Source organism: Miscanthus floridulus, chromosome 16 (assembly GCF_019320115.1).
Source record: "Miscanthus floridulus cultivar M001 chromosome 16, ASM1932011v1, whole genome shotgun sequence".
NCBI classification, from domain to species: domain Eukaryota; kingdom Viridiplantae; phylum Streptophyta; class Magnoliopsida; order Poales; family Poaceae; genus Miscanthus; species Miscanthus floridulus.
In genome coordinates, this window is record NC_089595.1 from 82,409,866 (window position 1) to 82,554,044 (window position 144,179).

A 144,179-nucleotide genomic window follows, 5' to 3' on the forward strand; every position below is an offset into this window, starting at 1 on the left:
GCCTCATAGAAATGGATGAAGATTGAGATGTGCAAAATGGTATTGGGGTGGAGGTTGCACAGAGTAACCACCCAAAGCTCCAACATATCCCTCAGAAATGTATGAACAGGAAATCCTAACCCACGCTAGAAATAGTCCTCGAATACCACTGCTTCGTCAGTATGGGGTGTTGGGAAGGACTCACTAAAGGCTCGTCGCCATCTGGCGGAAGCACGATCAGAGAGAACGCCGACTTCCACCAATATATTTAGCTCCGCTTCTCCTGTTCACGATGGCACCCACTCCTCGTCGCGTCGGGCCACGACGCCCATCTTCTTGGGACTAGTCTTCTTCGATTTCGCAGCTCCTTTCTTCGGCACCATCTCCCAGATCTGGTTAGGGTTTGGCGGCGGAGGCAAATGTGGTTGCGGATCTGGCGGTGTGAGAGATGAGGAGGAAGATGAAGTGGAAAAGGTGGGAACGGGGTATGCGGGAGTGGGTGTTATAAAGGACTTTCCCCACCATTCCGCATTCAAGGGTTTTTTGGGAACCGTTCCCGCGATCTGCGCCGCTCCGATTTCTCCGATGCGGCATATGGGCCGTTACCTAGGCTTCTGCACAACCACAGCCCGTGTCGCCCATTTCGCGCTGCCATCAGTTGCTACTCGCTGAAATATCGCCGACTTCTCCGCCATTTATTGAGGCTCAGTAACTAACACCGTACAGCCGTTACTCTGGTTTTTTCTCCACGGTTTGGTTTCTCCGATGTCTCCGCTTGCAGCTTGGGGACTGGTTGCCTGCTTGACTGGTCTTTGATTGTTTTTCTATTTCTGACCCTGGCACCACGTGATTACGTCACCTACTGTCAGGCTCGGGGACTATGTGGGAACACTTCACCTTGCGGTGAATGTGCTTTGTCTTTTTTTGGGCCACGCCCGGGGACTGGCTACCTGCTCAGTTGGTTTTCTACTATTCTTCTAGTTTCTGACCCTAGCACCACATGACTAAATCATCTACTGTCAGGCTCAGGGACTAAGTGGGCACACTTCACCTCATGGTGAGTGTGCGGGATTTTTCCTCGAAGGCTACCTGCATATAGAAGAAGATTGACTCCTACTACTTTGTTCGGACTCTAAGTGGGCACACTTGGTCCACTGCGAAGAAATTTTCAATTCTAAACTTGAGCTCCTTACACCCTTATGGCAAGCCATACTTGGGTCGCACTGCTCGGCGACAGATCACGCCACTCGGCGGCAGGTCATGCTGCTCAGCGACGGTTCACATTGCTCGGCGACAGGTCATGCTACTCGGTGGCAAGTCATGCTGCTTGACGACGATTCGTGCTGCTCGGCAATTCATCATGGTGGTTGGACCATGAGTTTGACTGCTCGGCGTTATTCGCACCTGCTCGGACGAGCTCAAGATGGCGTTGCACAATGGGTACAAGGCGCTCGGGGATTAGCTGTGGGGTGTATGACCCTGGATACCCATGGCAGGCCACATGGGCTACGCCACTAGGGGTGGCCCAGTCCACAAGACGAAGCCTTGCGGGGCACGACTTTGCTCGGTGCCTCCCGTAAGACATCGGGAAGATATCCTGAAGATACTATGAGATCTGTTAGGATATGTATGATCTCAAGATTCCTGTAATCAGTTATTACTTTTCGGTTATCTCTCAGATCTAACTGACTTGTAACCCTGCTCCCTAGACTATATAAGGCGGGCAGGGACCCCCTCCAAACTCACGCAATATCATACGATAGCTAATACAAACCAACAGACCATAAGAGTAGGGTATTATGTCATACTGACGGCCTGAACCTATCTAACTCATGTGTCTCTGTTGCTGTCGGGTTCATAAACCCAGGGTCCCTCGGGGACCGGCTTCCACGCTAGGGCTCGGCCCAGGAGGACGGCCTTTTCTTTTTCTGGACCGGCCCAAGAGTCTAAACTCAATAGACCAGAGCACTCGCTTCAGGCGCTGGCCACCTTCGACCCATCTTTCCGACTGGAGCACTAGATCAGGCTCAGGCCAACTCCAAACGGCCTCTCCGATTGGAGCACTAGCGTTAGGCCCCGGCTGCCTTCGCATGGCCTCCACTTAGAAAGCCTGACCCGAGGACCGCCTCTGACTCTAACCCCGTGTCTCCGACCAGGGTTCGTAGAAGAACCCTGCCCATCGCTATTCTCCGACTAGCGCGCCAGAACCGACTGGGGCCATCCGACTGGGGACACCCGCTCGGAAGGAACCAGAAGGCATACGAAGGAAGGGAAGACATGGCTCACAAGTCAAACCATGGCACCAGGGACCATACCCTGTGGAACAGTACTTTACAGCAGCCCTGCCACAAACAATATTGTAGGCACCAACAATTACCTCTACAGTATTGTAGGCGCCAGTCAAAACACCCATACGGTAAGATCCCCCATGTACCTCTGGGCATCAATAGTATTGTGGGCACCATAATTCACCATACCAGGTCAACGTGGTAAAGTCATGCCTCCAGTCGGCGAGACAACATTTTTTGTAGGTACCGATGTCCTCTAGTCTTGAAGAAAGCAGCTCAACCTCCCATGTGTACCTGACTTTCTACAGTGACATCAACAGTATTGCGGGTGCCCACCATTATCCTGTCCCCGTCGGCGTGGGCAACAAGGCTTAGAAACGTCTGTACTCTCTCTCCCTTTCACTTGTAAAGTCATCCCCTTCTTCTATAAAAGGGGATGTGCTCCCTCCAAACACAGTCAGTTAACCCAAGTCGACTTCTTCAAGCTCAGACTCACTAGATCGACATCAACACCTTACAACCGCAGGACCACCAAGTTCCGACCACAACCCTTCCGGTCGGAGCCAACCGAACCTCTTATACACCCCCTTCTTTCTTCTTCTCATTTGTACCCCCACTACAGACTTCGAGCACCTAGGCTCAGGAATAAAGTCACCGACTAACCCTGACTGGACGTAGGGCACATTGCCCGAACTAGTATAAATCCTACGTCATTGAGCGCTAGGCCACCTCCGATCAAAACGTACAGCAAAACTACAAATATTTACTAGTTGGTCACTTTCTGTACCGATAGTTGGCACCGTCCGTGGGGAAGATGCTGTACGTTCAACACTTTTTTGGTAATCGGATGGCCCATTTCTCCACCACCCCCGCCATGGTGGGCTCGGGCGATATGATTCGCTTTGGCTTGATGGAATTTCCCACACTCTCGCCTGCTGGGATGCGGGTTCCACCCATCTTCGAGCCTTCCTAGGCCTTCTACTTTGGAAGCCTGGACTTCGCCGCTGACCGGCTCGGCGTACTCCACCTCCATGAGGAGACTCGTGACACGGCACCCGTCGAAGGGACGTCCTCCATCGACTCTGGGATGCGTGACTCCAATGGCTCGGCATCTACGCTTCATTCCGAGCAAACTCTCTGCTCAAACCCTGCTCTGCCATACGGTCGGTCCCCCTATGGCCTCGTGTCTCCCACAGACGCATACGCCCGGGGGCTCCAGAGGATGCCGGCGCTGCCCCCTCTCACGTCTGAACTCGTGGGGATGGCGGACTACGGTCCCAGCTGTCTCGACTTCATGGACGATGATGTTGGGAGTGACGACTCCAGTATCGGCGACGTGACACCAAGCCACCATCCGTCCCGCGAGTGCGCTATGACGGACACTCCGAAATGGCCGCCAGGGGTAACGGAGTCCGCATGGACTCACGCCCCTCCAGGCCCTCATGCAGAGACCCCCGAGCTCACACGCGAGCACGAGGAGGATCTACAACGACAGTGGCCGCATCGGCCACCAACTGCGCCAGCGCGCTCGGCGCACCACGCTGCGCCCCGCACGCATAGACCGGCGAACGACGCCCGGGGTCACGCCTGTCGGGTCCAGCGCAACACCCCGAATAGGGGAACTGATCCCCCGTAGTTCGCTCGGGCCAGCCAGAACATTATCGTCGTGGCAATGCTCCTGCACAACTTGTCCGAGCCGAATGACCCTCACAAACAGGCGATCCACTGGAACCTCCGAGCACTAGTGGAGACTGCCGCTGTCCAACAAGTGGAGAGCTCCGTATCGCGACGCCGAGTCGTGACCTCGCTCCCCATCCGGGGAACAGAGACACAGCAGATGGTGCACTACGCCCTATCACCACCACAACCACCAAGTATGGCACTAGAAGCCACATTGGCACCTTGTCTTGATTTGACAACCGCTCCGTGCCGACTGACCGTCTACGCATGCCTCGGACCAAGCTGAGGCACGTGCAGCATCGACCGGAGTCCTAGCCCTGATAGCCCGGGGCCACCGACCTTCGCCCAACACCTCCAACATGCGCCGTTCCCACCGTGCTTCAACAGAGGCCACGGCAAAGGAAAGGCCAAGCACCAGGATCAAGACGAGGGCCCCTCCACTCAGAGGGGAAAAAGAATAGAAAGAATCTCCGCCAACCGGCCAACTCTGTGTTGGTTGCCACGGCTGATCACGCGGGCACGCCGCCCTAGTAGGACCCCTTCGGCCACTTCCACGAGCTCATGGAGAGTCCATGCACCAACCACGACTACCCCATGAACCACCTCTACAAGGACTGCCTGCTCCTCAAACGTCTGCTGAGGTAGGCTGGCGGGCCAAGAAAAAGAAGAAGGGGCGTAGTGGACATGGATCCAGATGACTGAAGTGATCCGACCGGACGCCTACCGATTGAAGGATAACGACGACGACGCTCTCACCAAGCACCTTGGAACAGCTAGGTCATTTTCTTTTCCCCTAAGTTTCAGTCTTACCATTATTTACTTAACGTATGCTCCAGTAAGAGCACCCCGACCTGAATGTTTTTCGGCTTGGGGCGCTCAGGGGATCCACTAGGGGACACTACTACCTCTTTGTTTTGTTTACTGTTGTATGGAGAAATTCCTTCCTACCCTAACAAAGGGGTAGTTCATTCCTTTAATTTACCTTACGTAGCTTTGCTTTAAAAATTCTGACTGATCGCACCCCGCTCTTTCCTACGGTTATGAACAGCTGAGCCTCACGGGCCATGCCCCGGGCTCACAAGGTCACAATCTACAGAACAAATGGGCAGGTACGAGAAAGAAAGAACTAAAAAACAAAATTATGCTAAGGGAAAACTAAGGAACGAAAGGGAACAAGCTTCCCCGAACGGAGTGACTCCATCACAGAAAACAAAATACCATTATAACTGTTAAGCACATGAACGTTTTATACGGAGGCTTCCCCCATAAACTTAAAACTATCTACTTCTACTAAACTACTATTATTTTTACATGCTACTGGGCTGGCCCGGCGACATCCGACGATGGTGCAACCGACAAAGGCACGAGCTGCTCACTTCCCGACGGCATGGCATCTAGCTCGGCCAAGACCGGGGCGACATTCACCTCTGACCCAGGCTCCTCGCCATCCGAGAGCTCTACAGCATCCTCTCCACGCGCGCTTTTGGCCAGGTCTTCACGGCGGACGTCCATCACCCACTCGGCGGAGACTTGGTCTGCCACCAACCGCGTGTACGGCAGTAAGCTCTCCCTAATGGACTAAATGTCTGCCATGCTCATGCCTTCAGCGTATCCGCTACAGATGGTGGCGAAGTCTAGGTGCGGATGGTACGTTCCCACCGCGGTCAGCACCCCCGACGCTCCGTAGAATAGCCCGGACCTAATAAGATCCCAGACCTCCCTGGGACCTCCGCCAGCTGAACAGCAGGTGCGCTGGTGCTCGGCGCCGACCCGAAGATCTCCGAAACGACATGTTGGGCAACATTATGGATCTGGTCAAGATCCCCCTCAAGAGCATGATGCTCCTCATGGGACTTGGCCAGCTCCTCCGTATTCTAGCCAAGCGTCGCCTTGGTCATCTCCAGGTCCTGCTCTAGCACCTCCACTTTCCCGCCCAGCTCTGCGAGAAGAGCGACGAGCTTAGAAATAGGCTGAGGGAAAAGCCAACACAACAAAAAACAAAAAGGGTACGCATCGACAAGGGTGGAGAGATCCTCCGCTTGCTGAGCCACCTGCTTGTGCAGCTGGGCCACCTGCTCATGCAGCCAGGCACTCGCGTCCTCCATCTCCATCACCCGGCCGCGGAGCGCGAGCACCTCTCGATCCGCCTCCGACCGGGCCCTCTGCTCCACCTCCAGGGCCTTCTCCGCCGACTCCAGGGCGGCGCACTCCGGATCAAGGGCCACCAAAGCCTCTAGAAGCACCACCTCGGTGTTCGCTAGGGACGCCCATAACTCCGCCTTAGTCTCTGCTTGGCGGGCCCTTGCCGCCTCGAGCCGTTGCTCGGCCGCAGTCGCCCGCTCCTCCGCACGCCGCCCCTCCGCTCGCGCCGCGGCCGCCTCGACCGTCCGGTCCCGGGCCTCATGGCAAGCGGACTCCGCCCGACGCTCGAGCTCAGCCATCCGGGCGTACTGCGACCAGAGGAAGTGGGACTTGCGAGACGACGTCTTCCTTATTTCCTACAAAAGGCAGGCACGCTAAAAACAACCGACAAAGGATGCAAAGGGTAAAGGATAGGCACCAGAAACTAACCCCCGCCACGAGCTGCATGTCACCCTCAACCAACTACTAGGCAAACAGAGCCTGCTTCCGGGCGCTTTCAAGCTGCGTAGTCAGCTTGGTGAGTTCAGAAACCATGACGTGCCCTTGCCCCCCGAAGATGTCCTAGAGCTGACGCTCCCAGGAGTCTAGGAGGATGAACCGTGCATTCGCTGGGTGCTTAGGGTAGGGCCACTCCAAGTGACCCTTCGGCACCTTGTCGGAGGGCCCAGCCTCCAACCGTACCACCGCCAGGTTCCGTGGCGACACCACCAGCACGCCAGAGGTCCCAGCCACCGACTAGACCACTGCCAGGCCCCGTGATGGCACCAATGGCTCCGCCGTGACATCACCGGCGGGTTGCCGCAACGGCACCGATGGCTCCGCCAGGACATCCGCCTCGTCATCAGATGGGATCTCCACCACCTCGTTGGCCTGGGCCGCCGTCGGGCGTCCCGACCCTGGCCCGGCCATGTCTTCCCCCGGTGCCTTTGGCTCCGACGGCAAGGGTGAGCCGTGCAACCCTCCACCCGGCAAGGCAGCAAGCTCGGTGTCCCTTGCCTCCGCCGCAAGAGTCACCTCCGATGCCACCGTTGCCATCAGCACTAGGATCACCGCCAACACCGATGCCACAGCCGCCGCCTCATCAACAGCCGAACCGGAGGGCGCCATCCTCGGAACGGAAGGTCTTGCCGCCGTGACACGCTGCAGAACAGGCTTCCAGGTCTCCTGCATGACAGTTGGGGCAATACTCATCCCCGGCATCCCTAGGCCACTGACGAAAGGTATGGGTCAGTCACACTCCAACAAAAAGCTCAAACCAGCAAAAAACCAAAAGGAAACGGAGAAAGACATAACGGGTGGCGAGCGGCACAACTCTAAAGGCCGACCCCGATGTCGACGGGCCTGTGCATCGAGGACCGCTCCTAGACCGCGACCCATGCTCCTTTACTTCGGCAGGGGGCAAAGTCATCCCTACCGGCTCCTGCCCGACCTGCGGGTCATCCTGACCCCAGGATCAGGAATCCTCGACCAGAGCAACAGGCACAGTAGCCTCCGACTGCGACTCACGCGGCACACATGCTCCGGTCCGCCCAGTTATAGTAAGCATGAAGGGGTTAAATTCCATTTTTTACTACACTACATAATGTTGGTAAAGCACTTACCTAAGTTTAAGTTCAAGATAGAGTGAGATACAGAAGTGTAAAAAAAAGAGAAAATCGATTCATCAGACGTAACATGAGTCCCTAATTCCGAATCAAGAGATTTGTTGTGAAATCTGTCAGTTAAGTAAACTAATAATATTAAGAACTAGATCATCTAACGCCATTGAAAAATGAAATTGGATTTTCGGGGGAATTTTGGAATAAAAGATAAATAAAGAATTTATCACCCGGCATGCTCGACTACGCCCGCAGCAGGCAGGTCCTCCCCCTGCCATGAATCATGTGTCGGCACCGGTCCGAGCAATGAGCGGGTGTCAGTCCGCCCCTTAGCAGACCGCCCGTCTTGCTCCACCATGTCCACGATAGGTGGGGACGGGGCTGGCGACGCTGCCAAGGGGCGTGGTGACCATGTCCGCTTCGACGCTCGCTCACCGATGACGTCCGCGCTCGCTGCGTGCTTCCTCGACGAGGGATCCGCCGCACGACGCGCGACCACTAGCTCGTCACCAGCGGACGACGTCGCGGTATCGCGATGCTCCGTTGAGGTCGCAGTGACCCCCCGCTCTCCTCCTCACCGGAGAAGACCATATCATCCAGATCCGTAGGATCGTCCGACGCGAGTTCTGACTCGACGTCGCTCCTACGTTCCCTGGCCCTCGTGCGCCGGACGATCTCCTGCTCCTTCTCCTGCTTCCGCATGATCTCCTTATTCTTTTTCTTCTTCCAAGCCTCGGCCACCTTCTTCTGAGGGGTCTGCCGAGCCACGCCCTCCGATCCCTTGGGAAGGTACGGTCGGGACTTATACCTCCCAAGCCCCTACGGAACGGATGAACTAGATCAAAGAAATAGGAAAAAGCAGAGAAGAAGCATGAACAAAAACAAGGGAACACACCAATGTGGACGCGATCGAGGCGTTGAGCGTTATGGGTTTTCCCGCAACCGTCTCCCTGGGCCTCAGCTGCAGCACCTGGTCGACGTGACTCTAGACCTCGTCATCTGGCAACTCCTCCGGCGACGCATGGTTCGGGTCCGACCGGCCACCGTACTCCCACATCGGCTGCGTCCTCTCCACCAACGGCGCAATCCGGCGGTGGTAGAGGGTGTAGAACACCCACACTCTATCAAGGCCGCGCCTCATGAGCTTTCAGAGCTCCTCTTCGATGGCCTCCACCTTGTACCTCTCCTTACGGCCGCAACCCCACGACCAGCTTTCCTGCTCCTCTGGCCTCCTGCCAGTAAACACCAGGAACGGCATAGCCTCTGGGTTCCTGATGTAGAACCACTCCCCGTGACACCCCCGGTTGGAACTACAAGGGGTGTACACGGGGTACGAACCTCCTGCACTCGGCTTCTTCTGAAGGGCGAAACCCCCCACCAGCGCGACCTCAACCGAGCTCCCCGCTGTTAAGGTCCTTCCAGTGAAGAACCACTGGAAGAGATCCGCGTGCGGCTCCATCCTAAGGAAAGCCTCACAGACGGTGATAAAACCGGTGATATGCAGCACCCCCGTCGGATTGAGGTGCTGCAGCTCCAAATCCCACTCATTAAGGAGCCTGCGCAGAAACCAGTGCGCGGGGTATCCCAGCCCGCGCTCATGAAAGGTAAGGAAGGACACCACCTCATCAGGACGAGGTTGTGGGAACTCCTCTCCCCCAGGGACCCTCCAGTGCACCACCTCCTACGGCGGCAGAAAACCCTTCTCGACGAAAGACTCCAGCACTGACTTCCTCACCGTGGACGACCTCCAGTCCGACATCTTGCTCTGGCTTGCAAAAAGGATCAGTGAGTTCTCCTCTTCCCCCTCGCTCTCTCCCCCTTCCTTTCCTAGAAACCTCTATAGCTCTCCGGGACGCTCTCGACGAAGAGGAAAAAGAAAGGCGGCGGCGGCATGCGACGAACAGGCAAAATAACGAGGCGAACACCCTCTCTCTTCTCCTACTTAAAGGAATGGGAGCAGCGGTTAGGAAAGGACATGCCGATCGGGAAGGCAAAGCGGCGGTTCGAGAAACTCTCTCTCTCTCTCTTTTTCCATTTAATGCAGATGGGACACCCCCTGACCGACGGGACGTGCCCAGCGTGATGAAACGGCTCCTAATCAGGCGGGATGTGACCAGGACATGGCCCACCACTACCGCACGACCAACCACTACCGCACGTCGGGCACGAAAACCGAAGCGCCACCGCACGTGGACGACTCCCCGTCTCCCCAGGCCAGACCTAGAGAGATCCAACAGCGAAATCTCTACCGAGAGAAATCAGCCGGCCTCCTGAGTCGATCGATTCACTCAGGATGAACACCTGAGATACAGGTCCCGGTCGAACATTTCCAAACTGAAGCTATCCGAACCCCGTCTCTTAGGTCACCAAGGTGAGCATGTGTTCATTAAAACAAAACTATTCACACAAGGGCTAACCCACGATTGACAAGCACAGGTCCTGGTCGGACGTCTCCGACTGGAGCTCTTCAAACCTCATCGCTCCAGTCGTCAAGGCCAGACCTAGAGAGATCCAACAGCGAGATCTCCACCAAGAGAGATCAATCGGCCTCTTGAGTCGATCGATTCACTCAGGATAAGCACCGGGACATAGGTAGGAAGCGAAGGGACGCCCCATGTGGGCCACGCCGACTCCATCACGAATGATGAGTTCAGGTCCCGGTCGGACATTTCCAACTGAAGCACTTCGAGCCCTGTCACTCAAAACTATCGAAGGTAAACACTGTAAAACCCCCTCTATTTCAATTTAAAACATTCATACATCCATACGCGCATTTCATACCATACGCTTGAACCCCCCGGACAGTTAGGGCACGAACCGCCCGGGGGCTTGGGAACTAAGCATCGCACGTGCAGCGAAATGCACCAGAACGCTCCATGTTGCGCCACAAAGCGGCGGCTTGCCTCATTCGATATGACCAACCAAAACAGAGCCAGGAGAGAAAACCGTAGATGAGCACCGTGCGGCCTTTGCCTGGTCTGGCAAACCGGGTCATCTCAACCTTCTCGTTCGATCCTGAACCTCTCGCCAAGCCCACAGAATCTCCATCAAGGGGAGGCCATTAGGCCACCCGGGTCGGTCTCTAGAACGACCTAGGCATCTACCAGGCTACAGGTAAAGGAGTAGCGGAATGCCATAAGAGGGCTATGTCGACCCTGTCACGAACGACGGACCCGGATTCCACTTGATCACACCCGTTAGCGAGCTCACTGAGCTAGTCTTTAAGCCCGAGCAATCGGGACAGGCGATAAAACTTAGACCCTCCGGTTGTGAGGAACCAGATGGGGTAGCGCAAAAATGACTCACACCAACCCCCACGAAGGCCCGACAGGGCTCGGGGGCTCAAATGCCAAGGGACCGCGACTCTGAACTCACATCGACTGGATCGACGACATCCGGCTACGGCTCTTGGGACCGTGACTCTAAACTCGCATCGACAGGATAGGCGACATCCGGCTATGGCTCTTAGGACCATGACTCCGAACTCGCGTCGACAGGATAGGCGACATCCGGCTACAGCTCTTGGGACTACGACTCCTAAACTCGCGTCGATAGGATCGATGACATCCAGCTACGGCTCTTGGGACTATGACTCCTAAACTTGTGTCGACAGGATCAGCGACATCTGGCTACGGCTCCTGGGACCACGACTCCTAAACTCGCATAACGGCTTCCTGAACTAACTAAACTAACTCTCTCGATCCATGGCGTGCATCGACGCTTGGGTCCATTCGCAAACTCTGCCTCACCCGATCCCGCAGCACACATCGACGCCAAAAGATCAGTGAGCTCTAACACAACCGAACCGAGCTATCTCCACCCACGACACGCACCGACGCCAGGGTCCATTCATGACTCCGACTCACCCGATCCCACGGCGCGCAACGACACCATGGTTAAACAAAATTCATCTCAAACTAAAAAACATGCATGCACGCCTACTAAGACAAACACCCCTAGCCGATTCGGCCCGACCGCCTGGGGCTCGGGGGCTACACCCGCAGCTACGCTCGCGCGCACCCACCAACAAAACAGAAAAACATCCCCTGTTGACAAACTCAAAAGCACCCCCCAGCCGGTTCGGCACGAACCACCCAGGGGCTCAGGGGCTACACCCGCGGGTGCGCTCACGCGCACCCGCCGACAAGACAAAAATCCCCCAGACGATTCTGCCCAAATCGCCCGGGGGCTCGGGGGCTCCTGTCGGGTTCATAAACCCAGGGTCCCTCGGGGACCGGCTTCCACGCCAGGGCTCGGCCCAGGAGGACGGCCTTCTCTTCTTCTGGACTGGCCCAAGAGTCTAAACTCAACAGACCAGAGCACCCGCTTCAGGCCCTGGCCGCCTTCGGCCCATCTTTCCGATCGGAGCACTAGCTCAGGCTCAGGCTCAGGCCAACTCCAAACGGCCTCTCCGATTGGAGCGCTAGCGTCAGGCCCCGGCTGCCTTCATACGGCCTCCACTTAGAAAGCCTGACCCGAGGACCGCCTCCGACTCCGACCCCGTGTCTCCGACCGAGGTTCGTAGAAGAACCCTGCCCATCGCTATTCTCCGACTGGCGCGCCAGAACCGACTGGGGCCATCTGACCGGGGATGCCCGCTCAGAAGGAACCAGAAGGCGTATGGAGGAAGGCAAGACAGGGCTCGCAAGTCAAACCACGGCACCAGGGACCATACCCTGCGGAACAATACTTTATAGCCGCCCTACCATAAACAGTATTGTAGGCGCCAACAATTACCTCTACAGTATTGTAGGCGCCGGTCAAAACACCCGTACGGTAAGACCCCCATGTGCCTCTGGGCATCAACAGTATTGTGGGCGCCGGAATTCACCATACCAGGTGAACGTGGTAAAGTCATGCCTCCAGTCGGTGAGACAACATTTTTTGCAGGTACCGATGTCCTCTAGTCTTGAAGAAAGCAGCTCAACCTCCCACGTGTACCTAACATTCTATAGTGACATCAACAATATTACGGGCGCCCACCATTATCCTGTCCCCGTCGGCGTGGGCAACAAGGCTTAGAAACGTTTGTACTCTCTCTCCCTTTCACTTGTAAAGCCATCCCCTTCTTCTATAAAAGGGGATGTGCTCCCTCCAAACACAGTCAGTTAACCCAAGTCGACTTCTTCAAGCTCAGACTCACTAGATCGACATCAACACCTTACAACCGCAGGACCACCAAGTTCCGACCACAACCCTTCCGGTCGGAGCCAACCGAACCTCTTGTACACCCCCTTCTTTCTTCTTCTTGTTTGTACCCCCACTACAGACTTTGAGCGACTGGGCTCAGGAATAAAGTCACTGACTGACCTCGACTGGACGTAGGGCATGTTGCCCGAACCAGTATAAATCCTGCGTCATTGAGCGCTAAGCCACCTCCGATCACAACGTACAGCAAAACTACAAATATTTACTAGTTGGTCACTTTCTGTACCAACAGTTGCCTTCTTATTCTCGATCTCATGCTCCTCTGCCGATCAATCTACTTTCGTGGGATACCCCTTGGAGGACTACCGACGATATTCTGTCGACAGAGCCCAAACAGTGTTGTAGGTGCCAACGTTTGCCTTACAGTGTTGTGGGCGCCGTCATTTGACCTCGGGCATGGATCCTTACGGAAGCTCATGACAACCACTACGGTCCAGAAGGAAACTCGCATCATCCACAGTAATGGACGTGTGGTCACTGTGCTGCTCCCTGTATGGCCGTTGATCAGCACCCTGGTCTGCTGCGCCGCCCGTCGGGGCGGGATGGGGCGTGACAACTCGCTGACAATGCCAGGACATGGCATCATCAGCGGACAGACACCCAGCGCGGCCCGGTCAGCGGACATGCGCTCAGTGTGGAGCTATCCTTGTCACCACCTACCATGTCAGCGGGGCCCGTATAGAGGAAAAGGAAGACTCAGCGTCCTTGAAGGACTTTCTTTGTCTCTGGTTTTCCTCTTTTCTCCCATCTGTAATCCCTGCTCTCTCTTGGCCTATAAAAGAGAAAGCAGGGCACCCAACTAAGGGGATCGATTCACCGCATCACAGCAGAACCACTAGCGTCGAATCTCGAACACACAACTGAGCAGTGACTTAGCTCTTGGCACCCATTCGATTTTTCCATCAGAGACTTGGGACATGTCCTTCTCTCGCCCATTTGTAACCCTTACTATGAACTTTTCAGTGCTAATAACACGAGCAGTAGCCACGAACTGGACGTAGGGACATTCTACCCGAACCAGTATAAACCTTGTGTCTTTTTAGCATACCATCCGGACCAGACGCGCAATAACACAAATTCACTCGTTAGTGTTTACTCGAAACACCGAGAGAGGGAGTGCCATCTGTACCTTTTGTTTATTATGTACTCCCTCCATCCATAAGTCTTTATTGTATTAGCCTTCGGCGCAATGACCAAGAAGCAGCAAACAACGCCGATTTGTATCTAAGGCAAGGAGCAGCCAAGGAGTCGCAGCCAAGGAGCAATAAATGTAAACAAAGAGCAGCCAATGAACACCAAATGCGCAGCACGTATGAGAAGTCAAACCCGTGGTCCTAATCTAATATGATGGAGACTCTTGGATTTTTTTTGCTTAGACGATGGAGACTTATGAACGGAGGGAGTATTGGTTTGCACCGGTACTTTACTTGGTGTTTTAATATGCTCGCTCATGTATGCGGATTCTATCTTGTCTGGATCCATCCAACTGACTATTAACCATGTTAGCTATATGAGAAATCAGTTAAGAGCCTGTTTGGATACTAAGGGTTGATTGCTAGCTAACAAAAAATTTGTCTTAGTCCATTCAAATAGAGGTGGCTAATAGGTGGGCTAATTTATTAACCCAGCTTCCAACTAGTACCTTGTTAGCCAACTAATTGGCTAACCTCAGCAAATTTGAGGTAATAAATTTTTAGCCCAGCTAATAGTTAGCCCTAATAACTCATCGAAACATGCTCTAATAGCTAATTGTTAATTAGGTGGTAGGTAATTAAAATATATTAGCTAGTTTATTAGCTGAGGATTCAAATACAATCTCAGTTATTTTTTAACAGCTAATAACTATTAACTGTACACTGTACAGGAAGCAAACCGGCTCTTAGTATATCCGTACCGGCAAAAGATTGATGGTCCATGATTTTGTAGCACAGTAGTCAGTAGCAGTGACTCACGAGACTGAAAGGAGCAAAGCAGGGGCCCGATAGATAACGTGGCCCGGCCCCCGTCGTGTGTACTATTGTCGCCCCGCAGCCCCGCTCCTGCCCTAGGCTGTCCTCCTCCGTCCTCCCCTTCCCCGGCCCCCTCTCTATGTGCGCTCGATCAACCGCTCATACGCTACAGCCAGCCTCTCTCGTCGCTCGTCGGCGTACGGACGACGACACTACCGCCCCGGTAGCTAGTCATCATGCTTAGTGTGCTAACTGCTAACAGCTAGCTTGCTTGCTATGGAGAGGTGGAGGATGAAGAAAGTGTTGTTGCTTCCGTCGAGGACGACGACGTCCGTGGCGTTTCTGGCGGTGGCCTTGGTGACCACGACTGTCTTTGCCATCTCCGGTGGCGCGGCGGCAGAGGCGGCGGCGCCGCATCGGATTCTGGTGGATACGGACATGGACACCGACGACTTGCTCGCGCTGCTCTACATCCTCAAGCAGAACCGCTCCGAGTTCGACCTCAAGGTACGTACGTCCCTCTAGCGCCTGGGCTTCTCGTCCGTCGTCGTCCGTCCTTGTAGCTTTAATTTGCATCCGGAGCAGCGAGGACGACGACGATGCAATTTTCTCCAAGGGAGCAAGAAAATGATAAGCACGCTTTGATTCTTATTTAATGAGTCAACAACCATGTGTTTTATGCAGTTTCAATACATTAATTTTTTTTTGCACCATAGAATTAAGATCCAATAGCATCTATCCTCCTTCTACCTTTAGTCTTCTTCTACCTCAACCTTCTTCTATCTCCAAACAATCACAAATCACAAGATCATAAATTCATATATCACAAGAAACCATTTTTTTTCTACGCAAGAACAAAAGGACAAATTGGCTATCATTAGGGAGGGGAGAAAAACTTGCGTTGGCTAGCTGCTGATGACCGGCACCTCTCACTGGACGGGACGGCCGGCTCGCCACGGTCCTTCCGTGGCCACCGTCGATGACATCTATTAATCTACAGCTTTTGCTGCGACTCCGGTGTCACCATTGATCCGGTGCGCACCCGCTGATCGATGACGCCGCGAAAACAATCGCACGGCGTGCGTACGTGCCGTCGGATCACGAGATCGGACAGCAGCAGCAGGACAGCCCGGTGGAAAAAAACGAGAGAGAGAGGGAGGAGAGAAAAAAAAATCCATGTTTGTTTTTTTTCTAAAATATACGTGTGTTGTATAGCATTTCTATATTTAATAGTACATAATGCATGCGTTAGACTGTCTCCAACGAACCACATCTAAACTCAAAATGAGTAGCAAGAGATTCAAAATCAGGCTTCAACAGAGTACCTATACGGAAAACATATTTTGGGTTGCCTGATAGGCACAACCTAAATATGGTTATCCTCTTTCCTAAAAACTCATTTGTAGAAAAGATTTTATTTTTAGTCTTTGTTGGAAAAGATGCCGAATAGATATTGAAACATTTTACCTATAGCGCTATCAAAGGACGAATGAGTCTTATATTTTAGGTAAGATAGCCTTAAGCGACTAGACTGTGCGTGCTAGCTTAGACCCGGCTTGTGGCGAGTGGCAATTGATTGGATTCCATCTCTATCGTGATCAACCTGTGCACGTCGGAACAAATAAGCCGCGTTTGTCGTTGCCTATAGACTAGTATAGTAGACGATCGACTAGACGACGTAGAGGGACCACGACCGCAGGATGATATGATTGGACGCTGGCGAGTGGTGAGATCACATCATCCGATCGATCATCGGCAGAGATGAGTGTTTCAGGTCTATCATTGTGAATTTGTGACCTTTTTTTGCTAGAGATTTTTTATGTTTGCGTGTACCACTGTCCATCGATCTCTCAATGAACCGTTCCGTCCTTAGTTAACACTACAAAAACTTTTGGCACAGTGCACTTCCGTTCCTAGTTCCCGACAGTGTTTTTCTCTTATAACAATTCAGTCAGAACAGTATTTTCAGACAGTTTCAGTCAAGATTCAGTAAGCCGAACGGGACCAGAGAGTCGATCAGAGAGTCAACGAGAGATATCCATTTCCCAAATGGGAGCGACGATAGATCACGATCTGGCCTGGGTTATACACACAATGCCTTCTCCTTCCCCTTTTTTAAGTGAAAAATCAAACCGTACCCTTTCTATAGTACGATCATCAAGAGAGGGGGAATCTTCTAAATGAATAATTAAATCTGTGTGTATGGGTATGAAATAAAACAAATCATGATTTTATTTGTTTGACGCATGGCACTGTGTCATTATTCAAAAGCAAATATAATTTAATACTCGATAGATGCAGATAAGACACTGATGGAGCATCGACCCTTTGAGCTTTTGACCAAATAAATGCTCTGCAATCTGTATATCTCGATTTAGAATACTCCATTTGTCCCTAAATAAATCAATTCTTAGAATCGGTATCAGTCAAATTTTTTTAAGTTTAACTAACTTTATAGAAAAAAAGTAACAACATCTATGTCATAAAATGAGCATCTTATAGAAATATATTTTATGGTAAATCTAATGATACTAATTTGATATCATGAATTTTAATGCTTTTTTTCTAGAAATTCGGTCAAAATTTAAAATTTTGGACTTAAGACAACTTTCGAAATTGATTCTTTCATAGGCATAGGCGAGTATTTGGCGAATGGTGTCGTTTGTCTATCATACTACTCCCTCCGGACCGATTTCTAAGGCGTTCCAGCGTTTTTTCAGAAAGGCCAGCATGCAAGGCGGCGCAGCCGTTCCGAGGACCAAATTGTTGCATGCGGCGCTTCGTGCTATTCGCATTTACTAGTTTTTCTTCTACCATTCGGCATGCATGCATGCATTACAAGAAACAGCCAATGGTGAATCACATCATGGGGGCGTGAGAGCTGCAATTAATCACAATTGTTGCTGCAGTTATTAGGTGTTTGGTTTCTCCTGCTAAATTTTAGTCGTTGTCCTATCGAATGTTTAGACATATGCATGAAGTATTAAATATAGACTAATTACTAAACTAATTGCATAGCTTGTGACTAATTTGCGAGACGAATCCTTTAAGCCTAATTAGTCCATGATTTGACAATGTAGTGCTCCAGTAACCATATGCTAATGACAGGTTAATTATGTTTAATAAATTCGTCTCGTGGAGTACGGATTCTGTAATTTGTTTTTTTTATTAGTATCCAAACACCCCATGCAACACCCTCATGTGATACCTTCTAAATTTTAGTAACCGGATCAAACACCCCCTTAATTACGTGCACAACCTCCTACTACTCATCTTGGTATCTGGAATTTTCCCTATTGCGCCTATGAAATGGGTCCAGAGGGAGTATTATCTACATGTATACTATATATAGGTGTGTTTCCACCAGCTTCAGTGAAGGCACGCTTAGGGCGTCCGCAATGGTGTTAACTACGTAGCTAGCTGATGTGGAGGTGAGAGAAAAGAGAAATGACTATTTTATACCTTCTTGTTCTAGTGGACCCACATGCTCCTCTCATATGTTCTTGGGCTACGTGAAATAGATAGGCTATTTGCTCGTCGCTAGTGACAACTCTCTCTCCTACTTTTTCCTTGACACGTCACATCTAGCTAGCCAAATAGCTAGCCATTGCGGACGCCCTTAGTGATAATTGGCGAGCTCAGACCCGAACCCACAAGAGCCAATAATATTGGCGACGTCACTCGCGTATGGTTGAGCCCCGTCTTTAATTATTACTTAGAGATGCGTGCTATTGTCCCGTCTCTGATTACTGTCTTCTTTGCACGTTTATGGCATAGTGATAGGACATGCCATGAGTAGTGTTTTCACATCATCACATGAGTGGCCTCCTACCCATAGTCACGATCACGATATATAGTCATCAGTGTCAAACCAAAATGTTGGTCTTAGTAGAGACTAGAAACTAAGCACGGCGTTGCCGCGTAGCTGCCAGTGTTAGGCTACCCCCGATGTCAACGTAGAGTAGAAAAGACTACATTCACATTAATGTATCTATTTACTTATCTAGTGGCGCAAAATATAAAAGATGCATTGTTAATTACAAGACTAATAAATTTTTAACACATATCTTTTATTTTTGAAAAAGAGGAAGTGGGAACACCATTTATATATCACTCTTAGAGAAAAGGACTGCCGTTGACGAAGGTTTATATACAACAAAATGCATTTTTCCTTTGTTACATCACCTTCTCATTAATATATCAATCATAATGATATTCAAAAAATAGAGGCATTTCAAAGGAGGTAAAGAGATGGAGTATTCCTCCTTCCTGTAGATAATTAGAATCGCATTAAATCTTGGTAGGATGAATCCTTAAAATTACTACATGAAAAAAAAGTATGATCGACGTATAAAATGTGGTTGTACGTAGATATATTGTATCTTTTTCTGAACTCCATAGTGAGTTTGTGCTCTTTGAGAAATATAAAAAAGCAGGAAAGGCTGCAGATACTTTACAACCTATATGATACATGGACACTTGACGGTACTCCTCTAGAGATGCTGGTATGGATTGGACAAAAATTCAATTTTAGTATGAGATCAGATGTCAATCTTTAGAAATCACGGTCACCACTTAACGCTTGTTACTATCTCTTTGGCATTGGTAGTGAGCTGAAGGTGAGTTGCTTGCCGATGCTCTACATCATTAGCCACCCCTTTGCTGACTCCACCGCTGGCCCCTGGATGGAGTCATGGCATGGAGCACAAAAACGATTTCTCATAATCAAACCACTCATCAACAGTTCCCTGCTACAAGCAAGTAGGGCATGGAAAATCCATCAAACAGAAGAAATATCATATGCCTAAATTAGGATATGGGGATGAAATCCACGTGCAAAAAAACTTAAACATAATCAGCACATTGAAATCCATAAAACAACAATTAATCTCCAACACATTTTATTCACGTCCTGTTCCATATGTAGAATGGAAATCAATTAGCCAACGACCATGGCACAAAAGAAAGAACCTCTCTAGAACGCATGCAAGAAAGATTGGAGCAAGGAGCTTTAGTTTTTTTTTTGTTTTTTAGGTGTGTGCCCCCCTACTGGTATTCAGAGAAAAATGGAAATGGTTTCTTTCCCCACTCCTAAGGATTGCACGCAATTTGAGGTGGCGTTGTTCCATGGAGGCAGACACCCTGAGCATGATCTAGATAAGTACCAGAGAAAGAATAGAAATTGCAGTAAACAAATCTAATAGTCAGTTGATGTGGTTGTTACGACCCACAGCTGATTATGTTGCCTGTTAGCAACGAAAGGTTAAGGAAGAGTATTTTTTTTATCTAGTCTAGTCACAAAAAGCATGGTTGAAATGCACTGCCAAGCAGTAAACCATACAATATTTGACACAATTAAAACAGTCGCTACCATGACTCCATATCATATCATGGGTTTACATTTATTCAGCATATTTGGATGGTTTCACAAAACAACAACTAATACAACTATAAGAGATTTTTTATGTTACGACAGTTTGGATATTATGGTGCCTAATTGAGAGATTAATCAGGCAGCAGTAGAATAGCACAACGTTCTGAAGCACAGAAGAATGGTTCACTTACTCTTTATCAGCCGCAAGCTTGACTTGGCTCACCAGGGCCAACATGCACCACTTTACTAGCATTCAGCTGCAACCAGAGCAACATTGTCGAGCAGAGAATTGATTCTACATCGTTTCTCTAGTTCTACGCACACAAATACAATGTGGAAGTCCAAAGTGAACAAAAATCAAATCTTTATTTGAACACTTCCGAATGCTACTTTCCCAGAAACATTGTCAAACAGTGAATTAATGTACACTTCAAAATCATATGCTAATATGTTTCTCCACAATACCTACATCATCCAAAAGGCATAAAGAAAAGAAGTGTAGACTGCGACCATCCATTAAATTAAAAGCGTGAAAGGAAATAGAATCACAGATAGCTACTCGCTCAGGGACATTTCAGGTAAAAAAATTGATTATGCACTTGAAACAATAGCATCTCATTTTTACTGAAAACAAGGATCAGTGGGGTGGGGCTTCACCTTGAGCGCTTGTTCAATCTCCTGGTTGTTTGCGTTGGCTCAGAGCAGATGGTCCCTGATGGCGCTCCTCGGCATTGGGGTCGTGGAAGGAGAAGGACACGAGGAAGTGGTCTGCCACGCCAGTTGCTGACGCCATCGCCGGTGGCTCGTGCCGTCCAGGGAGCACTGTCGCGATAGTTAGCTGGCTAGCCACCTATTCAAGCAAATGGAGGAGACGGAGGCAAGTATGGAATTTGAACTCACGGCATTGCGAACGGCCATTTCATCAAACACCCTGAGGACGTACCTCCGCCGGCTGTAGTAGACGTATGAGTTGGCGAGATTCTTGGTGACAAAGGCGTGGAGCGCAGCACCTACACGGACTCAGGCTGGGTGTCGTCCTGCGCTTCGCTTCCATCGTCGTTGCCTCAAGTTGTGCGATTGGTTGCATGCCGGGGTTGATGACCGATGGCGGCAGGCGAACTACGGAGCGCGACGACAGTGGCCGGGACATGAGTGCAATGCTTGAGGAGCCAGTCCTTAGTGAGGAATTATAGCCTCGATCCGATCCCACCAGATCCGTAGCCGCCAGGCCTTCCTCCCACCTGATCGTGCTCCCTACCATGAAAGATGCCTCGACGGGTGCGGAGGCGGCGCTCGGCTGGAAACTGCTCTCCGAGCTGGGAGGGGACGGGGCCGGTGCGGCGCCCCTCGTAGCGAGCGTGGCAGTGGCGCGACCTCGGTGGGGGCCGTGGTGACGGTCGGCAGCGCGGCCTGGGCGGCGGCTGGGACGGGGGCGGTGCTCGGCGGGGGTGGCAGTGGTGGCCGTGGCGGAGGCGCGGCCGGGCCCAGGCCTGCGGGAAGAGGACGTCGGGGCCTCCCGCCGAGGTGGCGCTCGGCGGCGCGGCCTGGGCGGCCTGGGACGGGAACGACGCTCGACAAGGACGGGACCGGTGGCGGCGGCGGAGGCAGGAGCCAAAGGAAGCCAGCGTCGGCCCGGGTTCACGACGATTCGTGGGTGATCAGGTTTGTGGGTTGATGGGCGAGAGGCCCGATCAGACCCGCATCGGACGGTCAGTATTCCGTGACGGGTCGATCAAATGGCTAGTGGGTTAACGGGTGACGTGGCAGTATCGGGTGCCCGCTTTTGGTGCCTGAATCGTATTAAGAGATAGCAATAGCGATGGGAACTTTTTTTAGTAATGAAAAATTAACTTTGATTTCCCTCTAAAATTAGGAAATTAAGAAAACTATCTGAAATTAGAAATCAAAGCAAATAGGAAAAGGACATGCATCAGATATAGTAGTTAACGTTTCTGAGAGCAAGATATAGATATAATATAGATATAACTAGCTAGCTGCAGGTTAATTTGGTAGTTCGAAACGGCACTAAGGTCCTGTTTGATCAGATCCTCAGTTTTTAAGAATCTGACTTCATTTTTTACTCTATGGGTCATAAGAAATTAGCAAAAACTGAGTATAACAGCTTCCTGATTTTTAAAAATCTAGCAAAAACTGACCTATTTAGATCCCACCTAATTCTTAAAAACTGGTAAAAACTAGAGGGCTCCAAAACAGGACCTAATTCCAACGACAAACAGGGTCTAATTGCAACGACAGGAAGTTTTCGAGAGCAAGGAGATTGCAAATTAAATTGCACACCCAACCTTTGCAAAATCGCAAGAGATGGTTTCGTGTCGCGAGACGCGAGGAGACCATACAAGCGAATAAGTGATCCAATGGTTGACCACACGACTAACACGTGTGTGTGTCTATATATATATATATATATATATATATATATATATATATATATATATATATATATATATATATATATATATATATCGTGTAACAGTGGTATTAGAGTCTGGTTATTAAATTTTGAATTAAAGGGATTTAATTATATTGCCAAGTTTAAACAAGTCGTCAGTCAAATACTTTACTTATAATGGACAATTTAGACAGTCAGATTCAATATTATGAGAAAAAGTTAAGTAAGATTCATGATGAGTATAAAACCTCTATGACATGATGAGTATAAAACCTCTATGACATGCAAATGGTCTGCCATAAGAGAAAAGGAACTTTACTTTAGACGAGAGTTATGTAGACTTGATAATATCAAGAAAGATAAAGAACTAAAGAATAAATATTTTACAACACCTGCTGTGATAAAGAAACAGGAAGATGAGTTAAAAACTAAAGACAAAGAGACTCATAAAGTTAAAGAAGTTGTGCAGACAAATAATATTAAATACATTACAAGTGAAGAAGAGCAATGGGAGATTAATAATAAGTTTTTATTAGAAAGTTATGAAAAAGAAGAAAATAATGCTCAGAGTTACCAAGATTTTATAGACTCTTTAGATGAGGAAGAGTTACTCAATCTTGATAATGCTATGAAAGGGTTAGATATTATATCTGAAGATATTAATAGTTCAAAAGAAACAAAAATAGAATTAATGAATCAAGAAGACCGTGAACATGATTGGATAAAAGGAAGAGGTGATTATAATATAAAATGTGCTTTTTGTATATTCTACCCTAGTCAAGAAAATAGACTTACATGTATTAAGTATTTAAAGCAAGCATGTGCTTCATGTCTAAGAATTACTAACCAAAAATGGAGACAAGAAGTAAAACTAGAATCAGATGATAAATTATTAGTAAGTAGAGTCAGAAATTTAGAAAGTAGAGTAAATAGCTTATAAGCAGAATTAGAAGAGCTAAAGAGTAAAATAGAGCTCAATGAAGCTAATAAGATAGAAGATAATCATAGATGTCTTACTGAGTTAAAGAATCAAGCAATGATAAATAGAAATAATGATAAAGCGATACAATTAAAAGAAGCCATAATAAACTTTGGTAGCAAATATATTGTAAGATTACTATTTAAAGAAATTATAGGAATAAGAATACCTGTAAAAGTAAAATTGACGCCTAATATCTCTTATAAAATATTAGCGCTAGTAGACACCAGTTGTACAAAAAATATTATACATGATAAATATTTTGTAAAGTGTCCAGAGATAGTTCATACAATAGATCAAGATAAAGCAGAAATATCTACTGATATGTCTGGGATAAAAAGGTTCATAATCAACTAGCTTATGATGTTAAAGTACAAATAAATAACACAAAATATATAATGAATGAAATTACAATAAAAGATCTATATATGATACATGATGATATGATATTAGGATTAAGATTTCTACTGTTCTCTTTACAAACAACTATCATACATAAGCAAGGAATAACATTTATTCCTTACTAAGACAATATTACATATATAACAGAAGTACGAAAGACTATAAATTCTACTTCAGAAAAGACCAATTTAGAACTCCAAAGATCTGATGAAAATGTCCTTAATAATTATATAGATGAAGAGTTAGGTGAAAATATAGAAGAGTTTCATATAGCAAACTCATGCATAGAATGTATCAGTTTGCAATCATTAGCACTAAATTGGTATAGAGATATAAAATCTAAAAAGGACATAGATAAAATTGTAACAAGATCGGAAGATATTCAGATAATCGGAGAAATACCAATGAAGCATTGGGACAAGAATGGTATATTATGTAAAATTAACATAATAAATCCTGACCATATAATTAAGACAAGTCCTATAGAAACAACACCTAAAGATATAGAAGAATTTAAGATGCATATTGAAGAATTACTAAAATTAGGAGCTATAAGAGAAAATCAAAGTCCTCATAGATCAGCTTCATTTATAGTTAGAAATCATGCTGAAATAGGCAGAGGAAAGTCAAGAATGGTTATTAATTATAAAAGACTAAATGATAATACCATACATGATGCTTATAATATCCCAAATAAGCAAGAATAGAATACAAGGTAGTAAATATTTCTCAAAATTTGATTTAAAAGCTGGGTTTTGGCAAGTAAAAATGGCAGAAGAATCAATAGAATGGACTGCTTTCACATGTCCTCAAGGTCATTTTGAATGGCTAATAATGCCCTTAGGATTAAAAAATGTCCCTGCTTTATTTCAAAGAAAAATGCAAAATATTTTTAATGAAAATCAAGAATTCATATTAGTTTTTGATGACTTATTAGTTTTCTCAAAATTCTATAAAGAGCATATAGCTCATCTGGAAACCTTCTTTAGAAAGGTAGAACAGCATGGGTTAATATTGTCTAAAAGGAAAATGGACATATGTAAGGAAAAGATAAATTTTTTAGGTCGTGAAATAGGAGAGGAAAAAATCTATTTACAAGATCATATTGCAAAAAAAATCTTAGAATTTCCAGATGTCATGAATGATAAGAAAACCCTGCAGCAATTCTTAGGAATAGTCAATTATGCTAGAAATTATATTAAAAATTTAGCTAAGTTAGCTGGTCCATTGTATGCAAAATTAAGAAAAAATAGACAAAAATATTTTAATTCTAAAGATATAAAGTTAGTAAGAACTATTAAAGAACATGTCAAAGATTTAAAATCCCTAGAGTTACCTTTAGATGATAATTATTTCATTATAGAGACAGACACATCTAAGTTAGGATGGGGTGCAATATTAAAGCAAAAACCACACAAGTACTCTCCAAAGTTAGAAGAACAAATATATAGATATGCTTTAGAAAAATACAAGCTAAAAGCAATAAACAATACGGATAGGAAAATTTTAGCTGTTATAAATGCAATAAATGCTTTTAGATTATGTCTAGGATTTAAAGAGTTCACAGTTAGGACAGACTGTGAAGCTATATGCAGATATTATAATAAAGTCAATAGTAAGAAAAGTTCAACTAGGCGATGGGTCTTATTTGAAGATATTATTACTGGAAATGGTTATAAAGTAATATTTGAGCATATAAAAGACAAAGATAATACACTGCCTGATATATTTTCACGATCTTCTATTTTGCAGAAATGAAGAGAGGAACAAGCCCTATTGGGGGTGAATGTTTCAGCTTTGGAACTGATAATAAGCTAAGAATTTTCCCACCAAATACTTATAAATTCAAGCCTCGAGACCATATTGTTCTAGATGACATACAAGAATGCATTCTAGACAATTTCTGGTTCTAATATAATAATAAAAGAGAAGATAAAGGTTACATGCTAGCAATATTAAATAGTTTGGCTGAATATTTTCATATAATTAATGAAAAAATACAACCAAAAGAACCATCTAGCAATATAGAGAAAAAACACATATATGTTATATATAGGGGAAAAACACCAGGAATTTATATATCATTTGAAGAAGTTATAACCCAGCAGATAGAAAAAGAAAAAGATGGAGGAGTGTCTTGGAAAAAATATTTAGATATTGATCAAGCTCTTTCATATGCAAGAACAATTCTAGGAGTAAACTATTACTTAGAGCCAGCAGCTAAAGACTATATCCAAAAATATAGGAAGACCAATGAAATAAAACCAATATGGGCAGGACCAAATATAAGAGAAGAAGGATCGTCTAGACCGCATACATATAAAGAGGCGGTAAAAAAGATATAGACCCATTGAATGAAGAATATGTTAATACTAAGATGAAAGAAAAATTGGAGTCAATAACTCTTCAATGGAAGAAAGACATAAAGGAAGAAATCTTACAAGAAGTAAGAGGTGAAATAGATGAAAAATTTGAAAATATAATGAAAGACTATGAAGCAAATATTAAGAAGGACTATGAGTCAAAAATGAATATACAGATATCAGACTATGATGAAAATGATGATGAGATATTGGATATCCGTGGTCATGGACAAAGACTAGAATATTAGATTTCAATATGATGAAAATAAAAATACATATGTTCCATAATAAAGCCAAGTTATGGCAAAGAATGTCAGTTACGAAAAGAATATCGTAAATTGTTGTCCTGGTATGAAATATGGCAACATGAAGAAATGGACAACGAAGAAAATATTGAAGAGTCAATATAGACTCAGTTCAATATCAATATATCTATACAAGAAATATATTCCCTATGTTGATAAGGTGTTCTCAACAATTTGTTCGGGGGAAGAGATATATGCCATGGAGATAGATAATACTATATGCCTATCCTTGATTTGATGTTTGTAACATCAATCATTTGGGCATGGAAGACCATACCAAAGAATATCCAGAAGGATACGACCGTGCGCGATGGAGGACAGTGCAAAAGGAATATACAGTCACTCTACTATAGCCATAACAATTATTCTCCGTCCAGCTGTCCAGGCAACAGTACGAATAGATAATTGAAGACTTCACCTCGAAGGCTCCTTCAGACGATAAGGCTCGCTCCTTCAGATGATAAGCATGAAGGACGCTCCCTTCGTGCTATAAAGCGGGACGTCGGGCGCATTCATTGATCATCGAAGCCTCAGCGGAGTAACCATCGAAGAGCCACCGAATCCTCAGACACCCACTCCACCAACTCTCCACTCACACATACATCATGAACATATGATCTCAGAAGCACTCTGAGAATCAATCCACCATTAGTAGTAATCACCCACTACCGTTGTATCACTCCACCTTTGTAAATTAGAGAATAAAGGAGGTCCCCGTGATCATCCTGCGCTTGTAAGGTAATCCCTAAGGTTTATGCTAAATGCTTGGGGTTTCTTGAAATGGAAAGCCATATGTAAGCTTGCTCTGTGAAAATGAATTAAGCTTTCCTATTTGAATCCCTGCCTTCCTTCAAGCTCGTTCATATGGGGCGACGTCTTTATGCTAGAGACCCTAGAGGAGAAACCTCTGCGTGTGTTGTTCTCATGTTAGCCATGGTAGCGGTGTTTGTAGAGAACCCTGTGTGCGCAGAGAAGTATTCCCCTTGGGTGGAACTGCCTGGAGAGACGATAGAGCCTGAGTCATGTGTGCGCGTGGCTGGGGATAGCGAGGGAGTAGACCGGGCTAGCTTGGTTCTGAAGCGAGCTAGTGATGCATACGGTGAGTACCGAGTAGGACTGTCACAAGCATAGTCGCACGATCGGCTGAACTGTTGGTCTCGCCAGCCTGCAAAAGATCCTTAGAAATAATCATCCGCATAAGCATATTCACTAAGCACTAGCTTAACTAATCGCGAAAGCGACATATCAATATTTATATTCGCTAATCACTCGCTCACTCATCCAGCGTCAATAAAATATTCGCGCTCGAAAGCGACGCCACGTCATACTTGCAGAGGCCTCGTGCCTTGAATAGTAAAGTGGTTGAGCTGCCCTCGTGCACTGTTTATATCCCGAATTTGAATAGTAGCCGTGAATTTGAATGGTGCACGCGAATTTGAATAGTGTTGCGAATAATAACTCGAGATCTTAGAATTTGAATTTCGAATCCGTTCGAGTTCTCAGTGAATGTAGTAACCGTGTAACTATATATATATATATATATATATATATATATATATATATATATATATATTGATAGTTTGTCTGTTTCATCAGTCCCCATTAACAACTACTCCTGCAACTACCCCTGCTAGGTGACCTAGCTTGCAAGTGATAGTTTGTCTGTTTCATCAGTCCCCATTAACAACTACTCCTGCAACTACCCCTGCTAGGTGACCTAGCTTGCATCATGTCCTAGCTTGTATATCGACTTCAGCCTGTTTTTAATAATGCCAAATACACATCAATGACTTAGCTAATCCTGCAACTACGCTAGGTGACCTAGATTGCATGTCCTTTGTAGAATGTAAACATTTTTTTTATGAAAAATATTCAAAATTTGTAAGAATAGGGAAATTTCTTCTTTGCATTTTTTCACAACCAAATTACATTCATATTAAGAACATCTTATAGAGTGGAGCACAAATAGAACTCCCCCAATAATTTATAGAATGAGTAGGGTAGAAAAAACATGCTAATGCACGTTCAAGAAAAAAAATAAAACCACACTTGAGAGTAGAGTGCAAGGGAAAAGTCCGGTATTTCGAGCGGAGAGGCTCCATAAATGGCACTTCCTCTGTTTGTCTTTATTTATACAAAGCATATTTCATTTCTAAAGATTTTCATGGACCATTACTCTCTATTAATCACGTTGGGATCCTAGATCACAAATCACATGCATGTTGGATATGATCACAGTATATTTTTCCTAAAATTTCCTATTTTCTAAGATAAAAAATATATAAATATATTTTTCTTCAATTACTTTCTGGTCTAGGAGGTAATTGGTCATCATGGCCATACACATTTACCTAAATGGATGGTCCACAGTTATTTTGGCAAACCTCTAATTAGTTATTATAACTCAAAGCTTTGTCTTAAGAAGCAAACTATGTAGGGAAAAAAACTGACGACTACCACGAATCCACGATAGTTGAGGCCTCACATAGTCACATGGACTTTTTTTTCCATTGAAACCTGAAACTAAACAGTGGCTTTAGTTTGGGCTTCCCGAACCGGCCCAGGCACCTACTTTGGTCTCCGATGGCCTGCTCGTTGATGATCCGGCAAGGTGGGGGGCGTGGCGCCGCCGATACCCAGCGGCCAGCGGCCAGTGGCCGCGCTTCCGGGCCGCCGTGGGGGACGAGACCTAGCTAGGGCAAAGCTAGTCCTCGAACGGAGGTAGAACTGTAGAAGACGTCTGCGTTTCCTCCGCCATATGTAGTGGCGCGGCCTCGGTGGTAGGCGAATAGGGGTAGCGATGATGCCGTCCCCTCTGCGTTTCCTCCGCGGAAACCATGAGCGGCCGCGGATGGACGACCGCCGAGGTGGGACGCGGCAGTGGCCGGTGGGTGAAGAGGCAGAATGGTAAGAAACCAAGGTCACTTCTAGCCTTCACCGAGCTCCACAGGACAGATTAGAAAATGTCAGCTGAAATATCAAGTTTAGTGCTTGTGCTTTTGAGTCTCAGAGTCAATCAGAATGGGATCCAGCCATACTAGGACAATGCATCCACTGCACTGATGGATTCTGCATATTTCTGATGAGATGGCGATAGAGCTCCAATGATTATCCCTTTGTAGTTCGGCCTAAGAACAACAATACAGGTGCATTGTGTTCCTGGAAGAGCAGTTAATCGCGAGCTCAGGGTACTGATGCCATTAGAACCTTCAAGTTTGGGAAGAGAATGGCTATTGATTCGAGGCAATGCAAGCGTGTTGCATCTCAATTGCAGTAGTCAGGAATGTCGCTTTCCTGTTTTATGTGCCGTGTTGATATCAGACCTGGCTGTAGTCTGGATGGGTTTGCTAAGGGTAAGGGGTGCCAATGTGAGTTGAGTGTTTTTGTTTTGTTTCACTTGTTTGCTCTGCTACCCTCGTTAAAGGTTGTGCTGCTATTATCGGACCCTAGACACTGTTTTATATCGCTATCTCTGCTTCAGTCTTGTTCCAAGATAAACTTTAGAGCTGGGGCAACTTTGTGTGTAGTCCAATTGTTCTAAAATGCATTATACATAAAACATACCCATATTTTTCCTTGCTAACATAATCAGGCAGTTACCATCGATGCAAATGTGTGGAGTGATGCTGGACATGCTGTGAATCATATGTATGATCTGCTCTATATGATGGGTCGTGATGACATCCCAGTTGGTGTCGGTGGTGATGGTGGAATATCAGACTCAGGCACCATATATCCAAATGTCGGTGGTTATTTACCACTGATTGATCAGGTACCAACTTTTTACATTAATTTCCACTGTAACAATGCAGTGTAGAGAGGGCTAGTTAACTTTGATATCTAGAGAATTAATCAGTTCTCCTGTGGCTGTGATTCTCTAGTTTAATTACTAGGAGTAGATACTAGATACTAATATTTATGTTAATATTTAGGGCATGACAACGGTTGGAGGCTGCCGGTACAGGCAAGCTATTCCACTAGAAGGTGGTGGACGGTTGGATGTGGACACAAACTATGGAATCAGAAAGGGCTTCCTTCCACAGGTAGTGTATCACTTTTGTTATCTTCTTTGTTGATTCCTTGTATGTTGACCTTTCCATGATCCTTTAATATACTTAACTAAAAGCACATTGTAATAAAAACTAAAAAGATCGAAGGGTGTCCACTAGAACCTACCAATGCGTCTAAATGTCTCGAAATTAGTTATATTTCAGCTGGAGTCTGATTCGTTTTAAATTTGAAGATAAGCTGAGCAGTGGGAATTTATCTACAGTGCATCTAAATGTCAAGAGCAGCTGAACAATTATATTTGCAGTCTGCACTAACTAGGCATGAGGTGGAATGAAAACCATTTTTAGGCATATTACTTGCAATATTTAGTGATAACTTGCTTTGTGGAAGACATGCACTCTACTTAGATTAATAGTTTTTACTAACAGGGTCACAGAAGATATATGCCACTTCAGCAACCTACAGCACAACAAGTATTGATAGACACAATTTCTGCTGGCCCTACAACAGTCTTTCTCATAGGATCACACACAAACTTCGCCATTTTTCTCATGACATATCCACACCTGAAGAGAAATGTGGAGCACATATACATTATGGGTGGTGGAGTGAGATCAAAGAACCCTACAGGTTGCTGTCCAAAAAATTCTACAGGTTGTACGCCACAGCAGTGTGGTGACCATGGTAACATGTTTACTAGTTACTCTACCAACCCAAATGCAGAATTCAACATATTCGGAGATCCTTTCGCCGCATACCAGGTATAAACCTTAGATTTGGAAGATATGACCTGTTTTACCCTTTTTATTGATGCTTGAAAGTGGATTTTCTTTTTTCATTTGAATATATGCATTTCTTAGCTTTGCCCCCTTTTCTTTGAATCCACTATGGCATTTGTAGCACGTTCTCTTTGGAGCAAAGGCAAAATCATGCCTCGTTTATCTTTTTCTTTGTCTACTCTAATTCTCTCAATGTTTGTGTGGATTATTGTCACTTGTTAGTTTGTTACTTGTCTTATGCTTTAGTGCGCTGTAAACTCTCACATACCATGTATGCTTCAGCTTGCATGCTTAATTACAAACAATGCATGAATCTGTATTTTTTTTTCGCGATCGGGCCATTCACCCGTTTTTGCATGAATCTGTATTTAGCTCATCATTATTCCATATCAATTAATGGATCAGCTAATCAGCTAGTGAAAATTGCTTCTACGCCATTGGGATAACCGCTTATTCTGCCACATGATAACTTGTTCTCCCCTCTATACCATCAGCCCATTACTTTGCAAAAATTGCATCCCTTCCATGTTATTGCCATCACTTCACTGTTAGTTTAGCTATTAAGTAATGCATACAGGTCATTTTTACCTCCCTCATCATTTCCCAGAAATCAGAACAAAAAAATAAGATGGGCCTCACTATGATGCCACAATGTCATTCTTCTTGCTCTCACACCTACACTTGGACCTATTAGAGAAATGTATCATTAGGACCCTATCAGTAATATAGCCTTCTTATATTTCCCCAGGAAGTATGATGAGTGGCAAAATGAATAAATGATCTTTGCTTGCTTTCATTGACCATTAAATTAACAAAATGATTGTATGGAGGATATGTATTTTGTGAAATGATGGCCAATAAGGGAGCATGACTTATTTTGTGGTAGATTGTGGACTGAGGAGTTTATCAGTGGCATGAAAGGATTTTTTTTTCAAAGAAGCTAACATATGAACCTCATCAGGTGTTTCACTCTGGCATACCAATTACTCTTGTTCCTCTTGATGCGACAAATACAATTCCAATCAACAAAGAATTCTTCGATGAATTTGAGCGTCGTCAAAGTACTTATGAGGCGCAATACTGCTTCAAGTCTTTAAAGATGGCTCGTGACACATGGTTCAATGACGAATTCTATACAGTAGGTTCTTGTAATTTGTTCCATCTCATTTGGTACATATTTCTTTTTCACTGTTACTTGTTTTTCTTTATTCATGCTTCTTGTATTTCCTTGTTCAGAGCTATTTTATGTGGGATTCTTTTACCTCTGGTGTTGCCATTTCCAGCATGCGCAATGATAAGAATGGTAAATATGGAAACGATTTTGCTCAGCTTGAATATATGAACATTACAGTAGTAACTTCAAACAAACCATATGGTGTGCATGATGGCTCAAACCCATTATTCGACGGTCGTACTACTCCCAAGTTTGGTCTTCAAAAGGTTGGAGTTCATAGTGGTCATGTTCAAACTGGGATTACAGATAGCTTCTGTCGTGTCAAGGGCAGTAATAAAGGAAGATGTGAGGTACTATATGGCCACCAAATAGTTATTATGTGTCAGTAGTTAGCCTAGTGTTGATGTTTTCCATTTACCTACTATAGCTATTTACTATTCACTGTCATGTAAGGTTTCAGGTTCCTTGGCAACCACGTTGATCATGGTGCCTTGGCAACCAAGTAGGAATCATAGCATCTGCTTTATGCAGTTAGAATATGCTAAGGAGTAGGTACACCACTTGCTTATATATGCAGTGGTTAGCATCTTCTTGTATCTAAGTCATTTTTGCAATACAATCCAAGCGGCCTGTTGGCCAAGCTGCCCTCTGGTAGCCAACAATTGGTATCTAGAGCCGGTTGAGAGATAGGGAAAAGTATGGCCACCTCCGCAGAGAGAGCAGCAGCAGCCGCCGCCGCCGCCGAGCAGCGGGCGCAGCGTCTGGCCGCGGCAGAGGTCGCAGCCGCGCAGGCGCAGCAGGCCGCGGAGGCCGCAGCAGCAGCAGCTCGGAACGCGGCCGCCACGGCCGCGGCTCTGCGTCGAGAGTTGGTGGAGGAGGATCCACACGATCGTCGTCCGTTTCTGCGGAGGAGTCCGGAGCGCGAGCGCAGGCAGACGCGGTCGCCCGATCGGGATCAGGATTGCCGCCGCGGACGGGCCAGGGGCCGCTCGCCGGTGATCCAGACCGTGTACAAGGACTCTGGCGCAAGTTCCACCTGGCCAATGCTCACCAAGACAAACTATCATGAGTGGGCCTCGATCATGAAGCTGAAGCTCCAGGCGCGACAACTCTGGGATGCGATTGAGTACCAAGACCTGCCATACCATGAGGACAGGCGCACGGTGGAGGCGATCATCGCCGCCGTGCCACAGGAGATGCAGATGCCGCTGTCCGAGAAGGGATCGGCCAAGGAGGCCTGGGACTCCATCGCCGCCGCACGGATCGGAGTCGATCCGGTGCGCCGCGCCACGCTCCAGCGACTCCGCAGCGACTGGGAGAAGCTCGCCTTCCGTCCGGGTGAGCAGATCGAGGACTTCACCCTTCGCTTGATGGCCCTGAAGCAGCAGCTTCTTCTCCACGGCGACAACGACATCGATGAAGAGCGCGCGGTGGAGAGGCTCCTGCGCGCCGTGCCGCCGAAGTACGCTCAGCTCCGGATCGCCATCGAGACGCTTCTGGACTTCCAGGACCTCACCATCGAGGAGGTGTCTGGGCGCTTGAAGACGGTGGACGACATGGAGGCATTGGACGCGGAACCGGCCACCATCGGTGGACTGCTGCTGACGAGGGAGCAGTGGCGTGCCAAGGAGAAGGAGGAGGCTGCCGCTTCTGCGACGGGCAAGGAACCGCGACGTCGTCCACGCGGCGGCAAGAAGCAGCGCGGGAAGGGAAATCGCGGCGGAGGAGACAGAGGCGGTGGCGACGATCGCGGGGTGAACGACGACACCTGCCTCAACTGTGGTGATCGCGGCCACTGGGCGCGCGACTGCCACCAGCCGCGCCGTGGTGGTGGTGACCGCGGCGGCGGCGGTGGCAACCACCGCGGAGGAGGCAACCGCGTTGGAGGTGATTGAGGTGGACGGCGCGGTGGAGGGCGTGGCGGTGCTGCGCACGTCGCAGAAGCAGAGGACGATGATGGTGCTCTGTTTTTCGCTCACGGCTTCCTCGAGCTCGACGAGAAGAACGAAGCCGTCTGCTCCAAGGCCACGGTCTCCCTTGACATCAACGAGCCGCGCGCGCGTGTCTTCCTCAACACCAGCGCCAACGAGGAGGCGCTCGACGGATGGTACCTCGACGCGGGGCCACGCATCACATGACCGGCCGCCGGGAGCTCTTCGCCGAGCTCGACACCACGGCGCGCGGCACGGTGCGTTTCGGCGACTCGTCTCGAGTGGAAATCAAGGGGACCGGCTCCATCGTCTTTCAGGCCAAGAACGGAGAGCAGCGCGTCCTCCATGGCGTCTTCTACATCCCAGCGCTCCGGAACTCGATTATGAGTTTGGGGCAGCTCGACGAAGGAGGCTCCAGGGTGGAAATTAATCATGGAGTGCTCCGCATCTAGGGACCGGCGTGGCCGTCTTCTCGCCAAGGTACATCGCGGGCCCAGTCGGCTGTACATCCTGCACTTGGAGGCCGCGCAGCCGGTATGTCTTGCCGCCAGGAAGGAGGACGAGTCATGGAGATGGCATGAGCGCTACGGGCATCTCAGCTTCGAGGCGCTGCACCAGCTCGGCAAGAAGGAGATGGTGAGGGGGATGCCGGTGATCAAGCATGCGGAGCAAGTCTGTGACACCTGCGTCACCACCAAGCTCCGCCGCAAGCCGTTTCCGCAGCAGGCGCAGTACCGCGCGCAGGCGCCCCTGGACCTCGTCCACGGTGATTTGTGCGGGCCGGTGACACCGGCGACACCAGGAGGGCGCCGCTACTTCTTGCTTATGGTGGACGACGCCACCCGCTTCATGTGGGCGGTGCTTCTGCCGACCAAGGATACTGCTGCGGATGCCGTGAAGCGGGTGAAGGCCGAAGCAGAGAAGGAGACCGGCCGTGAGCTCAAGGTACTGCGGACTGACAATGGAGGTGAGTTCACCGTCGGCGAGCTGGCGCAGTACTTCGCCGCCGAAGGAGTCAAGCGGCACTACTCTGCACCACACTCACCGCAGCAAAACGGTGTTGTGGAGCGGCGCAATCAGACGGTCGTGGCGACCGCGCGCGCACTCCTGAAGCAGAGGTCCATGCCGGCAAAATTCTGGGGGGAGGCGGTGATGACGGCGGTGCATCTGCTCAACCGCGCGCCGACAAGAAGCTTGCAAGGCAAGACCCCCTATGAAGCCTGGCACGGACGAGCGCCGGCGGTGAGCTACCTGCGTACATTCGGCTGCGTCGCCTACACAAGGGAGCTCGGGCAGCTGCGCAAGCTCGACGACCGCGGCAAGGCTGGGGTCTTCATCGGCTACGCCGAGGGCGCCAAGGCCTACCGGGTCCTCGATCCGGCGACGGGACGCGTTAAGGTGAGCCGCGACGTGGTGTTTGATGAAGGGCGCGGCTGGGATTGGTCCAATTCGGCCGCCGGGACGTCTGCTTCCGCCTCCAGCGACTTCGACATCGAGTTCTGGGGAGTCGACACAGACGGAGCTTCGCCGCGCGCGCCGTCACCAGCTCCAGGGGAGCACGATCCACAAGCCTCCTCTGCTTCACCAGCAGCAGAGACCGAGCAGGCGGACTCAGTTGAGTTCGCGTCACCGCTCGAGGACGACGACGATCGCCTTGATGCTTCCTACGACGGCGAGCAGCTGCGGTACCGAACCATGCCCAACATCATCGGGGACGCACCCACACCGCTGTCGGCTTCACGTCTCTTCGCCGAGCTTCACCTCACGCACGCCGGCGAGCCGGCCAACTTCGCGGAGGCTGAAGGCGATCCTGCCTGGCAGGCCGCCATGGAGCAGGAGATCAAGGCAGTTGAGCAGAACTGCACTTGGGAGCTTGTGGAGCTTCCTCCCGGTCATCGGCCCATCACTCTGAAGTGGGTCTACAAGCTCAAGAAGGACGAGCGGGGCGCGGTGACCAAGTACAAGGCGCGCTTGGTGGCGCGGGGCTTCGTCCAGCAGGAAGGGATCGACTTCGACGACGAGTTTGCTCCCTGTGGCGCGCATGGAATCCGTCCGAGTCCTCCTCGCGCTGGCGGCCCAAGAAGGATGGCGCGTCCACCATATGGACGTCAAATCTGCCTTCCTTAACGGCGACCTCAAGGAGGAGGTGTACGTAAAGCAGCCGCCTGGCTTCACCATCGCCGGGAAGGAGAAGATGGTGTACCGTCTGCGCAAGGCCTTGTATGGCCTACAGGCAGGCTCCGCGAGCTTGGAATGCCAAGCTGGACGCCACCCTCAAGGAGATGGGTTTCCAGCAAAGCGACCATGAAGCCGCAATGTACAGGCGAGGAACAGGGGAGGAGCTGCTGCTGATTGGCGTCTATGTTGACGACTTGATCATCACCGGTGCCAGCGCTCAAGCCATAGAAGGTTTCAAGGCTCAGATGAAGAAGGTCTTCGACATGAGCGACCTCGGCCTCCTGTCCTTCTACCTGGGGGTCGAAGTACACCAAGATTCAGCTGGGATCACTCTGAGGCAAACCCATTATGCCAAGAGGATCCTTGAGCTGGGAAGTATGGATGCCTGCAACCCCGCCCATACACCAATGGAGGAGCGGCTAAGGTTGAGCAGGCAGAGTGCAGCTGCAGAGGTTGATCCTACCCAATACAGAAGATTGGTGGGCAGCTTGCGCTACTTGGTCCACACAAGACCTGACTTAGCCTTCTCAGTAGGCTTTGTCAGTCGATTCATGGAGAGGCCGACTGCAGAACACCAAGCAGCCATCAAGCGCATCTTGAGATATGTGGCTGGTACTCTGGAGCTTGGTCTGCACTACACTAAGGCTCCAGGGAGAGCAAGATTTGTTGGGTACTGCGACAGTGACTTGGCTGGAGACATTGACACCAGCAAGAGCACTAGTGGCACCTTGTTCTTCCTGGGAAGCAATCTTGTGTGCTGGCAGTCAGTGAAGCAGAAGGTGGTGGCTCTATCTAGTTGTGAAGCTGAGTACATTGCCACTACCACAGCTGCAAAACAAGCAATTTGGCTATCTAGGCTGTTGGCAGACCTCCTTGGAAGGAATGTGGAAGTGGTTGAACTGAAAATTGATAGCAGGTCTGCACTTGCTCTAGCCAAGAATCCAGTCTTTCATGAGCGCAGTAAGCACATCAGGATCAAGTATCACTTCATCAGAAACTGCTTGGAAGATGGAAGTATCAGGGCTGATCACATATCCACCACTGATCAGCTGGCTGACATTCTAACCAAGTCTCTTGGAAGATCAAAATTTGAAGAGATGAGGGGAAGAATTGGGCTCAAGCAGATCACTTCCAAGGACCACAAGGCTAAAGGGGAGAATTGTCAGTAGTTAGCCTAGTGTTGATGTTTTCCATTTACCTACTATAGCTATTTACTATTCACTGTCATGTAAGGTTTCAGGTTCCTTGGCAACCAAGTTGATCATGGTGCCTTGGCAACCAAGTAGGAATCATAGCATCTGCTTTATGCAGTTAGAATATGCTAAGGAGTAGGTACACCACTTGCTTATATATGCAGTGGTTAGCATCTTCTTGTATCTAAGTCATTTTTGCAATACAATCCAAGCGGCCTGTTGGCCAAGCTGCCCTCTGGCAGCCAACATTATGGACAGCTGCATAGTTCTTTTCCTGATGAAAAATTATTGCTGATATCCGTTAACTTCATAGAAATTCTGTCAACTTCCCTCAGTACATACATCTGTTATTTTGTTATGATGTCGCCAGACAGGCAGAGATAACATGTAAAAGTAAAACATAATTATATTATAATTCTTTGATTTGAATATACATAACTTTTATGAAGAATGCATTATGAGAATGGTACGAATGTTACTATTTTGTATTGGACAAGTTACTCTTCCATTTTGCAAGTAAATAAGATGTATGAATAAATCCTACTGTCTAAGGATACACTGATTAATTGTTTTTCTTAGGATGGATACACTAAGGAAGTTTCCAGCCCAGAAGCAGCCTGCATTCGTGTTGCTACAGAAGCTAAGCCAAACGTGGATAAGAATAGCCCTCTGGACAGGGAGTTTTTCGTGAGCTTCCTAGAGGTAAGCTATTCTGCCTGTTCGCTCATGTCACAAGATTCACAACTCATGTTTTTTGCATTATACCCGTTCTTTCTGATCAATTTCGTTTCTAGTATGTAAAGCTGAAATGATCTAATAAGCTCAATTGTTTATGTATCACAACATGCCACTTGCATCCCTTTATTATTTTTACATGTATATATCATTAGTTGTAATTTGTAAATCATTGACAGAGTTTTGATTTTTTTTTTTTTTCACTTTTCAGTCCAAAGGTACCTAAATCAGCACTTAGCACTTTAAGATAATAATTACCACTTTGCCAACAGATCAGGAATTACTTCCCTAACTACTTAACATCATCTTACCATTAGCAGAATTTACACCATCAGCTTGTATTTTTGCAACACAGTGCTGAACGTTTATTTTCATTGATTCATTCAATAATAGATACTAAACTTAAGTCTCGTGATCAGTAGTCTCCTAATAATGGAACATTATGTGAAACGTCAATTTGCGCTGCAATTCTGCATGCAAATTGGCCTTTGGTGATCAGCTGCTCTTTAGTAACTGATATTCTGTCACACAAAGTTTTATATGAAGGCCCTAATGCAAATGCAGTGTTATCTATGAAACCAAAAAAGTTGCTCCAAGCATTTGTCAGCAATCATTTTATGTGATGTCAGCCTACTCTTATAACTAGGCTATGACCTGCAGGCACTAAACCTTCAGGAAAACTCTGGCCGTTTCGACATTAAGGCACAATTTCCATTCTACAGAGAGGTTCTTAATAAGCCAGCATTGAAAAGCAAGAAAACGGGGAGACCTGTTATTATTGACATGGACATGAGTCCCGGCGATTTTGTCTCCCTTATATACCTCTTAAAGGCACCTACCGAAGTAATAGATTTGAAGGTACAATTATGGGGAATGGCACAATGTTATGCTTCAATGCAATTAAATATTTGGTTTTGTATTTATTTTGATGAATGCAATTAAACTATAATGGTTACAGGGGATTTTGGTCAGTGGCAATGGGTGGGCCAATGTTGCAAGCATTGATATCATTTATGACATTTTACATATGATGGGCCATGATGACATTCCTGTTGGACGTGGTAATACCACTGCAATAGGAACTCCAAGTCTTGGTTGCGAATATGTCAGTATTATTCCCCAAGGCAGTGGAGGACTTATTGACTCAGACACTCTCTATGGACTAGCTCGATCATTGCCAAGAAGCCCTAGAAGGTTATCTTTTTGTAGGCACCATATTAACCAGCATATAAGTTAGCGCCCATGGCCTAGATACTTACGATTTTCTGCTTTCCATTCTTAGGTATACTGCTGAAAATTCAGTAAAATATGGTGCTCCTAGAAACACTGACCATCCAGAACTTCGGCAGCCATTGGCTTTTGAAGTTTGGCAGTCCTATCAAAGAGCAGCTTGATCCAAGTGAGAAGATCACTATTCTTACCAATGGACCTCTTACAAATTTAGCCAATATCATGCTTTCTGACAGGAATTCTAGTTCTGTAATAGAGGTCAGCTGTTTGATACCTTTTGGTGCTAATTTCAATTTTTTTCACTCAAGTATTTAATGCAAATGTAAGGTATGCACTATGCAGAAGGTCTACGCTGTTGGAGGCCATATCAGAGATGAAAATGATTCGAAGGGAAATTTGTTTACTGTTCCATCAAATAGATATTCAGAGTTTAATATGTTTCTTGATCCACTAGCTGCGAAAACAGTCCTGGAGTCATCTCTGGATATCACACTTATTCCTCTTAGCTCTCAAAGAAAAGCAGCCTCCTTTGAATGTATCCTTCAAGCTCTAAAGCATACTGATCATACTCCAGAATCAAGTTTTGTGCACCGATTGCTGCTCTCACTACATGATCTTCAGCAGAAGCATGGGCTTTACCACCATATGGTAAATGTCTTTAATTCCTTATATTCCTCTGCTACAACTAATCTTGCCAAACAAGCGAATGCTGAGCATTTTTTTCACATCATAGTATATATATATATAACTCCATAATGGTTCACAAATCCATGTTGCATCATGTTTCAAACTGAACTTGCCTACTGGGAGTCCTAGAGAATCCGGATGACTGCCAATTATTCAAATGAAAGAAGGGGATACTCAGTCTCTGTCAAAAGACAAACCAAGCTTCTTTCCTTTTTTGTCTAGATTCATCCGAATCAACCTAATTTTTTTTTATTTTCCTCAGATTTTTCTTTCAAACATTCAACAGCTATTGACTTTGAACAAGGTTTAATAGCATCTAGGTTACAGTGAACAAAAAGCAGGCTCGAAATAACATAGTTCCACCTAGAACTAGAGTGTTCTGGGTGTTAGAACCAAAACACAGGTTTGGGGCTGAATTTCAGATTTCATTAACCATGCCACAACTATGGCAGGTTGGGGATACATATAGGATAGCTTGCTTGAGCCTTAAGAAAACTACAACATATTCTAGAGATGCTAAAGTAGATGCTAGGGATAAAGATAAGGGCTGACATAGCCACCAACTACTCTAGATAATTATCCTAATTAGATAAGGACAAGACTTATAGCTATCATTCTCCCCCTAAGTTTTGTGTGGCGCCTTCTGGGGAATTTGAACCATTCCAATCCTGGCGCGAAGCTCTTGGAACTTAACCCGCCCAAGGGACTTGGTGAGAAGGTCGGCGAGCTGATCCTGGGTGTTGATGTAGCCAGCCTTGATGCTCCCCTCATCCAAGCAGCTCCTAATGAAGTGGTACTTGATTCGGATATGCTTGCTGCGCTCATGGAAGACGGGGTTCTTCGCCAAGGCCAAGGCAGACTTGCTGTCCACCCTGAGCTCCACTACTTCTGTGTCTCTGCCCAGGAGATCGCCTAGCAGCCGAGCCAACCAGAGAGCTTGAGTCGAAGCGGTTGTGGCAGTGATGTACTCCGCCTCGCAACTGGACAAAGCCATCACTTGCTGCTTGACCGACTGCCAGCTGATTAGACACTTGCCGAGGAAGAATAGCGTCCCGTTGGTGCTCTTGCTTGTGTCGATGTCGCCGGCGAGGTCGCTGTCGCTGTACCCGATGAAGTGCTCCGCACTGGGACACCTCGGGTAGTGCAAGCCATAGTCGGAAGTGCCCGCGACGTAGCGGAGGATCCTCTTGACGGCCTGCTCGTGCTCCGTCGTCGGTCGCTGCATGAACCGACTGACGTAGCCAACGGCGAACGTCAGGTCCGGCCGTGTGTGGACGAGGTAGCGAAGGCTGCCCACAATGCGCCGATACCGCGTGGTGTCGACCTCCTTCGCCGTGCTGTCGCGGCTCAGCTTCAGCCTCTCCTCCATGGGAGTGTGCTGGGTTGCAGCCCATGAGCCCGCCCAACTCGACAATGCGCTTGGCGTAGACGGTCTGGCGAAGGGAGATGCCGGAGCTGTCCTGGTGGACCTCGATCCCCAGGTAGAAGGAGAGAAGGCCCAAGTCGCTTATCTGGAAGGTTGCCTTCATCTCCTCCTTGAATGACTCCACCTCGGCCTCCTTGGTGCCGGTGATCACCAAATCGTCGACGTAGACGCCTACCAACAGGGCATTGCCTCCCTTGCCCCGCCTGTAGACTGCAGCCTCGTGAGGACTTTGCTGGAACCCCATTTGCTTGAGAGTGGAGTCCAGCTTGGCGTTCCAAGCTCGGGGTACCTGCCGCAAGCCGTAGAGGGCCTTGCGTAGGCGAAGAACCTTGTCCTCCTTGCCAAGGATGACGAATCCCGGCGGCTGGTGGACGTAGACCTCCTTCAGGTCACCGTTGAGGAAGGCGGACTTGACGTCCATGTGGTGCACACGCCAACCCTCCTGGGCCGCTAGTGCGAGGTGACGGACGGACTCCATCCGCGCAACGGGCGCGAAGGCGTCGTCGAAGTCGACTCCCTCCTGCTGGACGAACCCGCGCGCCACCAGACGCGCCTTGTGCTTGATCACCGCCCCGACCTCATCCTTCTTGAGCTTGTAGACCCACTTAAGTTTGATGGCGCGGTGGCCGGCAGGAAGATCCGCCAGCTCCCACGTCCGGTTCCGCTCGACCGCGTCCATCTCCTGCTGCATCGCGGCGCGCCATGCCGCGTCTCCCTCCGCCTCAGCGAAGGAGCGGGGCTCGCCGTCCTCGTGCGCCAGGTGCAGCTCCGCCTCGAAGTCGTACACCGCCAGTCCAGGAACGGGCTGATCACCGAAGATGTTGTCCAAGGTGCGGTAGCGCAGAGGCTCGTCGTCGTGGTAGGCATCGACGCGATCCTCGTCGTCGGACAGCGGAGTGGTGAACTCCACCATGCGCTGCTCGTCACGGACCAAGGCTGTTGGTGCCGATCTCGGAGGTGTGGGCGCCGATGCAGGAGATTGGGGAGCCGGTGTAGGAGAGCGGGGCGTAGCCGGTGGTACAAGTGGTGGACTTGCTGGTGGTGTAGGCGGTGGAGTACTCGCCGGAGCTGATGGCGAGCCGGGTACTGAGGTAGACGAGCTCGGTGAAGATGAGCTGCTAGCTCCCCCGGCTCCCTCGAAGTGGACGTAGTCGACGACGATGTCTCTGAGAGTCGAAGTCGAGCCGTCGTCCACCGCCTTGTCCCAGGCCCAGCCTCGCCCTTCATCGAACACGACGTCCCGGGAGATGCGGACACGCTATGTTGTAGGGTCGAGGATGCGGTAGGCCTTGACGCCCCCCGCGTAGCCGATGAAGACCCTTGGCATGCTCCGGTCGTCGAGCTTGCCGACGTGGTTGAGCTCCTTGGCGAAGGCGAGATAGCCGAAGACGCGGAGGTGGCTCACCACCGGCTTACACCTGTGCCAGGCCTCGTATGACGTTTGCCGTCAAGGGCCTTGGTGGACGAGCGGTTGAGGAGATGGACAGCAGTCATCACTGCCTCCCCGCAGTAGATGGCCGGCATCCCTCTCTGCTTGAGGAGGGCGCGGGCGGTGGCCACCACCGTCTGGTTGCGGCGCTCAACGACGCCGTTCTGCTGCGGGGTGTACGACGCGGAGAAGTGGCGCTAGATCCCCTCATCGGCGCAGTACGCCGTGAACTCAGCCGCCGTGAACTCGCCGCCGTTGTCGGTGCATAGCACCCGAAGCTTGCGGACGCACTCCTTCTCTGCAGCAGCTTGATGGCGTTCGCAGCCGCCGCCTTGGTGTCGAGCAGGACCGCCCACATGTAGCGGGACACGTCGTTGACGAGGAGCAGGAAGAAGCGTCGGCCTCCAGGTGTGGTCGGTGTCACGGGGCCGTAGAGGTCACCGTGCACGAGCTCCAGCTTCTCCTTGGCGCGGAAGCTCGCCTGGCGGGGGAAGGGGAGCCGCCGCTGCTTGGTGAGGACGCAGGTGTCGCAAAACTGCTCCACATGCTCGACTCGCGGCATGCCCTGCACCATCTCCTTGTTGCCGAGCTGCTTTAGGGCCTTGAAGTTGAGGTGCCCAAAGTGTTCGTGCCACCGCCAGGAGTCGTCGTCGTGGCGGGCTGCAAGACACACGGGTTGCTCCACCTGCACGTGGAGGACGTAAAGGCGGTTGGGGCCTCTGTTCACCTTGACGAGAAGGCAACGATGGCGATCCTAGATACGCAAGACCCCGTGCTCGATCTCCACGCGCGAGCCGTTCTCATCCAGCTGTCCCAGGCTGATGATGGAGTTCCTCAGCGCGGGGATGTAGTAGACACCAGTGAGCAGTCGGTGCTCGCCGGTCTTGGCGGTGAAGATGACGGAGCCGACGCCCTTGATCTCCACGGCAGAGGCGTCCCCGAACTTGACGGAGCCTCGAACGCCGGAGTCGAGCTCGGAGAAGAACTCCCGCCGCCCGGTCATGTGGTGGGTGGCGCCGGTGTCGAGGTACCACCCGTTGATCTTGTCGACGCCGGACCCGTTGCCGAGGAAGACGTGAGCCCGCGGCTCGTCGAGGTGGAGGAGCGCAGCGGCGGCCGGTGCGGGAGAGGAGTGCGGCTCGATGCTCCCGTGTACGAAGAACAGAGCCGGCTCATCACCCTCCCGCGCTTACGTGACGTGTGGCTAACCGCAGCGCTTCGCCTGTCGGCAGTCCTTGGCCCAGTGGCCGGACCTCCCGTAGTTGTTGCAGGTGTCGTTGCGGGTAGCCTTGCGCTCGCTGTCGGCGCCGCCAGGAGCGCCACCACGCGCCTTATCCCGCTTGCGCGGCCGATGCTTGCGGCTGCTCAACGAACCCGAAGCTGAAGAACCCGAGGCCTCCCCCTTTTTCCGCTCCCGCTGGCGGGCGAGCCACTGCTCCTCGGTGAAGAGAAGCTTGCCACCGATGGTGACCAGCTCTGAGGGAGATAGCTGTTCGCGGTTGTCGATGGCCTTGAGGTGACCCATCACCTCCTCGATCGACAGCTCGGAGAAGTCCAGCAACATCTCGATCGCGATGGCGACCTGCGAGTACTTGGGGACGACGCGGAGGAACTTCTCGACAGCTCTCTCCTCGTCGATGTCGTTGTCGCCGTACCGCGCCAACTGCTGCATCAGGGTGTTGAGGCAGAGAGCGAAGTCATCGACGTCCTCACCTGGCTTGAAAGCCAGGTTCTCCCACTCCTGACGCAGCTTCTGAAGCGTGGACCTGCGGGCGCGGTCGCTGCCGATGCGTGCCGCGGCGATGGCATCCCAGGCGTCCTTGGCGGTCCGCTTGTTCGCGAGGGAGGAGTGCATCTCCGTCGGAACAGTAGCAAGAAGCGCCTCCAGTGCCCGCCGATCCTCGTCGAAGTCGGCGTCGCCGTACCGTACCGCATCCCACATGCGCCGCGCCTGCATCTTCACCTTCATCACCATGGACCACTCGGCGTAGTTGGTCTTGGTGAGTATGGGCCATCCGCCGTGACGACGATCTGCACGACGAGAGGGGAGCCGGGCCGGCCATGGCGACCACGGCGCCAGTCCGGGGAAGGGGAGGCGCGCTGCCTGTGAGGGCTCCGCGTGCCAGCGTCTCGTCCGCCCAGGTCCCGCGCCTCGCGCCGCTCCTCCCGCTCCAGCCAGGCGTTGGCGTCGCGTGCCGCCTGCTTGTCCCAGTCGAAGTCGCGGCGGCGTCCGTCGAAACGGCCCGCGTCGGTTGTCGAAGCCGTCGCGGTCGCCAGCCTCACGTCCACCGCGTCCGCCCAGGCCACCCGCGTCGGCCCAGGCCCGCTCGGCGTCCGCTCCGCGGCGCAGAGCCGCAGCAGCCGCCGCTCCTGCATCCAACGCGCCCGCCCGGGCGCCGTAGTCCTCCTACTCGCCCGCGTCCGCCTCTGCACGGAGCGCAGCCGCTGCTGCTGCAGCCTCCCGCGCCTCCGCTGCTGCCTGGTGGGCGGCTTCAGCCGCACGCGCCGCAGCAAGCTCCGCCTGGGCAATGCGAGCCGCCCGCTCCGCTGCTGCTGCACGCTCGGCCGCCGCCTCCTCGCGCCTAGCTGCTGCAGCTGCTGCAGCACGTATGTTGGAGGTGGTGGAACGGTTGGAGGAAGAGGATGAGTGGTGGAGAGACATGGCGACGGATTGGGATGGGGTAAGGGTAGAACCCAGATGAACTTAGGCTCTAGATACCATTTGTTAGAACCAAAACACAGGTTTGGGGCTGAATTTCATATTTCATTAGCCATGCCACAACTATGGCAGGTTAGGGATACATACATGATAGCTTGCTTGAGCCTTAAGAAAACTACAACATATTCTAGAGATGCTAAAGTAGATGCTAGGGATAAAGATAAGGGCTGACACAGCCACCAATTACTCTAGATAATTATCCTAAGTAGATAAGGACAAGACTTATAGTTGTCACCGGGTGCCCACAAGGGTTTCCTACAGTAAAAAGTAGGCAATAATAAGCTCTGCTGGGATTTTGGTCCCTTGCCCCAATAGTTATGTTGTGCTTGTGCCTTTTGGAACAGAGCCTAAAAGTATACTTAAGAAAAAAATATGTTCATGTTCTTGGTCGAGCACAGCTCTTTCCTTGATCAAGCACAGCTCTTGTTCGATTTCTCTTTCCTTGATCGAGCACAGCTCTTGTTCGATTTCTCTTTCTTTGATCGAGCACTGAGAAGCAAGTCTGGCGAACATCATCCACCTTACTTTGAGATAGAAGAGAAAGAACGCGTTCGGCTGGTCAGGTGGTGGCTTGTTTCAGCTTATTCTCTCTCACAGAACACTATTGAATCATCCAAAACCATCCGAAATTTACTGTGCAAAGCACCAGCCGAACATCATGAAATAAGTTCATTCAATACTGATTTTTTTGGGGATTTGTGTTATCATAATAACAGGATATATTTCTGGGAGAAATTCTTGGTGCTGTTTACCTGGTGGAAGGATTGAATATAAAACCATCTTTGCTGCTGAAGCCAATAAGTGTTGTTGCCAACAACACAACAGACATGGACGGTCAGATTGTTATTGACATGCAGAGTGCAAGTTCAGTGGAAGTATTAAGTGATTTTAGTACTGAAGATTATTACAGTCGAATTGTCAATTCTTTAGGCAACAAAGAGCAATCTGCAGTTATTGGTAGCTTTGAAGAACAGACCGCAGTCTGGAGCAGACCCCTTTGAAATTGGAGACATGAACATAAATGAACCGATTTTTTATGTAGTATCTAGTTGTTTTTTTTTGAGAAAAGTATCTAGTAATGTTGGTGAAGCACAACCATAATTGAGCTCCGTTACGGAGTTATGCCTCTAGCTTATAACAGTAGTTGCATACATCTTTTCAAGATTCATCCCATTTATTTTGGCATTTGGAAGCATAATGTTTTTTTTCCTAAATGTAACCACCACCACTTGTTCAACAGTGTACGTTAAGGTTGCATCCCTTGAAATTGATGCAAATAGCAAAGGGAATTACAATAATGATAACTTTGATGTACCATTTGCATTGTTTTTTAAGGAAGGTGGCCGCATCCTAAAGAAAGTAGCTATGAATATGCCTATGTGTATATTCAGAAAAAAAAGGAATTGTTGTTGTATAGTTCCGCACTTCCTCCGTCATAACTATCGTTTTTTTTCCGTGCTGTAAGTTTGATTAGATATATATAAAATGCATGCAACATTTGTATCTTCAAATAAATTTATTATGCAAATAGATTCAACGATCTATCTAATGATATTAATTATGTATCATAAATATTAATATTTTTTATATAAAATTAGTCAAAGTTTTTTCTCGGAAAGTGAGAACGACAGTTATTTGGATACGAAGGGAGTACGTGACAAGCTGTTTGTACAACTTATTGACAGTGAGAGATCAAAAGTTTGAAATTACGTTCACCAAAACATACTGTAGAACACAACGGACGTGCAGCCCAGCAGCGACAACTGCTAGCAAGCCAATGGGCGTGCTCGTCCTGACCCCACAACGGAAAATCATTTTTACCTCCTAAACTATAGTTGTGGTCTTATTTTTCTCTTTGAACTCAAAACCAGATATCTTACCTTCTCAACTTTCAAAACTGTTTAAATTACCACCTTATCGGGGTAGAAGTAATTTTTGAGGTAGTTTCATCACTTTTTTATAGTTAAACATCAAGTAAATTATTGATAAGGTTTTTAAACCACAAAAAATGTTTTTAAGGTTTTCAAAGTTTCGAGAAAAATCTGAGATATATTGAGACATGAAAAACATAAAAAAATATTTAGAGCTCATGAAAATATCTCTAAAAGCTTTCAAAATTAGGTTTCGCTCTAGGAAAATAAAAAATATCTAGAAAAATGAAAAACAAAATCCCAAAACATTACGGCCCCGTTCGTTTGGAGGAATTTTGGAGGAATCTGGAGGAATCTAGATAAATTTGGAGGAATTTGTAAGAGGAAAATACTGTTCCGGATAAAAAAAAAAGGACGGGCCCAACAATCAACGTCTAAACATTGTTTCGAGAACTTTCCACAACAAAACAAGATGCAGGGCAGCAAGAGCCTTGTAGTTGTAGGAGAATGCCCATGCATGCCGCAGGCTGGCTGATCGCGAGCTGCCACTGCACCAGCAACCCAGCATCAACACGAGCACCACCTTGCTCGAGTCGTGAGACACAGCCGGGATGAACTTGCTCAGCAAACACACCAGTCAAATCAAGTATGAAAAATCAATCATGGCGTGGCAGGGGACGGTTGAACTGGGCCTCACGAGTTCTGAGTGAGTTTTCAGTTGACCCTAGGCGGCGTATCCGCCGAGCCACTGCTCATCCCCCGAGACGCGCCACTCCTATGGTGTTTCTGATCAAATGGAGCAAGCCTCCAATGGAGCACTGCCGGCGCCTCCACCGTTTCCTCTCGTCTGCCGCCGCCAGAGCCACAGCCCCGATCCCTGCCCGGCACGTGCCCCGGTCGCCCGGCACGTCCGCGCAAAGCGCCCGCATTCTGGAGCTCGGCCGCCTCGGCCGCTTGCGCGAGTCCAGGGAGGTATTCGACGCGATGCCCTTCCGCGACATCATCGCCTGGAACTCCATGATCTTCGCCTACTGCAACAACCGGATGCCCGACGCCGCGAGGTCGCTCGCTGACGCGATCTCCGGCGGGAACCTGCGCACGGGCACCATCCTGCTATCGGGCTACGCGCGCGCCGGGCGCGTGCGTGACGCTCGGAGTGTGTTCGATGAAATGGGCGTGCGGAACACCGTGGCGTGGAATGCCATGGTTACCTGCTATGTCCAGAACGGGGACATCGCCCTGGCGCGCAAGATGTTCGATGCAATGCCGAGCAGGAATGTCTCGTCATGGAACACAATGCTTACTGGGTACTGCCATAGCCAACTCATGGTGGATGCAAGGAATCTGTTTGAACGAATGCCAGAACGAAACTTGGTTTCTTGGACAGTGATGATTTCTGGGTATGTTCTGATTGAGCAGCATGGCAAGGCCTGGGACATGTTCCGCACAATGTTATGTGAAGGAATGCCACCAGAGCAACCAAACCTCGTTTCTGTGCTTTCAGCTGTACGTCATCTTGGTAAACCTGGCATTCTACAGAGTATCCACGTTCTTGTGCATAAGACTGGTTTTGAGAGGGATGTTATCGTCAGCACTGCCTTACTTAATGTTTACACTAAGGATGTGAATATGCTTGACACTGCAGTAAAATTCTTTGAAGGTATGGCAGTTAGGAATGAGTACACATGGTCAAACATGATCGCTGCACTATCTCAGGCTGGACGAATAGATGATGCTTTTGCTGTTTACCAAAGAGATCCTCTACAGTCTGTTCCTAGTCGGACTGCAATGCTCACAGGCCTTGCTCGATATGGAAGGATTAATGATGCAAAGATTTTATTTGACGAGATTCCTGAGCCTAATGTTGTATCCTGGAATGCCATGATTACTGGGTACATGCAGAATGAAATGATTGATGAAGCAGAAGAGCTTTTTAACAGGATGCCTTTTAGAAACACAATATCTTGGGCTGGGATGATTGCAGGGTATGCACATAATGGGAGGAGTGAACAAGCTTTGGTTTTGCTCCAAGCTCTCCATAGGAAGGGAATGTTACCTAGCCTGTCTAGCTTGACTAGTAGTTTCTTTGCTTGTTCAAACATCGAAGCTCTTGAGACAGGAAAACAAGTTCATTCACTTGCAGTAAAGGCCGGCTGTCAGTTTAATAGCTATGTATGTAATGCACTGATTACTCTGTACGCTAAGTGCAGAAACATAGGTTTTGTGAGACAAATCTTTGATCGGATGACAGTTAAAGATACAGTGTCTTATAACTCTTTTATGACTGCACTTGTACAAAATAATCTGCTTGATGAAGCAAGAGATATATTTGACAATATGCCGAGTCGAGATGTTGTCTCTTGGACTACGATAATATCTGCATATGCACAAGCTGATCAGGGGAATGAGGCTGTAGAGATTTTCAGAAGTATGCTGCATGAGCGTGAGTTACCCAATCCACCTATATTAACTATAGTTCTTGGCCTCGGTGGAAGTCTTGGTGCTCCCAAACTTGGACAGCAAATTCACACAGTCGCTATTAAACTTGGAATGGATTCAGGACTTGTAGTGGCTAATGCTCTTGTCTCGATGTATTTCAAGTGCGGTTCTGCAGATTCCCGTAAGGTTTTTGATTCAATGGAGGAGCGGGACATTTTTACATGGAATACCGTCATTACAGGCTATGCTCAACATGGTCTTGGAAGAGAAGCCATCAGGATGTATCAACTAATGGTATCTGCTGGAGTGTTGCCTAACGAGGTCACTTTTGTGGGGCTTTTACATGCATGTAGTCATTCTGGTTTGGTTAAGGAAGGGCGCCAGTTTTTCAAGTCTATGAGCATTGATTATGGACTAACTCCTCTGCTGGAGCACTATGCTTGCATGGTCGACCTACTTGGGCGAGCTGGTGATGTGCAAGGAGCTGAACAGTTTATTTATGATATGCCTATTGAGCCAGATTCAGTGATCTGGAGTGCGCTTCTTGGGGCATGCAAGATTCACAAGAATGTAGAAATTGGTACCAGAGCAGCTGAGAAACTTTTCTCTATCGATCCATCAAATGCTGGGAATTATGTCATGTTGTCAAATATATACTCCTCTCAAGGGATGTGGGATAAAGTTGCGAAGGTACGAAAACTTATGAAAGAACAAGGTGTGAACAAGGATCCTGGTTGTAGCTGGATGCAGATAAAGAACAAAATGCACTCATTTGTCACTGGAGATGAGGAACATGAGCAAATTCAAGATATATATGCTACCCTTCGGGAGTTATACACTTTTCTAAAGGCCACAGGTTATGTACCTGACACGGACTTTGTTCTCCATGACATAGATGAAGAGCAGAAGGAAAGCTCGCTTCTGTACCACAGTGAGAAGCTTGCTGTCGCTTATGGGCTTCTTGCTACACCCAAGGGCATGCCCATACAGATAATGAAGAACCTTAGAATATGTGGTGACTGTCACACTTTCATCAAATTTGTATCCTATGTCACCAAGAGAGAAATTGACGTTAGGGATGGGAATCGATTCCATCATTTCAGGAATGGAAGCTGTGCATGTGGTGATTTTTGGTGATAAATTATCCGAGCACCAGCAGGTCTTCTTCACACTATCCCCTCAAACACAGGTTGCCTAATTTCTTCACCCATGTTTTAGTTTCCCTTTAGTTTCTATGTGTATCTAAATCCTTTTTCATGTTATCCCAATTGATCAAAGAGGATTTTACTATGTGGTATTCTCGATGGGTATACACAAAATTAGGCATAAAGATGGGTTTGTACACTAGAAAATTAACGCCTGTCCACATAAAGTTTGAATTGAATGCAGAGCAAAGCAAGATTCCTTATATGATGTGTTTCTTATCATTGTTGATGTTTTTGCCTGGATTGCATTTTGATAGTCTGATAGTGTAGTTAATCCTGTAATTCCTGTTATCATATGACTGACTGGTGTTTTGTACATTTCATATCAAGGCTGAGTGCAGGAAGAGGCAATACCTTACCTCTTGAATGTTCATCTCTATATTAAGGAGGTCATCCTTAGGTTAGTCATTTCGTCATCACCAAACCATTATAAAAAAATAATTGATTGATTATGATATCGTTGTGTTCTCTCTACTGAATGTTTATGCTTTGGTGTTCAGTTCTGCTGTAATATGCACAGATACGCAGGTCTAGACCATTGATGTTAAGTCTTGCCTCACCAGTCACCAGTGTCTGCTTCTGATGGTGTGGCTACCTGAGCAGCTTCTACCGATTCTGCCTTAGCTTGCCAATTAACGCGTTCACCAGGACAGAGCTGAAAATTTGAAATGGCAAGACCACAAACCTGAAGTTGAAGTGTTGGTAAGAAACTCAGATAGGTGGATAAATGTTGAGCCACATAGCTAAGAGTTTAAAGACAGATGGTAGGTGTTGGAACTTGGAAGGCCATGCGACTCCCTTGAACCACATCAGGAATTGTGGAAAGCTCAAGAACCACACTTTCCTAAATGGAAGAAAGACAGCAAAATCTCAGTTGAAGGAGATAAGGTAAACCCTTACAAGGTTAGCAATCGTGATGAGAAATTCCAGAAAAGAGGAAGAAGATTGTGGAGGAAAAAGTGCTCAAAGTAGATGTGCAAGATGAGCTGTGAGCTTTCCCCTACATTCTTCTGATGTCGCATCAAGGATAAAGACCAAGAATGACCAGGCAGGTAAGGAGAAATCCTCCTGGTAGGTCTCTCTACCATAAAACTTGATCGTCAATGACAGCGCTGTTATTCTTCAGCTTATAACCTATTATATCTCTCGTATTTTTTTTTAAAAGTGCTTCCGAAGCCTTGTAGGGTACATCTGTCCTACTCATCTTTGTCAGGTTGCAGTACAGGATTAATTCTGATCGCAACTTTTTTTTCTTCTCGATTCTGTCTGGCCTGCAGTTGGAATGATAGTAGATGTAGTGTAGTCACTGCAATGAATTGATAGCGTTGGACAGTATGAGAACCCAAGATTTATAAAAAGCTTAATCCAGCTGGCCTCGTATTTTCTAGCTGAGCCATATTGAATTCTTTTAAAGGTTTATTACTTATAAAAATGGTGAATGCAGGAATAGAACAGTTAGTGATGTGGTCTGTAAATGGCAAATTTGATCTGCACAATCAATATACCAAGTTGGGAATATTAATTTTTGGCCATGCACAAATCTTAGAATAGAATTATGTTTTTTTTTAAACAAAGACAGGAGCTCTGCCTCTCAATTAAGACGAATGAATTTATGTACAAGAATGTTAGTCAAACGAGATGCCCACAGAGCACCTAATTGGCTAACCAACCCACGCGACGCGGTTGAGCACTAACACGACACACTGTCATAGGTCATCGTTGCCGAGCATAGAAGCGAAGCTACCAGCAGCTCCGACTCCCGATAGCAGGCCACCCACAAGCCACCTACCGACGGGTCCAAAGCACCAGACCGCAACCGGTCGTTGCCAAGCTCAAACAAGAGCAGCTCCGACTTTCGGTCACGAACCCACACCTCGCCCCCAGCGGATGCAAACCCTCCGCAGAGCCCCAGATCCACCAGGCACCGAGAAGCGCAAACGCCGAAGGAGACATCAAAGCAACATCGACAATCCAAATGCAACGCCTTCAAGAAGAGAGCGACGTCAATCGCGCCACCATCGCACGTCCACGACGGACCGGGTTTTCACCCTTGGATGACAATGCGAAGACACGACGCCACCAACAGCGAAAGCAGCGCCCACCGAAATCGCCGTCGTCAAGGCTTTCGCCCGAGGAACCCTCTGGCATGAACGTCGGGCCAAGAAGCCGGACCCCATACCCGCTAGCACCTCCCTCGCCGTTGTCCCGCCGCCCCCACAGAAGCCCCTACAGAGGGGTATCGACGCGTCGGCTGCTCGCAGCAGCCGCACAGCTGCGTCAACCGCCACCTCCTCTGTCCGGGCAACCCGTAGAGCCGGACCTGACTCCACCGCCCGCGAACACCGCTGCACGTCGAGGCTGTCGCCGGCACCAGCACCCGCCGTCGTCGCTGCCGACCTTCGCCGCCAGCAGCCACGAGGTGCATGCCCCGCCATTTCGGGCGCCGCCCCTAGCCCCGGGGCGCCAGATCCAGCCACGAACCCGGCGCCCCATGCTGACGCACCGCCTCCGTCCTCAGCTGCCCGGGCCGTCAGGCCGGCCGCAGCAGCCCCGGCCGGCCGTGCGCAGCAGTCTTTGTCGTGAGGGAGGAGGGCACGCGGAGGAGAAGGAGAGAGCCCTGCCGCCACCCTCCGCGCCTGCACAAGCTCCAGCCGCCACGCCTCCCGGCCAGGGCGAGTTGGATCCAGCCACCGGGGCTTCGGATCCGGCCGCCCGGGCAGCCTAGGCCGGCACAACGCCACCGGTGAGGAAGGAGGTGAGGGAGAAGAGCTCCGCCACCTCAAACGCCCGCTCGGGCCCTGGCTGGCGCCACCACAGCCGCAGGGGGCGGCCCAGCTGAAAGGTCCTAGTATGGCTAGAGGGGGGAGGGTGAATAGCCTATTTAAAAATCTACAAATCAACTAGAGCAATTTGATTAGTATGACAAATAGCGTAATGCAAACTTACTCTAGCTCTATAAGGGTTGCAAGCCACCTATCCAACAATTCTAGTTGCGATGATTACTTAGGCACACAAACTTGCTACTCTCAAGAGCTCAACTAGATGAATGTAAACAATAAAGCAAGCTCTCAATTCTAATTACTCTAAAGAGCTTGTATCAACTAGTTTGCAAGAATGTAATCAAGTAAGTAGGGTGATTATACCGCCGTGTAGGGGATGAACCAATCACAAGATGAAGATCAAGCCAATCACCGGGAGAATGCAAATGACAAGAGACAATCGATTTTCTCCCGAGGTTCACGTGCTTGCCAACACGCTACGTCCCCGTTGTGTCGACCAACACTTGGTGGTTCGGCGGCTAAGAGGTGTTTCACAAACCTCGTCCACACGTTAGGACACCGCAAGAACCGACCCACAAGTGAGGTAACTCAATGACACGAGCAATTTACTAGAGTTACCTTTCGGCACTCCGCCGGGGAAGGTACAACTCCCCTCACAATCACCGAAGGCGGCCACGAACAATCACCAACTCGTGCCGATCCTTCACCGCTGCTCCAACCGTCTAGGTGGTGGCAACCACCAAGAGTAACAAGCGAAATCCGCAGCGTAACACGAATTCCAAGTGCCTCTAGATACAATCACTCAAGCAATGCACTTGGATTCTCTCCCAATCTCACAATGATGATGGATCAATGATGGAGATGAGTGGGAGGGCTTTGGCTAAGCTCACAAGGTTGCTATGTCAATGAAAATGTGCAAGAGTGGTGAGCCATAGCCGGCCATGGGGCTTAAATAGAAGCCCCCACGGAATAGAGCCGTTATGCCCTTCACTGGGCATAACACGGGCCGACCGGACGCACCGGTCCAACTGACCGGACGCAGCTCCTCAGCGTCCGGTCGCCCGATGGACGCCACGCGTCACCAGCTTCAAACGCTGTTCGTCAGATGTCAACGGCTACGAAGCTGACCGGACGCACCAGCAAAACTGACCGGACGCTGAAGCCCCAGCGTCCGGTCGTTTCCAGTAAGCTCCCCGAGGCGTATTTCTTTGACCGGACGCGTCCGGTCCACCTTGACCGGACCCAGACCAGCGTCCGGTGCAATACCCTAGTACTGTGCCGACCGACCAGTTCGACCGGACGCACGCTGCCAGCGTCCGGTGCTTTCAGACCCAGCGTCCGGTCAGTTGACCGACGCCAGCGTCTTCGCGACCAACTCGTTTTCACTTCTAACTTCTTTACCCTTGCTCCAATGTGCCAACCACCAAGTGTATCACCTTGTGCACATGTGTTAGCATATTTTTACAAACATTTTTAAGGGTGTTAGCACTCCACTAGATCTTAAATGCATATGCAATGAGTTAGAGCATCTAGTGACACTTTGATAAGCGCATTTTGATACGAGTTTCACTCCTCTTAATAGTACGGCTATCTATCCAAAATTTGATCATACTCACTAAGTGTCTTGATCACTAAAACAAAAATGACTCCTACATTTTATACCTTTGCCTTGAGCCTTTTGTTTTTCTCTTTCTTCTTTTTCAAGTTTAAGCATTTGACGATCACCATGCCATCACCATTGTCATGATCTTTGCCATTGCTTCATCACTTGGAGTAGTGCTACCTATCTCATAATCATCTTGATAAACTAGGTTAGCACTTAGGGTTTCATCAATTATCCAAAACCAAACTAGAGCTTTCACCAGCCGAGCCCCACGCTGCCCTAGCTCGGCCGCACCTCGCCGAACCGCGGCCACCCACGCCACTACGCCGCCGTCGCGCGAGAAGATGGCCCCACCTCCGCCATCCCGGCGAGCCGCGTTGGCCTTGCCGGCGGCCTGCTCCAATGGCGGCATGGCGGGAGAAGGGAAGGAGCGTGGGGGGCGACGTGGGGGCAGAGGCCGGAGGGGTAAGCTGAGAGTTGAACTTGTTACATAGTGAATTATGTTTTTTTCAAAGCAAAGAATAGAATTATGTTCATTGTGGTTCATATCCTATTGTTCTATGTTCATCCTTTTATATCCTACTCTTCTCTATTTTCTTTGTTATAGCCTTCTAAGTTCAGATTGATTTTCCTCGAACTATGTATGAGAACTGCGTGTCATTTCATCATTAAGAAGAAGAGAGAAATCCTCTCTCTCAAAAAAGAAGAAGGGAGAAGTGCAAAGGAAAGAGGGGAATTGCCTTTTCCAGATCTTGATTCTGGACAAGGTTAGTACAATGTGTCCTACATATGCATCTAGGATGTTACTTTGATAATGACAAGCACCTTAATTGTGGCTTTCAAACTGCATTGCTTTTTGACACTACTTGTGAATAAAGTTATATAGAGAAAAATCAAGAATTGATGTTACTTTGAGAAATTAAATAAAACAAACAAGACAGAGAAAAACTATAATAATAAGCAAATCTAACAAACGCATTAAAAATCATAACTAATGTCACATGGTATGTTTTATGTTTGGTTAATGTGTCATCCAGGGCTATACCTTGTATTCTTGTCATGATTCAATATCGTATTAGATGAACCGGAAGTTGAAAGAATTAAAAAATTCCTGTGACATGGTAGATTTGATAAACTTAGCTATTATTCAAGTATATTTGATGCAGTTTCACTTCTATGTTGCAGGCACTCTTTGCATCTTTATTGGTGAATCTGTGGGTTATTTCCCTTATAACTGCATTTTAAAACATTTATGTTCAAACTGAAAGGGAAGGAAACTTTTAGCCTTGGTAGGAGGTGAAGGACATAGCTAAACCTCAGAAAATGCGACTTTCACGCAATGTTTTCTGATCGGCTTATCGTTCCTAATCGGTCTGGTACCGATTAGGACGATCAGGACGATTAATCGACGATCAGGACGATTAATCGACCTCTGATCGGTCTAATCGTCCAGCATATAGCATGACTATATAAGTATATATCATATATGTATGGTATATATATAATATACCATATACTATATATTTATATAGTAGACATCGAGCATATTTCTAGTTAGTTGGTTACTTACCTATGAGATCTAACTCCATATTCTTGTCCTAGCCTCCATATGTTTGCTGATTTACAAACTAAATAATTAAACACTGCAAACAACATTCAGAGTTTTTAAGATAACACTAGCTGCCATTCAATCAGCATTCAGCAGCCATCTAAATCTAAATAAGCAAATCATCATCCAAATTGAAGCCGCCTCGTCCATCTCCACCCGCGTCTCCATCCACCTCCATTCCTACTTCAGCATTAGATGCATCTGGCTGAACTTGTGATTCATGGTCATCATCTTCATCATCAGTGCTGATCGGCAAAGAGACCTAATCGGACGATTAATCGCGAGTAATCGACGATTAATCGGACGATCAGGTTTCTGATCGCTCTGATCGAATCGGAGGGCCTAATCGAGTGCTAAGTACCGATAAGGACGATTAATGTGATTAATCACGATTAATCGGACGATCAGAAAACATTGCTTTCACGTCCTACCTGATTATGTTGACTGCTGAATTGTCAATGCAAACGTTTTTAGAAAATTATACATTCCCTTGGATTTTTTTCTAACATGCTAGTTGTAACGACAGGCTATGGGTCCATTGCATTGCACTGTACGTCATCTCTGCTGTGGCTCGCATTCCTCTATAGTACTTGGTAAGATCGAGTAGTATAGCCATTAAAATTTATTAAGTAGTGTTATGTTACCTTATGATAAGGAACTTATATTATTAGATGATGTTTCTTTAGGAGTACAAGCACATTGCCAGGCTGAGGTTTTATATCACATTTCTCGAGTAACAAGCAATCCTAGCCTTTACTGTGCTTGTCCGAGGAATACCAAAAGCAAGCACTGAATCATTCAGTTTTTTTTTTTTTTTTTTTTTTTTTTTTTTTTTTTTTTGTAACTGGAAAACTTTATTAACAGCAAGAAGAGAAAAATGTTTATGTTGACCAAGTGATCTCTGATGAAATCCAAATCACCTTTGCTTGATGGTTAGTTGATGACCTGAAATCAGATTGGGAAAAAATTGTTCATGATTCCCTTTCTTTCCCTCTGAGTCATGGTCAAGATAAAGTGGGTTGGCGATTGGGTAACAACGGCAAATTCTTGGTTAAATCTACTTATAATGCTCTTACCAGTAATGAGCGTGGGCCTGCCTTTAAATACATTTGGAAAAGTAAAGTTCCAGCCAAGCTTAAATTCTTTCCGTGGTTAGTGGAAAACAATGCTATCCTTACAAAAGAAAACCATTTACTGTTTCCCTGCTGCATTGCCAAGATTGTTTGGGCAACTATTGCATCTTGCTTGGGTGCCAGTGATATACCTTCTAATACCCAGCTAAGTTGGAAATGGTGTGAAAAATGGATTCCTCATGGTAGAAACTTTTATGCCGTGGGCATTGCTGCCATTTACTGGTTTATTTGGAAAACTCATAACAAAGTGTGCTTTGATGGGAAACTTCTTGGTAATCCCCATTGAGATCATTTGTCACATATGTAGGGCTGGACAAAATACTCACGGCTCGCCAACTCGCTCGACTCGTGGTCGGCTTGACTCGGCTCGTTTTAACTTTTTCACGAGTTGAGCTGGAAGTCTAGCTCGCTATTTTAACGAGCCAGCTCGCGAGCTGCTCACGACCTGAGGCCTATCAGCCCACGACCATGAATCCAGAAGACGATGATGCTGACCTAGAAGTGTACACCTATTCTATTGTTATGTAATCCTTATTTTCAGCTATTTTATATGAATTTTAATTTTATAATTGTTGTGGTACTAAAATGTTGATTTTATGGATTATTTTCCAGGGAGAAGATGATGATATTGACATTGAATTTGTGTGGACTTTCTTAAGTTTGTGGTGGCAAGCAACTAGTTAGTATGCTGGAACTACATGATCATAGATGGACCAGCTATATTGCATGGTTGATACTTTTGATGAACCTGATATGTATTAATCACGTATGGTTGTATAATGGTGGACGTCACTTTCTGGAATTAATGTAGCATAAACATTATAAACATGTGTGTCATATTTTTTTTAGTAGCTCGCGAGCTAAACGAGCCAGCACGAGCTTGGTAACGAGCCGAGCCGAGCTGCCTCTCTAGCTCATAATATTAACGAGCCGAGCCGAGCTGGCTCGATATCCAGCCCTACACATATGTGCTCTTATGAAATTCTGGGCAGGCCTTCAAGCTGATGGAGACAAGGAGATATCAATGGGGTCAATACCATGCTAAAGATAGCTGTTCAACTGCTGGCCAAGCCTTCTGGTGATGCAACCAAACCAATGCTGCTCCAGGACGTTGAGGATGATGAAGATGAGGCGCAAGACCTGGCAATCTGATGTTCAGCTGTGTTCTGGCTTATATCTGGCGCTTATCTGTTGTTCTAGCTTCTGTCTGGTTGTTTATGGTACTGTTATGTGGCTGAAACTCTAGCTGCTCTATCTCAAGGTCTCCTGCGTGGGATCACTCATCTAGTTATTCTTTACTCTGTCTGATACCTTCTAAAAACTCTCAATGTATTTCCGCTCATCGGTAATGGAAATGGGGTATGGCCTCGTTTGGAAAAAAGAAAAAAAAAACAGCAAGAAGCTGCTGTGAGGGAAAGATACTCTGAAGATACAGATGTCAGAGCTTCCCTTAAGGGGCATCTAATAAATACATGAGCCTGGTTTGAGCAGGTAATGGACATAGCATGAGGATACAGAGACGTAGAACGAGTAGCTAGTAGGTGCGCCGTGGAGTTGAGATTTCTTGCTATTTTGAAGACCTTTAGTTGTTTGCTGCATTGAAGTTGATGAACTTCTGAGTATAATGTTTGATGTCTCAGAATGGAGGCGATGAGTGATTGGAGCCATTGAAGAAGGTCACCAATTGTTGGCTGTCTGTTAGGAAGATTGGACTTGGAATGTCCATTGCAAAGACCACCGAAGCTGCTAAGCCATTAGCACTGAAGAGGTGCTGTGCATGATTGCTTTGTTGTAGATGGAAGAAGTGGGCTGCTGCTGAGTGTTGACCAGCAACTCTGGAGACCTGATCTGCTGAGGAAGGTCTGTACCATCTGGAGTCGTCGAGGCGTCAGTGTAGCATCTTGTGCCGGTCAAAAGCGCCGGTAGTAGTACCCTGTACTGTACAATGGTGGGGATGCCAAACTCGTTGTTGGCGGTGGTTGTCGCCGCAGGCCATAGGGGTTAAGGTCGTCGACAGGTGCACCTGCAATCTGGAAATTCATACCTTGATTTGGTTGTTACCAAGTACCGTGCATCAAGTTTGTATCCACCGATTCATTTTAAATATAAAAAATGATGAAACCGCATTGAAAACAAATTCTAACCAAGCAGGAAGCTAAATCTAAACGATTTTGAGAGGTGAGAGAGTACAAAAGGTCTTGTTTAGAGAATGATTCTATTCTAACACAATGACCCTGTTCGTTTCGCTGACATTTGGTTTATGTTGAAATATTGTGAGAGAAAAAAATACTTTTAAAGTAGTGCAGATATAAATGATTAATTAATCTGGGCCCATTTTGGTACACAGCGCTCGCTCGCTCCAGCAGCCCGGCGGCCCGGCCCGGCCTCGCCAACGCGGGGCCCCTCCCCGGCTCTCCCCGCCCCCGTCGCTGGCGCGATCGCGTAGAGCGCACGCAGAACTGCAGCAGGAAAGCCAGAAACGGCTGGTCGGTGCTCCAAATTATTATTTTTTTCCCCCGCGCAGAAGGTTCCGGAAGCAAGAGACGCTTCCGGATACAAGGCGTTCCGTTCTCTCCAGCTGCGTATAAATTCCGTCCCCCCGTGGCCTCTCCCGCACCGTCTATTCTTGGGCTGTCGGCCTCACGTTTTCCCCTGCTCCCGTCTCTTTCCCTTCCTCCCAAGGTGGACATTTATATATTTACCATTATTATGGATGACATCATATACTGTATCACTGATATAGTACTTTTCATACCACTCACATCATAATAATAGTAAATATATAAATAATCCTCCTCCCAACACAGTTGAGAAGTCAGCACAATGACTCATATCCTTGGCCACACATGATTTTCTTCTTCCCCTCTGTTTTTTTTGCTCCTGTTGCTCTGTCGATTATTGCAGGGGCTTTTCTTTTCGTCTCTCTTTAGGTCCTGCCAGATTTTTTTTTTCCTTTTTGATGTTTTCTGTTGTAGCACCGGTGTGTTTCGGATGATGTTGCTGTTTTGTCCTTGACCTGAGCTGTGGGCTGCACGCGGCGACCAGAGGGAGCGCGACCGGCAGAGGGCGCAGGCGCGGCGGCCCGTGGCCAAGGGGCGCGACGACGGGCTCACCCCAGAGCAGCGGCGGGAGCGGGACGCCAAGGCGCTGCAGGAGAAGGCTGCCAGGAAGGCGGCGCAGGCCGCGGGAGGAGGCGGCGGAGGCGCCGACGCCAAGGGCAAGAAGTAGCAGCCGGGATCTTCGGATTTGCGGGAGGTTTCTCCTGATCTGGCGAAATTGGTTGGGTTGTCTTGGCAGTTTCAGAAGATGGTGATGGAGAAAGCTATGTTCGTGTTGGAACTTGGAAGATCTGTATTGCTTCGATCTGGGAATGCAATGCGATTTCATTGGTGTTGTCACTTTGCTTTGCGAGCGTTCTGCAGTAGAAAACAATCGCAAAACACAATGGCGTTGGCACTTTGCTTCACAGTAAAATTTATGCAAGTATAGCAAAGATAACCAGAAAAAATAAACGGCGTTGGCACTTTGCTTTGCAAGCGATTTACTGTAGCGCAATAAGGCCCGTTTGAAGGTAATTTTATTTACAAAAAAGGATGAGCTCATTGCTCATCAAATCAAAAGTTAACGAACATCGACAACCAAACCAAACACACGTATATATTAATGAAACAACTTCATAATCACAAAGGTTTCAGTTCAGTATATTTACAAATTATACAGTTCACCACTACAACACATGATCTTCTTTCTTTTTTATGAGCTGTGCTTACTTTTTTTTTTTCGTGTAAGATTGCGTATGTTTTTGTAGCCCACGACCACGAACAGTAAATAAAGACCACTCACTGCCCGGTCGACTCAATCGACATCAGAAGCCTCTTGATCACGTGCACTGGTCCATTTCGCTACACGGCCGTCCCAGGATGAGCTCACAAGCGTGGGCTCAAATGGGGGTGCCAGCTGCAGTCACGGATGGCCATTTGATGCCATTTCAGCTTCGCAACTTGCGATCCACTTTACCTGCAACACGAAACGAAACTGAGAATCAACTGGCATTGTTTATTAGTAAGTAACTTGTGTTCTGTGTTCTCGTCAGATCATGCACAATTTCTCGGCAGGTAAAACGAAGTTCTTTATCCACTGCTGTGAAAAATGGCATAGGCATGCATTCATCGAGCAGACAGATTACCACCATGGAATGCATGGTATAAATGAAGTGCGTGTCGGGACGAAACATACCACATCATAGATGTGAACGCAGGAATCATACGACCCTGTATATATGTACTTTTGCCCAGTGCTGCAGAAACAAAAATTATACATCAATGAGGTGAGCTCCTAGATATATATACTGTATAACTGGATAAATAGCACTTGTAAAATCGAAATCCTATTGGCTGCTCGTATGATAAGGAGACGTTACTAGTAGAACTGTCAATAAAATCATACCAGAATGGTGGTAAAAGGGTCACCTGTAAGCAGGAGAAAAGTAGCAACGGATTAATGTCTGGAGGACTGAATGTCCACGGTACGTCGCTAATGACTGATCATGCGGATGCTTTAACTGTTTATGCTGCTGCGGATACCTTGAATATCTGTAGTCCCAAGTTGGGGCTCCATCTGCACTACTGCATAGAAGAATAGAGTAATTTTATACTGTAAGATGGCCACTTAATCTTAAGGTTGAGCAGCTCCTTTAAGATAAGAAAATGGAGTCGGCAAACTGGCCGCTGTTGAGGGTGGCAACACATAATCCTCCTGTACATCAGACACATTTGGCATTGGTGCCTTAACACACTGTCATTCCACCTCGTACACATGGAGTAATGTGGGTGGTATTATGATCATATGCCCATAAATCATTGTAAGCACATTTACAATGACAAAAAGGAGCAAAACAGAAAAGAGAAGGCAAAATGTGCCACATATTGTATATGAATTTATGTTGGTAGAAGAATGCGGATGGCTAGGTGGAGTGGTGGACTTGTATTTAGATTCAGAGAAAGTACCTATCAGCATTGGACGTCATTTTCCTGACATCCCACAGTTTGGTTAAATAAAACTGGATATATACTCAAGTTTTGAAGCCAAATTATATACTCTATTGACTACACACTACAGTTTGTTCTTGTTTGGCTATTTGTGCAGGAGATGCGGGCTTTGCAGAGAGCTGCAAGGTGATGTCAAAAGAAAATGAGAAGCTTGAGGTAACATCTATGGTAATAATTTTTAGGTTCTTTAGTTTGTATAAGCTATCCACATGCAAGATAAATGGTATAATTGTTGTGGCCAGTATTATTTTCTCCCACTCATCTGCCATTGGCTGATGGGTAGGATTGTAGGATAGATGATGAGCTACATTAAATGTAGTTTTCTCATGTTTATGTAGGGAAAAAAAATCTTAAGTAAATATTTGGATCTAACGTTCTGTGCAAAACTACTCTTAGATCATATTATCCTTTTGCTTAATACTGGCCATCCTTTTGCAAAACTACTGAATATGAAAGGGTCAGCATTTTCAAGAAACATATTGTCCTTTTGCTTAATCTGGATTGACGCTGATTTACATCATATTGTTGTGGGTGGATTAAGAGTCCTCTCTGGGGTCCTATTTTGCAGGAATTATTCGGAAGACAAGGACAGTCATGGAGTGATTGCACTGGTTTTGTAGGGACTGCATAGATAGATCAATGTGGCTTGGGTATGGTGCCATATGTTATTTGTCTAATATGCCTTGTGCCAGTGTCATTTCTTAAAAAAAATGGAGTCCTAACCTGGCAAAACGCTGAACTTTCAGTGCTAAGTTCAGTGCTATGGAAACAGCTTTGACAAAGCACAATTAGCTAAGTACTTCAAATTTGGTAGAATTAACTTTGGACTTAATGTGGGCCGTAGCATTAGCACGGGCAATATACTAGTATATTTAGATTCAGAAAAAGTACCTATCAGCATTGGACGTCATTTTCCTGACATCCCACAGTTTGATTGCTTGGTCTTTTCCATTGGATATGAAACTTTGACCATCTCCACGACTATCAATGTGTGTTACCCCATGCAAATGTCCAGTCAAAACTCCGGCAGCTTGTCCTGTGGACAAACACCGCCTGTCCCAGACCTGCAGACTACAAAGGTCACATACTGCAGCACTGCTGAAATGAAAGCAATTTAGAAGATTAAACATTTTCCTTTATGTTCCCAGGGAGATCTCAGAATATCCAGCCCTAAAGAACTGAAACAGGACTGCCAAAAATCCATAACTGACTATTGTTCATTCCACATCTTCTCTCATTCTAACACATATAACCCGTCAACTATTTTTTGGCTCACATTAGCCCGCAAATTACTAAAATTAGGACACTTCAATCCCTAATAACATTTGTTTTTTTTCTCCTTGTAAAAGTTGCGTTTTAAGTTTAGGTGATGGTAGATAACATCACCTAGTATGTTATGAACTAGTTTCATCCTGTTTATTATCATCAAACATTTTAATATCATTGGGATTAAAGCAGTTTCAAGTGGTCCAACCTAATACTAATAGTCATGAAAATATTTCATAACATAGCCATCTATCATCCCACAAAATTTCAACTTGGGGTGGGTGGGTGCGGGGGGGGGGGGGGGGGGGGGGGACGACATAATTGATCATGGGTTACTCTGAACTGAAAAATAGTTTTGAGGGGTTATCCAGACAACTAAAAACATCCTACGAAATAAAGATTGACTCCCCACCCCCTAAAAAGAATGTGGACTGCCACTAAAGAAACCTTAGACATGCGTATACTCAGGTATGACGAACAAATCTGAGGAATAATTCGATAAAATATGTCAATGGAGAAAACAAATAATTTTACATAATTTAGAACAGCAACCTACCTTGCATAAAGTGTCGTCACTTCCAGAATATATGAGATGGCCGGTTTCATCAGCAAATGCTACTGTATTGACATCAGACTGGAAAGATCAAAATTGAATGTGTAGAATAGAAAGAATCACCACACACCCAATGTGGGTGGGGAGCCTTGCATATATAGGGCCAATTAGGCACACATGGCAAGTACAAATATAGGAGGCTATTACCTGTACAAGGAAGCTATCCTAATGTAAGGAAACTAGGCTATACATAGCAACTAGCCTATCTAGGGGATCTCTCTAATGATCCTGATATATACATATCCTAATACCCACCCGCAGTCGCAACGGGAGAATCACGGACGCACAGACTGGTCCGGAAATCAATGAAGAGCTGGACGGGTAGACCTTTGGTCATGATGTCTGCGAATTGGTACGCGGAGGGAACATGAAGAACCCGGAACTGTCCTAGAGCAACCTTCTCGCGGACGAAGTGAATGTCGATCTCGATGTGCTTCGTGCGGCGATGGTGGACGGGGTTGGCAGTCATGTAGACGGCGCTCACGTTGTCGCAGTAGACAACCGTCGCACGCGGGATCGAGATGTGGAGTTCCTGGAGCAGCTGACGCAGCCAGCAGCACTCGGCCACAACATGGGCCACTGCACGGTACTCAGCTTCGGCACTGGAGCGAGACACCATCGTCTGGCGCTTGGAGGACCAAGACACCAGGTTGTCGCCGAGGTAGACGCAGAAGCCGGAGGTGGAGCGGCGCGTGTCGGGGCAGCCGGCCCAGTCAGCGTCGGAGTAGGCAATGAGCTGGTCGATGGCACCGGTGCCCAAGTGCAGGCCGGACGATAGGGAGCCCTTGACGTACCGCAGGATGCGCTTGATCAGCGCAAGGTGCGGCTCGCGGGGGTCGTGCATGAAGAGGCAGACCTGCTGGACGGCATAGGCCAGGTCCGGCCTCGTCAGGGTGAGGTACTGGAGCGCACCAGCAAGGCTTCGGTACTCCGAGGGGTCAGCGAGCGCGGCGCCCTCTGTGGCGGACAACTTGGTCCGGGCATCCACGGGGGTAGATGTCGAGTGGCACTCAGACATGCCGGCACGCTGGAGAAGATCCACAGCATACTGCCGTTGGGAAAGGAACAGCCCACGGCTGTCCCGAGTCACCAAGATGCCGAGGAAGTGGTGCAGGTCGCCAAGGTCCGTCATGGCAAACTCCGAGTGGAGGCGCGCGGTGACGTGCTGGAGAAGGGCCGGAGACGACGCGGTGACAATGATGTCATCGACGTAGAGAAGGAGGTAGGCCAGCTCGTCGCCAACCTTGTAGACGAACAGGGAGGCACCCGACTTGGAGGGGGTGAAGCCGATGCTGTGGATGAACGTGGTGAAGCGCTGGTTCCAAGCATGCGGCGCCTGCTTGAGTCCATACAAGGACTTCTGCAGCAAGCAGACAGAGGCAGGGGCAGCAGGGTCGACGAAGCCGGACGACTGCTCGCAGTAGACCGTCTCCTCGAGGTGGCCGTGAAGGAAGGCGTTCTTCACGTCGAGCTGGCGGATAGGCCACTCCCGAGAAACAGCGATGCTGAGGACAGTGCGGATCGTGGCCGACTTGACCACCGGACTGAAGGTCTCGTCGTAGTCGACGCCGGCTTGCTGGGTGAAGCCACGGACGACCCAGCGGGCCTTGTGCCGGGCGAGGGAGCCGTCGGCGTGAAACTTGTGCTTGAACAGCCACTTTCCAGTGACGATGTTCGCACCAGGCGGGCGAGGGACGAGGCGCCAAGTGCCATTGTCGATCAGCGCCTTGTGTTCTTCCGCCATCGCAGCGCGCCAATTGGGATCAGCCAGGGCGCTGCGATAGTTCGCCGGGAGGGGCGAGGCAGCGGAGGCGGAGAATCTGTAGCACTCGACGGTGCGGAGATTGCCGGTCTGTGAGCGCGTCACAGGCCGCGCGGCAGCTCGAGGAGCTGCTGCACCAGGGCCAGCAGCTGTTGCTGGTGCTGCTGGAGGCGCGGCAGGGGGCACCAGTGGTGCAGTAGGTGCCACGGCTACGGCCACAGGAGCTGCTGCTTGGTCGGTCCGCGCTGCAGAAAGCCAGGCACGGCGAGTGTAGACGGCGCCGAAGCGCTGGCCGCCCAGCCGGGGCCCGCCCGCAGGAGGAGCCAGAGGGCCCAGCTGGAGGATAGCCGGGTCCAGGAGGTCCGGGGACTCGTCCACGCTGGAGGTGGGGGCCATAGGGCCAGCGAGCAGCGGAGCGGTGGACGCAGGTGTCGTCGAGGAAGATAGTCCCTGCATCAGGAAATCAAGTGAAGACGGCATGGAGGCCGCCGATGGTGCTGTCGAGAAAGGGAACACCAATTCATCAAAAATAACATGGCGAGAGATGATGATGCGCCGAGTGGACATGTCGAGGCAGCGATACCCCTTGTGAGAGGATGGGTAGCCAAGGAAGACACAGGGTGTTGAACGAGGGGCTAGTTTGTGGGGGGGGGGGGGGGGTGGCAGTGAGATTTGGATAGCAGAGGCATCCGAAAACTCGAAGCGAGGAGTAGTCTGGGAGTGTTTTGTGAAGAAGCTGATAGGGTATATTATTTTGTATGGAGGAGGGTCGCCTATTGAGGAGGAAAGTGGCAGTGGCAAGAGCTTCAGCCCAGTAGGGAGGTGGCATGGACGCATGAAGGAGCATGGTGCGGATAGTGTCATTGGTGGTGCGAAGCATGCGTTCAGCCTTGCCATTCTGTGGAGAGGTATAGGGACACGAGAGGCGGAGCGTAATGCCATGACTAGCGAGGAAGGAGGTGGTAGCATGGTTAACGAACTCGGTCCCATTATCAGCTTGGAATGATTTCGGTGTGGCGCCAAACTGTGTTTGAGCGTAGGCAGTGAAATCGACTATGTGGCGGTGCACCTCGGATTTGTGACGAAGCGGAAACGACCAGCAATAATGGGAAAAATCATCCAGTAGAGCAAGATAATATTTAAAACCGGAGGTGCTAAGGACCGGGGACGTCCATACATCACAGTGAACTAAATCAAAGGGAGCAGTGGTCACAGAGGTAGAATGACTAAATGGGAGCCGGACATGCTTGCCAAGTTGACAGGCATGGCATAGAGATGATGGGCTCTTATTACAGGAGATGACCGACATGCTCTGTAGAGTGGCGAGGCTGGAAGGACCGGGGTGACCAAGGCGGTGGTGCCATAGCGATGAGGTGGTGGCGAGGCTGCAGTGGTGTGCTGGCGTGGAGGGGAAGGTGTAGAGGTCGCCACCACTATTGCAGCGAAGAGTCATGCGCCCTGTCTGTTGGTCCTTGACAGAAAAACCGGAAGCGTCAAATTCAATAGAACAATCATTGTCACGTGTGAATTGACGAACGGAAAGAAGATTGCGCACGAGGGCCGGCGCAACCAGAACGTTAGTGAGGCGAAAAGTAGAGTTGGGAGAAGACAGTGTGGAGGTGCCACGGCATGTGATAGGAATGGTGCTGCCGTTGCCAACCGTGATGCCAGAGGTAGGAGGGGGGAGACGGGACAGAAGTATACCAGCCGAGGGCGACATGTGAGTTGTGGCGCCGGTGTCGAGGCCCAGGGGTTGGACCCCTGGAGGGACATTTGGTTCAGGGCAGCGACGAGGCCGGCCTGATCCCAGCCGCTGGTCTGCTGCGAAGGAGGGGCCGCACAGTCGGAGAACTGGGCGGGGGCGAAGGCGGTATGGGCCTGAGGATGGGCGCCGAGGACGCCGGGGCCGCGCCATGCCGGGTGCGCCGCCTGCGGGCGCCACTGCTGCTGCTGCGCCCCGGCTCTCCAGGGGGCATAGCAGAACCAGGGGCCGGCGGGCGGTGTGGCTGCCCGCGGCCCGCCCCCAGACTAGGAACCGCCGCCGCCGCCATGGCCGCCCCGTCCCTGCTGCTGCGGCCACCGTAGCCGCTGCCGCCGTGGCCGCCCTGGCGACCGTCAGAGGAGCCGCCACCCGCGGCGGCGGAGGCCGAGCGGCAAGCTGGGCCGCACGTGGCGTTGAACGCCGTCTAGGCGGCGACCGTGCCCTCGTTGGCAAGGCGAAGTTCCTTGAGGACGAGCTTCTCGCGAGTGGTGGCGAAGTCCGGCAGCGGGTTCGAGTCGGCGATGTTGTCTGCAGTGCTGGCGAAGCGAGGATTGAGGCCGCGCAGGAGGTTGAGGACGAGCTCCGGGTCGGTGATGGTACAGCCGACATCGCGGAGCGCATCGGCGGTGGCCTTCATCTGCTGGCAGTACTCGTCAATGGAGGAGTCGCCCTGGGTCATGGAGTGGAACTTGTGGCTCAGGAAGATGGCACGGGGGGCCTTGTTGGCCTCGAAGAGGCGCTTGATGGCGACCCAGAGCTCGCGCGCGGTCTGGTCCGGTGCCGCAGCAAGGCTGAGGACGTCGGGCCCGACAGTGCCGAGGAGCCAGCTGCGAACACAGGAGTCCGCAATGGCCCAAGCAGGGTCAGTGGGTCTGGCCGCCGCCGTGCCGTCGATGTGCGGGAGGAGGCCGAATTTCCCACAGAGGGAGGTGAAAAACGGCGACCACTGGTTGAAGTTGGGGTGGTTCAGCTCCAAGGTCACCGGGACATGGGATTTGACGGAGATTGTCGCGTAGGGGGCGACGAGGATGGCTGGGGCGGAGATGGAGTCCGTAGAGTGGGAGGCACTAGTGGCAGAGGAGGCCGACATTGTTGCCTGGGAAGAGAGCCGCTGGTGGGGAAGACAGCCGATGGTGGAGAAAGGCTATGGGAGGGAGGGAGAAAGGGAACTAGTTCTCTGATACCATGTAGAATAGAATCACCACACACCCAATGTGGGTGGGGAGCCTTGCATATATAGGGCCAATTAGGCACACATGGCAAGTACAAATATAGGAGACTATTACCTGTACAAGGAAGCTATCCTAATGTAAGGAAACTAGGCTATACATAGCAACTAGCCTATCTAGGGGATCTCTCTAATGATCCTGATATATACATATCCTAATAGAATGATAACATCACTCTATATACCAAAACAGATAAATATGAAGTATAGAAATACTATCAAGATGGTAAACAATTCGCAGCCACAGAGCAAGCAAGAGAGGTTTCTGTAGCTGTGACAAAGACACATATTATTCCCCTCTGTCGGGTGCATCATAAAACATCCATATAGAAGTTTACATTCGTTTGCATTTGTCATCCAACAATGTCCAACAAATAGCATAAACGGAAAAAGGCTACCATGATTGGAAACTTTTCCTATGTATATGGCCTAACTTATTTTGGCTACTATATCAAAGCAAAAGTCAGCTACACCCCAGTGGACTTCCACAACAGTTCACTTCACATCCACAACTTTCAAAATGCTCTACCATTTACTTGGTAATCAACATGCAGAGGAAGTGGACAACAAGAAGAGGAACTCGTCACCACCAAAGTTAGAGTTCCTGGCTCCTAGCTATTTGTTCTCACTGTGCTTGTTGCTTTTCGTCTTTCTCCTTTTCTCCTTTGTGCCCCTTTCGTTCTGGTCAGTCTGGAACGCTCTTCTTCGTGATGAAAAACATGCCCAGCATGTTCTCAAGAAAATAGTCATATGTTGTAGGCACATAGCACAAGGTGAAGAGGGTGGCATTGGAGCTGGGGCCAATGGGAACCAAATTCGACATGTACTTTGCTGACAGAACCGTTGAGCTGCATATTTTCTTTTTTATTTTTTTTACCACGGCCCCAGTGCCACATTCCACTCCAAGGGGTTCACACATTGCAGTGCTGGTTGGGTTTGCAGTAATTCTGCTATAAGGTGCAAACTGCCCAAGACGGATATTGAGTGCGGCAAATGGAAGGGACCAGAGAGGAGGAAAGGAGGACATTCTATGCTAACTAAATCTGAGGATGCATATTGTCAGCAAGATGCAAGGTAGCATGAGCAGCGTAACCTGTCAAATTGTGATTAAATTGAAGAGGATTAGTGGTACAGCAGCACGAAATGAGTCATGGGAATAGATAGGGGTGTTCGACACTAGAAATCTGCCTTTTCTTTCTTAAAGATAGAAGCTAGCTAGAGGACACCTTTATAAACCCCTTCAATTTGACTTAAAAATACAGGCCAGAACCACCCATCCACACCTTTCTCCAGCTCATAATTCAGTGACCTTACTTGATAGCTCATAAGCATTTCTCCATCATGTTCTGTTTCCATCCTTGGTCAGAGCCTCTCATATTTCTTCCATCAACTTACGCTTTCTCTGCTGCTTCTCTACAGCCAGTGGCATCTTCCCTCTACCCAGAACTAACTTGTCCCAAAGCAAGCATAATTAAATCTCTTAAAAAAATTGTGCAATGCAAGATACAAGTGTTCATAGGGGTTGGTTGAAATGGGATGTTAATCAGTTCTTGATTGGCGCCTCTGCACCTGAGGCACCATTGCCGACATTCTTCAGTGCACGAGAATTTCTTGTGGTTCATGTCTAGCTTAAAATCAACCAGGCGGGAACCATGTATGCCAAATAGTGCACTTGGCTTCTTAGAACATCTCCAACTTGTTTGCTGCTGTCCCAATCAGCTCCATAATCTTGAAGTGCCACAAATTTGGATACCATCAGCTCTGTAACCTCAAAGGGCCTAAAATTTCGATACAGGAAGGTCAAAACTGTACTTATGCAGTTATGCCTATGCTAGTAGCTCCCAAATTTGGCATGGCAGACATCATGCCAGCAAAGGAAAATAAATGACCCATACCACTAACCTGTTGTGAAATAGATCCACAAACAAGTAGAAGTGGCCCTGGAACCTTGGTAGGATCCGAAGGCGAGAAGGGAGTGGGAGTGTGGGACAACAGTTGGTGGATGCCACATGCTTATGTTATTTGTCAATGGATTACCTCCACAGACCCATGGGTGGGGTGTGGGGGTGGGGGGGGGGGGGGGGGGGGGGGGGGGGGGAATGTGAGCCTTAGCTCTCAAATCATTCTTGTCGCCTGGGAGATTTGGAAACATAAGAATGCCATGGTCTTTGAAGGTGCTAGACCAAACATTCAGAATCTCCTTCTCACAGTGGCTAATGAAAGCAGTCTGTGCTGTTTGGTTGGCACCTCAGCCCTCCATGAGCTCCTCCTTAGGTCGCTAGGCCCCGACCCTTGAGGGTGGTTGGAGGTGGGCTGGTTGTGGTCGTGTTGTGTCCCTTAACTTGGCATGTCTTTTTGTAGTCTCGTGTGTGTTCGGGAGGGGCTTTTAGCTTCTCCCTTTTCTGCAAGCCGTTTGTACCTTTTCCCTTCTTAATGAATGACACTATGACATGCAGCTCTCCTGCGTTGTTCGAGAAAAAAAAAGGGAATGTGACCCCTTCTTGTCCACTGAAAGCCTCTCCCTCCCATGGAAGGGATGATCCCGGGATATCCAGCTCTGGTCTTCATCCCTCCAGCCTAGGACAGCCCTTTCTCCGACAGAGGGTACTGCATGCTGACTTGGGAGGGAACTGTGGGACCCCTCCTGTCCTTTGGCACCCCCAAAAACCATTCTTCTGCTGATGGATTCTAGGGAAAACTATCCTCGTCGCTGCTTCCCAGACCCGTCGCGGGGAACCAACAGAGAATCCCTTTGGTGAACGCTGAGGGGGGCTTCCTCCGATGGCTGCTTCTGTCTAGCTAGCAACCTCCAGAAGGACCCCTGTCGGGACCTCCTTCCTCCTTCCAAGAGCCTCCAGGAATGAAGCGATGGCCCACTTCCCCAACACTACCTTTGGATCCAGCAATATCATTTCTTTCTTTCTTCTGAAACTCATGTCTACAGTTTGGACATCAATACTGCAGCTTGCCAGAAAAGGGGGAGGGACATAACAAATGCATTTGTACAAAGCATCACTGGATTTTCTTGGAGCGATCAGATAGCCCGAGTTGTAGATCAACCTCAATCTCCCGAGAGTCAGATGTGAGCTAGAAAAAGGACTCCATGTAGATGTAGCAAATGCAATTTATTACCTCCATCCCAAAAAGGATGCAATTATGGGTATGGATTGAGTCAAAGTTCCTTAAGTTTGACTAAGTTTATAGAAAATGTTATTAACATTTATGACTCTAAATAGGTATGAAAATATACTTCATGGTGAATCTGATTATAATTATTAGATATCATACATAGTTTTTTTTTTGTATGTATTTGGTCAAAGTTGAGATAGATTGGCTTCGTAGAAAGCTGGAATTGCATCCTTTTTGGGATGGAGGGAGTAGATCAAATGAAAATAAAAGGAAATATAAGCAAGAAAGTAAGCAATTTTCATACTGTATGAGCAGGTAAACATAATGTCAATTTGTTTGCATGAAGGTCATAGACATATATTGATTCATCATTGCTGCCAGCAACAAGTTCCCGTCCATCAGAGGAAAATTTCACGGAAAATATTCCAAACGAATATTGAACATCTTCATGCTGTGAAAAGTCCAATCCATCATGGATGTCCTGCAGAAAGATGTAAAATTGTAATTTCTGTTGACTAAGTATAATAAACAGTGAAGGTATTGTAACTGCTTGCAAGCACCCAGAGTAATTAACTGCTAAACAAAGTGAATACCATCCCTAAATACATGTATATAAGTTCTATCACGTAACTGAGCTCATCAATTTATTCCTAGGTTCATCAATTAAACTGAATGGTAAACACACTAGGGGAGGACAGGTACATCTCGTCTTCTAATATTTAGTACCATCCAGCTGATGGATTGAATGCCAATTTTAAGAAATAAAAAGTTAATGAATTGGCTATTATTATACCAAGAAACAACTCCTAAATCCCCAGAGGTTCCTTGACTAAAATAGGTTTGGTGCTTGTATATTTTGTTCTATTTATTCACAATGGAAGTTAAAATGAAATGCAGTTGTGGATGATTAACATAAAAATCATATTATTGAAGAAACATGTTTCTACAAAGTCATTGTTTGCTGTGCAACTAGTCATGTGAAAATCCAAAGCAAACCCAACTGTATCGACTGTTTGATCATAACAAACTCGAAAAGCAAATGAGTGCAAATTACAAGAACCTAGTAAGAACTCACAGTGACATTAGCATAGGATTCTCTTGCAGCATTTCCGACATTGACAATATGGATAATAGGTGACAGACTAGAGTAGGCCTGCAGATTTATAATGAAAAAACAATTATTCAGCCTGATACACAAGCAAAAATGGGGAGCAAGAGAGAACATTCCAGACTGATGAAGTACATATATACATAAATGATAATATGATATGCAAACATAAAAAGCTAGAATGCATTTTGAAACGTCTCCTCACATTGCACAGGCGAGGGTAAGGCTTGCCACTAACACCCTTTCCCAGACCCCGCACAGAGCGGGAGCTCTCTGCACTGGGTACGCCCGCATTTTGAAACGTCCAAGACATGCTCATACCAACAAACAAAATATGTAACCTGGTGCAAGCGGTAGAGTCTTACCGCCTGTGACCGGAAGGTCCCGGGTTCGAGTCGTGGTCTCCTCGCATTGCACAGACGAGGGTAAGGCTTGCCACTAACATCCTTCCCCAGACCCCGCACAGAGCGGGAGCTCTCTGCACTGGGTGCGCCCTTTATGTCATGAAGGACCAAATGGGCTAGAAATGAAGGACCAAATGGACTAGACGAAGTCTAATCTAAAATAGTAAAATGTCCCTGTAATCTTCATTGTCCTACAGGTACTTGCAGTCATTATAGTGTATTTAATGGTTAGAACAACTTCAATACATTTAATCTTGGTAGCCAGAGTGCCAGACACAGGTAAGGTCCATATTGCAAAATTCGTTTTTAGATACTAGTCTCTTTAGATAATTGTCCACATGAAACATCCATTTACCAACTTCAACATGTTTCCACTAGAAGAACTGGAAACTACTCTCAAAAATACAATAATGAAAAAGGAAAACCTTGTTGTCAAACATGTAACCACATCTGATACTCTTCGGTTTATTCACATCTGTTGAACAGAGTTGCATATTGAATATTTCTTCTCAATAAGAAGAATAATGAAAGAGATTTATCTACAATGATGACCAATGAAAAGTGAATAAGGGTGACAAGCTAAACTTGTGAAAAGCCAGGAGAAACAAGATACCGCTGATCAGGTGATAAGGATACATCACTGATTGTCCATCTCAAACACCTAGCATGAATGTCTTTGTGTATGCTCCAGCCTCTATCAGCATCATATATTCTTATGTGACTTCCCTGAAAACGAAAAGAAACATTATTATATTATGTTTATACATTTTAATTCTAAAAAATGCATAGCATGGTGACAGAAAAGGTAAACTAAACACAGGGAAATTCTGACTTGAACTTGTTAAAAACCTCGACTATTGTTGGTTGAGCATAGCATACCTGAAAACCAGCAACAAAAAGAGTACCATCAGCAGAAAACTGTGAAACGTAAGCACGAGAATCCATCCTATCCAATAATTCAGGGCCGTTCATTGGAACATAGCGACCTAGAACAAATGCACGGTCACCAGAAGAGAACGTCCCCTTTCCAGAACAATCAATTTCCCTTCGAGATAATAACTTGGCCGTTGATATTATTCCTCTGTTGGTACCCATGGACTTGTAGCTTTCACTAAGTCCTGATCTCATTCGAGTCATATGAAAAATATCGTTATGCAATTTTGCAAACTCATCGTTCACTTGAACTGAGCCAGATCCATCAGTATTCTGCCCTTCAGGCTCATAGTATTCATCTTCTAGCCTACTCATGCCATAACCCATTCTTTCAGACGGATGAATTTATCGATTCTCTCTGCAAACGCCTATCAATATTCAGATTCAAAGGTTTGCTTATAAAAAATGGAAAGTTTCCAAGGAACAACGAAATTTTGTTACATCTTTGCAATTGCATAAAGGCACATATCACGTGAGAGCAGCTATGTGATCTTGAATGTGCTTTGATTAACAAGAATTCACAAGACCAATTCAAACCTCTGGTTTCTACTCTATATACACCCTATAAATTGTGGTATTGCATCATAAAATATATCAAAACAGTGAAACTGCATTTGCGAACATGCAGGAACAAAGGTTATACTACTGATAACTACTAGCTATCAGGGGCGAACCCAGTAAAGGGCATGGGTATACACATGTACACCCAATAATTTTTGCCAAAAAATAGAGTTAGTAGGCATAATACTACATGTACACTACACTTGTAATTACATCAGATTCGAATACAAATAGCTTAAGTTAGGTGAAGAAAAGGGGTAGGCATACCTGGTGGGTGCTCCGTGCTCGTCGCCGGCGAAGGGCCCAAAGAAGACCTGAGCAACTGGCGTAGGGCGGCGGCGGCTGTCGCCCAGTCGTCGCGACGAGCCCGCGAGAGAGCGAGTGAGAGAAAGAGCGCGCGCACGCCGGGGGGACGGGAGAAGCACGCGAGAGCGAGGGAGAGCGGGGGAAGAACTGGTCACTGGAGTAGCCTGGGCGGACGGGATAACAAAAATGCAGGGCCGCTCGCAGAGGCTTTACTTGCGAACGTTTTTTAACAATTTTTTTTATATACTTCCTCAATCAATTGAAAAAAGATTCGATTATACGTTTGGACGAAGTCAAATATACTCCCTCTATCCCAAATTGTAAGTCATTTCAAGAATCTTGGAGAGTCAAACTTTTTCAAGTTTGACTAAAATTATAGAGAGAAATACAAAGATTGATGACATCAAATAGGTATAATATGAAAATATAACTAATGAAGAATCTAATGATACTTACTTGGTATGATAAATATTATTATTTTGTTATATAAATTTGGTCAAACTTGAAAAACTTTGACTCTCCAAGATTCTTGGAATGACTTACAATTTGGGATGGAGGGAGTACTTTTTTGTAACAAGAAGTCAAATATATTTAAAAATTGACTAAGTTCATAGAAAATAGAAAATATATTGTAAACTTTTGTGACTCCAAACAAATCTAAAAAATATATTCTAGAATTAATCTAATTATATTTATTGGGTATTATAAATGTTAATGTGATTTTTAATAGATTTGGTTAAATTTAAAATTATTTGATTTATAAAAAATGTATTTTCTTTTTATGGAAAGAGTAACAACCATTGAGCGATTAACTAGTTCTCTGTAAATATAGATGGATAAATATATTTTCAAGTTCAGCCATTCTATGTCGAAAATACATCATAGTACAATTATTATATGAACTAGAAGATACCCCGCACGTTGCAACAAAGATTACGAAAAAATATTTGAAATAAAGTTAAGAGATATATAGATATATGTGGATAACCTGCAATTAGAGGTTACTCCCTCGGTCCTAAAGTCGTTATGGGATGCGTACAAGTCAAAATTTTCAACTTTAACTAGATTTATAGAAAATATGTGCAATATTTATATCTCTAAATAAGTTTATTATGAAAGTATATTTAATGATCTATCTAATGATACTAATTATGTATTATAAATATTAATATTTTATATATATATTTAGTCAAAGTTAAAAGCAGCTGACTTCTTGGGAAGTGAGAATGACATCTATTTTTGGGACGGATGGAGTAGAAGTTAGTGGGATAACATGGCTATTATTGGGAGATAATGCAGATAGCTAGTGGAAGATGATGTGGACGACTTGCATGTTGAGATAGACTTATAGTGAGGATCATCAGCTTTATAAGAGATATAGATTGCCCACCCACTATCGCAAATGAGAGACTAAGGGTGTGTAGTCGAGACATAATAAACTAACCCATGCTGATGTATGCTACAAGAACAAAAAACCTAAAAAGCATAGCAAAATTCCCAACACTCTCATTGTGACATTAGCTTCCATGGCTTTTTGATGACGTTGACTCTACAAGAACAAATCATGCCACAAAACGGTTGAATACAAACCATAGTTTGACTCAAATCCAAAATAGAAGAAGAAGAACACAAAATGTGACTAACATGTGTTTTACAATGAAAATACCATTTAAGAGTCACAAACTGAATGACCATAAGTGTCTTAACCACGAAGACTTGGATCGTTGATTAGCGAATGGCGCAAAGGATATTCTTGAAGACTAAAGATACAACCAAGTTGTGGCAGAACCGCCTAATCTAATGCCTCACAGGAGTGCTCGTCTTCAATTAGACACTAAGCACTCGAAGGAGGAAACTAAATTACCCGGTCCCGTCGGGCACACCTCAAGGGAGAACCCGAAAATCCACATTTTGACATCAGGATCACAAATGAGAGAATAAAGCTTACATCATTCTTAACCATTTCTTACATCACTTTTAATACAACATCAGAGTATAATATTTATTATTATAACAACGGAATGTAATTATATTATCAGAGTTATAAACAATTAAGTTTAACAATGGAATATAAACATGCGAACAGGGTTACAGCGGAAACAATTATCTAATCATGACATGATGAATCATTGATATATAAATTATGACAACAGATTATAAACTTTCATTTACAAAAACTTTTAGTGAGAGTTATAAATAAAGACTATGATCGCTAGTGAGAGTTATAAATAAAGACTATGATCGCAGCATAAAGAAAATCCTCTCTGAGCCCACCAGGAGGAATCCACACACAAAGTCAGCTCTAGCATCCACCTGTCACCTGTAATAGGGGGAAATAAAACCCTGAGTACTCAATTGTACTCAGCAAACTTACCCGATAGGAGAAAAGAAAAGACTCCAAGGATATGCAAGGCTATCTGGCTTGTGGGTTTATTGCATCTGCAGGAGCACTACTAAAAGTGCGTCCTTATATTCGATTTTCATCAACAGCCGCATTAGTTCATTAACCAACCATTCTATGTAAGCACCTGTGCTACTTTTCAAGCAGATGGTAAGCAATCAGAGTTCATTTTTTCATCTTTCATCTTTTAGTTCTTACTACGGCGCTAGAGTTAAGACAAGTCGTACCGGAACACCGGTGATTCGCGAATCAATGCCCCCAGCTGGGTACCTCGAAAACACACGCCCCACTTGTACCCCGGGCACAAGCAGGACCAACCCACTACCCTCCTGTCACGGGGTCCAGGTCCCCGTCTAAACTGGAACTCCAAGCCCCCTCTCCTGAGTCCCAGACTCAGTACGGTGCAAGGACCTCCTAACCCAAAAACCACCAAGACAGTCAGTCCGAAAAGAGCCAGAACCCATGATAAGAGAGTAACAAGTCTTCCAAGCGTCCATACCCAAGTATGTGCTCGGTATAATAAGTCTATGACTTGCCTAGCGTTTTATGCAACGACCGGTCCTTAACCGACACAGAAAGGGAAAGCAGTGTAACCAAGATATGCCCCGCATCCGCGGTGACACAACATCTTACACCCACCAATACCCAAACCATACCCCTGCCCGGTCACTATTTTTTCTTTCCACCATTTATATTTTCTAAGTGATAATAATACAGTAATATATTTTCTATATCTCGCGAGTGACAACAATCACTCGACTTCTACTGAAGTCCTACAACATAGCAATCTACACGATCCTGCATATATATATATGCAAGTGGGTTTCATTCAACTCCTTAAAACTTAATGCACAAATATAATTTAAACTACAGAAAAGTAGGGGTTATGCACCGGGGCTTGCCTGGGTAAGATATATATTAAAAAGTTAGTATCTGCATCTTCAGATAATCCACCATCAACTGAATAGAAAGCCCATTGCATTATCTCCTGGAGAGAATATCATCACACCATCTTCGGATTCCTAATCATCCTTCAATTGATCCGTTGATCCATCATCATACCTATATGATATGCAATGTGATGCAATGCAAAGACATAATTAATCGACTGCAACCGTGACTCAAAAAATACGATTTATGTCACACAAGTTAACGAGCTAGTTCTAACGACGACTGTACTTAGGCTACATATCCATGTTGTAAAAAAAGACGTTATTTCCCAACAATTATTTTAGTTATATAAACCCAAGTTATTTCTTTATTCAGTTATATCAATTTAATCTTTATTCGAAATAGGGCATCATTATTAATCTAGTAAACTAATTATTCTGGAGCTACAAAAATTACAGTGAGCACCTAATATTGCTAGGAGCCTACTGTAAAAATTTCAGATTCAATACTATTACCAGTTTATCACCACAATTCCTACAAATTTATATTTTTATAATATTAAGTACCTTAAATTAATTATATAGCTCCTAGGAATATTATCATACTATGTAAACAAAATATACTAATATGTAGATCATGATTTTAGGAGACTAACAAAATTAGTTTCATCATTTATGGACCCCTATACTATTTTATATTGATTTTACAAATTAAACCAGAAACCTATATTAGAAAAGCGTTTAGATAACGTAAAGGGCCGGAGGCAACCCATTTCAGCCCAGCAGACGCGGCGTGGCGGTGGCCCAGCAGCGCGGCGTGGCCCACCGACCAAGCGTGGCCCAGTGGCGCATGGTCGGCCCAGACAGGGTGCGCGGCCCACAGAGGAGGCCGGTGGCCCAAACGGACAGCGAGCGCGGCCCAACCAACCAGCCCAACTGGCAAGCCCAGGGTGCGCTGGCAGTTTTGCAAAAACGACCCTACGTTTGCCTCTATTCAACTCAAAATCCATAGACACTATTTAAATGAGTCACGTATTTTACACCTAGAACCCTGTACAAAATTCCTACTTGGATTTATACCCTTCTCTTCATCCTCAAAAGCAGAGGGCAGACGGGGAACACCAGGCGGTGGCGGGAACGGCGTGGTGGGGCCGGGGAAGGCACGATGGCGGTGGACCACCCACCGGCGAGCTGCACGGGGAGCCCACACGACCACGCCTGGCCGTAGCAAGACCCGAGCCGATCCCCGGTAGCCTGCCCGCACGAGCCATGGCGGCGGCAAGCTGGCAGCGGTGGCCCGGTTGGATAGAAGGTGGCAATGGCATGGTAGCGGTCGAGGGCAAAGGTGAGCATGGCTTAGGTAGGGGAAGGTGGTGGAGGCTCGGCCAAGCGCCGCTAGTGATGGCCCAGCCACGCGCGCGGCAACCGCCGCGGGCGGTAGCGCTCCGACAATAGGCGATGGCGGCACACCAGCATGGGTGCTCACACGAGACAGCAAGGAGTAGCGGTGTTATGCTAGAAGCATGGACAGGCATAGGCGCACACGGTGGTCTGGTGCGCTATGGGGCATCGTAGGCGTGGGCACTGCGATGGTGCAGACGCACAGGAGGGCAGCGCGGGGAAGCTGCATGTCCAGTGCGGCCGAGGGGCGCGGGCGTGCTCGCTCACGGGGACGGGCCAGCACCGGAGGGGGTGAGGCGCGGTGACTGCGGGGATGCTGTTGCGGCGCGGCCATGGCAACGCAGTGGCGGCAAAGTGCTGCGGCCGTCCCGAAAGGGAAACAACGCAGGGCAACACGGGCCCAGGCGGGGCGCACGCGCGAAAGGGAAAAGGGAAAGACGACAGGCGGCAAGATACGGCACAGTAGCTCGGCAATGATGGCAGAGGAGTGGGGAGTAGCATAGGAGCACGAGAGGGAGGGCGAGGAGCTACACATGGTTTGGGCGTGCCTGCACGTGGGGTGCCGAGTAGCGGCATCGATGACTGGCCATGGCGGCGCTGCGGTGGGAGGAAAACAACGAGAGAGCGAGGAGGATGAGCAGAGCTAGGGCTTGGCGGCGATACTATGAGGGCGCGGCCACACTAGAGTACAGTAGTAGTAGGCGAGGGAGATGGTGCCTGCTGCCGCTGGATGGCTCGTTTGACGCTGCGGCGTACACGACAAGGATGTGCGATGCTTGCGTGCATGCTTAGCCCTGGTGGTAAAGAAAAAGGGGAGCAGAGAAGCAGAGTCAGACAAAGGCAACAGAGGCAAGCGAGACAAGACAAGCAAGGCAGGCAACAGAGGCAAGACAGACAACGATGTTGATGGTGAACGCACACTGGAAGGAGAGGAAATGAGGTGGGTCTAGGCGCACCAAACAGAGAGAGAGGGAATGCAAGCAAAGCAAAACACGTCAGCAGCTGAACACATGGGCATCGCGTGGCTCTGCTGGCTGGCTGCCTACGCGTGAGACGACACGACGAGAACAATGATACGTCGTTGGCACTCCAAAAGATCTTAATCCTATCGACTTACGCCAATAAACATCGCACGCGATAGCTCATACTCATACCAAACCATGGAACAAAATATTAAGGTGTTTATTAATTATTTTGCGCAAAACAAATCACCACAAACAACGCTTTAAAATATAATCTTCGATTTTTACCGTTGACGCAAAAGCTAGTTTTAAATTTTAAAATCCGAGAAAATCGTTTTGGTAAATTTTTCTTAGGCCTAAATCGTGGTACTAAACGAGCTCGTAACACTAGAGGTGTTACAAAAGTGAAAGCAAGCTTGGTATTCAAGGACATTCACTATAGTATGCATTAGGGTTTTATGTTTTTCCTTTTGCTGTACTATTAAGAGGGGTCTGAGATATGCATCTCGAGGAGATTCAAATGAGAACATTTGGTATGCAGAAGATACTTACTCTTGTTCGAGACTTTGGCATAAGAGTCTCATTCGGTAGGTTTTAAGTATAGAATCTCAAAAAAGTTGAATTGGACTAAACCAAATTTAAAATAGACTTGAAAAAACACCAGAACATGCATCAAACGATAGGGATGATACTCGGTGGATCGTCCATGGCACTATGCCTAGGGCAATAATTAGGTCCTGTTTGGTTGAGCTATGGCTTTTGTAAAAGCTGATGTGAGCTATGGCGTTTGCAAAAGCTACTTTGGAAAAGCTGTTGTGAGATAGTTGAAAGCCTATTTGGTTGATCAGCTATGGCTTTTAAAAAAGCTTCTCTCACTTGCAAGCGGACCCCACATGTCATGGACATCACATCTTCCTCCTCTCACCACCATGGCATTCCGCCATTGCTGGGATGGATCTCGAGTTGCGATAGAGTAGCGCCTACATGGCCGTAGGGGAGGGGGTGGAGATGCGCCGTTGCCTATGGCCTGGAGATGTGTCGTTGCCGCGGTCACAGGAAGGAGGCACGACTGGCCGGAGTAGCCTAACGCCGTCATGGCCTAGAGATGCAGGGGAGGGAGCTGGCGCTCCTGACATCCCGTTCGCCCATAGCGTTTCTCCATGCATGGAGGCCGCGCCCTCAGCAGGCTCTAGCGTGGAGGTCACGCCCGCTCGCAGCGGCGCTCCGGTGAGGAGTTTGACCTCGTGGCCATGGGGAGCAGCGTGCCTAGGGTAGAGGACAGCGATGGCCTAGGGTGGAGGGCAGTTGTAAGGTCCTAATGGCTAGAGGGGGGTGAATAGCCTATTAAAATTTTCTACAACAACACTTAACAAACCGGTTAGACAATTATGAGGCGAAGCAAGTGTTGCGCTAGCCTACTAAAATTGCAAGCCACCTACCACAATTCTAGTTTATATAGTTTCTATCCACACAGTAGCTATGTCATTATACTAAGTTAGTGTGCTCTCAAAGGCTAAATAAAGAACCACACTAACCAAACTAACAAGCTCTCACAACTAGCTACACTAAAGAGCTTGACAACTAGTTTGCGGTAATGTAAAGAGAGTGAGCAATTTGTTTATACCGCCGTGTCGAGGAAGGAGCCAATCAATCACAAGAATGAATACCAATGAAGACCAATCACCTCGGAATCAAATGATGAACACAATGATTTTTTACCGAAGTTCACTTGCTTGCCGGCAAGCTACTCCTCGTTGTGGTGATTCACTCACTTGGAGGTTCATGCGCTAATTGGCATCACACGCTAAACCCTCAATAGGGTGCCGCACAACCAACATAAGATGAGGATCACACAAGCCACGAGCAATTTCACTAGAGTACCAATTGGCTCTCCACCGGGGAAAGGTAAAGAACCCCTCACAATCACCACGATTGGAGCCGGAGACAATCACCAACCTTCGCTCGATGATCCTCGCTGCTCCAAGCCATCTAGGTGGCGGCAACTACTAAGAGTAACAAGCGAATCCCACAGCGAAACACGAACACTAAGTGCCTCTAGATGCAAACACTCAAGCAATGCACTTAGATTCTCTCCCAATCTCACAAAGACGTTGAATCTATAATGGAGATGAGTGGGAGGGCTTTGGCTAAGCTGACAAGGTTTCTATGTCAATGCAAATGGCCAAGAGAGTGAGCTAGAGCTGGCCATGGGGCTTAAATAGAAGCCCCCATGAAATAGAGCCATTGTACCCCTTCGCTGGGCACAACATGGGGTGACCGGACACTTTGGTCATATCGACTGGACACAGGCCCCCAGCGTCCGGTCGTGCGATGCACGCCACGTGCCCCCTGTCTTCAAATACTGAGCGCCCGATCCCAATGGTCAAGTGATGACCGGACGCGCTGCTGCGAAGTGACTGGACGCTGGACCTCAGTGTTTGGTCATTTCCAGTAAGCATCCAGAAGTGAGAAATCATGACCAGACGCGTCCGGTCATGCTCGACTAGACTCACCCAGTGTCCGATCACTCGGTGTCTCCCCTATGTGCTGCCACATCAGTAGGACCAGATGCAACCCCAAGCGTCTGGTCACTAAGTGACCCAGCATCTGATCAGTGACCGACGCCAGCGTCTTCATAGCTTCTACTGACCGAACACATCGGTGCTACCGAGGCCAGTGTCCGGCCACTTACAGTGACCTCTGTCTTTTCTGTATAGGGCGCCGGTGGCACCGTCAGACTATTCGCACTCTACGGGAGGACACTCTGCTGGTGTAGTTTCTTACCCTTTCTCAAATGTGTCAACCACCAAGTGTATCACCTTGTGCACATGTGTTAGCATATTTTCACAAACATTTTCAAGGGTGTTAGCACTCCACTAGATCAAAAAATACATATGCAATGAGTTAGAGCATCTAGTGGCACTTTGATAACCACATTTCGATACGAGTTTCACCCCTCTTAATAGTACGACTATCGATCCTAAATGTGATCACACTCACTAAGTGTCTTGATCACCAAAAACAAAATGGCTCCTACTATTTATACCTTTGCCTTGAGCCTTTTGTTTTTCTCTTTCTTCTCTTCAAGTCCAAGCACTTGATCATCACCATGGCATCACCATCATCATGTCATGATCTTCATTTGATTCACCACTTGGAATCTACTACCTATCTCATGATCGCTTTGATAGACTAGGTTAGCACTTAGGGTTTCATCAATTCACCAAAACCAAACTAGAGCTTTCAATCTCTTCCTTTTTGGTAATTGATGACAACCCTTTCATAAAGATATGAATTGAAGTTCTATTGAATCCATGTTGCTTGCCCAAGCATATTTACCATGTGTAAAAGGATATGGACAAGTTTCATGAACCCCAAATGGTAGCAATTGCTCCCCCCTACATATGTGCTAAGAGTTTGGATTGAAGTTTGCACATATGCTTAGATAGGAAATATAGGAGACAATGTCTATCAAATGATGCTAAGGTATAAAAGATAGGCCTTTGAAGCGTGATACCAATCGGAGTGCACCATTATACCATCCTTAGCACCATGGTTAGCTCGATACCACATGGAAATGAAATCATTAGATAACCTATGCATGTTAGTTTTTCATTTCATCATTCAAACCTACAACTAGCATACACCACATAAGCATGGATATTGAAATTTAAAACTTGTGCCATGCAAGCAAACATATGAAATGCACATTCAAACGCACCATACAATTTCATAAGCTTGCTTCCCCTACTTGTGTGATCAAAATTTTAATTGATCCCTTTCCTTTGTCATATCTCTCCCCCTATATCAAATTCTCCCCCTTTGTTATCTTTTCACTATCTTAGTACACTAATATCTTTGTTTCTCTCCTCCTTTGTCATCAATGACCACAAAGGTTCAAAATGTAGATAGGTTGAGATTATCAATGTCAATCAATGAGGTGAGGATAAATTTCCCAAATTTGGTCCAATCTAGATCATTTGCCAAAGATATTTAACTCGGTTTGATCCAAGGACAAGCTTCTTCACACCTCCAAATAAGGGTTATCTTGTACTATGTTGAGTTAAACACTTAGATCTCATTTTCTAGATCAAACAATAGGTTTACAAGCCCACAAACATGTCATATGCTACCACTAGATCAAAATAAGCATAGAAGCAATAGTGGTACCATACAATCATCAAATTCATTTGATTTTCATGAATGAGCCTATTAAATGTGAGAGATGATCTAGATGCACTAAACATGTCCTTAGCAAGGATGTATGCCATGCCAATCAACTTTTACCTTGGATTGCTTGAAGGAGAGGCATGTCATATGAGTGGGGGGGTGCATCAACACATATTTGAGAAATCCAATATGTTCAACTCATTCCTTAGTTTGCAAAACCTTTTCTCATCCAATGGCTTGGTGAATATATCAGCAAAGTTGATCTTCGGTGCCTACACTCTCAATGTAAATGTCCCCTTTTTGTTGGTGATCTCCTATGAAATGGTGGCGAACATCAATGTGCTTTGTTCTTGCATGTTGAACCGGATTGTTGGTTAACTTGATTGCACTCTCATTGTCACATAGCAATGGTACTTTCTTGAACTTGATTCCAAAATCACTCAAAGTGGCCTTCATCCAAAGTATTTGTGCACAACAACTACCGGCGGATATGTATTCGGCTTCGGCGGTTGATAATGCAACACTATTTTGCTTCTTTGATGACCATGAAACAAGTGATCTTCCCAACAATTGACATGTGCCCTGAGGTGCTCTTCCTTTCAACCTTGCATCCCACATAATCTGAGTCGGAGTAACCAACTAGCTCAAACTTTGCTCCTTTGGGATACCACAAACCAATATTTTGTGTATGCTTCAAGTACCTCAATATTCTCTTTGTAGCCTTCAAATGACTTTCTCTTGGTGAGGCTTGAAATCTTGCACACATGCATACACTAAACATGACATCCGGCCTTGATGCGGTCACATAGAGTAGGCTTCCAATCATAGACCGATACAATTTTTGATCCACCATATTTCCACTTGCATCACTATCCAAGTTGCATTTGTTCCCATTGGTGTACTAATGGCTTTGCTATCACTCATGCCAAACTTCTTGATCATGTCCTTGATATACTTGCCTTGACTCACAAATGTACCATTCTTCAATTGCTTGATTTGAAGACCAAGGAAGTAACTTAACTCTCCAATCATGGACATCTCAAACTCATTAGCCATCATCTTTCCAAACTCATCACAAAAGTCTTGATTGGTTGATCCAAATATGATGTCATCAACATAGATTTGCAACATAAATAAATCTTTTCCGATCTTCTTGATGAAAAGAGTGGTGTCAACATTGCCCATCATGAACTCTTTAGAGAGTAGGAAGTCCCTCAATCTCTCATACCATGCTCTAGGTGCTTGCTTCAAGCCATACAATGCCTTATTCAACTTGTACACATGGTCGGGCTTCTTGTCATCTTCAAAACCGAGAGGTTGCTCAACATATACTTCTTCATTGATGTAACCATTGAGAAATGCACTCTTAACATCCATTTGATAGAGTTTGATGTTGTGGGCACAAGCATAGGCTAGCAAGATTCTAATTGCTTCTAATCTAGCAACCGGGGCATATGTTTCTCCAAAGTCAAGACCTTCAACTTGTCTATAGCCTTGTGCTACCAATCTTGCTTTGTTCCTTACTACTATCCCATCTTGATCTTGCTTGTTTCTAAAGACCCATTTGGTTCCAATCACATTGTGTCCCTTTGGTCTCTCTACTAATTCCCATACTTGATTTCTTGTGAAATTAGTTCAATTCTTCATGCATAGCATTCACCCAATCAACATCCTTCAATGCTTCATCTATCTTCTTTGGTTCAATGGATGACACAAATGAGAAATGCTCACAAAATGAAGCCAATCTTGATCTTGTTTGTACACCTCTAGAAATATCACCAATTATAGTGTCTAATGGATGATCCCTTACAATATTTGTTGGTTGGAGCATTGGAACTTGATTGCTTGCACTTGCTTGATCAGTTGGGTTGAGATGATGTACTAGCCACTTGATCTTATTCATTGTCATGAGATCCACTTGTAGCTAGCTTGATTTGTATCATCTTGCACATTTGAGTTAGAGAGCACTTGCACTTGATCATCTTCATCATCATTAACTTGCTTAGGCCTCAATTCACCAACATCCATGTTCTTCATGGCATTTGAAAGTTGAATGCCTCTAACATCTTCCAAGTTCTCATTCTCGTCTTGTGAACCCTTGGTTTCATCAAATTCAACATCATGAACTTCCTCAAGAGTACCACTATCCAAATTCCAAACTCTATATGCTTTGCTTATAGTGGAGTAACCAAGTAGGAATCCTTCATCATATTTCTTGTCAAACTTACCCAATCTAGTGCCTTTCTTCAAGATATAGCATTTGCAACCAAAGACCCAAAAATATGCAATATTGGGCTTTCTACCATTCAAGAGCTCATATAGTGTCTTCTCTTTCAATGGGTGACAATAGAGGTGGTTGCTACAATAGCAAGTCGTGTTGATAGCTTTGGCCCAAAAAGATTGACTCACATTGTACTCACTAAGCATAGACCTTGCCATATCAATGAGTGTTCTATTCTTCCTCTCAATAAGGCCATTTGATTGTGGAGTGTACTTGGCCGAGAATTGATGTCTAATTCCAAATTCATCACACAACTCATCAATTCTAGTGTTCTTGAACTCACTACCATTATCACTTCTAACTCTCTTGATGGTTGTTTCAAACTCATTGTGAATGCCCTTGACAAATGATTTGAACATTGCAAACACATCACTTTTGTCCACTAGAAAGAATACCCATGTGTATCTAGTATAATCATCCACTATCATAAAGCCATATTTGTTACCACCAGTGCTAGTGTATTGAGTTGGCCCAAACAAATCCATGTGCAATAACTCAAATGATTTACTAGTGCTCATCATGCTTTTCTTAGGATGGGTGTTTACCAACTTGTTTGCTGGCTTGACAAGAGCTACAAAGCTTATCCTTCTCAAACACAACATCTTTTAAGCCTCTAACCAAGTCATGCTTAACCAATCTATTCAATTGTTTCATTCCAACATGACCAAGCCTTCTATGCCATAACCAACCCATGCTAGACTTAGTGAACAAGCATGTAGATAATTTAGCTTCACTAGCATTGAAATCAACCAAGTATAGATTCTCATATCTAAAGCCTTTGAAGATCAAATTAGAGCCATCTACACTTATGATCTCTACATCATCTACCCCAAATATGCATTTGAATCCAAGATCACATAATTGAGCCATGGATAGCAAATTAAAGTTCAAGCTCTCTACTAGCAATACATTAGAAATGCTCATGTCATTGGATATTGCAATCTTACCAAGCCCTTTGACCTTGCCTTTGCCATTGTCACCAAATGTGATACTATCATAACCATCATTGCCATTGGTGTTGATTGAGTTGAACATTCTTGCATCACCGGTCATGTGTTGAGTGCACCCACTATCAAGAACCCAATGCCTTCCTCTGGCTTTGTAATTGACCTACAAAAGAAGATCAATTCTTTTTAGGTACCCAAACTTGCTTGGGTCCTTGAAGGTTAGTCACTAAGCTCTTTGGTACCCAAATGGCTTTCTTCTTTGAGCCCATCCATGGTTTACCAATGAACTTAGCCTTCACACCATTTGTACCCTTAGTAAGCACATAGAAAGAATTCAATCTTAATGGAGGATACATTAGCATTTTTGCTCTTATTCTTGCACTTCATGCTCTTTATGACCAACTTGCTTGCAACTAGTGCAAAACCGACCATTGTTCTTCACAAAACTAGTCTTGTGAGGAGCAAAGGCCGCCTTGCCTTTCTTGGGGGTATAGCCCAATCCCTCTTTGTAGAGAGAAGCTCTTTGGCTACCCAAGCACATAAGCAAGCGGTCCTCACCACCATAGGCCTTAGCCAAGGTGTGAGTGAGCTTATTGACCTCCTTCTTGAGGTTCTCATTCTCAACCATTAGTGAGGCATCACAAGTGAAACCATCACTACTAGATGAGGTGGAAGTAGAAGTACTACAAGAAGGGTTAGCGGGAGGAACAATGATAGGCATAGATAATGATTCATCAATTATATCACAAGTTAAGCCTACATTGCAAGTTTCAACATGCTTCTTTTTATTTTGCTCATCAAGCAAAGAGGAATGAGCCTTTTCAAGCTTTTTGTGAGCCTTGCCAAGCTTCTCATGGGCTTCCTCTAGCCTCTCATGAGATGCATTGAGCTCATCAAAGGCTTGCTTAAGGGCTTTTAGTTCCTTACGCAAGCTTTTGCATTCCTTCTCTTGATGTCAAAGTGTTCTTTAGCATCTTCTAGCATGTCAAATAGTTCATCCTTAGTAGGTTCATCATCATCACTATCACTTTCATTTTCATTATCATTATCATGTTCCTCATCACTTCCATCATCACAAATTTGTACCTTAGTGGCCTTAGCCATGAAGCATGATGGAGTGTCGAAGAGAGAAGGCTTCTCATTGATTGCAATGCTTGCAAGTGCCTTCTTCTTGGTGGTCTTGTCATCATCACTATCATCATCATCACTTGAGGAAGCATCACTATCCCAAGTGACCACATATGAACCACCCTTCTTCTTCTTGAAGGTCATCTTGTCCTTCTTCTCTTTCTTTTCCTTCTTGTCCTTCTTGTTCTTCTTGTTGTCATCATCATTGTCGCTATTGTATGGACATTGAGCAACAAGATGATCTTTGCTTCCACATTTGAAGCACCTTCTTGACTCTTCCTTGTTCTTGGATGAAGATTTCTTTCTTCTAGCAATGTACCCTTTCTTCATCATGAACTTGCCAAATTTCTTGACAAAGAGAGCCATCTTCTCATCATCATCATCATCCCATGAGCCATCATCTTCACTTGATGTATCTTGCTTTGCCTTGCCCTTGGATGATGTGGCCTTGAATGCCACGCTCTTCTTCTTCTCATCCTTCTTCTCATCTTTCTTCTCCTTCTTTTCTTCCTTCTCATCATCATCTCTATATGTATCATCGGTCATTATATCTCCCAACACTTGGTTTGGTGTCATGGTGTCCAAACCACTCCTCACTAGAATAGTGACCAATGTGCCAAATCTTGAAGGCAAACATCTCAAGAACTTGTGGGAGAAGTCCTTGTCCTTCACCTCTTCTCCAAGTGCTTTGAGATCATTGACAAGCACTTGAAGCCTATGGAACATCTCTGGCACACTCTCATCCTCCTTCATCTTGAAGCTTGCAAACTTCTCTTTGAGAATGTATGCCTTTGTAGCCCTTCACGGCTTGAGTGCCCTCAAATGATTCTTCCAACTTCTTCCAAGCCTCATGAGCCTATCTCAATATTCTTGATTTGCTCAAATGTTCTCTCATTAATTGCATCATGAATGGCACTTAGAGCAATGTCATTGTTTTGGAGAAGCACTTCTTCGGCCGCGGTGGGATTCTCTAGATCATCAATCTCAATTTTGGTTTCTACCACCTTCCACACTTTTCTATTGATTGACTTGATATGTGTGGTCATCTTTGATTTCCAATATGATAATTTGTGCCATCAAATTGGGGTGGCTTCTTAGTGTTGTTGATTTGAGCCATTTTTACATCGAAGGTTGTTAAGCCTCAAATCACAGTGACCTCGGCTCTGATACCACTTGTAAGGTCCTAATGGCTAGAGGGGGGTGAATAGCCTATTAAAAATTTCTACAACAACACTTAACAAACCGGTTAGACAATTATAAGGCGAAGCAAGTATTGTGCTAGCCTACTAAAATTGCAAGCCACCTACCACAATTCTAGTTTATATAGTTTCTATCCACATAGTAGCTATGTCACTACACTAAGTTAGTGTGCTCTCAAAGGCTAACTAAAGAGCCACACTAACCAAACTAACAAGCTCTCACAACTAGCTACACTAAAGAGCTTGACAACTAGTTTGCGGTAATGTAAAGAGAGTGAGCAATTTGTTTAAACCGCCATGTCGAGGAAGGAGCCAATCAATCACAAGAATGAATACCAATGAAGACCAATCACCTCAGAATCAAATGATGAATACAATGAAGTTTTACCGAGGTTCACTTGCTTGCCAGCAAGCTACTCCTCGTTGTGGCAATTCACTCACTTGGAGGTTCACGCGCTAATTGGCATCAGACGCCAAACCCTCAATAGGGTGCCACACAACCAACACAAGATGAGGATCACACAAGCCACGAGCAATTTCACTAGAGTACCATTTGGCTCTCCGCTGGGGAAAGGTCAAGAACCCCTCACAATCACCACGATCGGAGCCGGAGACAATCACCAACCTCCGCTCGACGATCCTCTCTGCTCCAAGCCATCTAGGTGGCGGCAACCACCAAGAGTAACAAGCGAATCCTGTAGCGAAACATGAACACCAAGTGCCTCTAGATGCAAACACTCAAGGAATGCACATGGATTCTCTCCCAATCTCACAAAGATGTTGAATCTATGATGGAGATGAGTGGGAGGGCTTTGGCTAAGCTCACAAGGTTGCTATGTCAATGCAAACGGCCAAGAGAGTGAGCTAGAGCCAGCCATGAGGCTTAAATAGAAGCCCCCATGAAATAGAGCCGTTGTACCCCTTCACTAGGCACAACACGGGGTGGCTGGACGCTCCGGTCATATCGATAGGACGCAGGACCCCAGCGTCTGGTTGTGTGATGCATGCCACATGCCCCCTCTCTTCAAATACTAAGCGCTCGATCCTAATGGTCAAGTGATGACTGGATGCGCTGCTACGAAGTGACCGGACGCTGGACCTCAGCGTCTGGTCATTTCCAGTAAGCATCCAGAAGCGAGAAATCATGACCGAATGCGTCCGGTCATGCTCGACTGGACTCACCTAGCGTCCGGTCACTCGACGTGTCCCGTATGTGCTACCACATCAGCAGGACTGGACGCAACCCCCCAGTGTCCGGTCACTAAGTGACCCAGCGTCTGGTCAGAGACTGACGCCAGTGTCTTCATAGCTTCTACTAACCGGACACGCCAGTCCTACCGAGGCTAGCGTCCGGTCACTTACAGTGACCTTCGTCTTTTTTGTATAGGGCGCCGGTGGCACCGTCAGACTATCCGCACTCTACGGGAGAACACCTGCCGGTGAAGTTTCTTACCCTTGCTCAAATGTGCCAACCACTAAGTGTATCACCTTGTGCACATGTGTTAGCATATTTGCACAAACATTTTCAAACAGTGTTAGCACTCCACTATATCCAAAATGCATATGCAATGAGTTAGAGCATCTAGTGGCACTTTGATAACCCCATTTTGATATGAGTTTCACCCCTCTTAATAGTATGGTTATCGATCCTAAATGTGATCACACTCACTAAGTGTCTCGATCACAAAAAATAAAATGGCTCCTACTATTTATTCCTTTGCCTTAAGCCTTTTGTTTTTCTCTTTCTTCTCTTCAAGTCCAAGCACTTGATCATCACCATGGCATCACCATCATCATGTCATGATCTTCATTTGCTTCACCACTTGGATTGTGCTACCTATCTCATGATCGCTTTGATAGACTAGGTTAGCACTTATGGTTTCATCAATTCACCAAAACCACTAGAGCTTTCAGCGGTGATGACCTGGGGTGGTGTAAGTGCATCTAGCCTTTTAGTGGGTTTTGGTGAATTGAATGACAACACAATTAAAGGTCTAACAAGTTTGCTGTGTGTTGAACAGAAAACTGAGTTTATTGCATACACTTGTGGATTGTGGAATGAGAAATATATATAGGTTCGACAAGAAGGCAAACTTAATGGTATTCCACATAATGTTCAAATGAAGGCCAAAAATTGAGTATTGTTGTGTTGGAAGATTATGGAAACAATCTAGTTCAAGAAGAAGACAACAATGCAAATAGAATTGATGAAATGGCTTCTATGTTGTGGAATATCATAGTATCATGAGAAAGCAAGCATATTTGGCAAATGATAAATGAGACATGAGTTTATGATATTGGATTGGCCTCAATAATGGCTTGCTTTGCATGAACAAGAAGAGTTTGATAGTGGATTAGCTTTGATCAAGGATTGAAGAATGAGTCAAGAATGCATAAGTGAAGAAATACCAAGCAAAGGTTTAAATGTCAAAGGACACAACTCATATTGGATATAAGTCGGTCTCTATGTTGGTTTGCTTGTATGGATAAAGGTTTGGAAAATCACTTTGCATTGATTTGATCAAGCTAGAAGTATGAAGATAGATATTGAAGTGACTATTAGGAGTGCCAAGCCAAAATGAAAAGGATACAAGGAATCATGAATTGGCTTGACCATATTGATGTTGATTCATATATGTCTCTTTGTGAGTCAAACTGAAGCTTGATTGATCTCAACATTCATATCTAAAAGATATTCAAGCAAGGATCACAATAGTGAAGAAATGGTTTTTCAATGGATGCTTAATATGATGTGACTTGAGTATGGCTCAATAGAGTGAAGATAGCAAGGAAAGGGCTTCAAGGGACTAAGCGAAGGTGAAGGGAAAGCAATGGCTTGAGTGAAAGGTCCTAATATGGCTAGAGGGGGGTGAATAGCCTATTTAAAAATCTACAAGATCACTAGAGCAATTTGATCAGTATGACAAACGGTGAAATGCAAACTTGCTCTAGCTCTACAAGGGTTGCAGGCCACCTATTCCAATAATTCTAGTTGCTATGATCACTAGGCACACAAGAAGCTAAGTTGCTACTCACTAAGAGCTCTCAAACTTGCTACACTAAAGAGCTCCACTAGATAAAACTAAGCTACAAAGCAAGCTCTCAATTTCAGTTACACTAAAGAGCTTGCTACAACTAGTTTGCGGAAAGTAATGAAGTGAGTAAGGTGATTATATCACCGCATCAAGGAATGAACCAATCACAAGATGAATACCATTCAATCGCTGGGAGAAATCTAAGAGACAAGTGATACACCATTTTTTCTCCCAAGGTTCACATGCTTGCCGGCACGCTAGTCCCCGTTGTGTCGACCAACACTTGGTGGTTCGGTGGCTAAGAGATGTTGCACGAACCTTGTCCACATAATTGGATACTGCAAGAACTGACCCACAAGTGAGGTAACTCAATGACATGAGCAATCCACTAGAGTTACCTTTCGGCTCTCCACCGGGGAAGGAACAAGACCTCTCATAATCACCGGAGTCGACCATGAACAATCACTAACACGTGCCAAAGCTCCTCCACTTCTCCAAGCCATCTAGGTGGCGGCAACCACCAAGAGTAACAAGAAATCCGCAGCCACAACGATCCCCAAGTGCCACTAGATGCAATCACTCAAGCAAATGCACTTGGAATCACTCCCAATCTCACTATGATGATGAATCAATGATGGAGATAAGTGGGTGATGTTTTCTTAGGCTCACAAGGATGTCAAGTATGCCAAAGTGCTAAGAGAGTGAGCCCCATGCTGGCCAAACACTATTTATACACACCCCTAATGAAATAGAGCTGTTATGCACAAGGGGTGCCTTTGCGCGTCGATCGGATGCACTGGTCGGTCTGACCGAATGTAGCCTCTACTGTGTTCGGTCGCTAGATCATCGCCACCTATCCCTCCTTTGAACAAGCGCCATTTATCTCCAACGGTTAAGTGATCAAGCGCCCTAGGGTTAAGTTATGACTGGACTCACAACTAAAATGACCGGACTCTGGATCACTCAGCATCAAATCACGAACAGAAAGGTTTCAGAGCTGGTTTTTACTGGCCAGACATGTCCGATCAGGGTAGAACTTGTGTGCACATGTGTTAGCATTTTTAAAAGTATTTTACAAGGGTCAAAGTTAGTACACTAGGTTTGAAAGGTCCTAATGGCTAGAGGGGGGTGAATAGCCTATAAAAATTTCTACGACAACACTACGCAAAGTGGTTAGACAAAAATGAGGCAAAGCGAATGTTGCGCTAGCCTACTAAGAATGATAGCCACCTACCACAATTCTAGTTGCTATTGTCTATAAGCACTCAAAGGCTATGTCACTATACTAAATTAATGAGCTCTCAAAGACTAACTAAAGAGCCTCACTAACCACTAGACGTGACTCTTGTTTGCCCTCAAAACTAGCTACATTAAAGGGCCAAACTATACTAAGAAATGTAAATACGTGGGAAAGATGGAGTGTTATACCGCCGTGTAGAGGAATGAGCCAATCACCAAAGGAGCCAATCAATCACAACAATGAATACCAATGAAGACCAATCACCTCAGAATCAAATGATGACACAATAATTTTTTACCGAGGTTCACTTGCTTGCCGGCAAGCTAGTCCTCATTGTGGTGATTCACTCACTTGGAGGTTCATGTGCTAATTGGCATCATATGCCAAACCCTCAATAGGGTGCCACACAACCAACACAAGATGAGGATCACACATGACACACGCAATCCACTAGAATTGCTTGTAGCGGAGTATCCAAGCAAGAATCCTTCATCACACTTCTTCTCAAACTTGCCTAATCTAGTGCCTTTCTTCAAGATATAGCATTTGCAACCAAAGACCCAAAAATAGGCAATGTTTGGCTTTCTACAATTCAAGAGCTCATATGGTGTCTTCTCTTTCAAGCGGTGACAATAAAGGTGGTTGCTGCAATAGCAAGCCACGTTGATAGCTTTGGCCCAAAAGGATTGACTCATGTTGTACTCACTCAACATTGATCTTACCATCTCAATCAAGGTTCTATTTTTCCTCTCAACAAGGCAATTTGATTATGGAGTGTACTTGGTCGAGAATTGATGCCTAATCCCAAAATCATCACACAACTAATCAATTTTTGTGTTCTTAAACTCACTACCATTGTCACTTCTAACTCTCTTAATGGTTGTTTCAAACTCATTGTGTATGCCCTTGACAAATGATTTGAATGTTGCAAACACATCACTATTGTCCACTAGAAAGAATACCCAAGTGTATCTTGTATAGTCATCCACTATCACAAAGCCATATTTGTTTCCACCGATGCTAGTGTATTATGTTGGCCCAAACAAATCCATGTGCAATAACTCAAATGCCTTGCTAGTGCTCATTATGCTTTTCTTAGGATGGGTGTTTCCAACTTGTTTGCTGGCCTAACAAGAGCTACAAAGTTTATCCTTCTCAAACACAACATCTTTCAAGCCTCTAACCAAGTCATGCTTAACCAATCTATTCAGTTGTTTCATTTCAACATGACCAAGCCTTCTATGCCATAACCAACCCATACTAGACTTAGTGAACAAGCATGTTGACAATTGAGCTTCACTAGCATTGAAATCAACCAAGTATAGATTCTCATATCTAAACCCTTTGAAGATCAAGTTAGAGCCATCTACACTTATGATCTCTACACCATCTACCCTAAATATGCATTTGAATCCAAGATCACATAATTGAGCCATGGATAGCAAATTGAAGTTCAAGCTCTCAACTAGCAACACATTTGAAATGCTCATGTCATTGTATATTGCAATCTTACAAAGCCTTTTGACCTTGCCTTTGCCATTGTCACCAAATGTTGTACTATCATTACCATTATTGCCATTGGTATTGATTGAGTTGAACATTCTTGCATCACCGGTCATGTGTTGAGTGCACCCACTATCAAGAACCCAATGCCTTCCTCTGGCTTTGTAATTGACCTACAAAAGAAGATCAATTCTTTTTAGGTACCCAAACTTGCTTGGGTCCTTGAAGGTTAGTTATTAAGCTCTTTGGCACTCAAATGGCTTTCTTCTTTGAGCCCATCCATAGTGCACCAATGAACTTAGCCTTTACACCATTAGTACCCTTAGTAAGCACATAGAAAGAATCAAGCTTAATTGCGAATACATTGGCCTGCGACTTCTTTTTCATGCACTTTTGCTCTACATGATCAACTTACTTGCAGCTAGTGCAAAACCGACCGTTGTTCTTTATAAAACTAGTCTTGTGAGGAGCAAAGGCCGCCTTGCCTTTCTTGGGGGTATAGCCGAATCCCTCTTTGTAGAGAGAAGCTCTTTGGCTACCCAAGCATATAAGCAAGCGGTCCTCACCACCATAGGCCTTAGCCAAGGTGTGATTGAGCTCTTTTACCTCCTTCTTTAGTGTCTCATTCTCAACCATTAGTGAGGCATCATAAGTGAAACCATCACTACTAGATGAGGTAGAAGTGGATGTGCTATAAGAAGGGTTTGTGGGAGCAACAATGATAGGCTTATAGAATGATTCATCAATTATATCACAAGTTAAGCCTTTGTCACATATTACAACATGCTCCTTCTCATTTTGCTCATTAAGTAGAGAGGAATGAGCCTTTTCAAGCTTCTTGTGAGCCTTGCCAAGCTTCTCATGGGCTTCCTCTAGCCTCTCATGAGATGCATTGAGCTCATCAAAGGCTTGCTTAAGGGCTTTTAGTTCCTTTCGCAAGTCTTTGCATTCCCTTCTCTTAATGTCAAAATGTTCTTTAACATCTTCTAACATGTCAATTAGTTCATTTTTAGTGGGTTCATCATCATTGTCACTTTCACTTTCACTCTCATTATCATGTTCCTCATCACATCCATCATCACAAGTTTGTACCTTAGTGGCCTTAGCCATAAAGAATGATGGAGTGTCGAAGAGAGAAGGCTTCTCATTTATGGTAATGCTTGCAAGAGCCTTCTTTTTGGTGGTCTTGTCATCATCACTTTCATCATCATCACTTGAGGAAGCATCACTATCCCAAGTGACCACATATGAACCGCCCTTCTTCTTCTTCTTAAAGGTCATCTTGTCCTTCTTTTCTTTCTTTTCCTTCTTGTTCTTCTTCTTGCTCTTCTTGTCATCATCATCATTGTCGCTATTGTATGGGCATTGAGCAACAAGATGATCCTTGCTTCTACACTTGAAGCACCTTCTTGATTCTTCCATGTTCTTGGATGAAGACTTCTTCCTTCTAGCACGATATCCCTTCTTTACCATGAACTTGCCAAATCTCTTGACAAAGAGAGACATCTTCTCATCATCATCATCATCCCATGAACCATCATCTTCACTTGATGTATCTTGCTTGGCCTTGCCCTTGGATGATGAACTGGCTTTGAATGCCACACTCTTCTTCTTCTCATCATTCTTCTCTTTGTTCTTTTCTTCCTTCTCATCATCATCTCTATAAGCATCATTGGTTATGATATCTCAAGATTTGGTTTGGTGTCATTGTGTCCAAACCGGTCCTCACTAGCAAGGTGACCAACATACCAAATCTTGCGGGTAAGCATCTCAAGAACTTATGGGAGAAGTCATTGTCCTCCACCTTCTCACCAAGTGCTTTGAGATCATTGACAAGCACTTCCATCCGATGAAACATGTTTGGTACACTCTCATCTTCCTTCATCTTGAAGCTAGCAAATTTCTCCTTGAGAATGTATGTCATTGCACCCTTTATTGCCTTGGTGCCCTCAAATGATTCATCCAACTTGTTCCAAACTTCATGAGCTATCTCAATGTTCTTGATTTGCTCAAATGTTCTCTCATCAGTAGCATCATGAATAGCACTAAGAGCAATATCATTGTTTTGGAGATGAACTTCTTCGGCCGTGGTGGGATTCTCTAGATCAGCTATCTCAATTTTGGTCTCCACCACCTTCCACACTCTTCTATTGATTGACTTGATATGAGTGGTCATCTTAGACTTCCAATATGAATAATTTGAGCCATCAAATTGGGGTGGCTTCTTGGTGTTGTTGATTTGAGCCATTTTGACACCGAAGGTTATTAAGCCTCAAATAATGGTGACCACGACTCCGATACCACTTGAAAGCTCTTAATGGCTAGAGGGGGGTGAATAGCATATAAAAATTTCTACGACAACACTACGCAAAAGTGAATGTTGCGCTAGCCTACTAAGAATGCAAGCCACCTACCACAATTCTAGTTGCTATTGTCTATAAGCACTTAAAGGCTATGTCACTATATTAAATTACTGAGCTCTCAAAGACTAACTAAAAAGCCTCACTAACCACTAGATGTGACTCTTGTTTGCCCTCAAAACTAGCTACACTAAAGGGCCAAGCTATACTAAGAAATGTAAATACACGAGAAGGATGGAGTGTTATACCGCCGTGTAGAGGAATGAGCCAATCACCAAAGGAGCCAATCAATCACAACAATGAATACCAATAAAGACCAATCACCTCAAAATCAAATGATGACACAATGATTTTTTACTGAGGTTCACTTGCTTGCCAACAAGCTAGTCCTCGTTGTGGCGATTCATTCACTTGGAGGTTCACGTGCTAATTGGCATCACATGCCAAACCCTCAATAGGGTGACACACAACTAACACAAGATGAGGATCACACAAGACACGCGCAATCCACTAGAATTGCTTGTAGTGGAGTATCCAAGCAAGAATCCTTCATCACACTTCTTCTCAAACTTGCCTAATCTAGTGCCTTTCTTCAAGATATAGCATTTGCAACCAAAGATCCAAAAATAGGCAATGTTTGGCTTTCTACAATTCAAGAGCTCATATGGTGTCTTCTCTTTCAAGGGGTGACAATAGAGGTGGTTGCTACAATAGCAAGCCATGTTGATAGCTTTGGCCCAAAAGGATTGACTCACGTTGTACTCACTCAACATTGATCTTACCATCTCAATCAAGGTTCTATTTTTCCTCTCAACAAGGCAATTTGATTGTGGAGTGTACTTGGCTGAGAATTGATGTCTAATCCCAAAATCATCACACAACTCATCAATTCTTGTGTTCTTGAACTCACTACCATTGTCACTTCTAACTCTCTTAATGGTTGTTTCAAAATCATTGTGTATGCCCTTGACAAATGATTTGAATGTTGCAAACACATCACTATTGTCTACTAGAAAGAATACCCAAGTGTATCTTGTATAGTCATCCACTATCACAAAGCCATATTTGAACTCACTACCATTGTCACTTCTCTCTTAAGAAATGTAAAAACGTGGGAAGGATGGAGTGTTATACCACCATATAGAGGAATGAGCCAATCACCAAAGGAGCCAATCAATCATAAGAATGAATACCAATGAAGACAAATCACCTCGAAATCAAATGATGACATAATGATTTTTTACCGAGGTTCACTTGCTTGCCGGCAAGCTAGTCCTTGTTGTGGCGATTCACTCACTTGGTGGTTCATGTGCTAATTGGCATCACATGCCAAACCCTCAATATTGTGCTGCACAACCAACATATGATGAGGATCACATAAGCCACGCGCAATCCACTAGAGTTGCCTTTCATGATCTCCCACGGGGAAGGCACAAGAACCCCTCACAATGTCGACAATCAGAGCCGACAACAATCACCAATAGCCGCTCAATGATCCACCAATCACTAGGCCATCTAGGTGTCGGCAAACACCAAGCGTAACAAGAACTCCACCAGCCCAAATCGCCCAACTAGTGCCATAAGATGCTAGAACACTAAGCAATGCACTTGAGGCTCTCCAATCTCACTCAAGATGATGAAATCAAGTGTGCAAGTGAGTGGAGTAGTGTGCTCAGCTCTCAAAGGGTGATGCAACTGTTAGAGGTGCTAAGAGGGTGGCCAAGGCCAACCACTAGCTCTATTTATAATCCCATAAGCAAATAGAGTTGTTACCCCTTTGAGTCAGCTTTTGTGGGGTCACCAGACATGTCGATGTGGCACCAGACATGGAGTGGTGGTGACCCTCCAACAGTCATCCCTAGCCATTGGGGCACCGAACAGGTGGTGGTGGCACTGCCCCTAGGGTGGCGGTGACCACCCAGCCACTGCCTGAGAAACCGCCTTCTCTAGATAAAAATGGTGGTGCACCGCCATCAGGGCGGTGGTGCCTAGCAGCCCTTCCCTTGCTCTATGGATAAAAGAGGTGGTGCCACCACCCCACCAATGACGGTGACTAGGCAGGGCACCACCCTCTCCATGTAGGTGAACACTGGATGCACCGGTGTCTGCGCCTCCACTACTGCTCTCGATCAGAGTCTAGGTGGGCACCGCCCTAGGGGTGGCGGTGCCCCAGTGGCAGCACCCCAAACCGAGTTTCACCTCTGTTTCTTCACCTTTCTCACCACCTTTGCAAATGTGCTAACATTTCAAGTGTTTTACGATCAAGTGCAAGTGTGTTAGCATTTTCATAAATATTTTTCAAAGGTTAATCACTTCTCACCGAATGTGCACTAGGCCTAAAATGCAATGCAAGTATTTCAACACCTAGTGTCACTAGATGATCGAGTTGTCCAATAAGAGCTCCCCTCTTAATAGTATGACCATCTATCATAAATATGAACACACTCGCTAAATGTCTCGATCACCAAACCAAAAAGCTCCTATTAAGTTTCACCTTTGCCTTGAGCTTTTTGTTTTTCTCTTTCTTCTTTTCCAAGTCCAAGCACTTGATCATCATGGTCACCACACCATCATCATGATCTTCACCATTGCTTCATCACTTGGAATAGTGCTACCTATCTCATGATTACTTTGATAAACTAGGTTAGCACTTAGGGTTTCATTAATTCAACAAAACCAAACTAGAGCTTTCAAGGTTCCTAAATGCATATGCAAGAACAATGTCACCTAATGGCACTCGATAACCGTTTAGCTAAAGATTTCCTCTCTTTATAGTATGGCTATCGATCCTAAACATGATCACACTCTCTATAGTGTCTTAATCACTAAAAACATAACCTATCTTATACCTTTGCCTTGATCACCTTAGTTTTGTTTTTCTCTTTCTTCTTTTCCAAGTTAGAGCTTGATCATCTTTATTTCATGTCCACCTTCATCACCATGGACCTCTAACTTGCTCCACAACTTGAATTGGACCACCTTATCTAATTCACTCACTTAGATCAAAGGTTAGTCCTAGGTTTCATCAATTATCCAAAACCAAACTAGGGCTTTCATTAAGGACCAGCGATGAAATTTGGTCAGTAGTCTACCAAGGGGTATGCCCATGGTAGTAGATGAATTGGTGGAGGTGTGCATGAGGAAACCGGATGGTGACATAGAGCACAAGAGACAATGATTAGATATGTTCGGGCCATCGGCTTGATGTAATACCCTACGTCCTGTGTCTTTGTGGATTGTATTGCGTGTGTTCAGATGAAAACGAGGGGGTCCCTACCTACCTTATATAGCTTGGGGGGTAGGGTTACAGATTGGTTATTTCCATTCTGATCGGTTTACAAGATAGGAAGTTACAGATCATACAATATCTATCATATTCGAGCAGATTTTGTAGATCACCGAGGATCTTCACATTGCCTTGTGAAGCATGTCGTCCTACGGCATACTTCATGTGCCATTGTCTTGTGAGCTAGGCCTTGACCAGTGGCATGACCCATGCATAGTCTTGCGGGCTGGGCCTCCGCTAGCAGCTGGTCCCATGTGGAGCCTTGCGGGTACTATCGGCATGAAATTTCGTCCCGTGCCGGGGCACACGATCAAGCCGAAAGGGTTCACTCGATGGAGCTAGAGATCTGCCTAGCTTCAACATAGGGATTATCGATCCTACGAACTCCTCCCGAGACATGCCAGTCAATTTGACCCTGCAATTGAGAAGGAGAGAAAACTAATCAGTAATTTAAGGCGAAACATGCCGATGTTGCTAGACAGTCCTGAATGTGTGGCTCTGAGAGCCGATATGGAAGGAGATCAACTAAATAGCCGATTCTAGCATACTCATAAGAATAAATTAGTTTAAACTCATGGAGTTATGGAAGGAAAATTGGTTATAATTCAGGATGAATATCGTTATTTAGACAAATACTGGTCAAAGGCAATAGGATGTCAACAATAATCAGTTTGTGCTAAGCTAATGACTGCAAGTAACCGAATCCCTTTTTATATAAAAGAAAATAGCTCATCATCATTTAACCATTTAATAGAGATAAACCTAATGAACATATTAGATCCCATCTATCGTTATGACCAGTGGGGCATGATGCAGAATCATGTAGACCATAGAAACAACGATAAATTCGATAACCCTAACTTATTACTAATATCAGTAGGGCATGAGGCAGAATCATGCAGGCCATAATACAATAATAAGATCATGGGGCTAACACATCTTTCAACCTATGTTTACTTCAACGGTCTCATGACATGAACTGCATATGTGAAAACACTCGATATAGGCTAAAACAGTCGATTCAGGCATAACGCACAATTAAAGTCATGCCCTATCAGGAACAGATCTACCAAATAACGATCCCCACTCCACGGTGCTAATAGTGGGGTGTGAGGCAGAATTACACAGGCCATGATAACGGGCCATGGAACAGTTCTCGTTAGCCAATAGATCTATTCAAGACCAGACATGCCTTAACCGCACACTATGCACGATCAAGATTGACATAAAACAACCAATAAAACATAACTCATCGTTTAAAGTGCAGATTACATCAATATAGATTAATAAACAATGGGTTAAACAGGATATAAGGCTGATCTAGGTCAATCCCAATTGGGCGGAGTGATATTGCTATAATTAAATAAATAATGAAAGCAATAAGTAATATCGATAACTTAATGAATCTATCTGAAGGATGCCACCCTTAGATAGAGCCGATAACTTGATCTTAATCTAGTTCGAGCAGTGGAGGTCGACCGGATTGATGCAGCCAAACTTAACTAAACAAGAGTCAATAACTTGCTTATACCAGAGTCGTAGTGGAGGTCAACCGGATTGATGCAGCCGTACGAATAGAAGTATAAGCCATGACGGTACTTACAGACAAGCCGGAGGTCGGCTGGACCGATGTAGCCCTGCTCGTTGAAGAACTCGCCGAGATCTACTCTACTCCTACTCCTAAGGGGTGGCCGGAGCCGAAAAAGTAAGTAAGTTGTATTTGATTGATTGTGTGTCCTTTACAATAGCTGGGGTCTAATATTTATACCCGGAACCTACGCATGAATCCTACTTAAGTATGACTCATCACAATTTTTGGCCTAAGAGAAAGCATTCCTAATTTAAGATAACTTGGACCCTAATCTTTCCCTTTTTGTAGAGTCCAACATTTTTTCCCGACGCCGATCGTAGCTTTTGTCGTTATCTACTGGCGCTATCTGAAGAAAGCCGATTCTAGTGCTGCATTCGAATCAACGGATACTGACCTTCATGCAATCGATTCCTTGATGACATGATCTTGGGAGCTTTTGAGTCCCTGCAATTCTTCTTCAAATTTTGGTGTAAACACATGCCCCCCAATTTTGGGACAAAAGTAATTTTATACCAAAATTATCATGTCTGTACCCCCAATAGGCCCGTAGTCATGGGTAGAGAATCTTGATATGGGGTCTACTGTTTGTCACCGTCTATGTCAGCTCATGAGCCCATGTTTCAAAACTTTTATGAGAGCATCATTGCTTCACGGCGCTTGGATCCATCTTTCCAGGCCGACTATAAAATGTCTATCCGACTCTGGCGAGAGCAACTCAACAATTCAGCTATGTTTCTCTTCTATCTGCTTCCTTGAGTGCCTCTGACTCCGCCGGACCCTCCATGGTCTATCTTTTTGCCATGAAGATCTTGAGTGGTTAGAAGAATTCTTGTGCATAGGGTGATTGTGTCACTCATTTTACCGCCTTGTCGAGCAAGAGGATCAGCTACTGTGGTTAGAAGAATTCTTGTGATATCACCTGAGCCTTCTCTCCATGCTCGCAGAGCTGTTCCAGTGTTTACAAGGGCTAAAATGTGTGGACACCTTCCCCTTGTTTGCTCCATCAAATGCCCTTTAGGAAAGCCACATGCTTCTTTCCCACAGTTTCCCAATCACCAAGAAATCAACCGAGCATCTGTTAGGCAGGCGGTTTTCCCCTTCCCTGGCATAATTTTATCGATGGGCCGATGTGACTCGGTTTATGATGACCTTTGGCCTTGTGGGGATCTGGACTCCTTTTAATCCAAAGAAGCCTCGGTTGGTTGATCGCTGGTCAATGTAAATCTCTCGTATCCATCCCATGATATTTTATAATTATGGGAGACAATAAGTCCGAATATGTTATCTCTTTGTTATCCGTCCCCTGAATTTCTGAAGTGTCGATCCGCTTCTGTATCTGACTTCAATTTCACACCCCCAGCAAAATCTATCTTCTCACCTTCCCGGGCTATATATACGGGCCACGACTGTGGATCGAAAAACATCCTGCTTCATCTCAAACCTTTCACGTTTTTAGTGCGGTTTCTACTTTCTCCTAGGTTTGAGATCATGGAGAACAGCAAGAGGTCTACTGAGGAGGCCCTCAATGGAGTTGCGTCATCACGCCAGCGCCTTCATCACTAGGAGGGTGCAACTCATGATGCTCTCACTGCTTCGGGGCATATGGCCGACTCTGTTCAGCCTTCGAGGTTCTCTTCATCAACAGCTCACCACCAGCTCCCCTGCTATCTAAGGAGGCGGGTCGAAAATGATGACATGCTTGCCTCCATCGATAGGCATGGCTAGAATCTCGCCGATTATCTCTCCCTCGTAGAATAGGCTCTGGCCATGGTTCGATGCCGATCACCTCCCGAGGCCAATTTGGTGGAGGATAGGTTGGCCAAGGCCGAGGCCAGAATCGCAGGTGAGATATCTATCATAACTTTTGCTTCCTCTCAATTTCATCTTCAAGATTCTGATCATCTCCCCTTTGAATCTTTTCAGATTTGTCCGCTCAACTGGAAAGCCTCCGATTGGCTGTGGAGTACGCGGCGGGATTCATCAACGCCAGAGGCGCCGTCCCGGTGGTTCGCCTGCACGACATCCCGAACCATGTCAGGGAGGTCGCTTTGCATGGCGTTCATCATGGCGCTGCCATGGCGTTGGCTGCTGCGCAAGCCCGTTCTGGCCACGAACTTCGGTTTCTTCCCCATGGTTTTCCAGCCACGGCGCACCTCGGGGACCATGAATGCCTAGTTGAGGATTTCTCCAGTGCCGCCAACTCCATAGCCTTTATTTCCTAGGCCGATGATATAGTAACCAAAGTGTTTCTAGCCCGTAGTTTGTAATAGATGATATTCAGCAAATAATTTCTCCATCTTATGTGATTTACTTTGTTTTGTACTTCATATTATATGCATCATTCTATCCGTGTTTGCTTTGCTCCTATAGGCGATACACATCGTACCGGCTTCTACCCCTTTGGGTTTATTTTTGCACTAGAGGCGATACATTTCTGGTATCGGCTATTAGAGCTGACGACCGAACAAATTAGTTGTCAAGTATTAATCCAAATGCTAGGGTAATATTTCTTTAGATATTTCCCATTGATTGCTCTGCCAAATTCTTCCTCTCCTCTTAGTGTTTCCAAAATATAAGCATTACCAGGCGCACAACATTTGATCCGATAAGGTCCTTCCCAATTAGGTGACCATTTGCCGAATACTGTCCTTTGACCCGATCGGCAATTTCACTTTCCAGACCAAGTCTCCTTTAGAAAATTGCTTAATCTTGACCTTTTTATTGTAATATTTTGCAACCCTTAGTTTATTGGCTTCGATGTTTTCAAGAGCACGCAGTCAAAAGCAACTCAAGTCCTCTAAGTCATCTATCATAAGATTCTTATAGATTTTGGCTGACAAATCATTTTGCAATGTAACACGCCTCGATCCAGTCTAAACTTCCCAAGGAAGAACTACATTATGGCCATACACAAGTTCATAAGGCGACATTTTAATCGATCCATGATAGGCAATCCTATATGCCCATAGTGCCTCATTAAGCGTTGAATGCCACTTTCTTGGATGTTCCTCAATCTTTTTCTTGATCAACTTAATCATAATATGATTGGACGCCTCTGTCTAGCCATTAGCCTAAGCATAATAAGGAGAAGAATTTAGTAGCTTGATTCCCATACTGGCAGCAAAATCTCTGAACTCTTCTGATGTGAACATTGTCCCTTGATCGGTAGTTATAGTTTGAGGAATCCCAAAATAATACACAATATGCTTCTTGACAAAATCAACCTTATTCTTTGAGGTTACCATCTTCAAAGGAATTGCCTCCACCCATTTAGTGAAGTAATCTGTTGCTACGAATATGAACTTATGTCCTTTGCTTGAGGGTGGAAAAATCTGGCCAATTAAATCAATTTCCCAATCTCGAAATGACCATGGCTTGATTATTGGATTCATGGCCAATGCAGGTGATTTCTGGACATTACCAAAACATTGACAGTCCTGGCACCCCTTGTAATATTCAAAATAGTGTTCCAATATTGTTGGCCAAAAATATCTAGTTCTACGAATAACCCATTTCATCTTATAAGCCGATTAATGAGCTCCACATATCTCTTCATGCACCTCACCCATCAACACCTTAGCTTCTTCTTGATTTAAGCATTTGAGCAACACCCCATCAACTATTTTATAATATAGCTAATCATCTAGTAAAACATACTTAGTCGATTTATACCTTAGCTTTCTAGTAACTTTCCGTGTTGGATTCCTAAGGTAGTCGACTATTTCAATTCTCCAATCATTACTCGAGGTTTCACTACTCAAGACTTCTTGAAACACTCGATAACCTAAAGCGCTTTGAGCTAGACGATTAGCCTCTTGATTCTATGACCTCAGAATATGTTGAAAAGAGACATGAGGAAACTCTTTTAGCAACCTTTGACATTCATCATAATATCCCCTTAGAGTATCTTCTTTGCACTCATATAGGCCGATCAACTGATTAATAATTAACTATGAATCTCTAAATACTTCAATTGCTTCGGCCTTTACTTCGTGAAGAAGTTGAAGTCCCTTAAGAATAGCTTCATATTCTGCTTGGTTGTTGGTAATCATTGGTTCAGTTGAAAAAGCAAACTCAAAACTTACCCCCTGAGGCGAAATAATAACAATACCAATGCCACCACCTTGCTTGCATGATGATCCATCAAAGAATAATGTCCAAGGTGCTGGCTCTACATAATCAATTCTTGGTCTATGATGCTGGGTGATGAAATCAGCCATCTCTTGCCCTTTGACTGCTTTAGTCGATTCGTACCTCAAGTCAAACTCTGATAGCGCAAGAATCCACTTTCCCACTCTCCCATTCAGTATTGGCATTGATAACATGTGTTTGATCACATAAGCCTTGGAAACAACCGTACACTCAGCCAATAATAAGTAGTGTCATAACTTAGTGCAAGAGAAATACAAGCATAAGCATAACTTTTCGGTGGGAGAATATCTCGTCTCTGGATCCAGGAGTCTTGTACTCAGATAGAAAATAACCCGCTCTCTTCCCTCGAACTCTTGCATCAAGGCCGATCCAATTGTTTTGTCATTAGCCAATATGTACAATTTAAAAGGCTTACCTTGCTGAGGAGGGACCAGCATAGGCAGATATTTCATATATTCTTTTATCTCCTCAAACGCCTTTTGTTGCACGTCACCCCATTTAAATTCTTGATCATTTTCAACCTCAACAAGGGAGAAAAAGGCAGAACCCTCTTCGACAAATTCGAAATGAATCTCCTAATAAAATTAATTTTACCAAGCAAGGACTGTAACTCTGTTTTACTAGTCAGGGGTACTGCTTCGTTGATTGCTTTCATGCTTTTCTGACCGACTTCGATTCCTCTCTCATGGACCATAAAACCCAAGAATTGTCCAGCTAACACTCCAAAGGCACATTTATTAGGATTCATTTTCAGACCATGCTTTCTTGTGCATTCTAGAGTTTCCCGCAAATCAGCTAGATGCTCTTTGTACCCCCTAGATTTGATCATCACATCATCAATGTAGATTTCAACAATTCTACCGATCAACTTATGAAAAATATAATTTATTGCCCTTTGATAAGTTGCACCAGCATTCTTCAGACCAAAGGTCATCACAACCCACTCAAATAAGCCAATTGCGCCAGGGCACCTGAAAGCGGTCATTGCTATGACTTCTTTGGCCATGAAAATTTGGTTATATCCTACATTGCTGTCCATGAAGCTAATAACCGTGTGCTCGGCTACTGCGTCCACCAACATATCGGCTATTGTCATCGGATAACCATCCATGGGTGTGGCCTTGTTCAGATCTCTGAAATTGATGCAAACTCTTATCTTCCCATTCTTTTTATATACAGGGATAACATTCGATATCTACTCTGCATATTGGCATGGTCGGATAAACTTTGCTTCTAGTAACCTTTTAGTCTCCTTCTTGATATCATCAAGTAGTTCAGGTTGAATCTCCTTAGAGCTTGTTTAAATGACTAATATCCAGGTTTGATTGGCAACCAATGTTCGATAATTGATCGGTCTAGACCAGGCATCTCATAGTATTCCCAAGCAAAATAATCTTTGAATTCCTTCAATAAATCAACTAACTCTCGCTTATACACAGGACCCAACTTGGCACTTACATACATCGGCCTAGGTTTATCTCCAGAACCAATATCTACCTCTTCCAATTCATCGGCCGACGTGAAGCCATGTCCTAGTTTGCCATCTATACCATCTATTCGGTTATCCATTAAGACAAAATTTCAAAGCTGACTACTTAGATCGGCTGTTGGCTTTCATTATTGATTCTAAGGAAGCCTCCTTCCCATATTTTGCTAGAAAAACATTCGAATTCTCCTAGTTCCCAAAAGACTGGATCGGCTGTTGTGATACTCACAGACTCATCAGCGTGAACCAGTTTGACATCATCTCCATGCCATTGAATCAAACACTGATGCAAGGTTGATGGTACACAATAGTTCGCATGAATCCAATCACAACCAACGAGCAAACTGTATGACCCTTTTCCATCGATGATAAAGAATGTGGTGAGCAGAGTCTTACTCCTGATTGTTAGTTCAACATTCATTGCCCCCTGGGTCTTGGACGCATTACCCCAAAGTCCTTAAGCATCATGTCAGTCTCAATCAGATCTCCTGGTCCCTGGCCAAGTTTACGAAAAGTGGTGTAAGGCATGAGATTAACAGAAGCACCTCCGTCCACCAACATCTTGTTCATCGGCTTTCCATCAACCAAACCTTTTACATATAAAGCCTTTAAGTGCCGATGCTTGACTAGTTTATCAAATGTAGCCTGTTGTATAACCGTTAGCTTGGCGACTATCTCTTCATACTCCGATTCATCGAAATCCAAATAAACTTCATGATCTGCCAGAGCTCTGAACTCTGATGGCAACAGAAAAGCCATTTGAATACCAGCAATGGTTGCCTTCTATCAGTTGTTTGCTTAGTACGCCAAACTGAGGTTTACCAGATGCTTGAGCCTATTCCAACTCTCTATTCCTTAGGCGTTGCACCCTTCTCTTCTGGCTTCTTGTCAAACCTGCTGGACACCATTGGCCTTCCTACCAAACATATTTTTCTTCATTACTTTCTTCTTCGTAATCAGCCTAGTTCTGATCAATAACTCTTTTTCCAAGCTGATTATGAATACTTTCATTTTTTAAGCGCCGATCCATGTTATTATGATGCTATGCATCTTGAGCATGGATAGACTGACGGCTGGCTTGAGATTGCCTAAACTCCTAATACTGATCGTTGCACTCTGGATAGTTATTCCTGGTAGGCAACTTCAAACCTTCATTCCAGCAATATCTGAAGAAAGGACAATTCCAATGTGATTCAGCTTGCTTTCTTTCATACCTCTCTTTTTCCTGTTGACACTGGAATTCTTGCTCTTCTAACCAACACTGATAATCCTTTTCCTTCTGCCACTGCCATTTATTCAACAGAATTTGAGATGTAACCCATGGCTTTGTCACCCCACCTTTTGACGTTTCTCCCTGCTCATATCGGCTCTTTTGCTTATCGCGACGTCTTCTAATTTCTCTGTATTCGTCAGCCGATATTTGCATCTTGGGATCAACTATTCTAGTATCTCTTGATTTGGTTGATGTCAGGACCTTAGTATTTCCTTTGAGTAGCCTAACATTGACCATGTTTTGATCTCCTGGGAAAAGATTATCATCAACTTTTTCATTTTCTGAGGCGTATCAAATTTGAGTCTTCCTTGCTAAATAGCCCTCTATATATGCTGCCGGAAAATTCTGCATTCATTAGTGGAACGAGAAGTAGCGTTATAGAACTTGCAAAACTTATTATTCTTCAACTGATCAGGGGGCAACATAACATGATTATCGGGCAACTTGATCTATCCCTTCTCAAGCAAGAATTCAAAGAGCTTGTCTGATTTTGTGACATCAAAGTCATAGCTCTCCTCGACTCCTCTTCCCCAAGGATTTGGTACCATTACTATCTTTTTGCCCCAATTCTATTCAGCCACGACAACCTCTTCTTCTTCATCTTCATAGCCGTCATCGACCAAATATGGATTATAAGCTTTGGCCACTGTGGTACTCTTCTAGAATCGGGTATCTCTGCGCATACTCTGGAATTGGCTATTGAGCGCCGCCACTCGTTGAGCCATTGACCTAAGTTGACAAATTCTTATCCCAGCAATTTTTCTTTCCATGTTGGTAGCATCCTTGAACGGCCAAAGCGGCTAGCTGATCATTAGCCAAATTTAATGAGAAGCACAAATTCCTAGTTTCTCGGAACCTCTGAAGAAACTCAGTGCCCGATTCGTTAGTTTTCTATCTTATAGTTGTCAAATTGGTAATCTTCTTTTCTTTAGTCCTAGTATAAAAATATGTATGAAATTTCTTTTCCAGGTCAGCCCAATTGGCAATGGAGTTGACTGGCAGTGATGAAAACCAAATGAAGGCAGGCTCTGACAGGGACAAGGAGAAGAAACAGACTCGATGGGCCTCTTCAATGGATGCTTCGCCCAACTGTGTAAGATACCGACTGACATGTTCTATTGTGCTTGTGCTATCTTGGCTAGTGAACTTAGCAAACTCTAGGAGTCTATAATTTGTAGGAAGAGCGACCAAAATCATACCATTCTGGATATGGGCATTTGTACGAGAAGGTCAGCCCTTTTGGCTTCAGACCGAACTGATTCTTCATCATCTCGGTCACCTTTAGCAACAACTCGTCAGCATGTGAATTTGGATTTCTCTGCACTTGTTGACCCATCTATGGATTGAAATCCCATGTGCCTTGATACCCTAGATTCGGAATCATATGAAGGGTGTTATAATCTATGCCATAATGATACCCTTGTGGAATCTCTATCTGCTGGGTCCTTTGCTGGTTTGCTGCTTGAAGTTTCTAGTTATAGACTTTAGGATCTATATCTCTATGGATCCTTTGAATTGATGGTGCCATTTTTTGAGCCGACGATGGCATGTGGCCTGATGTGCCAAAACTAATCATCTAGTTCTGACCTTGCCCCACCGGTAGTTGCACATGTTGTACTGACGATCTAGGATTATACTGTATCTGATTCGTAGTAACACCTTGTGCTTGTTCAGATGAACTATGAACTGCCTAGACATCATCATTATCAGCTGGTGCTGCTTCTTGATGGCTGGTGCTAGTTTGATTAGTCCCTTGAGTCGACGGATGTGGAATGTTGTAATAAGACGACCCAATCTGATCAACTGGAAACCCATGAAACACCTCATTCATGGTGCTGTGGAATGTGTTCAAGAAAATCTCATTATAGTTTGATATGGCATCATGAACAAACTTGTTTATAGCTTTCGTGAAGAAATGCCTGTCTTCAGTTTCATCTGCATCTGTCTGCCCATGCAACAGAACTCTTGGTAATGGATATTTCTAAACAATTGTATTGTCACATGTTTTGGTGTAGGACAACAAACACATGTTCTGAAATTCTTCTATAGCTTTGCCGATGATATCTTTATCTCCATCAGGTAGGTCTTCAAAAGGTACCATAAGGATGTCATTGTTATTGTAAGCCGCCATGATGGTTGTGGGGTCCCACCGGGCGTGCCAGAACGTGTGTTAGCATGAAATTTCGTCCCATGCCAGGGCACATGAGAAAGCCAGAAGGGTCCACTCGATGGAGCTGGAGATCCGCCTAGCTTCAACGCAGGGATTATCGATCCTACGCACTCCTCCCGATACGTGCTAGTCAATTTGACCCTACAATTGACAAGAAGAGAAAGCTAATCGGTAATTTAAGGCGGAACATGCCGGTGTTGCCAGACAGTCCTGAATGTGTGGCTCTGAGAGCCAATATGGAAGGAGATCGACTAAATAGCTGATTCCAGCATACTCACAAGAATAAATTAGTTAAAACTCATGGAGTTATGGAAGGAAAATTGGTTATAATTTAGGATGAATATCGTTATTTAGACAAATACTGGTCAATGGCAATAGGATGTCAACAATAATCAGTTTATGCTAAGCCAATGACTATAGGTAACTGAATCCCATTTTATATAAAAGAAAATAGCTCATCATCATTTAACCATTTAATAGAGATAAACCTAATGAACATATTAGATCTCATCTATTGTTATGACCAGTGGGGCATGAGGTAGAATCATGCAGGCCGTAGAAACAGCGATAAATTCGATGACCCTAACTTATTACTAATATCAGTGGGGCATGAGGCAGAATCATGTAGGCCATAATACAATAATAAGATCATTAGGCTAACACATCTTTCAACCTATCTTTACTTCAACGGTCTCATGACATGAACTGCATATGTGAAAACACTCGATATCGGCTAAAACAGCCGATTCAGACATAGCGCACAATTAAAGTCACGCCCTATCAAGAATAGATCTACCATATAACGATCCCCACTCTATGGTGCTAACAGTGGGGTGTGAGGTAGAATCACATAGGCCATGATAACGGGCCATGGAATGGTTCTCGTTAGCCAATAGATCTATTCAAGACCAGACATGCCTTAACCACACACTATGCATGATCAAGATTGACATAAAACAGCCGATAAAACATAACTCATCGTTTAAAGTGTAGATTAGATCAATTAAGATTAATAAATGATGGGTTAAATAGGATATAAGGCCGATCTACGTCAATCCCAATTGGGCGGAGTGATATTGCTGTAATTAAATAAATAATAAAAGCAATAAGCAATATCGGTAACTTAATGAATCTATCCGAAGGACGCCACCATTAGATAGAGCTGATAACTTGACCTTAATCTAGTTCAAGCAGTGGAGGTCGATCGTATCGATGTAGCCATACTTGAACTAAACAAGAGTCGATAACTAGCTTATGCCAGAGTCGCTGTGGAGGTTGACCGGATCAAAGTAGCCATACCAACAGAAGTATAAGCCATCACGGTACTTACAGACAAGCCAGAGGTCGGCTAGACCGATGCAGCCCTGCTCGCCGAAGAACTCACCGAGATCTACTCTACTCCTACTCCTAAGGGGTGGCCGGAGCCAAAAAAGTAAGTAAGTTGTATTTGATTGATTGTGTGTCCTTTACAATAGCCGAGGTCTAATATTTATACCCAAAACCTACGCATGAATCCTACTTAAGCACGACTCATCACAATTTTTGGCCTAAGAGAAAACATTCCTAATTTAAGATAACTTGGACCCTAATCTTTCCCTTTTTGTAGAGTCCAACATTTTTTCCCGGCGCTGATCATAGCTTTTGTCGTTATCTACTGGCGCTATCTGAAGAAAGCCGATTCTAGTGTTGCATTCGAATCAGCGGATACCGACCTTCATGCAATCGATTCCTTGATGACATGATGTTGGGAGCTTTTGAGTCCCTGCAATTCTTCTTCCAAATTTTGGTGTAAATAGGTACCGGGGGTCATACCCCCACAGCTAGTCCTTGCGCACCTTGCATCCGCTAAGGAACACCATCTTGCATCCATCCGAGCCATCCAACTTGTAGCAACTAATCAATATTAGTCTTCCGACCAGTTCAAATAGGGACCGAGCTATTGAAGCAAGCGTCCGAGCAGTTCGAACGAGCGTCTAAGCTATCAAAGTGGGTGTCCGAGCAGCTGAGACAGACATTTGACCAGTTTAACTAGGCGTCAAGCTCAGACTCACTCGAAGTCATGGTTTGTCATAAGGATGTAAGGAGCTCAAGTAAAAATTTTGAAGTCTTGGTCGATGAGGTGTACACACTTAAGTGCCAATTGCGATAGTCCTAACGATGTGGTCATCAGGGCAGAGCATAGGCAGAGACTTGACGAAGTTGAAACACCATGAAGAAGAAAAAGTACATGCACTGCAACGTGGATTGTACACATTGTAGTCGCCAAGCCTACTGGAAGATGATGAAGGAATCTTGTAGCAGGGTCAAAGAAAAATATGTAGTCCCCATCATTGCCAAAAGATCAAGTAATTAGGGAACTGGTACATTCACCGCAAGGTGAAGTGTACACACTTAGTCCCCGAGTCTGCTGGAAGATGATGAAGAAACCTTGTAGCAGGGTCAAGGAAAATATCTTGGCATAGATGCATAACAAATTCCGTTGACCTAATGCTGAGTCTGGAGATTCATTTCGTCGTTCCACATTCAACGTGATTTAACACCGTGGCCCACCTTGCTCATTTGGTGGCCCATCAGCGTGCGGTGGTTTTGGGAGGGAATGCGGCGGGTCAGGCGTGGTTTCCCAAAATCCCTAGAAGGCAAAGGGTCGGGGCTTGAATCGTTATAAAGTGTTGTAGCCCCAGTGCACATTCTCCACCTTGCTCTTGCCTCTTCGTCTTCTTCCTTACACCCGCACCACATCACCCGACAACTGCTATGCCATCTTAGCAAACATAAGCTCATAATCTCCCACCATTCCTTAGATCGGTGAGATGGCGCCCAAGAGAAGCCACAGCAGCTCGAGTAGGGCATCACGCGAGCTCAATTGCGCTGAGGAATGGGTGAGCTCCATCAGCAACAAGGCGGTGCTCAACCAATTGGTGGTGGATGGTGTGCTGTCAGATAGGGTGACGGTGGGATGGCGTTCTGCTTGTGGTTTAGAGCTTTCCTACCCCCCGCGGTGATGAATTGGTCATGTTTGAAGATTATTTCTATCACAGATTTGTTGTTCCAATCCATCCATTCCTCCACAGATAGATTGAGTATTACACCATTAGTCTTTGTAATCTAGGCCCGAACTCCATCCTTCACATTTCTATCTTTATCCATTTCTGCGAAGCCTATCTTGGCATTCTACAACATATTGATCTATTCCGTCACTTTTTCTATTTGAAATCTCATGGGGGATCTAGATCTAGGGTTGTGGGTAGCGCATACTTGCAGCTATGGGATGGGATGGTTGGGCAGTACATCGCTACCCCATTGAGCACAAACGTGAAGTATTAGGCACAACGATGGTTTACATGCCACAGGGGGGAACATTATGTGGCATGTGATATTGATTAGATTCCCGTGAGTAACGCCAGGTGGTCAGAGAGAGCTAGTGCTAGTGGAATGGAGTAGTTGAGGGAGCTCCTAGCATTGATTGACCGAAGGAGAGTAGATGGGGTCATAGTGGCGACGAACTTTACTTTTGGGCGATGCCAGCCCAGCAAGGAGAGGGCACACCCTGCAAATGAATTCTAGGGGGATACTGATGGGACCCGAGAGGTGCCCGACCCGATTGACCAAGAGGAAGTCAAGCAATAGATTGGGTGTTATTTAACCTCATGGGGCACTGCAAGGTTGACGACCAGCAGAGGGCCTTCAGAGTTGGGAACCTCCCACCAGAGGTAAGAGTCTTTGTATTAGTTTGGCCTAATTCCTTTTTGTTGCGATGTACTCATTCATGCTCGTGAAGATCCATGGGTAGGACCGAGCAACATACTTCACAGCCGATCCATGGGTGTTGATGCCCAGCCGAGCAGTCCCCAGCGTCGAGCCAGCTCGGAGGCTAGTGGGGACAGCTCGGATGACAACGATGGTGAAGACGGAGGTGAGTGGACATCAGATGTCCATGAGAAACTTTGGGGAAAGCAGCTCACTAGCAAGGAGTTGTCCCCGAAGAGAAGGAAGACAACGGGATCGTCCTGTCGAGAAGAGCGATAGGTGAACATCAGCGCTCCCACTCACCCCTAAAGATGGCAAATGGTGGTTTCAAGCTTGTCGGATGACGATGGGTTGGTAGCACCACCATCTTTGAGGGACATGTTGCCACCACCAGCAGTGCCAGTTGGAGTGGAGACCCATGAGATGTGACGGACACGGCAAGCCACGGCCACGGTGCCCTGCGGTGTTTGGGCGTCATCAGCAGCAATGGCTCATGTGGCGCCAACATTGACAGCCCGAGCGGCTACTGAAGCCCCTGAGATCATAGTTACACCACCTATGGTAACAGCGCAGGAGGTCACCGCAGTCCCCGAGACCGCACGGATGACTTTGGCGACGGTGGTGGAGATGCCAAGCGGTTCGGGTGGTGGGCCGATGGGTAGCAGGCGGGGGCACCGGTTCCGAGTTGCGCAACGAGAGTCGTAGTAGTAAGTACGTTGTTTACTTGCTATGTTGCTTTGGTACGGTAGTTTGCTTCTTTAATGTTTTGTTGCTTGTTGAAGCGTGGAGTCGACGGAGGAACTATAGCCATCGGCTGCTGGCGACGAAAGGCGCATGGTGGAGCCGGTGGCTCCCCCACTGACCTAGCATAGACAAGAGCAGATCCAGTTGCCCCTGCCTTAGAACAATCAATAGCTGTAGGGCCGACCGGCCTACTATAGGAGAGCCCTCGATAGCTGGACCGGCGTCGCCTGGCGGTGGGTTGCATGACGAGGGCAATCCTAGTGCGGAGGAGATGTGGGGTGTAGTGGTGTGGCAGAACCACCCAAAATAGCACACTTCCGAAGGCGCTTGCCTTCCACCAGACACTAAGCACCCCAAAAACAAGATACTTCGAGCAGTTTCGTCGAGCACACCCTAAGGGAGAACTCGAATAATCCACAATTTCCTCCAGGATTCAATAATGAGAACAAGTTTACAATACTTAGTCTATTTCATACAACCAAAGTTCTTAGAAATACATTATTACAGTACCAAGTTCAGAGTGCGGAAATTAAACATCGGAATTAAAATAAACATCTAACGGTAGAATATAAGGATCCGTCTGTGCCCACCAGAAGAATCCTCCACACAATAGCTACTTTTTAGGCTACACCTACAATCGGGATAAATAAACCTTGAGTACACAATGTACTCTCAAGACTTACCCGACTAGTGGGAATAACTTCCCGACTCCAAAGGATATGATAAGCTTTTTGGGTTGCTGGTTCCCTTTTTATGGAAAGCAATACTAGTAGTGAATCCTTATGTATGTTTCTTATTAGCAGTCATGATTAGTTCATTATCTAACCATTCTAGGTAAGCACTTGTTCTACTTTCAAGCAATAGTTGAGCAAACAGATCAATTTCACCATCTTTCATCTTCCAGTTCTTACTACAGTGCTAGAGTGTAGACAAGTCGTACCGGATTACCCAGCGATTCATGAATCAATGTGCCCAGCTAGGTACCCCAAAACACACACACTGCTTGTACCCCAGGCACAAGTAGGACCAACCCACCACTCTCCTGTCAAGGGGTCTAGGTCCCCATCTAAATTTAGACTCCAAGCCCCCACACCTGAGTCCCAAACTCAGTGTGGTGCTTAGACCTCCACCATCCCTGCCTCCAATCAGTCGGTCCAAAAAGAGCTAGAACCCATGACAAGAGAGCAACGAGCCTTCCCTGCTCCCATAAACAAGTATGTGCTCAGGATAATAGGTCTGTGAATTGACTAGAACCCAATGCAATGGCTGGTCCTTAACCGACATGGATAGAGAAAATAGTGTAACCAAGCTGTGGCAGAACCTCCTAAGAAATTGGGCCCACGTGCACCTATCGATGTCTTAACAGACCTCGGATAGCGTACTCGAGTTCCCAACAACTCAACAGGTCTGTCGGGTGTCCTTAGGAAACCCGAATCATCCACGATTCTCTTTTCAAACAGGATCCCAATCACAGACATTGCAGATTACAATAGTTTATTCAAATATATATACATCAGAGTAAAAGATAGCGGAAGTCTTAAGATAACATAGTTTACAAACCAGTTGTTTTCAAACTTAGAATACCATAAGTGTCATACAACCATAGTAGCGGGATAATATTACATTAACATTATTTATCATACAAACTAGTGCCTTATCCAAAGGCCATTCATCATTCCTCATCGTCATTGACTTCAAACACAGTCATGCAGCAGGGACCAAAACAAGCCTGCGCATGCGACTCACCTGCAACAAGGGTTAACAAACCCTAAGTACAAAAGTACTCAACAAGACTAACCCGACGTAAAGGGGTGTAAGACTTTTAGAGATGCAGGGGTTGGGGCAAGGTAAGGATGTAGCAAGATTCAAAGTTCTTTGCCAAAAGCTTACTATTCTTATCCTATTTTCAAGTTTTACCCTTAAGTCCTTTTAGTTCATTATCTCAACTAAATGTACATTTCCCATATTCCATTCCTTCTCATTCCATTCTTTTCTCGTATTTTAGTAATTCACCAGTCCTACATTGCTTCTGTAATGAATCGAGTCTCCATATCCGCGGAGCACCGGCAATTTGAATTGATTCAAGTCCCAGCTGGGGATTCCTTATCACATGACATATGTAGAACTTAATCTTGCATATATCAACCTCGCTACCGGATCCTCCTATACTAAGCCGTCTCCACGCCACCCGAGAGCACAGCACACCTCAAATCCGGCCACATTCCAGCCATGAGGGTACACGCTACTCCTGCCATCTCTCCACTCCTAGTGCGTGGGCATTCGTCTTAGTATCGAATTAGCCGAAGTAGGCTTACCGGAGTATGTGACCAGTACTACAAAGTGTCTCGTTCAGAAGATCCACAATGAGTGGCCTTTAAGCGACATAGTCGGCAACATTACCCAACATTCAAGATAAGTCACCCGACTAGTCTCTAGTTTATTCTATCTTCTTTCTTTCTTTGGCCAGTATGCCATCTTTGATTGTATCGAAACTTTTACTTTGAAAGCCTACCATAAAGCATACTAAGCATTCTACACCTTTGTAAATGAAATCATCTTCAAGGATGGTAAACAATTAACAAGGTAGGCAATGCATCAAGTAGGTAACATTTGAAATAAATCAACTTAATGCAATAGGTAACATAGGTGATAAACTTTTCAAAGTAAACAAGGTATGGGTTTAATGCATAAACCGGGGCTTGCCTTCGTTGACGATCTCAGGTTCCGGATCAGTACCACAATTATCGAATCCCGTGACAACCGGGGATCCTTCCAGAACTTGCTCAACTAGAATCATTTCACTCTTGGATTCTACACGAAATGATAACATATGCTTTAACATGATGATAAGGTAAACATGATGCCGTCATGGTACATGAAATATAACAACACATCGAATACAACTGTTTTTCACGGTACAGTTGCAAGCCAACAAAACCAACTTGTAAATCTACCATCAAGGATCACACATGTGACTTGACCAAACTAATCTTGAAACCCTACTAGTCACAAAACATGATCAAAACAAGATCAAACACTAATCAAACACTTAGGGTTTGCTTTGTTTATTTTTGAATTAATTTGGAAATAAGCCCAAAAATAAACTTGTTCCAAATGACCTCAAAATTTTATGTAAGCTTCCTCATGACAAATTAGTGTACCAAAACAAATTTCATAATTTTTTAAATTATACAGTGGCCTACAAAAATCATGCAAATTGCATTTATCAATAAATGGACTGAATATTTGAACATTAAAAACTTATTCAAATTTCAAGTTTCATATTTTTAAACCATACTATAACATGTACAAAAGCTACACAAAAATTTTCAGAATTTTTGGAGCTGTGATAATTTTCCTACAAATTTCCAAAGATTTAGCACTATTCAAAATTAGAAATTATCAAAATACACTATTCTCTCTCTCTCACTGACAGCCGGCCCCCACATGTCATCCCCAACCTCGGGCATTGACCGCGGCATCGATGGCGCTGACCGGCGCTAACTCGCCGACGGTGAGCCCAACAGCGACGGCCAAAGTACTAACATGTTCACAAGAGCTAGGCGCATCGATCAGTGGTACTTTGGAGGTTGATTACGACATGGAACAAGGCTGACACCGGCCATGGTGGACGTGGTGGCATGGCAGCGTTATGCCGGTGAAACAAGGCCGGTAATGGTGAAATAGAGAGTTCAGGAAGCATCAGTGGCTCACCCTGAATGTGTTGAAGCAACAAGCGAGGCCGGAGAAGCTATGGTGACGCGTTTCGACGGTGACCGGGATCACGGTGGAGCGGACCTCGTCGACGACAGCGTTCCGGCAACTGCAGTGGGCAAAACGAGCAGGCAAGAGTGGAATAAGCACTACAGATCGAGACGAAGCCATAGAGTGAACAAGCAAGGGCAACGGCTCACCGGATGATGCTGGCCACGGTGAATCGGAGTTTCCGTTGAGGTCACCGGCCGCGAGGAAGATGAACGTGGACAGCGAGCTCTCGGCGAAATCAAGCGGCAGCAATAGCTCAGTCCAAGCTATGCCTCGTTGGCCACGGCACACAACCTCTTACACCCACCAATACCCATACCACATCCCTGCCTGATCTCTATTTTCCTTTCACCATTTTATCATAAGGGTGATAATAATAATCATCTATTGTGAGTAACGGTAAGTTACTCATGCTACCAAAAATCCTAAGCATAGCAGCTACTCGCACATGTACTAGTAGGACTCATAGGACAGATATATTTATGTAGGTGGTTTCCATAAAATGCCTGTAACGTAAATGCACATCACAGATATATATATTCAGTGCTTATTCAAAATAGGGGTTATACACCGGGGTTTGCCTTGGGCAAGCGGGGTGTCAGCAAATTCAGTCATTGGTGGATCTAGGGCTCCCTCTTGTACGAGAACCTCCTCCTCGTACTCCTCAATCACCTCCTTATACTCCTGCTCACCTGCGGTCGCGAACTCCATCAACTCGTTCTATACATGCGTGCAATGACGATGCAACACTCAATATTAAGGCAACAACAGTTCTTAAAATAAGAATACATCTACTAAGCCACTAAGCTAGCACTAATGACTAAGATACCGAGCTAATCATCATTCCCATCAAACCAGCAAGGTTTCACCTACAAGTGCTACTTAGCAACTAAAATATATTCTTACTCTTATTAACGATTTCCTATATACTACAACAAGGAGTACTTAGCTATCATATTTCTCAACCTATTCTAAGCCTACAAAAATTACAGTAAGCACATAATAATACGATGAATCTACTATAAAAATTTCATGATCAAAGCTATTACCAATTTGCCACAAAAATTCCTACAAATACTAACCTAAATAATACTAAACACTCACAAATGATTTATAGCCACTGGTATCAATAAATATATATATGAACCAAATACACTAATAGATAGAGCACAATTTTAGGAACCTAACAAAATTAGCTTCACAATTTTTAGACATCTATAAAATTTGCTATAATTTTCCAAATATTAGCTCAAAACTAAATTAGAAAAACATTTGCTAATTCATTGGAAAAGGAAAACCAATTCTCGCGTGGCCCGCACGCGTGGCCAATGCGAAGCAGGCCCACACGTGAGGCGTCCCACGGCGGGGAAGCCCGTGCACGCTGGTACTCTTGCAAAACCACCCTTAAACTCTAGACAAACTAACCCGCAGTCCATGTCACTATTCCTAGAGAGAGCAACTATGCAACAAAACCCTTGAAAACTCCCTCCTTTACAACGGCATGGTCCTCGGCCACCCGCACGTGCACCGGTGCGGCGGCGATGGCATTGGATGGCCACACCGGCCAGCTAGGACCCACGCTTGCTCCACTAATGGGCCAGCCCCCATCTACAACCCTAGCGCCTACACTAGCCTAGGTTATCAGAGCGGTGGAGCTCGCAGAAGTGGTGACCACGATGTGTGGCCATGTGCAACAGTGGCGCAGCCATGCCGGCCACCCTAAGCCACCATGGGGTGAACTAGCTAGCGCTATAGCATCACTATCTTACCCTGGTTGTGGCTGCGATGGTGGTTTGACCGAAGGTTCCCCGAACAGGGCTGGCCACGTCCGGGTGGTGGGATGCGGCGACGCTCTAAGATGGCACGACCACGTCGGTGGCTACGGTGGGGGCGGTAGAAGTGCAAGTGAGGTGCACAGGGTGAAGTGGAGGTGGAGACAAAGTTCATGGTGTAGAAAGATTGATGGGGGGTGGAGCGGTGGGTGGCTGCCCTCGGCCATGGCCGGTCCCGGCCTTAATGGCACGGTGGGGGAAAACTTCCAAATTGGAGTTCATCATGGCTCAATTCAAGGTGGGGTGGGGCCGGTTGGCATGCGAATATCAATGCACATACATGGGCACACAAAATTGAAGACAAGTGCTTGTGCCCTAGCTCACTATGGCCGCGATGTGACAGTGGAAACAGAGGCGGTCGAGCGCACAAAGGCGGGTAGGGGAGAAACAAGAGGACGGGAGGCGGTGAAGACGCAGTCGGTAGCTGGCGAGTGCACCTTGGCACGATGCGGCTGGCATAACCAGTATGGCCCACGGCTGGTGCTAGCCGATGGCACGTGCTCGAGGTCAGTGTGGCCCACGTGCCGTAGTGCCATAAATGGCATGGCGATGGTGGTTTGGCCCCGCACACACAGCGCCCAGGTGGACTAGTGGCGCAGCATAGTGCGGCGGCAGGCGAGAGCGAGATAGTGACACGATAGCAGCGACAACATCGCGACGTGGGGTAGGTGGCCGCGACGCTTGATTGTGCGAGTAGCAGCAATGCGCGGCAATGGCAGCAGGCGGTGGGGCAACGCGACAAGATGAGTTGGACAGCCATGGCTCCATGCGGTGGCAACCCAAGGCAGGCAGTGATGTGGCCAAAGCAACAGCGCGACAGCAAAATGAGACGTCCGCACGGTAGGGTGGCAACGGTGGCTAGGACGCCGAGCCCGTGCGGTAGCAGCACCGCACAGCTAGGTCGACCGGCCTGTGGTGGATAGCCGAGCGCACCAATGTGCATGCGCAGAATGCCCGACACGGCGGCGCCGTGCCCCCAATGCTGGTGATCGCGCTCAACCGGGAAAACAGCCCGAGAACACGCCAAGCACGGATTTTAACGCGCTCGAGGAACCTAAACCATTGATCCAGTTCCTAAACCACCTTTGCTATACCTTAGAGGTTATATTAGGCTACTAAAACAAGCTATAATACCACACCACTCCAGAACCCAATTTATCTACAAAAATTACCAAACATAGCTTTGTCAATCTGTTTTCAGACTTAAGAAATTGACTAAGTCTTGAGTTGAATTTGGTTCAAATTCGATTTCCAAGCTATTAGAAATGTTATCTAGCATTACTATCTTGTTAAAACAAAAGTTGCACTATCTTCTACAAAATGTGTACTTCAAACTTTATTAATGTGTCACATATATGTTTTATAGCACTTTTGCTTAATAAAAAATGGTTTCCAACCTTAAGTGATATAACATGCCTATTGAATTCTCTTTATGTATCATTTGTGTTAATCATTTTTCATGCCAAGAAATTTATCTTTGCTCATTCTCACATGCACTAACACATAATCATGATGCTCATGAAGTATTATTAGTAGAAAACTTGCAGTGTAACACCAGGGGTGTTACAGGCGGTGACGTCAAGTGGCCTTGCCGGAGCAAGTACGGAGCCCGTAGGTGATGCGCCGAGCAATGCGGCGTGAGGCCAACCTATGGTTGCTGAACAAGTGGTGGCGATAGCGAAGGCGGCGCTTGGACACCCTATCCTAGCATGGCAGCAGCCAAGGAGGGCGCCTATGCCAGTGGCTGCCGTTGAGGTCAAAGAGATAGTGTGGGAGCCCACCCTGCCTCCCCAACTTCTTCGCATGGTCATTCAACATGGTGAAGAGTTTGAGATGTGAGAGGAGGGGGAGGCGAGCATGGAAACAAAGAAGCTGAGAGCTGATTGGACATCAATGATTGGCCGTATTGAGGTAAGCTTGAAGAGATCTTTTTTGTCCCTTGAAGAGCATAGTCTTTTAATTCGTTTGTCCTCTGTAGAATGTGATGAAGGTGTCTGAGTAGCATCGGCAGTAGCTGGAGAAGATGCCTCCAGTATTGGAGGAGAATAAGAGTTTGCAAATGATGGTGAGAGACCTCTAGGCACGCCTAGTCCAAGAGCACAACCGCAGGGAGGTTCTAGAGGTGAAGGTTCTGGCGTTGGAGAAGGAGCGTCAACAAATGGAGGCTAAGGGCTAGTCGACAACCGAGCAGCTTGGCCATAGCGCTGATCAGGAAAATGGTTTGGCTCAGAATTTTGCTTTGCTGTTATTCAATGATGTGACATGTCTGTCTGTTGTGCGCAGCATTAGCGATGGAGCTCGACCTATCCTAGGAAGCCGTTAGCCATCTTATGGAGGTGAAGGAGAAAGCAGAGGAGAGGGCTGAGAAGGCCATTAAAGACCTTTGTCGTGGGTGTTTTCTCATGTAGTTTTAACTTGTGCAGCCTTAGGCATGCATTTAACATATAGCTATGTCATTTGTAGAGTATTGACATTAGTCTCAAGCGCAATTCTAAGTGCTCATGGAGCAGGTAAAGACTCGAGATGATAAGCTAGAGATGATGATCACAGGGATCTAGCCCGTGCTGGACTATGTTGGTTTGGAGCAACCCAAGTGTAGGGTTGAGATGGCGACTAGAGGGGGGTGAATAGTCATTTCTTAAACTTAATGGCACCGGCTAATCGAAACAAATGTGGAATTAAAACAATCGGTCTAGCCAAGACTACACCCCTCTATCAAAGTTCACAAGCACCTTATAAAGATCCTAATTAGGCAACAAAGGTGCCGGACTAGCTAGAGCTCACCTAATGAATTCTAGAAGCAATGTCACACAAACCAATGCCACTAGTACTTTAAGCAACGAGGGAGTTCCTACACATGCTAGTAAGCAAAAGCACAAAGCTCCTTAGCTCACTAGCAATGCTCAATAACAAGGCAACCAATGCCAAATTAGAGAGCGCATATACTTAGCTACACAAACTAAGCAATGTGACTAACAAGGTTACACAAACCAAATTAGCCACGCAAGGAAGGAACTTCTATGCTACACAAGCAAGAAGGTAACTAGTGAGCTACACAAGCTAACTAATTACAAGAGCAACTACACAAGCACAATGTATATGAAAGTAATTACAAGCTTGTGTAAGGGGATTGCAAACCAACGGGAAGAACAATGTTGATACGGTGATTTTCTCCTGAGGTTCACGTGCTTGCCAACATGCAACGTCCCCATTGTCTCGACCGCTCACTTGGTGGTTCGGTGGCTAATTGGCATCACCCACCAAGCCCGCATGTCAGGCACCACAAGAACCAACCCCGAAAGTGAGGGTAGCTCAATGACACGCTCAACTAGAGTTGCTCTTCGTGGCTTCTACGGGGCGAGCACAATGCCCCTCACACAGCCCTTCCCTGGAGCACCACACAAGCTTCTTGCGGGCTTCGATAGAGATCACCACCAAGCCATCTAGGAGGTGGCAACCTCCAAGAGTAATAAGCACCACCGTCTTGCAACTCGATCACCTAGTGCCACTCGATGCAGCCTCATGATGCAATCGCACAAGAATTGCTCTCTCACACAATCGAATGATCACTATCAAGCATATGTGAGATGGAGGGCTCCCAAGCACTACCAAGCATGGATACAAAGTCCCCCAAGGTGCTCAACTCATGCCATGGTCGAGACACCCTTTTATTTATAGCCCCACGGGGTAAACTAGCCGTTACCCCTTCACGGGGCACTTTTTGGGATGACCAGACACGTAGGTCATGTGCACCAGACACGTCTAGTGTGGTGACCGGATGCATTCGGTTGCTGCGTCCGGTCACTACTTGACCGCCATGTGTCCCATTCAAACAAAATATCCGTTGCCGCCCAACTATCGATCGGACGCGTCCGGTGTGCCTACCGGACGCAGGACAGGCAACGTTCGGTCATGTCCAAAGAGCTCCTAGAGCCGCTCAATTGTGACCGGACACGTCCGATCACACCAGACCAGATGCTCCCAGCGTCCAATCAATTATTGCATAGAAAACCTGAGACTGGCTGGTTCACACCGGACGCATCCGGTGTGGCGACCAGACGCGTCCGATCACTCTCTACAATCCTATATAAGGCTATATCACTTTGACCTGACGCTAAACAGTAACTTGGTAGCGTTCGGTCACTCCACAGAGCCAGAGTCCGATCACCTCGGCAACTCTACCTGCGCCTAGCCAGAATACCGAACACGTCTAGTATAGATATCTGACGCGTCCAGTCATGTTTGGAAATACTAGACGCGTCTAGTCCCCATGTCGAGCACATCTGGTCACCCTATGACCAGCGCATTCAACTCCTTTTCTTCACCAACTTTAGCACCGTCTATGTCATTGTACGTCACACACGACCGGATGCAGTCACTACGTGTCCGGTCACTTCTTCGCCCAGCGTCTAGTCCAAGACCAAGACTGCACGCTCAACTGCTGCCACTGACCATTCGTGCTGGTCCTGCTGAGGTCAGCGTTCGGTCACTCATAGTGACACCTTCTCGCCTCTGTTTCATCACCAAGTTGATCCTCATCAACTCCAACTTCTTCTCCTTTGCAAATGTACCAACACCACCAAGTGTACACCACCATGTGTATGTGTGTTAGCTTTTCACAAACATTTTCCAAGGAGTTAGCCACTCAACTTGCTACGCCACTTGATCCTAGCAACGATGCAAAGTTAGATCACTCAAGTGGCACTAGATGACCGATATGCAAACAAGTTTGTTCCTTTTGATAGTACGGCCTTCTATCCTAAACCCGGTCATCAACTTCTCTACACATCTATGACCGGTGAAATGAAATGCCCTAGGATATACCTTTGCCTTACGCATTCCATTCCATTTCCTCTAATGTGGATGCAACACATGCACCAACATGATCAACAATGATATGATCCACTTCATATCATCACGTGATCATATTGGTTCATCGATCTTGACTTCACTTGCTTTTCATCGTTGCCTTCGTCCATTAGCGCCAAGTCTTGCTCAAGCTTCACCGCCACATGGTCCATGGCTCCAAAGCCTTCACCTTGCCCTTCACGCTTGAAACTGGTCCATCAAGCCAAGTCATGTCTTGATCTTCTCCACCTTGATCACAAGACTCAATGCCATGTCTCATGTGCAATGAGCTCCATCATCACATGTGTGAGCTTTGCAACATCTTTGAGCCATTTCCACCTCCATGGCATATGTTGCTCACACACATGTACCTGTGGACTAATCGCATGTGTATCTCACATAAACACAATTAGTCCACCTAGGTTGTCACTCAATTACTAAAACCACACAAAGACCTTTCACCAAGGGAGGATGACTGCCCGATGATGGGCCGCACCGATCGGTCATGGATCATTGCTGGATGATGTGGATAGACTTGAAGGAGTCCGAGCATAGCAAGACCCATGGAGCCATCGTCCACGCACTCGCACAGCTGAAGTCTCATTACCCTTTGGTGGATCTCCAGTGGGTGGCGACTGGATATGCGCAAGTGAAAGCTCTAGTTTGGTTTTGGTGAATTGATGAAACCCTAAGTGCTAACCTAGTTTATCAAGTGATCATGAGATAGGTAGCACACTTCAAGTGGAGAAGCTAATGAAGATCATAACATGACAATGGTGATGGCATGGCGATGATCAAGGGCTTAAACTTGAAAAGAAGAAAGAGAAAAACAAAAAGCTCAAGGCAAAGGTATAACTTGTAGGAGCTATTTTGTTTTGGTGATCAAGACACTTAGAGAGTGTGATCACATTTAGGTTTGATAGCCGTACTATTAAGAGGGGTGAAACTCGTATTGGAATACGGTTATCAAAGTGCCACTGGAGGCTCTAACTCATTGCATATGCATTTAGGATCTAGTGGAGTGCTAACACCCTTGAAAATATTTGTGAAAATATGCTAACACATGTGCACAAGGTGATACACTTGGTGGTTGGCACATTTGAGCAAGGGTGAAGAAGTTAGAGGTGAAATGGAGTTGGTCGCAATGACACTGGCGTCGGTCAACTGACCAGACGCTGGGTTGCTCTATGATCGGACGCTGAAGGGCTACGTCCGGTCGTGTTGTCGGTCGGCACAATGATTAGGGTTAAGCATCGGACGCTGGGCTATGTCTGGTCAAGCATGACCAGATGCGTCCGGTCGGCAAAAACATGTTCTGGACCCTTACTGTAAACGACCAGACGCTAGGGGTTCAGCGTCCGGTCAGCTCTGTCAGAGCGTTCGGTCAACATGTCGACCGTTGAGATCAATCATTCACTGTTGAACGCAGGAGACACGTGGACGCCATCGGGCGACCGAACACTGAGGAGCAGCGTCCGGTCAGTTGGACCGGAGCGTCCGGTCGGCCCGTGTTATGCCCAGTGAAGGGGTATAATGGCTCTATTTCGTGGGGGCTTCTATTTAAGCCCCATGGCCAGCTGTAGCTCACCACCTTTGGCCATTTTCATTGACATAGCAACCTTGTGAGCTTAGCCAAAGCCCTCCCACTCATCTCCATCATTGATTCATCATCATAGTGAGATTGGGAGTGATCCAAGTGCATTACTTGAGTGATTGCATCTAGAGGCACTTGGTGTTCGTGTTTCGCTGTGGATTTCGCTTGTTACTCTTGGTGGTTGCTGCCACCTAGATGGCTTGGAGCAGCGAGGATCATTGAGCGGAGGGTGGTGATTGTCTCTGGCTTTGATCGTGGTGATTGTGAGGGGTTCTTGACCTTTCTCTGGCGGAGAGCCAAAAGGTACTCTAGTGGATTGCTCGTGGCTTGTGTGATCCTCATCTTGTGTTGGTTGTGCGGCACCCTATTGAGGGTTTGGCGTGTGAAGCCAATTAGCGCGTGAACCTCCAAGTGAGTGAATCACCACAACGAGGAGTAGCTTGTCGGCAAGCAAGTGAACCTCGCTAAAAATCATTGTGTTCATCCTTTGATTCTAAGGTGATTAGTCTTCATTGTTATTCATCCTTGTGATTGATTGGTTCACTCCTCGACATGGTGGTATAACTATCTTGATCACTCTCTTTACTTTCCCACAAACTAGTTGACAAGCTCTTTAGTGTAGCTAGTTGTGAGAGCTTGCTTGCTTGGTTGGTGTGGCTCTTTAGTTAGCCTTTGAGAGCACACTAACATAGGGTAGTGTCATAGCTCTTGTGTGAATCGACACTATCTAAACTAGAATTGTGCTAGGTGGCTTGCATTTTGAGTAGGCTAGCGCAACACTTGCTTCGCCTCATAATTGTCTAACTATTTTGTTAAGTGTTGTTGTAGAAATTTTATTAGGCTATTCACCCCCCCTCTAGCCATTAGGACCTTTCAAGTGGTATTAGAGCCGAGGTCACCATTATTTGATGCTTAACAACCTTCGGTGTTAAAATGGCTCAAATCAACAACACCAAGAAGCCACCCCAATTTGATGGCTCCAACTATCCCTATTGGAAGGCCAAGATGATAACTTATATCAAGTCAATCAATAGGAAGGTTTGGAAGGTGGTAGAAACAAAAATTGAGATTGAAGATCCGGAGAATCCCACCGTGGCCGAAGAAGTACTTCTCTAAAATAATGACATTGCTCTAAGTGCTATTCATGATGCAATTGATGAAAGAACATTTGAGCAAGTCAAAAATATTGAGATGGCTCATGAGGCATGGAAGAAGTTGGAAGAATCATTTGAGGGCACTCAAGCTGTGAAGGGTGCAAAGGCTTACATTCTCAAAGAAAAGTTTGCAAGCTTCAAGATGAAGGATGATGAGGGTGTGCCGGAGATGTTCCATAGGCTTCAAGTGCTTATCAATGATCTCAAAGCACTTGGAGAAGAAGTGAAGGATAAGGACTTCTCCCACAAGTTCTTGAGATGCTTACCTTCAAGATTTGGTACATTGGTCACCATTCTAGTGAGGAGTGGTTTGGACACCATGACACCAAACCAAGTGTTGGGAGATATAATGACCGATGATACTTATAGAGATGATGATGAGAAGGAAGAAAAGAAGGAGAAGAAAGATGAGAAGAAGGATGAGAAGAAGAAGAGCGTGGCATTCAAAGCCATATCATCCAAGGGCAAAGCAAAGCAAGAAACATCAAGTGAAGAAGATGAATCTTGGGATGATGATGATGATGAGAAGATGGCTCTATTTGTCAAGAGATTTGGCAAATTCATGGTGAAGAAGGGCTACCATGCTAGAAGAAAGAAGTCTTCATCCAAGAACAAAGAAGAGTCAAGAAGGTGCTTCAAGTGTGGAAGCAAAGATCATCTTGTTGCTCAATATCCATACAATAGCGACAATGATGATGACAACAAGAAGAACAAGAAGAAGGACAAGAAGGAAAAGAAAGAGAAGAAGGACAATATGGCCTTCAAGAAGAAGAAGGGTGGTTCATATGTAGTCACTTGGGATAGTGATGCTTCCTCAAGTGATGATGATGATGATGATAGTGACGATCACAAGACCACCAAGAAGAAGGTTCTTGCAAGCATTGCCATCAATGAGAAGCCCTCTCTCTTCGAATCTTCATCATGCTTCATGGCTAAGGCCACTAAGGTACAATCTTGTGATGATGAAAGTGATGAAGAACATGTTGATGATAATGAACATGAAAATGAAAATGATAGTGATAGTGATGATGATGAACCTACTAAGGATGAATTATTTGACATGCTAGAAGATGCTAGAGAACACTTTGATATCAAGAGAAGGGAATGCAAAAGCTTGTGTAAGGAACTAAAAGCCCTTAAGCAAGCCTTTGATGAGCTCAATGCATCTCATGAGAGGCTAGAGGAAGCCAATGAGAAGCTTGACAAAGCTCATAAAAAGCTTGAAAAGGCTCATTCCTCTTTGCTTGATGAGCAAAATAAAAAGAAGCATGTTGAAACTTGCAATGTAGGTTTAACTTGTGAAATAATTGATAAAACACTATCTATGCCTATCATTGTTGCTCCTTCTAACCCTTCTTGTAGCACTTCCACTTCTACCTCATCTAGTAGTGATGGTCTCTCTTGTGATGCCTCACTAGTGGTTGAGAATGAGAACCTCAAGAAGGAGGTCACTAAGCTCACTCACACCTTAGCTAAGGCTTATGGTGGTGAGGACCGCTTGCGACTGGACGCTAAGGAGCAGCGTCCGGTCAGTTGGACCAGAGTGTTCGGTCGACCCGTGTTATGCCCAGTGAAGGGGTATAACGGATCTATTTCATGGGGGCTTCTATTTAAGCCCCATGGCCGGCTGTAGCTCACCACCTTTGGCCATTTTCATTGACATAGCAACCTTGTGAGCTTAGCCAAAGCCCTCCCACTCATCTCCATCATTGATTCATCATCATAGTGAGATTGGGAGTGATCCAAGTGCATTGCTTGAGTGATTGCATCTAGAGGCACTTGGTGTTCGTGTTTCACTGCGGATTTCGCTTGTTACTCTGGGTGGTTGCCGCCACCTAGATGGCTTGGAGTAGCGAGGATCATTGAGCGGAGGGTGGTGTTTGTCTCCGGCTCCGATCGTGGTGATTGTGAGGGGTTCTTGACCTTTCCCTGGCGGAGAGCCAAAATGTACTCTAGTGGATTGCTCATGGCTTGTGTGATCCTCATCTTGTGTTGGTTGTGCGGCACCCTATTGAGGGTTTGGCGTGTGAAGCCAATTAGCGCGTGAACCTCCAAGTGAGTGAATCGCCACAACAAGGAGTAGCTTGCCGGCAAGGAAGTGAACCTCGGTAAAAATATTGTGTTCATCCTTTGATTCCGAGGTGATTGGTCTTCATTGTTATTCATCCTTGTGATTGATTGGTTCACTCCTCGACACGGCGGTATAACTATCTTGATCACTCTATTTACTTTCCCGCAAACTAGTTGACAAGCTCTTTAGTGTAGTTAGTTGTGAGAGCTTGCTTGCTTGGTTGGTGTGGCTCTTTAGTTAGCCTTTGAGAGCACACTAACATAGGGTAGTGTCATAGCTCTTGTGTGAATCAACACTATCTAAACTAGAATTGTGGTAGGTGGCTTGCATTTTGAGTAGGCTAGCGCAACACTTGCTTTGCCTCATAATTGTCTAACTATTTTGTTAAGTGTTGTTGTAGAAATTTTATTAGGCTATTCACCCCCCTCTAGCCATTAGGACCTTTCAGCAAGGCACGAATGCGGATAAGATCACCATGCTTGTAGCACTCGGTTTTAAAGACAAAACTAGATACACACTATATGTGAGCCCAGGAAGTCAAATCTCACATATAGCCACAAATAAGGGAAATATCAAGAGACAATACTTATTGCATAACGTATTAGTATAAGAAATAGAACCTCAGAGTATAGACAGCGGAAAGTTGACTCCGATCTTCTGGCAAAAACTCCAAATCCACAGGGACGACTGACTAGTTGACCACAAGCCTAACTCCTTCAGACTGGCAATCTGGTACCCATCCGAGATTTTTATCCAATGTATAGAAAAGTAAAACAAGCGTAAGTACATGTCGTACTTAACAATTATATCATGGGGTTCATGAGGCTCAAAAGGCTGACATAGGTTTACTGCGATTAGCTTTAATGGGTCATCTTTTTAAGCAATTGAGTGGCAAAGAATTTATCATTCCCATAAACACATGATCAGGTAAACATGAATAATGTATAGCATAAACAATTAATCATTAGTACCATTATCCATTAGTGATCATCTCTATTCCATAAGGGTCCAAGGCCGCTCATGTCCGTGAGCACGGCTAATATATCAGTTTTATACTCTACAGAGTTTGTACACTTTCACTGTGAGTCATGATTTACCCTTTCGCCCGAGGTGATCAGCCTCTTGACCCACTACCAAGGAAGGTCGGTAGGGTTCACTATGAAGCCTTTCAAAGGTTCGTCTAACAAGTTAGGGCCGCTAGGCGTATGTGGCCCTTCTCTAGGAGTGGTACGCATGGGCAACGTAGCACGGTACACACAACCTAGTAGAAAAGGAAACATACCCTCGTGCGCCATAAAGGTAACCACTAACAAGCTAGAAAAGGTCCTCATACTAAGCTAAAGCCAGAGCCATATAGCCCTCATAGCTGTACTGTAAGTCCCGGATGATCGCTTACAGATAAGTCCTTAGGGAGAGGAATCTAAAGCATTTAAAAGTAGCTAAACACTCCAGCCCCCTGTTTCAATGTTATTAAAAAGTCATGTTTTAATGTTTATTGCAAATATCATTAGTCAAGTTACAAGATCATGGTTTTAGTATAGCACTAGCAATAACTACCCAATGCAATATCCCAAAGGTATCAAGGTACAAGATATCAAATATCTAGGATATCCTTATTGGTGACAAGGTAGACACATGCAATATGAATTAAGTAATTAAAGGTAAATAGGTAACAAGGATGGTCCCATGCTATACTTGCCTTACACACCGATCCTTTGGTAAGCTTTAATCTTCAACGTCCTTCTTCTTCTTCTGGATCACCACGTATATCTCAGCGACTAGACGTAATCGTAGAACACCACACAAACATCCATACACATACATGCATAGCATACAATTGCATCTATATTAAAATAGTACACCAATCATAGAAAAATAAGTAAAAGAGATTGAAACACGATTCTACGCATCGCTACTAACACACAGTCGCGAGAGGCACACTAATCGGAGCTACAGTTGAAAAGTTACAACTACTGAGAGATTTGCTTTATACGTGGAAAAGAAAACTATAAGCTTCATTTATGTTAACCATATGAATTCATATATAAAAGATATTTTATAAATAATATAAATTGAATTAAGTCAATTTTAGATTTGAATTATAAAACAAAAGTAAAACAAATCATATTTTATGTATAAAACCCAGTTGCATAATCATTAATCAAGATATGATTTAAACCATGATTTTTTTTCGAAATAGTAATATAGTAAACACTAATACTAACACGTAGATCTCATCGTTATGAATCTATCACAACTTGAACGGACTATTTTGGAGTTAAAATGGTTAAGTTATGATTTAAACAAGTTTTTCCTATAGTTAGATAATAGATTAAATCTACCCATGAATTTTAGATATTGAAAACATGTCTAATAGTTGTATAAACATGTAGAAAACATAAATACGGTCCTAACGCAATTCGAACGGGTCAAATCAGACTTAAAACGCCAAAGTTACGCATGAAATAAGATTCAGTGGCATTTTTGTAAATAACTTGAACTCATTTTTGAATTAAAATAATTAAAATTTTAAATTACACGGCTGCTGGACTGCGGGTACTATTTTTGGAAAACATAGGGTCTAAAACAAAAGAAAACAGGACCTAAAAGAAATCATTTTGAACTGAATCGGACTGCGGGTTAATTCGCTGGAAACCGAGGGGCTTTTTCACAAAACATACACGGCTGATCATGGGTTGACCCATGGCTGCTGACTGGGCGCCACGTGGCAGTCTCTGGTTGGCGCGGTGCACCACGTGTGCGTGGGCGCGTGCTGACGGGGCGCCGTGGACCGGGTCCACGGTGGACCGGTTACACACCCTGAACCGGTATGTAATCTTGGCCGTTCAAAATAGATCTGATGGTGTGGGATGCACGGGATGACCTCCACCGGCTACATAGCAACTCTGGCAAGCCTACCATGGCTGGCGGTGAGGCGAGCACGGCGGCGAACACCGGTACGGTGTTCCAAACCGTCCCGATCGAAACCAAATACACGAAAATGGACTACAGGCACTAGCGAAGTCGCTAGGGTACCAAAACAGGGACGGGGAGCACATCGGGGCAATGGTCCATGGTGGCGCCATGATCGGCGGCTCAGGTGCTCGCTGCTACGACGCTCTAAGGCAAAAGCGATGAACAAAAGGCACGGGAAGATGGCTAAGCTCACCACGATTCGATTGGAACGGAGCGCGACGTCCGGGGAGGCTCCGAAGCGGTGGTTCGTCGACGGCGGTGACTGGAGAGGGGAAGAACGCGCATGTGAGGTTGAATCTGAGGAATTTAAGGTCAAATCGAGGAAGTCAAGGTACCTACGGCACCGATGGGTCGCGACGGAGCTCCAGGACATGTCGGTGACGGGGATTGCGCTCGGGAATGAGGGATTCACCGGCGGCGGTGGCGAGCTCAAGCGCGGTCAGAGAAAGGAGAGAGGGAGGGGGTCCAACTAGGGCTTTATAGGCGGGTCGTCACTGTGTAGATGGAAAGGGAGCGAGATGCGGGTGGATTGATTACCTGCCATACGGGCGTGGGCGTGGCGGCTTGCCATGCACGGCTGCGCCATTGCCGGGAGCAAGAAAGGAAAGGGAGGAAGGGGAAAGAAGGAAGGGGAAGAAGAAGGGAGCGGGGCCGACTGACAGGCGGGACCCACGGGTAGTGAGGGAGAGTGGATGGGCGTGTGCGGCCATAGGCGCTAAAGGCCGAGCGCATGCGGGTGCACGCTAAGATGAAGCCGAGGTGGGCCGTGGGGGAGCTAGGCCACGCGGGCGATGCAGCAGGCGCGCAGAGCAGTGGGCTGCTGAGCGGGGCCGCGCAGAGCAGGCCGGGTGCGCTGGAAAAGGAGAAGGGAGGGGGAGTACGGCCGGGCCACCGGGCAGGCCAAGCCAGGGAGAGAAGGAGAAAAGAGGGCCGGGCCAAATCTTGGAGTTGGGCTGAAAAGGAAGGAAGGGAAATTTTCAAAATGAATTTCTTTTCCAATTCTAGTTTTCAAATCCAAGCCAAATTGTATGTAAATCATATCAAATCTGAATATGTTTTCAACATACTTTTCATCAGATATAAATGAGCAATTTTGGTAAGTTTCCAAAAATAAATTTTACCATTTTTTTAAATCCTCTTATTTTCAAATTTTCTTTTCTTTTATTTCAAAGCCATTTTTAATTTCATCTCAAAAGCATTTTAACCATTTTGACTTTTCAATTAAAACCACTCAACCAATAAAATCCAATGCAATGGCATGTATGCTCAAACATGTTGCTACCTTATGATGAATTTTAATTTAATGAAAATTTTTTATTTTCCTAAAAAAATTCCAACTTAAATCATTTAAACTCTATTTCAAAAGAGGCAAACTTTAGGGTGTTACAATTCTACCCCCCTTAAGATGAATCTTGTCCTCGAGATTCGAAATACGTCAACTAAGAGATGAGAATATTTCATCCATGGATCCTTCTTTACTTCCTCGTGCAGTTCCATCGTCTTGATAAAGATCCACTTTACTTTGCTTACCTGTTGCCCTTACTCCAAGTAATTTGTCTAACTAATTCCAAAATTTTGACAGGTACCTTGAACAACTCTCAGGTAACCCTAATCACTAGGCCATAATTCTTTCCTCATATGTTCACCATCCAATGTAGCTTCCTTATGTTCTTGGTCTGAAAGAGAATCTACCACCAATCTTCAAAACATTAATGATCCTGGTTAAGTTGCTCGAAATGGGAATACAACTCTTAATCCTTGGTGTTACTCGAATCTTCTTAGCACAATTCTCCGTTGCTAAGGGCATCGACCATGACTTCACTTCTTGAAGTGATAGCACTTTTCCAAGTCATAATCAATCTCATTCCAACGAGGATATCACAAGCTCAAGACCAACTTAATGAAGATGTCCTATATATTCTTGTGATCCTCCTAGATGTCACTTTTATTTTCAAGAAGATGGTACTTCCATGCTCTACAATGGATATCTCCAGATAACATGTTAGTTCAACTCACACTTCCTTAGCTGACTTAACGAGCAAGCCACTACTTTTTTCCTCGTATAAGGACACACCCCACACCTTCACAAGATGCATTATTGTAGATACAAAGCTCTTGTCCTGATCTGACAAAGCTAATACTTAGGTTTTACTTTGACCTCTTCTTGGATTCATTCAAACACTTACCTGAGGTCTCTTGATCCAAACTAACTTAAAAGCTTCTCCGGTAGCTTTATCAACATCTTGCTGGTCTTGGATAATTTCCCTATAACCAAACCTCATTATTTAAAACTCTGAGTTCTCTCTTACATCCTTGAGTACCACCACGCTTCCGCTGCGCAAACTAGAATGTAGGACACTTCATCTTGTAAATTCTTCAACTTGGCTACCCCCCTTAAGAAAAGATAAACTAGGGGACACCAAAGTATAGCTTGCATCTTCTTGTGATTGAAGTCTACTGTTGTCCAGAATTTCCTCAAGATTTTTGACCGTCCAAAATTAGAGATATTAACCAATAAAGACAGGCTGCTCCAAAGACATGATAGTAAAAACAGAAGAAAACCATAACCCAACTATTTATTTCATTAATCCTTATACCTTAGACCTATAAACTAAATGAAATTGTGGGAACTCCCAGCAAGATCATTGCAATCATTATAAAGATGCAAAACAAGCATAAACATAATGACAAATGAACAAACAATAAAGATGCACAGCTCAATCATTGACTCAACTTGCGCTACTATCATTTTTATTACATAAGGGGCACAAACTCTATTCCTTAACTAAGGATCTTGGGTAGTCTAGCATGACTTCTCCATTCATCAAATTCACCAAATGCTTCTTTTGGGTTGGGTATCACTGACACTTTCTGGTAATAGTCCAGTAGTGATCTGACTCTAGCTACTTCCATGGTGTACTTGTTGATTCTTCTATGGGTAAGATTTAACATAATGTCCTTCCTGCTGGCAATGATAGCACTTTCTCTTAGCTAGATCTTTAGTGATGTCATACTCCATAGAATTGTTGCTTAGAGTATTATCCACTTGCTGACTCTATAAGTTCATCTTTGTTTGACTGGACCGCTTTTTAGCTCGCTTGATCTTTTGGGGTTGAAACTTCATGTAGGTGATTGTCCACCCATCTATGCATACCTCATGTGGAAAGAGTGGAGTAACCTTAGCTTGAGAAACTTCTAATTCTTTAGAGTCTGAGTTTATCTGGGCAGGGATTGGAGCTGGATGTGATGATGTAATAGAACTCAAATGTTGATTACTTCCTAATTCTGACTCTGGTGAGACCTCCTTTCTCTTCTTTTCCCCATTGTCCTCAGGTACAGGCTGAATACCTTCATACTCAATTCTTTCTCCTAATGATGTTGTTAGAAGCACCAAACGCTAGGCATACTTGATCACTCCTTTACATGCAGTCATCCATCCCATTCCAAGAATAACATCAATGTCCACTAACTCTAATACAATAAGGTTTGCTTCAAATTTTACCCCCTTTATGTCAAGACTAACTCTTGGGCATTTGCAGTTTGCCTTCATTTCTCCTCCTGGGGACTTAACTATCACTGGTTTACTCATTGGAAGCATAGTTATCTTATGTTCCTTAAGTATGCACTAGAGATAAACGAATGTGACGCACTGGGATCAAACAACACTATGGTGGGAGTTGAGTTTACTAGAATGAAACCATACACAACCTCCTTAGCTCTATGAGTGGTAGTCATATCCACATTATTCAATCTTCCTTGGATGTAGTTTCTCTTTGCTTTACTTCCTTGCTCCTGTTTCTTTTGGACCTTCTATTCTTGTTTTGGCTGTGGTTGATCCTAGCATTCATGTGTTGTCCTTCCAACATCTTCGTTGGACTTCATATTCTTCCAAGCTTCTGCTACTTGTCTCTTCACTGGTGCCTTTGGTATGTTGGTTTGACCTTGTGGCAAGCACTATTGAAAACTCCTAGGTTGAGTCATTCCTTCTGGTGCTTGTTGTTGCACAACTACAAGCTTCTCCTTATCGAATGCAGTCAAGGACAACGTAGCTTGGTCCTCCTGATCCATGATGCTGGTGGTCTCCTCATTATGACCCATCTATATAAACGAAGAAAGAGGATTGAGAATAGAGATAAAGTTTTCATAACAGACAGAGGCTGAAGTGAGCATAAATTTTAGCAGATAACAAGGTTGGAGAGGAAACAAGAACTAAGCAAGATAAAAGCATGCTAAAACATCCAGTTCTATCTAGGCTTGCATCCTACAGTCAGCATTGCTCTGATATCACTTTGTAGCACCCAGTTTTAAAGACAAAACCAGATATAGACTATATGTGAGCCCAGGAAGTCAAATCTCACATATAGCCACAAATAAGGGAAATATCAAGAGACAATACTTATTGCATAATCTATTAGTATAAGAAAAAGAACCTTAGAGTATAGACAACGAAAAGTTGACTCTGATCTTCTGGCGAAAACTCCAAATCCACAGGGACGACTGACTGGTTGACCACAAGCCTAACTCCTTCAGACTGGCAATCTGGTACCCATCCGGGATTTTTATCCAATGTATAGAAAAGTAAAACAAGCGTAAGTACATGTCATACTTAACAATTATATCATGGGGTTCATGAGGCTCAAAAGGCTGACACTGGTTTACTGCGATTAGCTTTAATGGGTCATCTTTTTAAGCAATTGAGTGGCAAAGAATTTATCATTCCCATAAACACATGATCAGGTAAACATGAATAATGTATAGCATAAACAATTAATCATTAGTATCATTATCCATTAGTGATCATCTCTATTCCATAAGGGTCCAAGGCCGCTCGTGTCCGTGAGCACGGCTGATATATCAGTTTTATACTCGGTAGAGTTTGTACACTTTCACTGTAAGTCATGATTTACCCTTTCGCCCGAGGTGATCAGCCTCTTGACCCACTACCAAGGAAGGTCAGTAGGGTTCACTATGAAGCCTTTCAAATGTTCGTCTAACAAGTTAGGGCCGCTAGGCGTATGTGGCCCTTCTCTAGGAGTGGCACGCGTGGGCAACACAGCACGGTACACACAACCTAGCAAAAAAGGAAACATACCCTCATGCACCATAAAGGTAACCACTAACAAGCTAGGAAAGGTCCTCATACTGAGCTAAAGCCAGAGCCATATAGCCCTCATAGCTGTACTGTAAGTCCCGGATGATCGCTTACAGATAAGTCCTTAGGAGAGGAATCTGAAGCATTTAGAAAGTAGCTAAACACTCTAGCCCCCTATTTCCATGTTACTAAAAAGTCATGTTTTAATGTTTATTGCATATATCATTAGTCAAGTTACAAGATCATGGTTTTAGTATAGCACTAGCAATAACTACCCAATGCAATATCCCAAAGGTATCAAGGTACAAGATATCAAATATCTAGGATATCCTTATTGGTGACAAGGTAGACACATGCAATATGAATTAAATGATTAAAGGTAAATAGGTAACAAGGATGGTCCCATGCTATACTTACCTTACACACCGATCCTTCGGTAAGCTTTAATCTTCAACGTCCTTCTTCTTCTTCTAGATCACCACGTATATCTCACCGACTGGACGTAATCGTAGAACACCACACAAACATCCATACACATACATGCATAGCATATAATTGCATCTATATCAGAACAGTACACCAATCATAGAAAAATAAGTAAAAGAGATTGAAACATGATTCTACGCATCGCTACTAACACACAGCCGCGAGAGGCACGCTAATCGGAGCTACAGTTGAAAAGTTACATCTACCGAGAGATTTGCTTTATACGTGGAAAAGAAAACTATAAGCTTCATTTATGTTAACCATATGAATTCATATATAAAAGCTATTTTATAAATAATATAGATTGAATTAAGTCAATTTTAGATTTGAATTATAAAACAAAAGTAAAACAAATCATATTTTATGTATAAAACCCAGTTACATAATCATTAATCAAGATATGATTTAAACCATGATTTTTCTGAAAAAGTAATATAGTAAACACTAATACTGACATGTAGATCTCATCGTTATGAATCTATCGCAACTTGAACGGACTATTTCAGAGTTAAAATGAATAAGTTATGATTTAAACAAGTTTTTCTATAGTTAGATAATAGATTAAATCTACCCATGAATTTTAGATATTGAAAACATGTCTAACAGTTGTATAAACATGTAGAAAATGTAAATACAGTCCTAACGCAATTTGAACGGGTCAAATCGGACTTAAAATGCAAAAGTTACGCATGAAATAAGATTCAGTGGCATTTTTGTAAATAACTTGAACTCATTTTTGAATTAAAACAATTAAAATATTAAATTACACGGCTGCTGGACTGCGGGTACTATTTTTGGAAAACACAGGGTCTAAAATAGAAGAAAACAGGACCTAAAAGAAATTATTTTGAACTGAATCGGACTGCTGGTTAATTCACTGGAAACCGAGGGGCTTTTTCACAAAACATACGTGACCGACCGTGGGTTGACCCGTGGCTGCTGACTGGGCGCCACATGACAGTCTCTGGTTGGCGTGGTGGACCACGTGTGCGTGGGCGCGTGCTGACAGGGCGCCGTGGACCGTGTCCACGGGTCCACGGTGGACCGGTTACACACCCTGAACCGGTATGTAATCTTGGCCGTTCAAAATAGATCCGACGGCGTGGGATGCACGGGACAACCTCTGTCGGCTGCACAGCAACTTCGGCAAGCCCGCCATGGCTGGCGGTCAGGCCAGCACGGCAGCGAACAACAGTACGGTGTTCCAAACCGTCCTGATCGAAACCAAATACACGAAAATGGACTACAGACGCTCGTGAAGTCGCTAGGGTACCAAAACAGGGACGGGGAGCACATCGGGGCAATGGTCCGTGGTGGCGCCATGATCGGCGGCTCGGGTGCTCGCTGCTACGGCGCTCTAGGGCACAAAGCGATGAACAAAAGGCATGGGAAGACGGCTAAGCTCACCACGATTCGATTGGAATAGAGCACGGCGTCCGGGGAGGCTCTGAAGCGGTGGTTCATCG

The 144,179-nt window shown here is 45.8% G+C and overlaps 4 protein-coding genes and 1 pseudogene across 9 annotated transcripts; 3 read left to right on the forward strand and 2 right to left on the reverse strand.

Moving 5' to 3' along the window:
* The first annotated feature begins 14,916 nt into the window (after window positions 1-14,916).
* Window positions 14,917-47,467, forward strand: LOC136513334 (nucleoside hydrolase 3-like; annotated as a pseudogene).
* A 1,073-nt stretch (window positions 47,468-48,540) lies between these two features.
* Window positions 48,541-60,141, forward strand: LOC136511803 (pentatricopeptide repeat-containing protein At1g09410, mitochondrial-like). 6 transcript variants are annotated; one of them, XM_066505827.1, is made up of 6 exons: window positions 48,541-51,668; window positions 52,015-52,084; window positions 52,185-52,736; window positions 58,203-58,269; window positions 59,117-59,333; window positions 59,422-60,141. In XM_066505827.1, the coding sequence occupies exon 1, from the start codon at window positions 48,689-48,691 to the stop codon at window positions 51,614-51,616; it is 2,928 nt and encodes a 975-aa protein (XP_066361924.1). In that variant the 5' UTR covers window positions 48,541-48,688; the 3' UTR covers window positions 51,617-51,668; window positions 52,015-52,084; window positions 52,185-52,736; window positions 58,203-58,269; window positions 59,117-59,333; window positions 59,422-60,141. The 6 variants fall into 6 exon arrangements, with proteins under 6 accessions (XP_066361924.1, XP_066361925.1, XP_066361923.1 ...); XM_066505828.1 differs by lacking the exon at window positions 58,203-58,269 and having other exon boundaries at window positions 59,422-59,538; window positions 59,802-60,141; XM_066505826.1 differs by lacking the exon at window positions 58,203-58,269.
* On the forward strand, window positions 53,831-54,409 carry LOC136510929 (velvet complex subunit B-like). Its single transcript, XM_066505211.1, has one exon. The coding sequence runs from the start codon at window positions 53,831-53,833 to the stop codon at window positions 54,407-54,409; it is 579 nt and encodes a 192-aa protein (XP_066361308.1).
* A 2,287-nt stretch (window positions 60,142-62,428) lies between the features above and the next one.
* On the reverse strand, window positions 62,429-77,112 carry LOC136511804 (LEC14B protein-like). The gene is given in 12 exon segments (XM_066505832.1): window positions 62,429-62,757; window positions 62,760-62,822; window positions 63,043-63,106; window positions 63,279-63,434; window positions 64,749-64,921; window positions 65,680-65,757; window positions 73,922-74,098; window positions 74,693-74,770; window positions 75,091-75,208; window positions 75,743-75,855; window positions 76,009-76,430; window positions 76,891-77,112. Coding segments are annotated over 11 exon segments (1,494 nt in total). The 5' UTR covers window positions 76,390-76,430; window positions 76,891-77,112; the 3' UTR covers window positions 62,429-62,664.
* LOC136511805 (uncharacterized) lies at window positions 69,111-72,582 on the reverse strand. The gene has a single exon (XM_066505833.1). It carries the CDS (start codon window positions 70,348-70,350, stop codon window positions 69,685-69,687), a length of 666 nt encoding a protein of 221 aa, XP_066361930.1. The 5' UTR covers window positions 70,351-72,582; the 3' UTR covers window positions 69,111-69,684.
* Window positions 77,113-144,179: the final 67,067 nt, after the last annotated feature.

Bases quoted from the DNA above. Each gene is read 5' to 3' on its own strand.
- LOC136511805 (XM_066505833.1), bottom strand. From the start codon at position 70,350: ATGTCGGCCTCCTCTGCCACTAGTGCCTCCCACTCTACGGACTCCATC.
- LOC136511803 (XM_066505827.1), top strand. From the start codon at position 48,689: ATGAAAAATCAATCATGGCGTGGCAGGGGACGGTTGAACTGGGCCTCA.
- LOC136510929 (XM_066505211.1), top strand. From the start codon at position 53,831: ATGAACGTCGGGCCAAGAAGCCGGACCCCATACCCGCTAGCACCTCCC.